Here is a 144,179-nt window from a genome sequence, read left to right on the forward strand (position 1 = left end):
CCACTCAACATCAGCTGCTCCCATTTGTATGTCCCTTCACTGTCTCCCAATCTCTTCTAGAATCAAATTCAAATTACTTACACTCACATTCAAGGCCCTTAATAATGAAACCCCTCCCTATATTTCATCTCTAATCTCCAAATACACTCCTTCACGAAACCTACGCTCTGCTTCTGATCTTCGCCTCACTTCTCCTCTGGTCACTTCTGCCCATTCTCGTCTACAAGACTTCTCTCGGGCTTCTGCTTTTCTCTGGAACTCTCTGCCACAAGCTGTCAGACTTTCTCCTTCCTTCCAAACTTTCAAGCGCTCCTTAAGACCCATCTGTTTAAAGAGCCTATTCGTTGTACTTAATTAATCATTGCTGTATCAAAAATGACAAAGTGTTTATATAATCCTAATGTCTCAATTGTACCTAACCTTTAAGTTTGTAAAACCCCATTGTACTCTGTAATCCTTGTCTGTTAGCCACCATTTATTCCCTGTTTGCTATAACTGCAGTAAAGCACTGCGTATCTTGACAGCGCTATATAAATAAATGATGATGATGATGATGGTATCAATATATGTTTCAAACGTGTTAAGTCGATTTGTGGGGGCATATTTAAGTCCGTTTTGGAGTAATTTGACTTGGTCGGGTTTTAAGGTTTTTTTGGTTTAATTATAAATACCTAAAATAGAATCACATTCTACTTCTGTCTGGACGTTCTAGATTCCCTAGATTTCCTCCCTCCTCATCTACTTGGATTTTTTCATTTTTTGTTTGGTGTGCCTAATCTTATATCTTCTCTGTTCTCCTTGTGCCATCTCGTTTCCTTGTCCCTTTCTCTTTTCTTTAGAAAATCCATGTTGTCATTTAGTTTATTCCATCGTGATCTGTTATATGGATACGTTTTTGGTCTATTACTGTACTCACATACTCACATAAACAATATATATGTGTATATATATATATATATATATATATATATATATATATATATATATATTATATATATATATATATATATTATACAATGTCTGTCCGAGAAATCATCCAAGCCCCTCTAAAAAGCATTAATAGAACAGAACATCACCCAGCAGTGCATTGAACATCCTCACTGTCCTATGTACTATGAAGAACCTACTTCAGCTGAAAGTTCTGTTCCTCTAGTCTAAAGGAGTTGCCTCTGGTGTAGTGATCTTCTTTATGGTGTCCCCCTCTATTTTGCATGCTTGTGTTGCTCCACAACTCTGTCTACATTTGAATGTGGCTCATGGTTAAAAAAGATTGGGGACTCCCACACTAAAGCCTCCAATGCTTTCCCTCAACCACTGCAGAGGCAATCCTCTAAATGTGTTCTCCTTATCCCTTTCCCTATATTTCTGACACCTATCTAGTAATGCTATAATGAAAAGGAATATAGAGGTCTCTTTCTACTTGTTACATACTGAATACTCATTAGAAAAAAAAACACCAACTGATCAGTGGGTTAATGTTTATGTGGTGCTCCCACATTAGTTATAGTGTCACAGACAGGTCTAACACAAAACATCTTGCGCTAACCAAGGCTCACTTGTCAAGTGATTGCACATTTCTAGATGCTGCCAATGTCTCTATATGGGAAATGAAGATAAGGCAGACAGAACCATCCCATACTTTCTCCTTGTCTATATTCCTATATATAGAGCACCTTTCTAATGCCCCATACTTTATCCTTGTCTCTATTCCTCTATAGGGATGTAGCGAACTGTTCGCCGGCGAACTTGTTCGCGCGAACTTCGACCGTTCGCGTCCGCCTAATGTTCGCATTTTGAGTTTGCGTTCGATTCGAATACAAATCGTTCGACCATTCGACCACTAAAATCGAACGATTTCCATTCTTTCGAACGATTTCCATTCGTTCGAACGATTTCCATTCGTTCGAACGATTAAAATCCTTCGAACGTTCGATTCGAATGAAAATCCTTCGATCGAACGATTAAAATCCTTCGAACGTTCGATTCGAATGAAAAATCCTTCGAACGTTCGAATCGAACGATTTTAGCGGGTGTTCGAAGTTCGCGAACTGTTCGCGAACGTTCGCATTTTTTGCCGGTGTTCGCGAACGGCGTTCGCGAACACCAAATCGGCAGTTCGCTACATCCCTATTCCTCTATATAGGGCACCTTTCTAATGCTGCTGTTGAGGTGATGAAATGAAAGTCTGCAATGGTCCTTCCATTGTTTTGTCCTTGTCTCTTCCATTGTACCACTATTTCTATTTAACTTTATTTGTGCACATGTGATTTTTCATACTAGGATCTCATCTGAGTTCTACCTGAGCCTGCAGGCCCTTATATTTGCTGTGGAAGAAATTAATGCAAATCCAGAGCTCCTTCCCAATGTTACACTGGGCTTCCAGATTTTTGACACATGCAAAACATTGCAGCGAGCAGCATAGGCAACACTATTAATGCTCTCAGGAGGAAAGGAAATGACCCCAAATTATCATTGCTATAAAGGCGCCCCTCTTGCTGGTATTGTTGGTGATCCTGCATCCAAAAGAACCATTCTCATGGCCCAAATCTTGGGATTGTTCCGATACCCACAAGTAAGTTCAGTATGATAGCTGTCAATCTCCATGTATCCTCCGTTCAGTTATCGCAAACACAAAACATTTAACAAGTCTGTTTGTAAGTTCATTAAAATCATGGATCTGATCAATCCTTTCTAAACCTGAGTCTATGTAGAGAAGAAATATATCCGCATTAATATTTTCATTACATTTATGCAGGTGAGTTATTTAGCAACCAGCCCTATTCTGAGCGATCGGAACCTGTTTCCTTCCTTTTTCCGTACTGTGCCTAGTGATGAATTTCAAATGAGAGGTCTTGCTCAGCTTGTCTCTCATTTTAGTTGGTCTTTGTTGGGCCTCCTGGCTAATGATGATGACTATGGGCAATTCAGACTTCAAATAGTAAAACAGGAGATAATAAAGGCTGGAGCTTGTGTGGCCTTTGCTGAGAATATACTGATCAGTAAGCCTGACAGGAATGCTCCTCATATCACACGATTGATAAGGATGTCCACTGCAAAGGTTATCATTGTGATAACATCTGATTCAGACTTTCTGATTGTGGTGGAAGAGATGTTAAGGCAAAATGTGACTGGGAACACTTGAATAGCCAGTGATGCTTGGGCAACTTCAACTTTACTTTCTAATAGAAGATTCCAGGGGATTTTATCTAGTACTATTGGTTTTGCCATATATCATGGGCAGAAGCCACTGTTTAATGAGTATCTCAACAGCCTAAGTCAATCCCATCTTCATGATTTATTCATGATGGAACTGTGGGAGCAAACTTTCTCTTGCAAGTGGCTAGATCAGGAGAAATTTCATGCCTTGATGGCCAATGGAACAATGAAAGCATGTACAGGAGAAGAAAAGCTGGAGAGTCTGATGATGGAATTAGAGCATAGAGTATCTCTACATGTTTACACTGCTGTTTATGCCATTGCCTGGGCATTACATAATATGCTTTATTGTACACATGGATATGGAGCATTACATGCTGGAACCTGTGCCACTATTTCCTCATTTTACCCATGGCAAGTAAGGAACTTTGTTTTTTTTATTCAACTGGTTTGAGTTTGAAATTATGATGACTCATGACATTCATTTTTATCTTTCTAGCTTCTCCATTATGTTAGAAATGTAAACTTCAAGACCAAAGATGGGAGCCACGTATTCTTTGATGCCAATGGAAACCCTCCAGCTATGTATGACATTGTAAATTGGCGTGTGAGTGCCAATAGCTCACTGGAGAAGGTTACAGTTGGAAGGTTTGACGTTAACAGCCCTGATGGGACAATTTTCAATGTATATGGTGCTGAAATGATATGGATCAACCACACACAGGTATGCAAAGAGAAAATACCCTATGGTACTAGGCTTTACCACATAAATAAATCATAAAAAATAACTTCATTGTCTTTGGTTCAAAGGATAGAGACAAAAATGTTGGTGGAGGCCAATTTCTATCCCCTCAATGACATGTGGGAATCTTGATTTAACATAGTAGAAGTTCTGTCTACATGTTCCTATAAAACAAGGTTGCAGTAGACAGCTCTTCTCCTTTCAATACTCCCTTATGCTTAATATATGAATCACAGGTTTGTGCAAAGCATTATGTGAAATAGAAAAACAACAGAAAGATGCTCGTTTCAATCGGAATTACTTTTGCAAATAACTTTTAAATCAATAGTTTTTTTTTTTTAACAATTTTACATAAACTTTTCAAACACATGAGTTTTGAAAGCCTCAAGAATGGCAACCTGATAGATATTTACCCATTCATACTTTTTAATAAATAAGCAGCATTCAAAAGTAGATTGTGAAAAAAATCAACAAAAGTTTTTAAAAAATGTAACATAGTAACATAGTGTAACCCTTTCGACATCCCTTTGTCTGTGTTACACTCCGCGTGTGGCGCTTACCTGATGACACGGGACAAACCTGAGCCACTCCGCAGTGGTATTGGGAGAGACTGGGTACCTGGTACTTACTAGCGCAGTGCCTCCACCTAGTGGGATCCGGGAATGACCTACGGTTGGCCCCACTAGCAATACAGTAATAACACACACACACTATTGGTTAAACTAAATAACAGTTTATATAAAATAAATGGGCACCTAATACATGCAGCACTCCTAACCGGTGGCAATAGGGCCTCTCTAACTAACTTGCTAGCGCAATCTGTCTAGCTAACTAAGAAAAAAGGTAAAGTCCTTTAATGTCCTTTAATACACAGCCTGTTTATCTTCAGCGCTCTTTAGGGTACTGTCCCTTTAAACAGGTGTAACCCGTTCTTGGCAGGAATATCCAGGGCCACACTGTGGCGCTAACAGTATAGATCCCAAGCCTCTGCTAAGTGGGAGATTTGCGGGGTTTGGATAAGTTAAGTGCCTCCACCCAGGGCTAAAACCAGATATTGGTGACATACAACTCCCTGGGAACTGCAATAGCAGTGATTTCGGTACCAATTGTAGCAGACAATATACCACACAATAGGCAGATATGCAGTAATAGGTAATATTAGGAATGCAATATATGCAATGCAATAAGAACAGTAAAATAACAATAATACCATGAATATTAGACAATATAAGTATCACCCTTTTGTATGAAAATGTCTACTGTCACTTTAAGAATGGTGAGTGTGCACACTAGAGGTCTGAGGGGATATACCAAAGTAGTAATAGAAGAGGGATGTGTTGCAACACCAGATTGATGCCCCCGTGGTGTGTAAAGTGAAGGTCTCACCAACTCCCAGTGATAGTGAAAAAGAAAGAGATCCTGTGAGGCAGAGCAGATACAGGGAAGCAGTCTGGCAGCTTTAATCCACACTGAGCTTGGGATGCTGGGAAAGGCTTCCTGAATTCCTGAGGATCCACTGTCACGGAGGCTGCTGGGAAATCCACAGTCCAGATCCGGTGTACACGCTGGCAACTCACTACAGGGCTGAAGTCCTATCTATCCTACAGGGATTACTCCCCCAGCAATAGCTCAGGCAGCTGCACTACTTCCACTCACTATGATGGCTGACTGGAAAGGGTTAACTAACTCCCTGTGCTCTGACTATGGGATTCCCTATATGTGTAAATATTCTATAGGTGAAATCCCTGGCTTCCTACTCAGATAAATCAGCAGGAACACTCACAAGAGAGAAGGAGAGATTGCAGGCTGCTCTCAGTGTATTAGTCCAGGCTTTCCTCCTCTCTTCTTCCTGGTTAACCTAAGCCTCACTTTCATTTTGGCTCCAAACTTCTTTCAGAGAGGTCACAAGGTCAGAAGCAAATCCTTCTTGCTGATTGGCCAGGCTGTGGCTGAAAACGGTCTCACTGCAGTGCAAGCAGCGGCCATGCTTTTGGTGGATCCAGATTTAAAGTCACAGGGTTATGCAGTTAGGGAAAGGGCAAATAACACTTCCCTACACAGGATACTCACAAATTCTCTTTGGATACTTCAGAGCTCTCTTTAGGTGAGTCCAGCACATTCAGTCATACAGTGAGACTACCAGCCCCTTTGGATGCTCAGATAGGAATCTCCTGCTGGTTGTTCCTCCAGTCTGGATTCCTCTCACACTCTCTGTCTCTCCAGGCACAGTATGTGGCTTCCCTGTGCAGCCTGATCCAAATGAATACTTGTGGTGCAGCCTCTCAGCTCTCTGGTCCCACCAGCAGCTCTCTGGCTTCCTTCTCTGTCCACCATGCGGCTCTCTATGCCAGGCTTTCTTCTTTTGCCAGTCTCTGTGACTTCCTCTTCCTGCCTGCCACTCCTTAGCTGCTGTGTCACTTCCTGTTGCACTGAATAGCTGGTTGCTAGGTAACAGCTTACAGCACACAGACACAGGCTCTCTGCCCTTACAGGGATAAGTGCAATGATTTTGCACGGATTCCCTACAATAGTAACATAGTAAGTAAGGTTGAAAAAAGACACACGTCCATCTAGTTCAACCTCTTTTTTTTTATTATTATTTCTGCCTAACTGTCAGTTGATCCAGAGGAAGGCAAAAACCCCATGTGAAGCCTCTCCAATTTGCCTCAGAGGGGGAAAAATTCCTTCCTGACTCCAAAATGGCAATGGGACCAGTCCCTGGATCAACTTGTACTATGAGCTATTTCCCAATATCCCTGTATTCCCTCACTTGCTAAACACCATCCACCCCCTTCTTATACCTATCTAATGTATCAGCCTGTACCCCTGATTCACTTCCCAGCTCTCCCTGTAACACCCCTTTCCCTCCTCTAATCTCATTGGCTCCCTCCTGTCTGCTGGGAGGAGCTACTGGTGAATAAAGCATCCGACACTTCCTTGTACCTATCTAATGTATCAGCCTGTACCACTGATTCACTTCCCAGCTCTCCCTGTAACACCCCTTTCCCTCCTCTAATCTCATTGGCTCCCTCCTGTCTGCTGGGAGGAGCTACTGGTGAATAAAGCATCCGACCCTTCCTTGTACCTATCTAATGTATCAGCCTGTACCCCTGATTCACTTCCCAGCTCTCCCTGTAACACCCTTTCCCTCCTCTAATCTCATTGGCTCCCTCCTGTCTGCTGGGAGGAGCTACTGGTGAATAAAGCATCCGACCCTTCCTTGTACCTATCTAATGTATCAGCCTGTACCCCTGATTCACTTCCCAGCTCTCCCTGTAACACCCCTTTCCCTCCTCTAATCTCATTGGCTCCCTCCTGTCTGCTTGGAGGAGCTACTGGTGAATAAAGCATCCGACCCTTCCTTGTACCTATCTAATGTATCAGCCTGTACCACTGATTCACTTCCCAGCTCTCCCTGTAACACCCCTTTCCCTCCTCTAATCTCATTGGCTCCCTCCTGTCTGCTGGGAGGAGCTACTGGTGAATAAAGCATCCGACCCTTCCTTGTACCTATCTAATGTATCAGCCTGTACCACTGATTCACTTCCCAGCTCTCCCTGTAACACCCTTTCCCTCCTCTAATCTCATTGGCTCCCTCCTGTCTGCTGGGAGGAGCTACTGGTGAATAAAGCATCCGACCCTTCCTTGTACCTATCTAATGTATCAGCCTGTACCCCTGATTCACTTCCCAGCTCTCCCTGTAACACCCCTTTCCCTCCTCTAATCTCATTGGCTCCCTCCTGTCTGCTGGGAGGAGCTACTGGTGAATAAAGCATCCGACCCTTCCTTATACCTATCTAATGTATCAGCCTGTACCACTGATTCAGGGAGACAATTCCACATCTTCACAGCTCTCACTGTAACAAAACCCTTCCCAATATTTAGCTGGAACCTCCTTTCTTCTAATCGGAATGGAATGTAATCTGGAAAATTCATAAACTCGCAATTACCATCATCTACAAAAAAAATCACAAACTCATTTTAAAAAAGTTTGAAGCAGAACAGTGTATGTAATTAAACACTTATTGAAAAAAATTCCAGTGTAATAACTGTCTAAGGAAGTATATATCATTTTGAAATGGATTTATTCATTCACTGATTTTATTAAAAAGTTCATAAAAGTTTTCATAAAATTATTTCTAATCTTTTGATTCCCAGTTTTAAATCGAATTGCCTCTTGTGAGCATAGATTGTGTAAATGAAGTAAAATGTTTACTAAGGATGCAACTGTTTCCCCTAAACAATGTTGAAAAAGTGATATGTAGGTTGAGGCCATGACCATAAAAAGATCATTTTCATGTTCTTTTGACAATTTAGGGATTCCCAGATTTCCTTTAAAACTAGAATGATTTATTAAATCTAACATTGTGAATTGTGGACTTAAAATTATATTATTTTTGATTGACGGATCAAAAATTTTCAAGATTCAACTAAATTGAAAGAACTTTTGGAAAATTTCAAGCTTTTTCTGATTAAAAAAATATAATCATATTGTTCCATTCATTGTTACAGATTCGAGTGTTTTCAAAAACTTAAAATAAAATAAATTAAATGCACTCCCTATTAACTTAAATACAAGCTCGTCTGGTTTTAGCTGCAAATTTTTCTTTCATTCAAATGTTTGAGATTTATAGTTTTTGATGAATAAATCTCGAAATTTGAATTATGAAAACTTATAATCAAAAATATTTTAACATAACATTTTTTTAGATGCTCTAATCACATATAAACACAAGCTCTAATCTTAGAGGGTTATTTACCAAAATCCAACCTTTTCTGATTATTTAAATACATTTCTGATTACTTAAATAAAAAAAGTCCAACCAAACTAGAATCTGAAAAAATCGAGTTGAAACCCAAACCGTATGATTTTTCTGGAGTTTTTTCCTGAATCACTCCATTTTTTCAGGCTTTTTCTCAAAAGAAACAGGCCCCAAAAATTCCGGATAATAAATCCTATGCCTATTAAACAGTTTGTTTTAATATGCCTGTTGTAGTAATAATAAAAATGCTGTAAATGACTGATATTCATTGTATTACTAAAACATTGTTTTTACATTTCTTTATGATTTCCACAGGTTCCTCTATCCAAGTGCAGCCCAAGTTGCCCTTCAGGATCTAGGAAGGTGATAGTACCAGGAAAACCCCTTTGCTGCTATGAGTGTGCCCGGTGTCCCCAGGGACAGATTTCAAATATGACAGGTAATCAAAATATTATTTAAAAGTGCTTGATAACTTTTTAGTTTTGTTGTATATGAAGAAACTGCTATGATTTTTTTTTCTACAGATGCTGTGGAATGTCATCCATGTTCCTGGGACACATGGCCCAATCTACAACAGGACAGATGCTTACCAAGAACTGCAGAGTTTCTTTCCTATGATGAGCCCTTGGGTTATAGCTTAGCAGTCATCTCCAGCTTATTTTCATTGACCCCAATTACTACGGTATATTGGGAGTTTTTATTTGTTATAAGAAAACACCAATAGTTCGAGCCAATAACTATTTCCTTAGTTGCCTTCTCCTGTTCTCCCTGTTCCTCTGTTTCCTTTGCTCTTTAGGTTTTATTGGTTACCCACAACCCGAAAAGTGCCTTCTGCGTCAGGTGGCATTTGGGATGACTTTCACCTTCTGCATCTCCTGTGTTTTGGCCAAAACCATCACTGTTGTCATTGCCTTTAATGCAACCAAACCAGGCAGCAGGTTAAAGAGGTGGACAGGGGTAAAAGTGTCCTACTGTGTCCTTTTGGTTTGTACGTTAATCCAAACCTTTTTGTGTGTAATGTGGCTGATCCTCTCTCCTCCATTCCCTGAATTCGAGACAGACAAAAAACCTGGAGCTATTATCATTAATTGTAATGAAGGATCTTCCATAGCTTTCTGGTGCATGCTGGGATATCTTGGACTTTTGGCGACCATCAGTTTCATTGTTGCCTTCCTGGCCAGACGTCTCCCTGACAGTTTTAATGAAACCAAATTTATCACATTCAGTATGTTGGCTTTCCTCAGTGTCTGGGTGTCCTTTATCCCAGCCTATCTCAGTGCACGGGGCATGTATACTGTGGCAATGGAGGTCTTTGCCATTATGTCTTCCAGCTTGGCTGTGGTGATCTGTATATTCTTGCCAAAATGTTTCATTGTCTTGTTCAGGCCCAAACTCAACTCTCGAGAGCATCTCATGGGAAAAAGCAGAGGTAAAAAATAAATGCTGCTTTATTAAGCCAAATTGCACCAAACTGGACATCTATCTAAAATTCGACTTGTTGGGGTTGGGTCTGTTAGATGTATGGGTAGTATCAAAGTCTTTAGCATAATTGGACTCCACCTATTGAAGAAATGTGTATAGCATCAGCAGGCCTGAAGCAAGAGGCCTAAGTAGGAGAAAGAAGACCTGTGAAGGAGGACTAGCCAAAGTGAGACCTTTTTCCTGTAACAGTACATTTTATAGTGAAAGTTAGGTTTATACGGTAGTCAGATAGTGTAGAGAAGATAGAGGCTTCAATAAGAAAAGCAGAAAGAATAGCACCATAAGCAGAATCCTAAGCTGGTAGGTTCAGGAACAGATAAATTCCAAAAGCAGCACCACAATGGGGGGATTTATTCTGCCACTCTTGGTAACTAATTACTTGCCTGTGCCCTTGTCATTAGAGAGGAGAGTATACAGTGTAAAACTTACAAAGAAGATTTCTGACAAGGGCCCATCTGAAAGAGTCATGTGTAAGGCATGTTGTACTGGTAACAAGGGCAGGAACTGTCAGAGAAAGATGGCTTTCAAAAACACACACACACACATATATATATATATATACAGTATATATACGAGTATGGGACCCGTTATCCAGAATGCTTGGGATTTGGGGTTTTCAGAATAATAGATCTTTCTGTAACTTGGATCTTCATACCTTAAGTCTATTAACAAATTATGTAAACCCAATAGGCTGGTTTTGCTTCCAATAAGGATTCATTATATCTTAGTTTGAATCAAGTACAAGCGACTGTTTTATTATTGCACAGAAAAAAAGGAAATCATTTTAACAATTTGGATAATTTGGACAAAATGGAGTCTATAGGAGACGGCCTTTCCATAATTCGGAATTTTCAGGATAACGTGTTTCCGAATATATATATAGTATATATAGAGAGAGAGAGAGAGAGAGAGAGAGAGAGAGAGAGAGAGAGAGAGAGATAGATGATAGATAGATACATACATACATACATACATACATACATACATACATACATACATACAAGTCCAATGGTTGCCCGCACTCTTGATAAAATTACCTAGATTTGCCTGGGTGCAGTGCCAATAAATTATCCATAACTACTAAGAAGGTCCGCACTCTCAGGACTTATAAAAATCATAATATTTATTATAAATGACTAACGTTTTGGCTAGGTCCCTATCCTTTCTCAAAGTAACAAACTGAACATTAAACCGCCTTAAATATACACTGTGGCGGGAACAACAGCTGGTAAAAGTCACATGATCAGTAATTCGAATACGATTATATAGTTTTGGTTTATATGTGGATTTTAGATAATTTAAGTATTTAAAGTGAATGTACAAATAGTATTTGAATTAACATAACCCACAAACCTTATTTCATCAGCAAATCCCAGGAGCTACAATGTAAAAGTAAGTAGCACTGCTCTATTCTTTCTGAGAACTATACATGAGAGCTTTATATTCCAGAAGTTTTGCAATAAATTGAAGCTACAGAGTTGGTGTCACGGCCTGCACCCAATACCAGAACAAGTGCCAAGCACCCTGTCTCGGCTCAGCTTCACCAGTAGTGTGACCGCTGGGTCAAACACGGAAAGAACAGTCAGGATAGCAAATTCAGGAACAGGTAGCACAAGGCTCAGGAAACCACAGGATATGATCCTATAACAGGCACTGGCTACAATCTGAATGGGCCTTAAATAGGGTCCTAATTCCTTTTAGAGACGCGCCGCACGTGCCCTAGGAGCCTCAAAATAGCACCGGCAAGGGGAGGACAGGAGCGGCGCAGCGGGCGTCCACGCCAAGGATGCGGCATGGACCCCGCTGCCCACTAGACCACCAGGGTAGGTTCTTACAGTTGGACAACATATTGATGCCTGACTAGGTATGGGTTCCATGAAAGACCTGCTAGAAGACAAGCCTTGGAAGGAAAAGTTGGGAAAATTGATATTGGGATTCAGCCATTTTTTCCCCACAATACATTATTTCTTATTATAATATAAGGTGTTATTTGTAAATGTTTGGGGGAGACCCAGAAGGTGTCAAGACATGGCGAAAGCTCAAGACATAACAAAGAGAATAGAGGGACTAAACAGTCTTGCGGTGGCCTTTTTGTTTTCCCTTACTATTCTGCAGAACTTTCTCACAGGCTGTTGTATTGTAGTGGTGCATCAACTTATATTATGCCTCATATATTAGGGTAAACATGTTCTTTCAAAAATTGAATAAATGTATAAAGGGGACAATTAAAGGAAACATAGAAAGAGGGGAAGATTTAGGATGGGCACAGAATTAGGATAAACAAGGAGTCAAAGGTTCATGGATAGGATGATAATGATGATGATGATATTGAGTTAATTATTAACAATGGTCACAGAATAAAGGGAAGCATTATGATTCTACTACTTGTATAAAGTACATCATGTCAGCCAAACTTGGGGGGGAGGGCACACCCCTCTGTCCAGTGATGAGTAGAAGCCAGTTAAATAAAAGCCTGGTGGAGTATGTGTGGCCTATAAGGAGTATAAGGACAATTATATCTAATAAGCTTAGGTGCTGTGTATGAGGCAGCAGGGGATAACTGTGTGGACAAGAGAGATACTGGTTGCCTTTTAGGAAATATGGCCAGCACAAAGTCTAAAACCCTCCAGTGGCTCACCAGAGCAATGCAGAATGGCTGGAGGACTATAGCTGGAATGTGCTTTCTTATCATTACCCTATAGCACATACAGTATCTCAATTTAAGGTTGAAGGGAGTTGTGATAGTACAAGGGCCATTGTATACAATAAGAGATATTGCATTGTTGTGTATGTCCCATGGGTGCCTGTTAAAGACAGTAGATGGTCTAAGAAGGGAATATAATAGATAATAATGAGATACCATAGAATGTTCACTACAGTGAAAAGCTATAACTCCACAAACCAATATGAGCACAAAGGCAGTAGAGGAACATGGGCTGGGGCTGAGCCAGACTGGGAGCAGAAGAAATTTGGTTTCTGCTTGTCACCCACTGACATCACCAGGTCATGATAATGAGAAGAGGAAGTGAGGGAAAGGGACAGAGCTGGAGATCATTTTTGCAGGTCTTGGATTCCAAAAAGTATTCGGGCACAAGTTGCCCACAGTTTTGAAGCACGTTACTGGTTCTGATCTTTCACCTCCTGCAACAAGTGTTACCAAATTTTCTGGAACAAAACACCAGCCTTCCTACATTTTTATCTTTCTTCTCTATTAATAACATTGGACATTGGTGGCAACCCTACCTGTATCTGATGCAAAATTTTGTACCAGTTTGTTAGGTTTGTGCTCCACACTTCCCCCAAAACAGCTGTAAAGTAGTCAAAGGAGACTTGGACTTATCCTCTGCTCTTGGAACAGTTGACAGTTAGACTATATTGCAAATTCTCTGTTTTCTTAATATCTGCATCCTGGTTTTCATCCTACCTCTCTACCTGCTCCTTCTCTGTCCTTTACGGTAACAAATCCTCTTCAACTTAGTGGGGGTGCTTCATAGTTCTTGTGAGTGTGGGGGTCTGGGGAACAAGGGGGCCCAGAATGCAGGGTCTACTTCCTCTACAATTACATATAACCTGGTGAAGAGCAACAAAAGCCAGTGGGCAGGTTGCGGGTAGCAAGGGCCAAGTTGGGGGTGGCTGTGTGCACCGGGCGCCCCTTAAGAATTTTTTTCTTGGGGTCCCAGTGGCACGTTGTTACGCCATTGTTACTCACCATTCATTGATCTCCCAACACACTCTCTTAGACCTCATCTGTTCAACTGGCCTTAAATAACATTTGTGTGAAGATGACATGGAGGTTTTTTCAGTCACCCCATTCATTAACTACTGAAATTCAGATCTCTCACTGACTCCCAGCTATCTCTTCTGCATTTCCATCCATGAATTTGTAGGGAATGCTCTCCCAACCCCTTAAATAGGAAACTCAGATCCTACCTTTGGAAGCAGTAGAGGTAATGGTTCAAACTCTGTGCATAGCAGAACCTCCTATTTGTGTCATATTTTATCAGCCAAATTAGAATGTATTCTGTATGGGGCAGGGACATCTTTCCTCCAATATCTCCTAGCACCTGGCACTTAAAACTCTGTAGCTCTGTATTAATATAAATTTATTCATAGCAATGATTGTCTTTCTAGAATGTTTTATTATGTTGCTATCTCTGAATTTCTTGGTCAGATTCATGGTGTTTTTCACCTACTGAGTTAGGTCTAGTTTGGGGATTTAAGGAATTTGTAAAACAAATAATGTAAAAACAATAGCATTAGATAGCTGCTAAAATCTTAAATTTCCCATTGATTTAGACTAGATAATTAGTCTACTTTTGATATTTTCAGGGGCGCTGCTCCAATGAGGCAAGTTAAGAAACTTAGATGGTACCAGGGGTAGCAAAAATGCTGCTCCTGTTACACCAATAGAGTTAGATATCTGCTGAAAGCTTGGATTCCCCAATGATTTAGACAATATAATTATTCTACTTTAGATAATTAGTCATAATTAATTTCTGAGTCCCCATCGGCCAAAAGTATTTCTGTTCACAATATATATATATATACCTGGAACTTGCTAGTTTGGTGGGTGATAACGGTACCTGTGTGTGACTATGGCCCGGTGACAGGCTCATCACCTTAGATATTACAGATGAGTTTCTACGACATGCACAGGGGCCAAAGAACCACTCTAGTAGCCCTCTCAATGGCTCTATTATGTACAATAGCTGTAGATGTGTGCACCGCCATGGAATCTAAAACCATCTGCAACCTGTTCAACAAGGACATCACCGGCTACATCAGTCGCCCCGGAGATATTATTATAGGGGGTATTATTCCGGTTCATTTTAATACAGTCTACAAAAAACTTAATTTCACCAGCAAACCCCAGGAGCTGCAATGTCAGATGTAAGTAGTGCTACTTGTTTCAATTCTTTCAATTTCAGTCATTTTCAGGGAGGGGCAGCAAAGGACTGGGGGAAAATGACTGGGGCACTGATTCTAATTTAGAATTATGTTAGGCTACAAAAAATATTGTGACAATCTAATATATAAAATCTGCTGCTTTCTCTGCATCTCGCTGCTCTGTATCACAACGCAGGCTCTTCTTGTATTCAAATGCTCCACTGAGATCCAAGGTGTTCCCCTAGGTTTGCACATTGTAAAAAACACAAAGTTCTGAGTTTTCCCAGAACATCTGAGAATTTTTACAATATTTCAACTGCGCGCTTTTAAATATCCATAAAGGCCATCTCCCATACACTCCATTTTGATGAAATAATTAATATTTTTAGAAATGATTTCTCTGTAATAATAAAACAGTCACTTGTACTTGATCCCAACTAAGATATAATTAATCCTTATTGGAAGCAAATCCAGTCTATTGGGCTTTTTTATTGTTTAAATATGTTTTTTGTAGACATAAGGCATGGAGATCCAAATTACAGAAAGATCCCTTAGATGAAAAACTCCAGAACCCAAGCATTCTGGATAACAGGGCCTTTACCTGTAATAGGTGTAGAAATGTTCTCCCCCATTAATCCTAAAATTACTGGCTACCTGCCCAATGAGAACATTACTAATATTTTAGGGATAACATTCCCCGGTCATTTTAACATAAATGACCCAAAAGGTAGAGATCAGTGTATAGAGGGCCCCTTCCCCTTTTCTCAGTCCCTATAATTATTAGGCACCTATCTAGTGCTACCAATCCCTATTTCTGTAGGGAAATAAGAGAGAGCAGACAGTAACCCTTCCAACACTTTCCTCTTGTCTCTATATATTAGGTACCTATCTAGTGTTACCAATCCCTATTTCTGTAGGGAAATGAGAGAGAGCAGACAGTAACCCTTCCAACACTTTCCTCTTGTCTCTATATATTAGGTACCTATCTAGTGTTACCAATCCCTATTTCTGTAGGGAAATAAGAGAGAGCAGACAGTAACCCTTCCAACACTTTCCTCTTGTCTCTATATATTAGGTACCTATCTAGTGTTACCAATCCCTATTTCTGTAGGGAAATAAGAGAGAGCAGACAGTAACCCTTCCAACACTTTCTTCTTGTCTTTGTCTCTATATATTAGGAACCTAGCTAGTGCTACCAATCCCTATTTCTGTAGGAAATGAAGTTGAGTGGGTAGAGTAGCACAATTCATGAAACAACGATGCAGGGGATACAGGTATAAATGGCCCTGGCCTAGCCACTCGCCAGTAGTAAATCCAAGAGAAAAATTTTTTTGCCGATACCTGTGTTTGCTTTCAACGGGGTGCTCCCACATTTATTCAAGGTGCTTCCAGACACTTTACAATTGATCAAACGTTTCACTGAGGAAGGGCCATGCGGTCCCGAAACGTTTGATCAATTGTAAAGTGTCTGGAAGCACCTTGAATAAATGTGGGAGCACCCCGTTGAAAGCAAACACAGGTATCGGCAAAAAAATGTTTTCTCTTAGAGTAGCACAAGCCTTTCTTCTATTTCCATTCCATCCTGTTTTTAATTTTCTGTGTGTTTTTCTAGGGTTGCTGATGAGTATTACATGAGCCTGCAGGCCCTATTATTTACTGTGGAGAGGATAAATGCAGACCCTAAGCTCCTTCCCAACATTACACTGGGCTTCCATATTTATGACACATGCAGAACATTACAGCGAGCAGCACAGGGAACCCTATTAATGCTTTCAGGAGGAAAGGAAATCATCCCAAATTACCAGTGTCACACAGTATCACCCTTTGCCGGTGTCATTGGTGATTCTACAACCAGACGATCCATTCTTATTGCACAAATCTTGGGACTCTACCGATACCCACAAGTAAGTTTATTATATTTGTTGCTTTGAAATATTTTGGAAATCTTAGGTCTATATAAAAAATATTTTTCTGACTGATTATCATTTATTATATAATAATTTCTGCAGGTCAGTTATTTTGCAACCAGCCCTATTCTAAGTGACAGGAACTTGTTTCCTTCCTTTTTCCGCACCATACCTAGTGATGAGTTTCAAATGAAAGGTCTGGCCCAGTTGGTTTCTCATTTTGGTTGGCCTTGGTTGGGCTTCCTGGCCACTGATGATGAGTATGGTCAGTTTGGACTGCAGATAATAAAACAGGAGATTGTGAAGGCTGGAGCTTGTGTTGCCTTTGCTGAGTACATACTGACCAGTAAGCCTGACAGGAATGCTCCTCATCTCATAGAAGTGATAAAAATGTCAACTGCAAAGGTTGTGGTTGTGATATCAACCAGTACAGACTTTGCAATTGTGCTGGAAGAGATGCTGAAGCAGAACTTGACGGGGAACACGTGGATAGGCAGTGAAGGTTGGTCAACATCAGATTTGCTTTCCAATAAGAGGTTCCAAGGGATTTTGACAGGTACTATTGGTTTTGCCATACACCAAGGGCAGATGCCGCAGTTCAGTGAGCATCTCAGCAACCTCAGCCCATTAAAAGATCCTAATGATTCCGTCATGAGAGCGTATTGGGAGCAAACGTTCTCTTGCAGATGGATGGACCAGCAGAATGATGCCTGGCTGGTCAATGGAACCATGAAAGCATGTACTGGAAATGAAAAGCTCGAGAGTCTTATAATGGGAATAGACTATAGAATAGCACACACTTTATATGTCGCTGGTTATGCCATTGCTTGGGCCCTACAAAGTATGTTTGATTGTACACCTGGATATGGACCATTCCATGCTGGCTCTTGTGCTAATATTTCTTCATTTTATCCTTGGCAAGTGAGTTCCTTTTTTCTTAACCAATCACCATGATTTAATCCACTGCCTACAGGGAAAATGTCATTCACAATATTTATATTTTGTTTTGTTTTTTCCTCTTTCCAGCTCCTCCATTATGTCAAAAATGTGGACTTTGTGACCAGTGATGAAACCAGAGTTTTCTTTGATGCCAAAGGGAACCCTCCGGCGATATATGACATTGTAAACTGGCGATTGAGCGCCAAAGGCTCAATGGAGAAGGTTACAGTTGGGAGTTATGACTCGAGCAGCCCTGATGGGAAACCACTGAAAATAAATGTTTCGGAAATTATATGGATCAACCACACACAGGTACAGGAAGGTTTTTGTTGTGCTTCTTATCTAACACAAGTAATTTTCTTATATTAAAGTGATACTGACTATAGATGATAGTTTTGCTTTTGTAAGTAATTAATAATTGAAGTTCCGAAACCTGACTGTTTTGTCAACCTGTGAAGTTAAATATGCTAAAGTGAAATACCATCACTCTTCCTTCATTTCTGTAGTTACATAGTTACATAGTTAAATCAGGTTGAAAAAAGACAAAGTCCATCAAGTTGAACCCCTCCAAATGAAAACCCAGCCCCATACACACACCCCTCCCTACTGTCACATAAATGATATATACCCATATCTATACTAATTATAGAGTTTAGTATCACAATAGCCTTTGTATTATGTCTGTCCAAAAAATCATCCAAACCATTCTTAAAGGCATTAACTGAACCAGCCATTTTTATTTTACTATAGTGGACTGTAGTTATCTCTAACTTCACTCTTTGATAAATATACCCTAATGTCTCTTCAAGGCTTGTCTGATTCAGCAGCAGGCATGATAAAGTACTGCTCATTCTTTTCCTCTGTAACACTATTCTGGGCTATATTAGACATGTCCAGCTATGTCTATAGAGCATATGGATGTACTGAATCCAGGATTCGGTTCTGGATTCGACCAGGATTCAGCCTTTTTCAGCAGGATTTGGATTCGGCCGAATCCTTCTGCCTGGCCAAAACTAATTTGAATCCTAATTTGCATATGCAAATTAGGGGTGGGGAAGGAAACCGGATGACTTTTTGTCACAAAACAAGGAAGTAAAAAATTTTTCCACTTCCCAACCCTAATTTGCCGGTTTTCGGCCGTATCTTTCGCAAAGGATTTGGGGGTTTGGTTGAATCCAAAATAATGGAATCGGTGCATACCTAATAGAGCATGGGTTAAATTTCAATCTAACACTTAAGGCAGGGACTTCACTAAGTGGAAGAGGTGAAGGTATGGTGTAGTGCAGCTACAACTCCCACAGGCTACTGTGCAATAAAATACATAGTAACATAGGTTGAAAAAAGACACATGTCCATCAAGTTCAACCTTTAAACCATTTTAACCTGCCTAACTGTTAGCTGATCCAGACACCAATGAGACGCCAATAAATAAAGTGACGCCAAGAGGTTCATGCAGTAAAACAGAACAGGAACTGTTTATTTGTCAGAGACAAATGATCCACAGGGTCATTTACAGTCCAAGGAGGCATATGTAGAAGAGATAATCAGAAGGCTAGGAGAGTAAATCAGAGACTGAGCTGAATGTGGTCCCTGTGGATGTAGTCAACATAGTAAGTTAGGATGAGAAAACAAACGTCCATCAAGTTCAACCTTTTAATTTTTTTTTTTTTTTAAACTGCCAGTTGAACCAGAGGAAGGCAAAAAGATATACCCATCTGAAGCCTCTCCAATTTGCCTCAAAGAGGGAAAAATGCCTTCCTGACTCCAAAATGAAAATAATTTATTTTGAAAATATTTTATTTGATTTTCATGTTAAACAAAGAATAACAGTATGACAGCAAATATTATGTTATATTAAATGGAGAAACCATTGTATTTGTTCACCCGTATTAGAGTTACAAGCTTCAAGATAAGGAGACCAAATCAGTTTAAAAGAGTCTATTGAATTATTTCCTTTGGTTTTGGTTAATAAGGCTTCTTGCAAACTAAGCTGGTTCATAAAAGAAACAGCATCTGTTAACGAGGGGGGTTCTTTTCAGGGGCGTAACTACAGAGGAAGCAGACCCTGCGGCTGCAGGGGGACCCAAGAGGCATAGGGGGCCCCATAAGGCTCTAATTAATTAGCAATTTTAATATATATTGTTAATACAGGGCAACCACTGGATATTTTGGGAGCCCTAAAATTATTTTGCTGTGGGGCCCAGTAACATCTCGTTACGCCACTGGTTCTTTTTGTAACCAAGAATTAAATAAAGCTTTCTTGGAAGTAGCTATAAAAAAAACTGTCAATAATTTATTATCATGGGAAATAAAGTTTGTGTTAGGAACTGAAGAAAACACTATATTATCTAGATGTAAAAAAAACAAAGCAAGGAGACAAATTAATCTTTATCTTCAATTGATAATTTAAAAACCCAATGATTTCCCTCCAATATGGATCAATCTTTGGACAGGACCATAAATAATGGAAAAGTGACACATTAGTCTCGTCACATTTAGGACAGTATGAAATAGGGCTATTAGAGGAATTTTTTGAGAACAATTTTCCATAGCCTAGATGGGTAAGCTTAAAATGTTGTATTCTCCAATTTTCTGATAAAATTAATCTATTGTAATCCTTAATAGACTTTACCAAATCTGAGGGAGTTATTTGACAATGTAAAAATTCAGACCATTTAGTGGAAGGTTTTAATAACGGGTGTGAATAATATAATAATATCTATCAGAATCTTGAAGCTTGTATTGTTCTTTGAGTTTTGACCAAGGCATTAAAGCTTTCTTAAGCAGATCAAATATATCTTTTACCAAAACCAGTTACTTTCTCTTAATTGAAAATATAAAAGTATCAGACTTTTGATAATCTGAAGGTTTAAGTAAGAGTTTGGCTGGCATGTAACAAAATGAAAATCAGACCAGTCCCTGGATCAACTTGTACTATGAGCTATCTCCCATATCCCTGTATTCCCTCACTTGCTAAACACCATCCAACCCCTTCTTATACCTATCTAATGTATCAGCCTGTACCCCTGATTCACTTCCCAGCTCTCCCTGTAACACCCCTTTCCCTCCTCTAATCTCATTGGCTCCCTCCTGTCTGCTGGGAGGAGCTCCTGGTGAATAAAGCATCCGACCCTTCCTTGTACCTATCTAATGTATCAGCCTGTACCACTGATTCACTTCCCAGCTCTCCCCGTAACACCCCTTTCCCTCCTCTAATCTCATTGGCTCGTCCTGTCTGCTGGGAGGAGCTCCTGGTGAATAAAGCATCCGACCCTTCCTTATACCTATCTAATGTATCAGCCTGTACCACTGATTCAGGGAGACAATTCCACATCTTCACAGCTCTCACTGTAACAAACCCCTTCCCAATATTTAGGCAGAACCTCTTTTCTTCTAATGGGAATGGGTGACCTTGTGTCAGCTGGAAAACCCTACTGGAAATAAAGCATTAGAGATATTATTATATGAACCCCTTACATATTTATACATAGTTATCATATCTCCCCTTAAGCGCCTCTTCTCCAGTGTGAACATCCCCAATTTGGCCAGTCTTTCCTCATAGCTAAGATTTTCCCTTTACCAGCTTAGTTGCCCGTCTCTGTACCCTCTCTAATGGGGATGTATGGCGTTGTGTGTCAAAAAAGACGCGCGTCAAAAAATAATTCTTTGACGCCCATAGACTTTAATGGGCATCGGCGATATTTCGCCGGCGGCGCATTTGTGGCAAAACTAAATGGTTCAAATTCGCCCATCCCTACTCTCTAATACAATAATGTCCTGTTTGAGTGATGGAGACCAATATACGGCATATTATAGATGGGGCCTTATCAGTGCTCTATACAGTGGAAGAATAATCCCTTCCTTCCGTGAAACAATGCCCCTTGATTCAGACCTCCAGACATCCATGCTGAAATACCTCATACGTGGTCCACCCAGTGGAGAGGTCAGGGAGAACAATATAAACCTGTTACCCTAATTACTGTGGTCCCTTCGCTGTAGGCAATCTTATAGAATAGGGAAGCTACTCCCTGCTGCAATCCTCGATGGAGCACAAAGCTGTTCTTGCTATTTACCCTGACTATCTTACTCTCCTAGAGAGTACTATGAAAGGTATTTATCCTATCTCTAGCTGAGCCTCATTCATGGGGTCCCTGCTCCCTGACTTATTTTCTAGAGGTTTTTTTGAGTTTCATCGGCTGAACATTTAGGGGGATATTTATTGCCCTTTAAGCACCAGGTTTGTGATAATTGATTCTACAATTTGCTAGTTAGTTCCTTAAGTTGCTCACCTTTTTTGTTGCCCATTGCACTTTTTTCCCATCACCCATTCCCAAAAATGAATATATCATCCCCTTAGGACAACAAAAATTGCCAAATAATGTGTTTAATTTGTTGTTTTTAATACATTTTTAGTTTTAGTTAGTATGTGTTGTGCTTTTACATAACTTTTTTTCTTTTACTTGTGTTGCTTTTTGTAATTTTTGTTTGTGCCTTCTTTTTTTCTGAGGAAAATTGGATCAGTTTTGTTTTATGAGGATCATTATTAGGACTGTGTTTACAAACAGAATTCCACATTTAATAGTGGACGACAGAATTTTAATGCTTCTATTAAAATTGTGCAGACTGCATTATGTTATCATATGCTAATGTAATACTCTTCAATAATATCCAATGTTATAAAGCATTGCATTATTACACCTTGTTTTTTTATTATTTCACTATGATCATAGGTCCCTGTATCTACCTGCAGCCCAAGTTGTCCCTCAGGATTTAGGAAGCTGATAGTTCCTGGAAAACCACTTTGCTGCTATGAGTGTGCCCGATGTCCCCAGGGTCACATTTCAAACCAAACAGGTACTGGAAATATTATTTTGTATTTTGTTTTATAGTTCTTACAGTTCACTGTTTCTAGATAAGTTAATAAGTTGATATTGTTCTTCAGATGCTGTGGAATGTGATTCATGTTCTTGGGACACATGGCCCAATCTACAACAGGACAGATGTTTACCAAGAACTGTTGAGTTTCTTACCTATGAGGAGCCGTTGGGTTACAGCTTAGCAACCATTACCAGCTTCTCTTCTTTGACGCCCATTATTATACTGGGAATTTTTATTTATTATAGGAACACTCCAATAATCCGAGCTAACAACTATTCAGTCAGCTGCCTTCTCCTGTTGTCCCTGTTCCTCTGTTTCCTTTGCTCTTTAGGGTTCATTGGTTACCCACAACCTGCAAAGTGTCTTCTGCGCCAGGTGGCATTTGGGATGGTTTTTGCTCTCTGTATCTCCTGTGTTCTGGCCAAAACCATCACTGTTGTCATTGCCTTTAATGCAACTAAACCAGGCAGCAGGTTAAGAAAGTGGACAGGGGTAAAGGTGCCCTACTGTGTCATTGTGTTTTGCACCTTGATTCAGTTATTTCTTTGTGGGATGTGGCTGATATTGTCTCCTCCCTTCCATGAGTTTGACACTGACACAAAGCCTGGAGTCATAATCGTCAACTGCAATGAAGGTTCAGGCATTGCTTTTTGGTGCATGTTGGGATATCTTGGCCTGTTTGCCTCCATCAGTTTCATCGTTGCCTTCCTGGCCAGACGTCTCCCTGACAGTTTCAATGAAGCCAAATTTATCACATTCAGTATGTTGGCTTTCCTCAGTGTCTGGGTGTCCTTTATCCCAGCCTATCTCAGTGCACGGGGGATGTATACTGTGGCAATGGAGGTCTTTGCCATTCTGTCTTCCAGTTGGGCTGTGGTGGTCTGTATATTCTTGCCAAAATGTTACATTGTACTATTCAGACCCAATCTGAATTCTAGAGAACATCTCCTTGGAAAAGGCACAAAATACTAAAGGACAACCTCATATACCAAGTGTAACATAGCTTTTTAACAGTCAAATAACATTCCAGTGTTAATTGAGGGATAATAATTCTGTACTAATTTGCATTTGCATAAAATTGATCAGGCACCCTGTGCCCTGATCCCAGGGAGCTCACACCCTAAGTTGCCTGATGTAAAGGACAATTAATAAAAATGAACTACAGGTATGGGATCTATTATCCGGAAACCCGTTGTCCATAAAGCTCTGAATTACAGAAAGGCTGTCTCCCATAGACTCCATTATAATCAAACAAGATTTTTAAAATAATTACCCTTTTCTCTGTAATAATAAAACAGTACATTATACTTGATCCAAACCAGCCTATTGGGTTTAGTTAATGTGTACATGATTTTCTAGTAGACCTAAGGTATGAAGACCCAATTTACAGAAAGATTCATTATCCAGAAAACCCCAGCATTCTAGATAACAGATCCCATACCTGTATAGTGTAGGAAGTCAAATACAGGTATGGGATATATTATCTGTAATGTTTGGAACCCAGGATTTTCTTGATTAGTGGTCTTTCCATGATTTGGATCTCCATACCTTAAAGCATACCTTTACTAGTACTCCTCTCCTAATGCATCTTAGGCCCATGGCACATAAGGCATTTACTCTGCCTGTAAAGTTTGGCTGGTGAAAACAACTAGGGCAACCTTCCATTTCATCCTGAAAACACTGAAATGCTTGTTTTTAGACCAAAATCCAGTTGACGTTTAGTCCAATAGGCCTTTCCCTGCCAGCAAAATACAATAGAGAAGAAAACACCTAGTGCAAGGTAGACCTTATATCAATAGATGATCTACCCTAAATGTGGTAGATGTGGACTACATAAGAACTCACAACCAGGTTTTTTCTAAATGAAAAAAAACTAAAAATTAGCAAAGTAAAATTTTGATAAATATGTCTCTCCATGCTTAGTGCTATTTTTTATCACCACATTAGCTGTCTAATAAAAACTGCCTCTAAAAATTCTTGGAAAAATTATTTTACATTTATCCAGTAATATTTTATTACACAGTTGAAAAATCTGCGGGTTGTTGAGGGCGACAATCTGAAATGGATCAAAGTTATCAATACTGATGTATCCTCCTCAAAATAAAACTTCTAAAAATGGAAAATAATTCAATTTTGGCAAAATTATTCTGATTGTTAATATAACCTCATTTAACTGGAAAATTTTCAGTTCATTGTTAAATAATGTAAATGTGTGTTGTATCCCATTTATGTAATTTTAAATATTGAAAATTTCAATAGAATCTTTTATACAAAATTTTTGATTATCCTTTTTCTTCACTCCAGGTCTTCGGAAATCTATGATTTTCTTTGGGAGGATAAAGCCCATGTTTTTGGTAAACTTGGTAAACGAATCATCACAGTTTTCCTACTTGTCTAAAATTTTATTGACAACCCTAAAATGGTATAAAAGTAATGGCATTTCAGTGATATTTTACTATTTCAATCTGATCTTCTTTACGATACTGATGATGTTAAATGAACAATTTTTAGCATTTTAGATAAATCTGAGGTTTCAACAAATTGTTGTATTTATATATCATTATAAATCTAAAATAAAAACAAATTTGAATAAAAATGTACTGACCAACTGTTGGTGGAATTTATTTTTAAGTAATGTGCAGTTCTTTTTTAGATTTATAGATCACAAGGGTGAACATGACCAAGTTGATGGTGGTACAAAAATATATCTTGTCCCAAAAATCCCAGCGTAATTGTAGGCACAAAGAGAATTTTCAAATTTGGGTTTACATCATTTCTGGTGCTTGGCATTACATGGATTCTTAGAAGTATATTTATTTATACATGAATTAAAGGGTAACAAGTCAACCAGGCTTTTTAAGTAATACAGTAATAATGCAATCAATTGAGCAGTCTGGCAAAATTATATGACCTTTAACAAAAGAATATGAACAATGCTCTATGGTCTCACCCAACCAGGTTTACTGATGGACACTGCTTGAAGAATAGGAATCTTCTCTATAGAGAAACACCCTCTATGCAATGTTGCTGGACATTTACATGTGTTCAACCAGGGTACTAACCCACTAACCTTCTGTTGGAGCATTTGGCTGCTTGGCTACCTTTACTTGCACTAAGTGGGCTCTGACCCACTTCTTTAATACAAGTTGACTAATAACTAAACCCACATGTAGGTTTAAGAATGATTGTGTCTCAAAGACTGCTCATTGCAGATCCCTGTTCCTCCTAAAACTTATGAAGTCACCATTCTTCGCCAAGAGACAGAAAATGTTGATATTTTAAAGAAGGGTTTTTGTGATGCATGAAATTATAATACTGTATCCCAAATTTGGCTTAAAAAGTCAAATAGCCCCAACTAGAGGGGTAGAGCATAGGCTACACTGGACCCTCTTTCAACAGTATGGGATTTTACTAGATGGAAAGAGTATGTGAGGGTGTTGTTGAACTGCACCTCTATACTGCCAAATGTGTAACAGAATACTAAATGGAGGCCAGAGGTTCAAAACTGTAACAACAGGCTTTAAGAAATATAAAGCATCACAAGGTTTAGAATGCTCACAATACAATGAGGTAGTTGAATAATGCCAGGTACAGTCAATGTAGCAGACACAGCATAAATTGCACCACTGAAGGAATAGCAGGGGGAGTTTTATACACCTTCCAGGTTGTCAATAACTCATGTGGTCTGGATTCCTACAATAGATTTGGAACAGGGATAGAACAATAACCTGATTCCCTTTTCAGTACTGTGGTCCCTTCACTACAGGCAGCAGGGCACAGCTACTCCCGTCTATCCTCCTTGATGGAGCTTAGAGCTGCTCTTGCTAACCAATGCTCACTGACTGACTCTCTATAGAGAGTGCTGTAACAGTGGCTTTCCTGCACTCTAGCTAACCTTGTTCATGGGGTCCCTGTTCCCCTTTAGGGCCTAACACTTCTGGGGCCTTGTTGACTCCAGGATCAATGGACATCCAACCAGATCAACTGCTGCAGGCCAAAGAGGAAGGACCTCCCAATGTAAAGCATTATGTTACAGTGATGCAGGATATGGTCATCAATCTGAGGATATGTAAAATAGGTACAAAGCGTTACATCGGATTTAACCCTGCAAGAAGGAAATGAGACACTGGTAGGGACATGAAGCCTTAAGGGCCATTAGACCTATGGGTCCCTCCAATACTAAATACTAGCAATATGTCAAATAGCTGACAAATTTAAATCAATATTTATTAGAATTATTTGGCAAATGCAACCCTAATGATTACACAAATGATTCAGGACAGTAGGTGGGACAGACGCACTGGCACCAAGCATAGCTATACAGAAAACCAAAGAGTGAGTTTGGATGTAAGTACCTTTAATTAAGAGTGTCAATGTGAGTGGTGACTACGGTTGCCATCCATCAGGTATTTCACTGACCTAAGTATTACAATACCAGCTAAGGCCAGTATTATACATTTTTAACATTAGTAATAAGTAGTAATTAGTGATGGGTGAATTTATCCCGAAACGGCAAAACAAAAAATCCTGAAAATCAGAAAGTTTCATGAAAAATCTTGAAAATCGAAAAGTTTCACAAAAAAATCCTGAAAATCGGAAAATTTTCACAGAAAAAACATGAAAATCAGAAATTGACGAAAAAGTCACTCTGTTCAATTTTGATGCTGGCATTAAAGTCAATGGGCATCCGTATAGTGTTGACACACAGCGATTTTGATGCGAGCAACTTTGTGGATGCGCGCCCAGAATTTTTTTTTAATACCGGTGAATTTCCAAGGATTTAATTAGCCGCCAATTCGTGCCAGGCGAATTTATCCACACATCACTAGTAGTAATATGCCCTGGCATGCATCTAAACTGTTGCCAACATGCCTCCAGTCCCCTATCCCAGCTCCCCTTTTATTGCCGTATTCACTAAGTTCACTATGATTTGGCTGCTGGCATCTAACTTTGCTCCCCATATGCACAAATACCCATCCTCTGACTCCAGCCCCTCATAGACACTCCTCAGGCCAGCCAGTATAAAGTGAGACAAAAAAAGTGGCAACCCCAGTAGTGACATTGACTATGTTTGAGTGTCCGCAACAATGACTGCAGTCGTAAATTACCCCTGCAGTATGGTCAACTATCAATGGAATTGGATTGGTAGTTGACCCTGGATTATCTAGAAGACATGCAACAAGTACTTATATTTTTTGATAATTGTGTAGAAGTGTGAATAAATGTGTAGATTTTAGGGGTCATTTATGACTGCAACTACAGTTGCCATCACAAAAAAATAAATGCAGTTGATGAGTTGATTGAGGCCATTCATTGAAGGCACTTTTGTCCGAGCACAATCCATGACCTTCTGCATAGCTGTGCCCACATCAGTGGGTCCATCCCACCTCCTCTTTCGATTGCAGAATAAGTTCACCTTTTGATGTAGGGGAACTCTGGAGCAATCCCCACCTCGAAGGTGGAGGTAACTCTAGGCATTAGGAAATTTGTATTCTCACAAATTGTGTCCAATATGTAGCTTTCCACATTGCATGTGCATAAGTAAAGTAACCTTTCTATGTGCATCAGAAATATTGGTGCAGTGGCACCATGAAGCTCTTCACTTGAAACACTGGCCAGATGATTGTGGCTTATTGTTGTTTCAAGAGAAAAGCTTTTATTGAAAGATGATTAATTTTCACATTTGTTGCTTCCATTCCCACTGCATACAAATCCCTGAGGAACTCGATAACATCAAAGAAATCATCCTCCTCTTTTGGGAGAAGTTTGTCTAATGGAAAAATGGCTAATTATATATAACTGAGCAGCATCTCCAGGCATGTAGAACTTAATGCTCCCCAGGGCTTATCTGCCTCACCTCTATATAAAAGTCAGCTCATTGCCCAAATACTGTTAGTGATACTGCTGCACGGTCTGTGAGTCACAAGTCAACGTCTGTTATATTAGAGATGATTCTGAGATGTAACAGGGAGTTGTGCATCAGAATCAATTGGTTTGTATTCTCCACTTTGTGGATTCTGTACACATTTGCTATGAAAGCCTGTGCCCTCTCTGACTCCAATACCAACTGCAACCTGCCCCAAGAGACCATAACTGGCTATATGAGCCGTCCAGGAGACATTATCATTGGAGGAACTTTTTTAATTCATTTGGAAAGGGTCTATAGTGATATCCAATTCACCAGAAAACCTCCAGAGCTCCAGTGTCAAATGTAAGTATCATTGTAATGTTTGGGGCTGGGCATTAATCCCCTTCACATCAAACACTTGCAGGAGAGCAGAGCACAACTGGCACAATTGACAAATAATGTCTCTGAGTTCTATTTATTCTATCATATCATTTGTTAAAAAATTACAGTTACAACTGGATATAGTTGGGAAACAGTAGGGGAGGGCGCTAATAGTGAGATCTTACCTACTCAGTAGGGTGAGGGTTACCAGTATGGCCTGGAGGCTCTGAGAGTGAATAATGGGATGAGGCAGAGCATTCCAGAGGATGGGTTCAGCTTGTGAAAAGGAGTGAGATGATGTAATGACTAATAGTTCTTAGAAAACTACTCAAATTCATAAAGCTAGCATGGTAGAAGCTCATAAACTGGGATTATGAAGCTTCAATGTTTTTAACATTTTAAGCTATAACAAGCTATAAGCTGTAACAATAGAGTTCTTTCCCCAGGGGGCCCAATGATCACATAAACATACAGTGGTGGGGGGCAAGAACCTAGATATTGACATTAAAAGCTCCCAATTTTACTTAGGGTGACATCTGGAGAAGAACGTCATACAACCAACAGCAACCCATGCTTCTATAGAGCTTAGTGCTGCCTGATGGTGGGGGCTTGTTGGTTAAATTGAAGCTTCAAGTTAAGCTTATGGCTGCTTAAAGTGTCCTGACTAGGTTGTAAAGCGGGGGGGGGGGCACTAGAGAGTCACTGAGAAGAGACATCCCACAAGGAGCACTGGGACAGGAGGCATGATCTGAGAGGGTTTAAATAATTTCATGATATATTTTAGACATGTAACTGATTTATTAATTGGGAGGAAGGTTGAAATGAGATTTTGTGGACATAAAACACTTCCCTGGAGTAATAACCATTCATTTACAGACTGTCTGACTTTCTTTCAACCTCCTCTTCTCTGCATAGGTCATTGGTATCTAAATGTATCTAGTTTTGTGGGTGAGATAGAATAATTCTACCCAACTCTATAATACTGTATATCAAATTTGAGAAAATATTTCAATTTAAAGAAGGATGCAAGTCCTTCTCTTTTTCTTATAGAAACAGTCTCTTACATTTATATGTTATCTGCAGAATTTTTATATTTTTAACCCAGCCTGAAACTGACATATAATAGTATTTTTCAACAGATTCCTCACTTTTTACAGTAAAATCTGATAAATGGCTTCAGATAGCTGCAAAGGTTTCTGATAGCAATGAATCCAGAGATCTCAGCATTCTCACAGTCTTAATTCTCCCTAGGTCTAGGTAAACAATAACTTAACTAACTTAAATAAAGAGTACCTTTTTAAAATAAGGTGAGGAGACACAGGTTGGGGTGATTTTTCTAGTAAAAAAAACCTATCCATGTTAAGTAAATGTCTTGTGTAGTTTGAGGGTTCAAGGAAACTGGGTGCAAAATGTTCACATGATATTTTGCACATGGAGAGAAAAATTTCTCTATTCTTATCCACTAAACAGTTATCAGGTTGGAAGGATGGCAAATGCTACTTTCTGACCCTTTTTATACAATTCCATTCCTAGTTTGCTTTTTAAAGGAGGAGGATAGATTTTGGCTTAAGTGGCCAATATGTTTTAAGTCCATTTAAATGGTTTAGAATTATTATGGGGCATAACTGGAAGGCTTGGAAATGAAGATAAGAAGTCAGCACTCACCCATAGGGTATATTGGATGCAGGTGCAGGTCTGAGGTGGCCACTTCCACCCGTTTTGTAAACAAATTCGATGAACAGACAGCACCACACTTGAGGTAAATTCTTAAAAAGCCTTTATTCCAAAAGGGCTTATTTCAGGATAAACAAATAGCAGCGACGTTTCAGGCTCACAATCGCCTTTTTTCAAGCTTGAAAAAAGGCGATTGTGAGCCTGAAAGGCTGGAAGGCTTGACAAATCTGGGAATACACCAGATCTATCAGTTTTGAATTTGGCAGAACCAGATATAGAAATAGATATATCCATATACATGTACAGGTATTGTCGTACGAGAAGTATTAAATAATAGCTCATACGTCCTGAAAGCTCATGAGGACGTTGAGGGAACATTTAGCAATACAACAGATAACTATTTAACCATTTCTGCTTCCATGGGGCTGATCCAGTGACATCCAATCATCATTCTTATTTAAGCATAACTGTGTCACTATGTCCATCTTAGGGACAGACTCACAGTCTCACTACAATAGCCAAATAAGGTTCATCTACTGTGTCCGCACAGTGTCCAGAATGGTATCTATGCTGTAGTTTCTGAAACGGTGTCTTGCTTGGCCCTGCACTATCAATACTGGTTCTGTGTTTTCACTCTAGGGTTTCTATTGAGTATTACCAGAGCATGCAGGCTTTAATATTTGCTGTGGAGGAGATTAACTCGGATCCTGAGCTCCTTCCCAACATTACTATTGGCTACAAGGTTTTTGACACCTGCTATTCTTTAAGGAAAGTAGCCCAAGAGATTTTTTCAATGCTGTCGGGAGTAAAAGGAAGCACCCCAAATTATAACTGCCACCAAGAGACACGTCTTGCTGGTATTATTGGTGACTCGGGATCCACCAGATCCATTCTTATGGCCCAAATCCTTGGACTGTACCATTACCCACAAGTAAGCACAACATTTTCAAAAGTAAGATTATAAGCAGTCTCTTCCAAATCACTGCATTGTGTATTCTCTTTTACAGATCAGTTATTTTGCAACCAGCCCGCTTCTAAGTAATCGGAACTTGTTTCCTTCCTTTTTCCGTACTGTACCTAGTGATGAGTTTCAGATGAGGGGTCTGGCCCAACTTGTTTCTCATTTTGGTTGGTCTTGGGTTGGTCTTCTTGCCAATGATAATGACTATGGTCAATTGGGACTTCAGATAGCAATGCAAGAAATTATAAATAGTGGTGCCTGTGTGGCCTTCACTGAAAACATCTTGACTAGCCAACCCAATAGGAATGCTCCTCGAATTGCCCGGGTCATTAAAGAATCGACTGCAAAGGTTGTGATTGCAATAACCTCTGATTCTGATTTTGTAATTGTGTTGGAAGAGCTGTTGAAGCAGAATGTGACTGGAAAGATTTGGATTGCAAGTGAAGCATGGGCAACTTCAGATCTACTCTCTAATGAACGATTCCAAGGGATTTTGTTGGGCACCATTGGTTTTGCAATCTACAGTGGGCAGATGCCAAGATTTAGTGAGTATCTTAAGAGTCTCCACCCATCAAATGATCTTTCTGACCCATTTATAAAGGAGTTTTGGGAACAAGCCTTCTTTTGTAAGTGGCCCAATCAGACAAACTTTACCTTGATGGACAATGCCAGAGAACCAACATGTACAGGAACTGAAAAGCTGGACAGTCTATTAACTGACGTAGATCGGCGAGTGTCTTTCAATGTGTTCACTGCTGTTTATGCCATTGCATGGGCTCTGCATAATTTGTTTAATTGCACAACTGGAGTTGGACCATTCTATCAAGGAACCTGTGCCAATATATCATCGTTTCACCCCTGGCATGTAAAGGATTGCTTTATTACTCAATTCAGATTATTTTCATACTGATTTCCATGTTTTTCATTCTCTAAATGCATTTTTATTTCTAATTCTCAGCTTCTCCATTATGTAAAAAAAGTGATCTTCAAAACCCCAGATGGGAACCAAGTTTCTTTCGATGAAAGAGGGAATCCTCCAGCGGTCTATGATATCATGAATTGGCATCTGACTTCCAAGGGCACCCTGGAGCAAGTCACAGTCGGAAAATACGACTTAAGTGCTCCTAATGGGAAAACGTTAAACATAGATAATGGTGGAATTGACTGGGCCAGCAAAACCCAGGTGCTGTAAGACACATTGCTATTCCTTCATGACTAGCATCTCATGTATATATTGTCTAGCATTGCATGAATATTTTCATTTAATGTATTCTAATACAGTTTATATTATTACATGGGTATCAAATTAGTTTTTTTGCCTTCCTCTGGATCAACTATCAGTTAGGCAGGTTAAAAAAAGTTAAACGGCCGAACTTGATGGACGTGTGTCTTTTTTCAACCTAACTTAATATGTTACTATGTTACATATATATATTTGGAGAGAGAGAGAGATATCAAGGGAAGTCAACAACAAAAATTTACATATTTATGGGCAGCATTCAGTCAAAAAAAATGTTGTTCCCAGGTGATGCAAGTTTTTTTCTTAAATTTTTTTTTTTATTTGGACACATCTTTTGTTTAGGAGTTGCAATTTGATTCCATAAAATAGTGATTTGGTGCATCCCTACTACTGTATATACTAACTTTAATTTCCGTTAAGACTCTTCATTATTTAATGAATTTTTATATATTAATAATAATAATAATAATTATTAGTAGTAGTAGTATTAGTATTATTATTATTTAATATGAGAGTTGTGCAACTGTTTCCAAGCGAAATGCTAATATTTATATATAACAATAAATATTATACTGTATATGTATATATGTAATGATACAAGTCAATCTATAGAGCACAAGCCCCTATAAAAACCCCTTCCTTGGCTGTATTAAAGAATATTCATCTCCTACAATATTGATAATTTTTTTTATGCCTTCAAATGGGCCATCGATCTATATTCCTTTTCACAAGAAAGTGCTGCTTTGTATTTAGCAATGTCCTGAGTGTATCCAAGAAATTAGACGAGGTATTTTAAGATAATATTGAGCAAGGGAAGACTCGAGGGATCCTAAATAGAAAAAAAAGGTGCTGTTGACGGATAGGCTGCAATAGTGAAGTATTGCCAAGATATCACACCGATAGGCCGCATACAAATTGTACTTACAGGATGGAGACTGTAATGTGCGGGTTAGAGAAAGTGCCGGATCCTTTCAGCAGGCGGTCTTTCCAAAACGGTATCACCGATATTGCTTCCTGGGATGCAGGTGAGTCTTTCTCCTTCTCTGCCGGGTTTTCCTGTGACCGCGTGGTGTATCCGGTCTGTTTGCTGAAGATCCTTATGTCCTCCAAACTAAGCAAAACTTTTGTTTAATCAGTCTCGTGTGGGCTTTTTGGAATTTGGCACCGAATAATAGTTAAAGGATTCCGTCTTTACCCAATGGTGATATACTCTTTATTCAATTTCAGTAAAAAAAAGTCTAAATCGTTTCATATATACAAATACTTCATCAGGGGCAATACCCATACTGCTTTCCGGTCTCTTTTAACTGGTAGTGGGGAAATTAGAATAAGTTAGATTCAATTAAGGGATAATTGGTACCATAAATTACACCATTAATTATACACAGTATCAGATATTTATAAATAGTCAATTATAAAAATGCAGAATTAAGTCATTGATTTAAAATTAATTAAAAAATAATTTAGAAAGTTACGGTAATCATTGCATCACCTCATTTGTTAAATACTAACACTTTCTTTTCCTTTTTGTTACATGTCTTCCATGCGTTACAGTTTCTGCAAGGATAAAAACCTTTTTTTTCTTTGTTGTTAAAAAAGTAGTTTATACCTGTGATTCCTGTGGGGTTTTTTTTGGAGGCAACTGGGCCCAAGTATCTGCTTAATAGTATGTTTTTTTTATAAATCAAGTGAGGATATTCAGTTAGATATTTATTCAAATCTTTGTCTTTCTTTAATATGTGCCAGTGCTGTTTTATTACATTTTCTACTTTCGTATTGGATTCATTAAACGTTGTGATGGGCAAATTCGTGAAAATTGTGAAATTGGAAAGTTCACTAGAAAAAACATGAAATTCAAACGTTTTCATGAAAAAATCGTGAAATTCAAACGTTTCATGAAAAAATCATGCAATTCGAATGTTTTCACAAAAAAATCAAGCAATTCGAACGTTTTCATAAAAAATTCGAGCAATTCAAACATTTTCACAAAAAATCTAGCAATTCAAAAGTTTTCACAAAAAAATGGAGTAATTCTAAAGTTTTCACAAAAAAATCGAACAATCCGAACATTTTCACGAAAAAATTGTGAAAATCGGAAATTGACGGCAGAATATTTTTACAGGTGCTTTTTCGCGGGAAATTCACAAATTTATTCGCCAGCAGCGAAACGAGGAAATTTGTGCTATTTCATGCCAGCAAAATTTATTCGCCAAACTAAATGTTGTAATAAATGGAATGAAGTTATTTCAGTTTTTCTTCTGTTGTTATTTTTCAACAATTCGTTTCTGGTTATATTGTCTCTATAACCCTTTTTGTTAAACTGTTTTATTAATGCGAGACATTCTCTTTCATAATCCACTGGGCGTCTGCAATTTCTCTTAATTCTGTTGAATTGACTGAAGGGAATGTTCTTAAGCCATTTTTTTATGGTGGCAACTTTTTTTTTTTTTTTTTTTTTAAATGAATCCAATACAGGCTGTAGGTTTTCAGTATATGCTGGTCTCTAGTTCTCTATCTTTGATAAAAATTGAAAGGTCTAGGAAGTTTACCTTTTCTGTACGATAGTTACTTGTCAATTTTATATTAAAATCAGTGTGGTTTATTTTGTTTAGAAAATGAAAAAGAACCAATTCAGGGCCATTCCTTATAAACAGGCAGTCATCAATGTAGCTCTTCCAAGCTACTAGACCGTTATTTTCACTGAGATATGGTGTTATAGTTAATTCTTCCCCATACCCCATAAACAGATTTGCGTAGCTTGGCGCGAATCCCCTTGGTCTGTAAAAGGTACTCCTCTTCAAACCAAAAGTAATTTTTATTTAGTATAAATTCGATTCCTTTTAATAAGAACTCTTTCTCTACTGAGTTGTCTTGGTCTAAATAATATTTCTTGTATTCCTTGTTTGTGTTTAATAATGGTGTATAATGATGTCACATCACATGTTCCTATAATATATCCCGGTTTCCAAGTGAATTTATTTAAAAATTCTATTGTAGCGATGGTGTCCTTCATATACTGTAGGATGGTAATTTTCTAAGCAGGGGTTGTAGGAAAAAATCAATATATTCAGATAGGTTGGATGTTAATGAACTGCACCCTTAAATGATTGGTCATCCTGGGGGATTTTTCAAATTTTTATGAATTTTTGGTAGGGTGTAAATTACGGGTATTTTTGGAAAATCAACCTTAAGGTACTGAAATTCATTTTTTGTTAAGATACCTTCTTTTTTGGCTCCTTTTAGGATTATGGAAAGTGCTTGTTTAAATTTGGTAGTAGGATTATGTTTTAATTTCTTCAATGTATTTTCATCTGACAGTTGTGACTTAATCTCTTGAATATAATTCTCTTTATACATAACTACTATCCCTCCCCCTTTATCTGCAGGTTTTATAATGATCGAGTCATCTTTTTTTCACTCAATTAGAGTGTTTCTTTCTGCCTTTGTTAGATTATCCTTGCCTTGGGAATTATCCTCTATTTTATCTAAATCTTCTAGTACACGATCCCTGAAAGTGTTTATGAAAAAGGTTAAATGTGGATTTGGTTGTTAGACTAATATGTTTGTAGGTGGATGTTTTCTACTATTGATAAAATGTTTCTTTAGGCTTAATCTCCTAATAAATTTGTGGGTATCGATATATGTTTCAAACTTGTTAAGTCGATTTGTGGGGGAATATTTGAGTTCTTTTTGGAGTAATTTGACTTGGTTGGGTGTTAAGTTTTTTTTGGTTGTATTATAAATACCTAAAATAGAATCACATTCTACTTCTGTCTGGACGTTCTATATTCCCTAGATTTCCTCCCTCCTCATCTATTTGGATTTTTTATTTTTTGTTTGGTGTGCCTAATCTTATATCTTCTCTGTTCTCCTTGTGCAATCTCTTTTCCTTGTCCCTTTCTCTTTTCTTTAGAAAATCCATGTTGTCATTTAGTTTATTCCATCGTGATCTGTGTCTATTCCAACGTGATCATCGTGATCTTGGTCTATTACTTCTATATGGGACATATTTATCAAGGGTCTAATTTTGAATTGAAAAAACTTCGAAATTCAAATTCAAAAAGACCAACCGAAATTAAGTTGAAGGTTTTTTTTGGTCGAATAGGTCAGTTTCTGATCGAATAGGTCCACCAATTGGCTCCAAATAGGTTATTTTTCCAACTTTACCAGTTTGGTCTTGAGATGTTTTGCTTGCTCTTGATATTCTCTGACATCTTTTATGGGTTTTAATCTTTCTTATATGTCATTGATCTCTGTTTCTAGGTTTTCTAATTGAGGTTCATAAGATCAAAGGAGGTTCACTTTAAAATTAAATTCCACCTTTTTATACATGTGGGGTCTTCACTATTAAAAATGGGGTATTTGTGTATTTGTAAACCTTTAGGGATCAATTCTTGTTCTAAATACTTTTCTAAGGTGACAGTATCCCACCATAACTTCATTTCTTTGTTCAACAAGTTAAATAATTGGTTCAGTAAGAATTCACCGTTCATATTCTGGTCATCTTTACATTGAAAAATATGATTAATGTCCACATTTCTGTTTCTCCATTCATAGAAAATTTCCATATTGAATACCAGCATTGGTGTCCTTGTGTGGTAAGTGAAAAACAATCAATACATTAGTGGTGGACTCTTGGTAATAAAAAATGCTTAGTGGCAGCATTTATTTAAAAAAAACCAGTAAAGCATGCAAGACATGTAACAAAAAGGAAAAGAAAGTGTTGGAATTTAAATCAAACGTAACTGTAAATGATGTGTTCACTATTAAGAACACAATAACTTGTAAAAATAAAACTATAATATACCTGTTACAGTGTCCCTGCAATTTGCAATATGTTGGAAGAACAAGCAGATGTTTGAAAACCAGAATAAGGGAACACATAAATAATATCCACATTAATGACACTTAGGAACAGATTTATCAAGGGTCAAATTTTCAGAACTTCGAAATTCGAATTCAAAAAGACCAACCAAAATTAAATCGAGGTTTTTTTTGCCTGAATAGGTCCTTTTTCGATCTAATTCAAATCATGCCATTCGAAGTTTTCCCCCCAAAAAACTCAGATTTTTCACCAATTGACTCCAAATGGGTTCTAGCAGGTCCCCCATAGGCTAAAACAGCAATTCGGCAGGTTTAAGATGGTGAATGGTCAAAGTCAAATTTTTAAAGAGACAGTACATGGTACATTTAGAAATTTTTTTCAAATTTGAAATGAATTAGGACTATCCCCAAGTACAAATAATTATCTCAAAATTTCAAATTTTTTAATCTGCCCCATAGTGTATCTGCACATTTTAAAATTAAACATAATTCAGACCTTTCCTTGCTCACATTCATAGGAATAGGGCAGAAATATCCCCAATGGTGGTACAGGTGATATCAAGAGAGGAAACATTCTGGATTCACAGATTAAAACACTCTCCTCGAATGGACTAAATATAGAAATTGATCTGCAATGCTTTTTAAGTGATTTAATTAAATGATGCAATGCTTAACTTTCTAAATTATTTTTTAATTAATTTGAAATCGATGACTTAATTCTGCATTTTTATAATTGACTATTTATAAATATCTGATACTGTGTATAATTAATGTTGTAATTTATGGTACCAACTATCCCATAATTGAAGCTAATTTATTCTTATCGCCCCACTACCGGTTAAAAGAGACTGGAAAGCAGTAAGAGTATTGCCCCTGAAGTATTTGTATACAGTATATGAAACACGTTGGGCTTTTTTTTACTGAAATTGAATAAAGAGTATATGACCATTAAATAAAGACGGAATCCTTTAAATATTCCAAATTCCAAAAAGTCCACACGAGACTGATTAAACAAAAGTTTTGTTTAGTTTGGAGGACATGAGGATTTTCAGCAAACAGTCCGGATACACCACGCGGTCAGGATCTACACAGGGAAAACCAGCAGAGAAGGAGAAAGACTCATCCGCATCCCAGGAAGCAATAGCGGCAATACCGTTTTGGAAAACTGCCTGCTGAAAGGATCCAGCACTTTCTCTAACACGCACATTATGATCTCCATTCTGTAAGTACAATTTGTATGTGGCTATTGGTGGGATATCTTGCCAATACTTCACTGTTCCGGCCTATCCGTCAGCAGATCCTCTCAGCACCCGGGAGCCATAGAAACTAATATGTATAATGGCTAGTTATTGATCCTACCAAATGGGAGTAGGCTTACTTATATCACGACCATTTATATAAAAAGTAACACACTATTGGCGCCTTTTTTTTTTTTTTAGAATCCCTCAAGTCTTAGACGCATGCCTCTACCCTTGCTCAATATTTTTTTACATAAGGACTAGTGGGTCCTGTATTTAAAATAAGTGCTGCCACTAAGCATTTTCTATTACCAAGCGCGGAGTCCAACCCTACTGTACTGACTATTTTAAGTAGGGATGGGCGAATTTTTTCACCTTGTTTCGCCGAAAAAATGACGCCCATAGACTTGTATGGCGGCGTGTGTCAAAAAAATAAAAGACGCACGGCAAATTTTTTTTGACGCCCATAGACTTTAATGGGCGTCTGCAACATTTCGCTGGCGAAACGAAACAGGTCAAATTGCCAATCCCTAATTTTTTTTTTGTAAGTTACTTTTGATTGACAGATTTAAAAGTTTTACAATGCTCAGAACATCACAATAGATATAAATTGCATGTTAATACAGTGTAGCATTCAGAAAATCGTCAAGAGCTAGGGCCTTTATGGCCAGCTTCCAGATCTATGTCAATAAGCAATAAATGTTCGCAAATCCAGGTGGGAATGCGAGGTATGGATTATTCAAACATGAACAACAGATACAAGAAAAAGATACCAAGCAAAAAGTATAAAATGAATAACTCTAATTATAGTACTTCAGGTTCAAGCAATAGCAACAGAGAGGGTTTAGGGAGCAATGAAGAAAAAGTGTTGGGGAGCTCAGTGACAGCCTCAGATAAACGCAGTGGGGCAGGGTGGGCGCCATACCTCTAAGGTCCCATATGGACCAGATTTTGAGGAATTGTTATGTTGGATGTGGGCTATGTTAGCCTCGAAAGATCTGTTGCTGTTCACCCTGTTAATAATTTCAGTCATTGTGGGACTTGTCTGGCTTTTCCATTTAGCAGCAATGGCTAACTGAGTGGCAGTCAATATTTGGTTAATTAGAGCTTGCCCACTCTTGTGAGTCCTTGGCAAGGGTTTGCCCAATAAAAGTACTACTGGGTCTAACGGCACTGGTTGAGCGAGTAGCAAGCATAGAAGGTCATGTACTTCTTTCCAGAGGGGCTGTATGAATGGGCAATCCCAAAAAATATGCAATAGAGAACCTTGAATACCACAATTTCTCCAACAGAAAGGAGAGTGCTCTGGGAAAAGCTTGTGCGGTCTTTCTGGGGTATAGTACCAGAAAGTTAAGATCTTGTAAATGTGCTCCTTCTGCCGTATGCAGGATACCATGTGTGCCGCATTGTCCCATATTCTGGACCAGTCTGAATCAGTGAGCGGTTGTGGAAGAACTTGGTCCCATTTGTCCATATATTTATGACGATGCTGTGATGGTCTTAAAAATATAAAGAAAAAAGAATACCCCGTGGGTAACAACCTAATCAATAACCAGCATACGATAAACTCTTAGGATTAAATGAGTTAATTCAATAAATAGATTAAAGTGCAGTAAATGCCTCCAAATAAATTAATCAATTATGCAACTACACAATTTTAAGTTAATTAATAAAAAATTCTATAAAGTGCCAATTAGTGCATGATATCCGGGGGTAGTTTAGTCAATTATCAATCCCAATAAAAATTCATGGTTAGACTGAACCAACAAGGATAAGATAAAAGGTTCCTATAGGGGTGCAATTAATTGTGTAAAAAATCAATTAGGTGAGAATTATTAGAACCAAAGAAATTATATTGAATTAATCACTAATATGTATATAATAACTGCTGGAGATAAAATTAATTAAAAGATCTCGTTAAATTTAAAAAATGACCAAATTAGGATTAAAAACTAAAACCGAATACTGCGGTCAATAGAATAGAGAGAAGATATAATGAAACATAAGAGGGTGGAGCTGTCCCAAAACTAACTGCCTGTTGTTTTCTAAGACTGGGACACCACAAAGAGGAAGCCAGGACAGGGTAACCGAGACTGTGGCCTTGGTATGTTAACTTGCCCTGATGTTATGGAGACTAGGTTAACCCTAATAAGCCACAAATCACCGGCCCCTTGGAAAGGAAGGAAGATTGATTAGAATAAAAGAAAACCGCAGTAATAAGGAATTAGATCCAACCCAATAAAGTACCAGGAAAAATCTTTTAAAAGAATCTCAAAGATTGAGCGACTCGCCAACGCGCGTTTCGCTTACAAGCTTTCTCAAGGCGAAATGATGCTGTGATGGTGTTTGGGGGGCAGTGAGCAACAAGTAGATTTTAGAGATGAGGCCTTTTTGTGGTAGTCCATTGGCGGTCAAAGCCTCAAATGCTGTGGGGCTGGTTCTAATAGCAGTCCCTTTAAAAGAATCCACAAAGTGATGGAGTTGTAGGTATTCAAAGAATCTGATTCTCACAGATGGATCTCTGTCCTGAATAGTCTGTAGAGTTAGCATTGTGTGGGTAAGTGGGTGAAGGATGTCCCGTACAGTGAAGTAAGAAAACTTGGACCACTGCGCATGGTACGCTGGTTCCATGCCTGGCTGGAAGGCAGGGTTCCTCAGGAACGTGGTCAGCAATGGTTTGGTCGAGATCAGATTATGTTTATGCCTGGTGTTGAGCCATATCGAGTGTAGGTGCCTAGTCGCAGAAAGTATCGTAGGAGGGCATCTGATAGTGGTAGTGGGACACCATATAAGTGCATTTAAGTGGTAATCTTGCGCCAGCTCATTTTCAATGTGCCCCCATGCCGTAGGAGAATTCCAATGTGACCAGGCCAAAAGTTGCCTGAGATGGGCAGCCTCATAATATTTTCGTATGTTGGGGGCACCCAGGCCACCTCGACTACGTGTCGACATCAGGACTGAGTTTGCCACTCTATGGCTCCGGTTTGCCCAGACAAAATCATGAAATAGGGATTGTATTTCCTTAAGTGTTGAGGGCGGAACAGCAACTGGGAGGTAGAGGTAGAGGTATTTGGGTAATACACTCATTTTTATAGCGGCCACTCTGCCCAACCAAGATATAGTATACTGAGACCATTTCAACAACTGAGTTTTAGTCTGATGTACAAGAGGTTTAAAGTTTAGGTCATAAAAGTGGGAATAAACCGCAGATATACAGTATGGGTACCGAGGTAGGTTAAGGAGTCTCTCCTCCATTTATAATTAAAAGCGGTCTGTAAGGACTCTAGCTCCCCCGATGTGACATTTAAGGGTAAAGCTTCGGTTTTGTCAAGACTGAGCTTGTAGCCAGATATGCCAATCCCTAATTTTAAGATAATGCCTTCAACATTATTGTCTTTTTTGGGGAAGTTTGCAAATGGTACAATATTTTTACAGTATGTTACTAGACATTTCTCCTCCCTACTCTATGGGTAACAATCATTGATAACAAAGGCAATGACTTAATGTGCCCTGTACTTCAATATGATTCTGTGATTGTCATGATTGTCATAGGTCCCTCTATCCAAGTGCAGTTCAAGTTGTTCCTCAGGATTTAGGAAGGTGATTGTTCCAGGAAAACCCTCTTGCTGCTATGAGTGTGCCCGGTGTCCTCAGGGACAGATTTCAAATCAAACAGGTGCTGTAATAATTATTTTGATTTGGGATCATAAATGTTATTTATATTTGGCATTAAACAAACTTTAAACTCTTTTAAATTGTTCTCCCCAGATGCTGTGAAATGTCATCCATGTTCCTGGGACATGTGGCCTAATCTACAGCAGGACAGATGCTTACCAAGAACTACAGAATTCCTTTCCTATGAAGAACTTTTAGGTTACAGCTTAGCGGCCATTTCTATCTTCTCTTCACTAATCCCACTTGTAATTTTGGGAATTTTTATTCATTTTAAAAATACACCAGTTGTAAGAGCCAACAACTATTCCCTTAGCTATCTTCTCCTGCTCTCCCTGTTCCTCTGTTTCCTTTGCTCTTTAGGGTTCATTGGTTACCCACAACCTGAAAAGTGTATTTTACGCCAGGTGGCATTTGGGATAATTTTTGCTCTCTGCATCTCCTGTGTTTTGGCCAAAACCATCACTGTTGTTATTGCCTTTAATGCAACCAAACCAGGCAGCAGGTTAAGAAAGTGGACAGGGGTAAAGGTGTCCTACTGTGTCATTATGTTTTGTGTCTTTATTCAGATAATTGACTGTGTATTTTGGTTGATCTTCTCTCCTCCCTTCCATGAACTTGACATTAACACTCAACCTGGTGTGATCATAGTTAACTGCAATGAAGGTTCACCAACTGCTTTCTGGTGCATGCTGGGATATCTTGGATTCTTGGCCACTGTCAGCTTTATTGTTGCTTTCTTGGCCAGACGTCTCCCTGATAGTTTCAATGAAGCCAAATTTATCACATTCAGTATGTTGGCTTTCCTCAGTGTCTGGGTGTCCTTTATCCCAGCCTATCTCAGTGCACGGGGCATGTATACTGTGGCAATGGAGGTCTTTGCCATTCTGTCTTCCAGTTGGGCTGTGGTGGTCTGTATCTTTGTACCAAAATGTTTCATTATATTGTTCAGACCCAACATGAACTCCAGAGAAAATCTTAGAGTTAAAAGGACAGCCTAAACATTACAATTAAATGAATGAAATTAAAACTTGTTTATAATAAAGCTTCTGCTATTACATTACCATCAAAGGAAAATGATGGTGTTACAAAGGTTTTAATGAATAAATTAATATTATAATACTGTGCCTGTTTGTTTACCCATCTATATTTCTAGCTGTGTGTGAAGGCCAATGTAATTTAAGAGTCTTTCAAACAGTTATCCTCATGATAGAAATTAACCTAATTTTATAGCTTGATAATATTAGAGAGATTACAGGCACACCATATATAATACATAAAACCAATGAAAACAATGATACATTTTAAAATATTAATAATAATAATAATTATAAAAATTTCCTTTAATCTTTCCTCCTCTTCTTCTGAGAACTTTTGAAAACAAAGCCAAATTTATCACATTTAGTGTATTTCCTCAGTGTCTGGGTGTCCTTTATCCCAGTCTATCTCAGTGCATGGGGCATGTATACTCCCTTCGATCCTCCTTGGTGGAGCTTAGAGCTGCTCTTGCTAGCTAATGCTCACTGACTTACTCTCTTAGACATTAGTCCCTGTTCCATGACTTTTCTAAAGGGGTTGTCCCTTTAGGGCCTAACACTTCTGGAGCCTTGTTGACTCCAGGCTCAATGCACATCCAACCAGATCAACTGCTGCAGGCCAAAGAGGAAGGACCTTACACTGCAAAGCATTATGTTACAGTGATGCAGGATATGGTCATCAACCTGAGGATATGTAAAATAGGTACAAAGCATAACATGGGCTTTAACCCAGCAACAAGGAAATGAGGCACTGGTAGGGGCATGAAGCCATAAGGGCTATTGGACCTATGGGTCCCTGCAATACTAAATACTGGCAATTTGTCAAGTAGCTGACCAATTTAATTCAATATTTAATAGCAGTATTTGGCAAATGCAACCCTAATGATTACACAAATGATTCAGGACAGTAGGTGGGACAGATACACTGGCACCAAGCATAACTATACAGAAAACCAAGGAGTGTGTCTGGATGCAAGTTAATTAAGAGTGGCAATGTGTGTGGTGACTAGGGTTGCCACCTGTCTGGTATTTCGCTGACCTAAGTAGTAAAATACCAGCTGTAGACACTTCAGTCTTTTTAAATAATTTGTATAAGTTATATGGTCAACAAACACCACTCACCAAGGTGATATTTAAGTATATTTAATGTGTAAAAATGTGTTACAGAAGATACATACAAATTATCAGATATTTAGCCAGTCAAATACTCTATTGACAGCCTACCAATATAACTGGAGTATAACATATTTACCAATACCCAATATTTTACACCAGCCAAGGCCAGTATTACAAGTGTTTAACATTTGTAAAACATCATCCTATACCCTGGCAAGCCTCTAAACTGCTGCCAACATGCCTCCAGTCCCCTATGCCAGCTCCCCCTGTATTGCTGCATTCACTAAGTTCACTACGATGTGGCTTTGCCCACCATTTGCACAAAGACCCTGCCTCTGACACCAGTCCCTCATAGACACTCCTCATCCCGGCCAATATAAAACGAGCCAAAAAGTGGCAACCCAGTGGTGACATTGACCATTTTGACTCTCCGCCACAATGGCTGCAGTCGTAAATTACCGCTGCCTTATGGTCAACTATCAATGGAATCGAATTGGTAATTGAACCTGGATCATCTACAGCCATGCAGCAAGTACTTATATTTTTGGATAATTAGATTTAAGTGTGTCGATTTTAGTGGTCATTAATGAATGTAGTTGATGAGTTGATTGAGACCATTCACTGAAGGAACTTGAGTCCAAGCACAATCCTTGACCTTCTGCATAGCTGTGCCCACATCAGTGGGTCCATCCCACATCCTCTTATGATTGCCAAGAAGTTCACCGATTGACTCTGGAGCAATCGCCACCTTGAAGGTGAAGGCAACTCTAGGCATCAGGGAATTTGCATTCACAAAATTGTGTCCAAAATGTGCTTTCTGCATTGGAGTTGCATAAGTAAAGTAACCTTTCTATGTGCACCAGAATATTGGTGGGTGGCACCATGAAGCGCTTCTTTTAAAACACTGGCCAGAAGATTTTAGTTCACTGTTGTTTCAAGAGAAAAGCTTTTATTGTAAGATAATTCATTTTCACATTTGTTGCTTCCATTCCCACTGCATCCAAATCCCTGAGGAACTCCATAACATCAAAGAAATCATCCTCCTCTTTTGGGACAAGTTTGTCTAATGAAGAAATAGCTAATTTTATATAACTGAGCATCTCCAGACATGTAGAACTTAATGCTCCCCTGGGCTCACCTGCTTCACCTCTATATAATAGTCAGCTCACTGCCCAAATGCTGTTAGTGATACTGCTGCATGGTCTGGAAATCACAAGTAAACCATCTCCATCAACGTCTGTTATATTAGAGATGATGCTGAGATGTATCAGGGAGTTTTGCTTCAAAATCAATTGGTTTGTACTCTCTACTATGTGGATTCTGTACACATTTGCTATGAAAGCCTGTGCCATCTCTGACTCCAATACCAACTGCCACCTGCCCGAAGAGACCATAACTGGCTATATGAGCCGTCCAGGAGACATTATCATGGGAGGAACATTTTTAATTCATTTGGACAGGGTCTATAGTAATATCCAATTCACCAGCAAACCCCCAGAACTCCAGTGTCAAATGTAAGTATCATTATTATGTTTGGGGCTGGGAATTAACCCCCTTCACATCAGACACTTGCAGGAGAGCAGAGCACAAATGGCACTATTGACAAATAATGTATGTGAGTTCTATTCATTCTATCATATCATTTGTAGCTGTGACACAATAATAAAATCAAACTTTATTGGCCAAAAATCCAACAGCTGACATAGAGGAGGCGATATGTTCTCAGTATTTTTATGGAATTATTATTATTTTTAACGTTCCATCATTAAATGCAGCATTTTAAAGAGTAAACTGGTACAAATATAATATTTCTTAAAAAATGATACACATTTACAACTGGATATAGTTGGGAAACAGTAGGGGAGGGCTCTGTTAATGAGAGCTTACCTACTCAGTAGGGTGAGGGTTACCAGTATGGCTATAGAGTTCCTGTTGGTTAGTAAAGTGATGATAAGTGCAGAATAATATATGAATATCAGTGTTTAGTGAGTATGTAAGCAGAAAATATGCTGACCCAGTGGGTGGTCAAGTTTCTTAAGGCTTAAGTTATAGGCTTGACTAAAAAGGTCTGAAAAGGTAAGACTACATCTCTTACCTCTAATCCAACAGCTTTATTGGCACCCAGTCTGCTATAGAGCTTAGTGATGCCTGACGGTGGGGGCTTGTTGAGTGAAGTTCAAATTCAAATCTATACCAAGCTTATGGCTGCTTATAGTGTCCTAACTAGATTCTATGGCTGCAAGGTACAGCAGGGGGCACTGGGGAGGGGATGAACTGAGAAGAGACATCCCACTGAGCACTGGGACAGGAGGCATGATGTGAGAGGGTTTATATAATTTCATGATACATTTAGGGGCACATTTACTAATGGTCGAATATCGAGCGTGAATTAACCCTCGATATTCGACTATCGAAGCTAAATCCTTCGAATATCGAAAGTCGAAGGATTTACCGCCATTCATTTGATCGAACGATTAAATCCTTTGAATTGAACGATTCGAAGGATTTTAATCCATCGATCGAACTAAATTCCTTCGATCAGAAAATTGCTAGAAAGCCTATGGGGACCTTCCCCATAGGCTAACATTGTACCTCGGTAGGATTTAGTTGGCGAAGTAGGGGGGGTCGAAGTTTTCTTTAAAGAGACAGTACTTCTTCTATCGAATGGTCGAATAGTTGAATGATTTTTAGTCGTAGTCGAAGGTCGAAGTAGCCAAAAAAACCATTCGAAATTCAAAGTATTTTTTCTTCTATTCCTTCACTCGAGCTAAGTAAATGTGCCCCTGGGTTAAAAGTATATAAATTCTGCAGATAACATATAAATGTAAGAGAATGTTTCTATAAAAAAAAACAGAAGAAGATGCATCACTTTTCTCTGTACATATATAATCTTTGACATACGCTAATTTCCATCCATTGCTCAGTCAATAAATGTATCCAACCCTCCACCCACCTGCTTCTACCAATTCCTTATATAATATGTTATGTTAAGATGACCAGCCAATTCAGTGGTCAGAAACACAGCAGCCCAGTCCAATAACTAACTGCAACCACTATATAGTGTAGATGTTTGCATTTATTATTCTAACTACCGTATAAACCCGAGTATAAGCCGAGTTTTTCAGCATCCAAAATGTGCTGAAAAAGCGGTACCCGACCCGAGTAGCTGAGATTGCAGTCACTTTTAATCATTCCTATACCAACAGTTCACTTGGGGAGAGACTGCAATATCCCACAATGCCCTCTGTTGGTTATATGAAAGAATAACAGTGCGCCCTCTGTTGGTTATATCAAAGATTAACAGTGACTGCAATATCACACAGCACCCTCTGTTGGTTATATGAAAGAATAACAGTGACTGCAATATCACACAGCACCCTCTGTTGGTTATATGAAAGAATTACAGTGAGTGCAATATCAAACAGCACCCTCTGCACATGGTAGTGGGACAGTGGGACAATGCACACAGTAATCCATTTGGCAATTCTCTGTCACCATCAACTTTGCAAAGAAGTCTAGTTGATCGCTGGGGGGTTGCTATGGCAGAATGTGCGCTGCTGGGAGACAGGGCTGTAGTTGTGTCTAGGCTTATACTAGAGTCAATAAGTTTTCCCAGTTTTCGTAGGTAAAATTAGGTACCTCGACTTATACTCGGGTCGGCTTATACTCGAGTATATACAGTATTTCAGGGAAAGTAAAACTGATTGCTGATTGAAGTGTGTTTGCTTTGGAGAAGTTTTGTTGTGGTAGCATTAGACAATACATTGTGCTGGGTTATATTGGTATGATACTCAAGTGCCATAGTGAAAATGCTATAGTAACAATATTTCAGTAGATCTGTTCATTATAACTAGTCTGACTGATCTCTAAACTCCTTACCTGGTTCTTTGTTTTCACTCTAGGTTTTCTATTGAGTATTACCAGAGCATGCAGGCTTTAATATTTGCTGTGGAGGAGATTAATTCGGATCCTGATCTCCTTCCCAACATTACTTTGGGCTACAAGGTTTTTGAAACTTGCTATAGTTTAAGGAAAGCAGCCCAAGGAACTCTATCAATGCTGTCTGGAGTAACAGGAAGCACCCCAAATTATAACTGCCACCAAGGGACACGTCTTGCTGGTATTGTTGGTGACTCGGGATCCACCAGATCCATTCTTATGGCCCAAATCCTTGGACTGTACCAGTACCCACAAGTAAGCACAACATTTTCAAAAGTAAGATTATACTCAGCAGTCTCTGCCAAATCACTGCATTGTGTATTCTCTTTTACAGATCAGTTATTTTGCAACCAGCCCGCTTCTAAGTAATCGGAACTTGTTTCCTTCATTCTTCCGTACAGTACCTAGTGATGAGTTTCAGATGAGAGGTCTGGCCCAACTTGTTTCTTATTTTGGTTGGTCTTGGGTTGGTCTTTTGGCAAATGATAATGACTATGGTCAATTGGGACTTCAGATAACAATGCAAGAAATTATAAATAGTGGTGCCTGTGTGGCCTTCACTGAAAACATCTTGACTAGCCAACCCAATAGGAATGCTCCTCGAATTGCCCGGGTCATTAAAGAATCGACTGCAAAGGTTGTGATTGCAATAACCTCTGATTCTGAATTTGTGATTGTGTTGGAAGAGCTGTTGAAGCAGAATGTGACTAGAAAGATTTGGATTGCAAGTGAAGCATGGGCAACTTCAGATCTACTCTCTAATGGACGATTCCAAGGGATTTTGTTGGGCACCATTGGTTTTGCAATGTACAGTGGTCAGGTGCCAAGATTTAGTGAGTATCTCAAGAGTCTCCACCCATCAAATTATCTTTCTGACCCATTTATAAAGGAGTTTTGGGAACAAGCCTTCTTTTGTAAGTGGCCCAATCAGACAAACGTTACCTTGGTGGACAATGCCAGAGAACCAACATGTACAGGAACTGAAAAGCTGGACAGTCTATTAACTGACGTAGATCGCCGAGTGTCTTTTAATGTGTTCACTGCTGTTTATGCCATTGCATGGGCTCTGCATAATTTGTTTAATTGCACAACTGGAGTTGGACCACTCTATCAGGGAGCCTGTGCCAATATATCATCGTTTCACCCCTGGCATGTAAAGGATTGCTTTATTACTCAATTCAGATTATTTTCATACTGATTCCCATGTTTTTCATTCTCTAAATGCATTTTTACTTTTAATTCTCAGCTTCTCCATTATGTAAAAAGAGTGAACTTCAAAACCCCAGGTGGGAACCAAGTTTCTTTCGATGAAAGAGGGAACCCTCCAGCCATCTATGATATTGTGAATTGGTATCTGACTTCCAAGGGCACCCTGGAGCAAGTTACAGTCGGAAAATATGACTTAAGTGCTCCTAATGGGAAAACGTTAAACATAGATAATGGTGGAATTGACTGGGCCAGCAAAACCCAGGTGCTGTAAGACACATTGCTATTCCTTCATGACTAGCATGTCATGTATATATTGTCTAGCATTGCATGAATATTTTCAATTAAAGTATTCTAATACAGAATATATTATTACATGGGTATCAAATTAGTTTTTTTGCCTTCCTCTGGATCAACTATCAGTTAGGCAGGTTAAAAAAAGTTAAACCGCCGAACTTGATGGGCGTGTGTCTTTCAACCTAACTTAATATTTTACTAAGTTACATATATATAGAGAGCGATATATCAAGGGAAGTCAACAACAACAATTTACCTATTTATGGGCAGCATTCAGTCAAAAAAAATGTGTTCCCAGGTGATGCAAGTTTTTAATTTTTTTCTTAAATTGGTATTTGGACACATCTTTTGTTTAGGAGTTGCAATTTGATTCCATAAAATAGTGATTTGGTGCATCCCTACTACTGTATATACCAACTTTAATTTCCATTAAGACTCTTCATTATTTAATGCATTTTTATATATTAATAATAATAATAATAATAATAATTAGTAGTAGTAGTATTATTATTATTTAATATGAGAGTTGTGCAACTGTTTCCATGCGAAAGGCTAATATTTATATATAACAATAATTATTATACTGCATATGTATATATGTGATGATACAAGTCAATCTATAGAGCACGAGCCCCTATAAAAATCCCTTTCTTGGCTGTATTAAAGGATATTCATCTCCTACAATATTGTTAATTTATTTTATGCCTTCAAATGGGCCATCGATCTATATTCCTTTTCACAAGAAAGTGCTGCTTTGTATTTAGCAATGTCCTGAGTGTATCCAAGAAATTAGACGAGGTATTTTAAGATAATATTGACCAAGGGAAGACTCAGGGATCCTAAAAAGAAAAAAAAGGTGCTGCTGATGGATAGGCTGCAATAGTGAAGTATTGCCAAGATATCACACCGATAGCCAGCATACAAATTGTACTTACAGGATGGAGACTGTAATGTGCGTGTTAGAAAAAGTGCCGGATCCTTTCAGCAGGCGGTCTTTCCAAAACTGTATCACCGATATTGCTTCCTGGGATGCAGGTGAGTCTTTCTCCTTCTCTGCCGGGTTTCCTTGTGTAGATCCTGACCGCGTGGTGTATCAGGTCTGTTTGCTGAAGATCCTCATGTCCTCCAAACTAAACAAAACTTTTGTTTAATCAGTCTCGTGTGGGCTTTTTGGCACCGAATAATAGTTAAAGGATTCTGTCTTTAACCAATGGTGATATACTCTTTATTCAAAAGTCTAAATCGTTTCATATATACAAATACTTCATCAGGGGCAATACCCATACTGCTTTCCGGTCTTTTGTAACCGGTAGTGGGGAAATTAGAATAAATTAGCTTCAATTAAGGGATAATTGGTACCATAAATAACATCATTAATTATACACAGTATCAGATATTTATAAATAGTCAATTATAAAAATGGAGAATTAAGTCATGGATTTAAAATTAATTAAAAAATTATTTAGAAAGTTGATCATTGCATCACCTCATTTGTTACATTTGATTTAAATTCTAACACTTTCTTTTCCTTTTTGTTACATGTCTTCCATGCTTTACAGGTTCTGCAAGGATAAAAACCTTTGTTTTCTTTGTTGTTAAAAAAAGTAGTTTATCCCTGTGATTCCTGTGTTTTTTTTGTTTTTTTTTGGAGGCAACTGGGCCCAAGTATCTGCTTAATAGAATGTGTTTTTTTATAAATCAAGCGAGGATATTAAGTTAGAAATTCATCAAAATCTTTGTCTTTCTTTAATATGTGCCAGTGATGTTTTATTATATTTTCTACTTTCGTATTGGATTCAATAAACGTTGTGATGGGCAAATTCTCGAAAATTGCGAAATCGTGAAATTCAAATGTTAATCAAGCAATTTGAACGTTTTCACAAAAAATTTGAGCAATTCAAACATTTTCACAAAAAATTGAGCAATTCAAAGTTTTCACATAAAAACGAGCAATTCATATGATTTATAAATATCTGATACTGCGTATAATTAATGATGTAATTTATGGTACCAATTATCCCGTAATTGAAGCTAATTTATTCTAATTGCCCCACTACCGGTTAAAAGAAACTGGAAAGCAGTAAGGGTATTGCCCCTGATGAAGTATTTGTATACAGTATATGAAACGCGTTGGGCTTTTTTTACTGAAATTGAATAAAGAGTATATGACCATTAGATAAAGACGGAATCCTTTAAATATTTTTTGGTGCCAAATTCCAAAAAGTCCACACGAGACTGATTAAACAAAAGATTGGCTTGTTTTGGAGGACATGAGGATTTTCAGCAAACAGTCCCACGCGGTCAGGATCTACACAGGGAAAACCAGCAGAGAAGGAGAACGACTCACCGCATCCCAGGAAGAAATAGCGGCAATACCTGCTGAAAGGATCCAGCACTTTCTCTAACACGCACATTATGATCTCCATTCTGTAAGTACTATTTGTATGTGGGCTATCGGTGGGATATCTTGCCAATACTTCACTGTTACTTATATCACAGCCCAAATAGTAGATTTATACACGGTGGAGGGTAAAGCTGGTCCTATAACTGTCTCACTGGTGCTCCGTCCCAGCACCAAAATTTAGTCATGTAGGTTTCACGAAGATTGAGAACAGAAAGGACGCTGAAGCAGACTTACTGCTGGTGTGCAAATTTATTGTCCACACAACATGTTTTGGGCAACATATGCCCTTTCTCAAGTATATCACGGCCATTTATTTAAAAAGTAACACACTCAGGGGCGATCCTGGCACCTCCGCCACCTGAGGCAGCAGCAGTTGCTTTCCCCCCTCCCCTGGAAATTTGCTCTTAACATACCACCCCCTTGTACCTAGTGGGGCGTTGCCACCTGATGCGACAGCCTCAACTCGCCTCATTGGCACCTTTGTTTCTTTTTAGGATCCCTCAAGTTTTAGACGCATGCCTCTACCCTTGCTGAATATTTTTTTACATAAGGACTAGTGGATCCTGTATTTTAAATAAGTGCTGCCACTAAGCATTTTTTATTACAATGCACGGAGTCCATCCCTAGAGTACTGACTATTTTAAGATAATGCCTTCAACATTATTGTCTTTTTTGGGGAAGTTTGCAAATGCTACAATATTTTTACAGTATGTTACTAGACATTTCTCCTCCCTACTCTATGGGTAACAATCATTGATAACAAAAGTAATGACTTAATGTGCCCTGTATTTCTATATGATTCTGTGATTGTCATGATTGTCATAGGTTCCTCTATCCAAGTGCAGTTCAAGTTGTTCCTCAGGATTCAGGAAGGTGATTGTTCCAGGAAAACCCCTTTGCTGCTATAAGTGTGCCCGGTGTCCCCAGGGACAGATTTCAAATCAAACAGGTGCTATAATAATTATTTTGATTTGGGATCATGAAAGTTATTTATATATGGCATTAAACAAACTTTAAAATCTTTTAAATCATTCTCCCAAGATGCTGTGGAATGTCATCCATGTTCCTGGGACACATGGCCTAATCTACAACAGGACAGATGCTTACCAAGAACTACAGAATTCCTTTCATATGAAGAACTTTTAGGTTACAGCTTAGGGGCCATTTCTATCTTTTCTTCACTAATCCCACTTGTAATTTTGGGAATTTTTATTTGTTTTAAAAATACACCAGTTGTAAAAGCCAACAACTATTCCCTTAGTTATCTTCTCCTGCTCTCCCTGTTCCTCTGTTTCCTTTGCTCTTTAGGTTTCATTGGTTACCCACAACTTGAAAAGTGTATTTTACGCCAGGTGGCATTTGGGTTAATTTTTGCTCTCTGTATTTCCTGTGTTCTGGCCAAAACCATCACTGTTGTCATTGCCTTTAATGCAACCAAACCAGGGAGCAGGTTAAGAAAGTGGACAGGGGTAAAGGTGTCCTACTGTGTCATTACGTTTTGTGTCTTTATTCAGATAATTGACTGCGTATTTTGGTTGATATTCTCTGCTCCCTTCCATGAACTTGACATTAACACTCAACCTGGTGTGATCATAGTTAACTGCAATGAAGGTTCGCCAACTGCTTTCTGGTGCATGCTGGGATATCTTGGCCTCTTGGCCACTGTCAGCTTCATCGTAGCCTTCTTGGCCAGACGTCTCCCTGATAGTTTCAATGAAGCCAAATTTATCACATTCAGTATGTTGGCTTTCCTCAGTGTCTGGGTGTCCTTTATCCCAGCCTATCTCAGTGCACAGGGCATGTATACTGTAGCAATGGAGGTCTTTGCCATTTTATCTTCCAGTTGGGCTGTGGTGGTCTGTATCTTTGTACCAAAATGTTTCATTATATTGTTCAGACCCAACATGAACTCAAGAGAAAATCTTAGAGTTAAAAGGACAGCCTAAACATTACAATTAAATGAATGAAATTAAAACTTATTTCTAATAAAGCTTCTGCTATTACATTACCATCAAAAGAAAATTATGGTGCGACAAAGTTTTTAATGAATAAATGAATATTATAATACTGTGCCTGTTTGTTTACCCATCTATATTTCTAGCTGTGTGTGAAGGCCAATGTAATTTTAGAATCTTTCAAACAGTTATCCTCATAATAGAAATTAACCTAATTTTATAGTTTGATAATATTAGAGAGATTACAGGAACACCATATATAAGACATAAAACCAATGAAACCAATGATACATTTTAAAATATTAATAATAATTATAAAATTTCCTTTACATGTATCCTCCTCTTCTTCTGAAAACTTCTGAAAACAAAGCCAAATTTCTATTATTCAGGTTGTTGGCTTTCCTCAGTGTCTGGGTGTCCTTTATCCCAGTCTATCTCAGTGCACGGGGCACGTATAGTCCCTTCTATCCTCCTTGGTGGAGCTTGGAGCTGCTCTTGCTAGCTAATGCTCACTGACTTACTCTCCTAGACATTGGTAACTGTTCCATGACTTTTCTGAAGGGGTTGTCCCTTTAGGGTCTAACACGTCTGGAGCCTTGTTGACATCCAACCAGATCAACTGCTGAAAGCCAAAGAGGAAGGACCTCCCACTGCAAAGCATTATATTACAGTGATGCAGCATATGGTCATCAATCTGAGGATATGTAAAATAGGTACAAAGCATAACATGGGCTTTAACCCAGCAACAAGGAAATGAGGCACTGGTAGGGGGATGAATAGAATTGGATTGGTAATTGACCCTGGATTATTTACAGCCATGCAAAAAGTACTTACATTTTTTGATAATTAGATTTAAGTGTGTAGATTTTAGGGGTCATTAATGAATGCAGTTGATGAGTTGATTGAGACCATTCAGTGAAGGAACTTGAGTCCAAGCACAATCCTTGACCTTCTGCATAGCTTTGCCCACATCAGTGGGTCCATCCTCTTATGATTGCCAAGAAGTTCACCTATTGATGTAGGGGAACTCTGGAGCAATCACCACCTTGAAGGTGAAGGTAACTCTTGGCAGGTAACTCTAGGCATCAGGGAATTTGCATCCAAATTGTGTCCCAAATGTACTTTCTACATTGGAGTTGCATAAGTAAAGTAATCTTTCTATGTGCACCAGAATATTGGAGGGTGGCACCATGAAGCACTTCTTTTAAAACACTGGCCAGAAGATTTTAGTTCATTGTTGTTTCAAGAGAAAAACTTTTATTGTAAGATAATTCATTTTCACATTTGTTGCTTCCATTCCCCCTGCATCCAAATCCCTGAGGAACTCCATAACATCAAAGAAATCATCCTCCTCTTTTGGGACAAGTTTGTCTAATGAAGAAATTGCTAATTATATATAACGGAGCATCTCCAGACATGTACTGTAGAACTTAATGCTCCCCTGGGCTCACCAGCTTCACCTCTATATAATAGTCAGCTCACTGCCCAAATGCTGTTAGTGATACTGCCGCACATTCTGTGAGGCACAAGTAAACCATCACCGTCAACATCTGTTATATTAGAGATGATGCTGAGATGTAACAGGGAGTTTTGCTTCAAAATCAATTGGTTTGTACTCTCTATTACGTGGATTCTGTACACATTTACTATGAAAGCCTGTGCCCTCTCTGACTCCAATACCAACTGCCACCTGCCCGAAGAGACCATAACTGGCTATATGAGCCGTCCAGGAGACATTATCATGGGAGGAACATTTTTAATTCATTTGGACAGGGTCTATAGTAATATCCAATTCACCAGCAAACCCCCAGAGCTCCAGTGTCAAATGTAAGTATCATTGTAATGTTTGGGGCCGGGCATTAATCCCCTTCACATCAAACACTTGCAGGAGAGCAGAGCACAAATGTCACAATTGACAAATAATGTATGTGAGTTCTATTCATTCTATCATATCATTTGTAGCTGTGACACAATAATAAAATCGAACTTTATTGGCCAAAAATCCAACAGCTGACATAGAGGAGTAGATATGTTCTCAGTATTTTTATGGAATTATTATTATTTTTAACATTCCATCATTTTATGCAGCATTTTAAAGAGTAAACGGGTACAAATATATTTCTTCAAAAATGATACACATTTATAACTAGATATAGTTGGGAAACAGTAGGGGAGGGTTCTGTTAATGAGAGCTTACCTACTCAGCAGGGTGAGGGTTACCAGTATGGCTATAGAGTTCCTGTTGGTTAGTAAAGTGATGGTAAGTGCAGAATAAGATATGAATATCAATATTTAGTGAGTATGTAAGCAGAGAGTAGGCTGACCCAGTGGGTGGTCAAGTTTCTTAAGGCTTAAGTTATAGGATTGACTAAAAAGATCTGAAAAGTAAGTTTTTAGTGACCTTTGGAAAACCTGGAAGCTGTGAGAGTGTCTAATGGGACAAGACAGAGCATTCCAGAGGATGGGTGCAGCTTGTGATAAGGAGTGAGATGAAGTAATGAGTAATAGTTCTTATAAAACTACTCAAATCCATAAAGCTAGCATGGTAGAAGCTCATAAACTGGGATTTTGAGGTTTCAATGTTTTAACATGTTAAGCTATGGAGATAAGCTGTAACAATAGAGTCTATGGAGGCCTAGTCCACTAATTCTAACATACTCACAATGCAGGGAGCACCTTGTTTCCCCAGTGGGCCCAATGATCACATAAACGGAGTGGGGCGCAAGAACCTAGATGTTGACATTAAAGCTCCCTATTTTACTAAGGGAGACTACATCTTCAGAAGAATCTCATACCTATAAACCAACAGCTTTATTGGCACCCAGTCTGCTATAGAGCTTAGTGATGCCTGACGGTGGGGGCTTGTTGGGTGAAGTTCAAATTCAAATCTATGCCAAGCTTATGGCTGCTAATAGTGTCCTAACTAGATTCTATGGCTGCAAGGTACAGCAGGGGGCACTGGGGAGGGGACGAACTGAGAAGAAACATCCCATTGAGCACTGGGGCAGGAGGTATGATGTGAGAGGGTTTATATCATTTCATGATACATTTAGGGGCACATTTACTAATGGTCGAATATCGAGGGTGAATTAACCCTCGATATTCGACTATCAAAGCTAAATCCTTCGACTTCGAATATCGAAGTCAAAGGATTTACCGCCATTCGTTCGATCGAACGATTAAATCCTTCGAATTGAACAATTCGAAGGATTTTAATCCATCGATCAAACTAAATTTCTTCGATCAGAAAATTGCTAGAAAGCCTATGGGGACCTTCCCCATAGGCTAACATTGTACCTCGGTAGGTTTTAGTTGGCGAATTAGGGGGTCGAAGTTTTCTTTAAAGAGACAGTACTTCTTCTATCGAATGGTCGAATTGTCGAATGATTTTTAGTTCGAATCGTTCGATTCGAAGTCGTAGTCGAAGGTCGAAGTAGCCAAAAAAAACATTCGAAATTCAAAGTATTTTTTCTTCTATTCCTTTACTCGAGCTAAGTAAATGTGCCCCTTAGTTTGGTGGGTTAAAAGTATATAAATTCTGCAGATAACATATAAATGAAAGAGAATGTTTCTATAAAAAAAAACAGAAGAAGATGCATCACTTTTCTCTATACATATATAATCGTTGACATAAGCTCATTTCTATCCATTGCTCAGTCAATAAATTTATCCAACCCTCCACCCACCTGCTTCTACCAATTCCTTATATAATATGTTATGTTAAGATGACCAGCCAATTCAGTGGTCAGAAACAATAACTAACTGCAACCACTATATACTGTTGATGTTTGTGAACTATTTCTAGGAAAGTAAAACTGATTTGCTGATTGAAGTGTGTTTTCTTTGGAGAAGTTTTGTTGTGGTAGCATCAGACAATACATTGTGCTGGGTTATATTGGTATGATACTCAAGTGCCATAGTGAAAATGCTATAGTAACAATATTTCAGTAGATATGTTCATTATAACTAGTCTGACTGATCTCTAAACTCCTTACCTGGTTCTTTGTTTTCACTCTAGGTTTTCTATTGAGAATTACCAGAGCATGCAGGCTTTAATATTTGCTGTGGAGGAGATTAATTCGGATCCTGAGCTCCTTCCCAACATTACTTTGGGCTACAAGGTTTTTGACACCTGCTATAGTTTAAGGAAAGCAGCCCAAGGAACTCTATCAATGCTGTCTGGAGTAACAGGAAGCACCCCAAATTATAACTGCCACCAAGGGACACGTCTTGCTGGTATTGTTGGTGACTCGGGATCCACCAGATCCATTCTTATGGCCCAAATCCTTGGACTGTACCAGTACCCACAAGTAAGCACAACATTTTCAAAAGTAAGATTATACTCAGCAGTCTCTGCCAAATCACTGCATTGTGTATTCTCTTTTACAGATCAGTTATTTTGCAACCAGCCCGCTTCTAAGTAATCGGAACTTGTTTCCTTCATTTTTCCGTACCGTACCTAGTGATGAGTTTCAGATGACAGGTCTGGCCCAACTTGTTTCTCATTTTGGTTGGTCTTGGATTGGTCTTTTGGCAAATGATAATGACTATGGTCAATTGGGACTTCAGATAGCAATGCAAGAAATTATAAATAGTGGTGCCTGTGTGGCCTTCACTGAAAACATCTTGACTGGCCAACCCAATAGGAATGCTCCTCGAATTGCCCATGTCATTAAAGAATCGACTGCAAAGGTTGTGATTGCAATAACCTCTGATTCTGAATTTGTGATTGTGTTGGAAGAGCTGTTGAAGCAGAATGTGACTGGAAAGATTTGGATTGCAAGTGAAGCATGGGCAACTTCAGATCTACTCTCTAATGAACGATTCCAAGGGATTTTGTTGGGCACCATTGGTTTTGCAATGTACAGTGGGCAGATGCCAAGATTTAGTGAGTATCTCAAGAGTCTCCACCCATCAAATTATCTTTCTGACCCATTTATAAAGGAGTTTTGGGAACAAGCCTTCTTTTGTAAGTGGCCCAATCACACAAACGTTATCTTGGTGGACAATGCCAGAGAACCAACATGTACAGGAACTGAAAAGCTGGACAGTCTATTAACTGACGTAGATCGCCGAGTGTCTTTCAATGTGTTCACTGCTGTTTATGCCATTGCATGGGCTCTGCATAATTTGTTTAATTGCACAACTGGAGTTGGACCATTCTATCAAGGAGCCTGTGCCAATATATCATCGTTTCACCCCTGGCATGTAAAGGATTGCTTTATTACTCAATTCAGATTATTTTCATACTGATTTCCATGTTTTTCATTCTCTAAATGCATTTCTACTTTTAATTCTCAGCTTCTCCATTATGTGAAAAGAGTGAACTTCAAAACCCCAGATGGGAACCAAGTTTCTTTCGATGAAAGAGGGAACCCTCCAGCCGTCTATGATATCATGAATTGGCATCTGACTTCCAAGGGCACCCTGGAGCAAGTTACAGTCGGAAAATACGACTTAAGTGCGCCTAATGGGAAAACATTAAACATAGATAATGGTGGAATTGACTGGGCCAGCAAAACCCAGGTGCTGTAAGACACATTGCTATTCCTTCATGCCTAGCATCTCATGAATATATTGTCTAGCATTGCATGAATATTTTCAATTAATGTATTCTAATACAGTTTATATTATTACATGGGTATCAAATTAGTTTTTTTGCCTTCCTCTGGATCAACTATCAGTTAGGCAGGTTAAAAAATGTTAAAGGGCCGAACTTGATGGACGTGTGTCTTTTTTCAACCTAACTTAATATATTACTATGTTACATATATATAGAGAGAGATATATCAAGGGAAGTCAACAACAACAATTTACCTATTCATGGGCAGCAAAAAAATGTTGTTCCCAGGTGATGCAGGAGGTGCATCCCTACTACTGTATATACCAACTTTAATTTCCATTAAGACTCTTCATTATTTAATGCATTTTTATATATTAATAATAATAATAATAATAATAATTATTAGTAGTAGTATTAGTATTATTTAATATGAGAGTTGTGCAACTGTTTCCATGTGAAAGGCTAATATTTATATATAACAATAAATATTATACTGTATATGTATATATCTGATGATACATGGAAGTCAGTCTATGGAGCACGAGCCCCTATAAAAATCCTTTCCTTGGCTGTATTAAAGAATATTCATCTCCTACAATATTGATAATTTATTTTATGCCTTCAAATGGGCCATCGATCTATATTCCTTTTCACAAGAAAGTGCTGCTTTGTATTTAGCAATGTCCTGAGTGTATCCAAGAAATTAGACGAGGTATTTTAAGATATTATTGACCAAGGGAAGACTCAGGGATCCTAAAAAGAAAAAAAGGTGCTGCTGACGGATAGGCTGCAATAGTGAAGTATTGCCAAGATATCACACCGATAGGCCGCATACAAATTGTACTTACAGGATGGAGATCATAATGTGCGTGTTAGAGAAAGTGCCGGATCCTTTCAGCAGGCGGTCTTTCCAAAACTGTATCACCGATATTGCTTCTTGGGATGCAGGTGAGTCTTTCTCCTTCTCTGCCGGGTTTCCTTGTGTAGATCCTGACCGTGTGGTGTATCTGGTCTGTTTGCTGAAGATCCTCATGTCCTCCAAACTAAACAAAACTTTTGTTTAATCAGTCTCGTGTGGGCTTTTTGGAATTTGGCACCGAATAATAGTTAAAGGATTCCGTCTTTACCCAATGGTGATATACTCTTTATTCAATTTCAGTAAAAAAAAGTCTAAATTGTTTCATATATACAAATACTTCATCAGGGGCAATACCCATACTGCTTTCCGGTCTCTTGTAACCGGTAGTGGGGAAATTAGAATAAATTAGCTTCAATTAAGGGATAATTGGTACCATAAATTACATCATTAATTATACACAGTATCATATATTTATAAATAGTCAATTATAAAAATGGAGAATTAAGTCATTGATTTAAAATTAACTAAAAAATAATTTAGAAAGTTAATCATTGTATGACCTCATTTGTTACATTTGATTTAAATTCTAACACTTTCTTTTCCTTTTTGTTGTTAAAAAAAGTAGTTTATACCTGTGATTCCTGTGGGTTTTTTTTTTTTGGAGGCAACTGGGCCCAAGTATCTGCTTAATAGAATGTGTTTTTTTTATAAATCAAGCGAGGATATTAAGTTAGAAATCTGTCAAAATCTTTGTCTTTCTTTAATTTGTGCCAGTGATGTTTTATTATATTTTCTACTTTCGTATTGGATTCATTAAACATTGTGATGGGCAAATTAGCGAAAATTGTGAAATTGGAAAGTTTAAGAAAAAAACGTGAAATTCAAATGTTAATTGAGCAATTTGAACATTTTCACAAAAAATTAGAGCAATTCAAACATTTTCACAAAAAATCGAGCAATTCAAAAGTTTTCACATAAAAACGAGCAATTCAAAAGTTTTCACAAAAAAATCGAGTAATTCTAAAGTTTTCACAAAAAAATCGAGCAATCCAAACATTTTCACGAAAAAATTGCGAAAATCGGAAATTGACGGCAGCAAATTTTCACAGGTGCATTTTCGCGGGAAATTCGCAAATTTATTCGCCGGTGGCGAAACGAGGAAATTTGCTGCAAATTCATGCCAGCCAAATTTATTCGCCCATCACTAACTAGATGTTAGTTATTAAATGTAATACATGGAATAAAGTCATTTGGTTGTACTTTTTCTTCTGTTGTTATTTTTCAACAATTCGTTTCTGGTTTTCATGTCACACCTTTGTTTAGCGTTATTAATTATATTGTCTCTATAACCCTTTTCATAAACTGTTTTATTAATGCCAGACATTCTCTTTCATAATCCGCTGGACGACTGCAATTTCTCTTAATTCTGTTGAATTGACTGAAGGGAATGTTATTAAGCCATTTTTTTATGGTGGCAACTTTTTTTTTTAAAATGAATCCATTACAGGCTGTAGGTTTTCAGTATATGCTGGTCACTAGTTCTCCATCTTTGATAAAAATTGAAAGGTCTAGGAAGTTTACCTTTTCTGTACGATAGTTAATTGTCAATTTTATATTAAAATCAGTGTGGTTTATTTTGTTTAGAAAATGAAAAAGAACCAATTCAGGGCCATTCCTTATAAACAGGCAGTCTCTTCCAAGCTACTAGACCGTTATTTTCACTGAGATATGGTGTTATAGTTTATTCTTCCTGATACCCCATAAACAGATTTGCGTCGCTTGGCACGAATCTCGTTCCCATGGCGGTCCCCTTGGTCTGTAAAAGGTACTCCTCTTCAAACCAAAAGTAATTTTTATTTAGTATAAATTCAATTCCTTTTAATAAGAACTCTTTCTGTTTTTTCTCTACTGAGTTGCCTTGGTCTAAATAATATTTCTTGTATTCCTTGTTTGAAAAATTCAATTGTAGCGATGGTGTCCTTCATATAGGATGGTAATTTTCTAAGCAGGGGTTGTAGAAAAAAAATCAATATATTCAGATAGGTTGGATGTTAATGAACTGCGCCCTTAAATGATTGGTCATCCTGGGGGATTTTTCAAATTTTTATGAATTTTTGGTAGGGTGTAAATTACGGGTATTTTTGGAAAATCAACCTTAAGGTACTGAAATTCATTTTTTGTTCAGATACCTTCTTTTTTGGCTTCTTTTAGGATTATGGAAAGTGCTTGTTTAAATTTGGTAGTAGGGTTATGTTTTAATTTTTTAAATGTATTTTCATCTGACAGTTGTGATTTAATCTCTTGAATATAATTCTCTTTATACATAACTACTATCCCTCCCCCTTTATCTGCAGGTTTTATAATGATCGAGTCATCTTTTTTTCACTCAATTAGAGCGTTTCTTTCTGCTTTTGTTAGATTATCCTTGCCTTGGGAATTATCCTCTATTTTATCTAAATCTTCTAGTACCCGATCCCTGAAAGTGTTTATGAAAAAGGTTAAATGTGGATTTGGGTCTTAGACTAGTATGTTTGTAGGTGGATGTTGTCTACTATTGATCAAATGTTTCTTTAGGCTTAATCTCCTAATAAATTTGTGGGTATCGATATATGTTTCAAGCTTGTTAAGTCGATTTGTGGGGGAATATTTGAGTCCTTTTTGGAGTAATTTGACTTGGTTGGGTTTTAAGGTTTTTTTGGTTTAATCATAAATACCTAAAATGGAATCACATTCTACTTCTTACTGGACGTTCTAGATTCCCTAGATTTCCTCCCTCCTCATCTATTTGGATTTTTCATTTTTTGTTTGGTGTGCCTAATCTGATATCTTCTCTGTTCTCCTTGTGCCATCTCTTTTCCTTGTCCCTTTCTCTTTTCTTTAGAAAATCCATGTTGTCATTTAGTTTATTCCATCTTGATCTGTTATATGGAGAAGTTTTTGGTGTATTACTTCTATATGGGACATATTTATCATGGGTCTAATTGCGAATTGAAAAAAACTTCAAAATTCAAATTCAAAAAGACCAACTGAAATTAAGTTGAAGGTTTTTTTTGGTCGAATCGGTTAGTTTCCGATCTAATAGGACGCATTCAGCCGAATACGAATCGTATGAATTGAGGGAATAGCGCATTCGATCAAATTTGATTCAAAGTTTTTTTTGCAAAAAAACTTTTTTCAAAGTCCACCAATTGACTCCAAATAGGTTCTAGGAGGTCCCCCATAGGATAAAACAGCAATTCGGCAGGTTTTAGATGGCGAATAGTCAAGGTTGAATTTTTAATGAGACAGTACATGATAAATCTGTTCCCTAGTCGAAGTACACAAAAAATTGCTTGAAATTGTTTTTTTTTTTCTTTTATTTGAAAATTCACCTCAACCTTTGATAAATCTGCTCCTATGTGTTACATTGATTATTTGTTGTTCTCACCCCTTTATCCCTTGTACCTTGATTTCTATAATTTATCTTTGGGAGGTGATGGTATGATTTTTTAGGAGTTCTTTGGGTCTTCAGGGAATAATTGACTGCTGTTTTATTTGTTTTGAAGGGCTTACTTTTGTCTCCAGAATTCAGAGCGCTTCCTCTCTATAGTCTCTTTTTCCAATGTTACCAGTTTGGTCTTGAGATGTTTTGCTTGCTCTTGTTATTCTCTGACAACTTTTATGGGTTCTAATCTTTCTTATATGTCATTCATCTCTGTTTCTAGTTTTTCTAATTGAGGTTTATGGTCCATAACAATTAAACTCATAAGATCAAAGGAGGTTCCCTTTAAAATTAATGTGGAGTCTATTCTATATCTATTAAAAATGGGGTATTTGTGTATTTGTAAATCTTTAGGGATCAATTCTTGTTCTAAATACTTTTCTAAGGTGACAGTATCCCACCATAACTTCATTTCTTTGTTCAACAAGTTAAATAATTGGTTCAGTAAGAACTCACCATTCATATTCTGGTCATCTTTACATTGAAAAATATGATTAATGTCCACATTTCTGTTTCCCCATTCATAGAAAATTTCCATTTCGAATACCAGCATTGGTGTCCTTGTGTGGTAAGTGAAAAACAATCAATACAGTAGTGGTGGACTGTAAATCATGTAACAAAAAGGAAAAAGAAAGTGTTAGAATTTAAATCAAACGTAACTGTAAATGATGTGTTCACTATTAAGAACACAATAACTTGTAAAAATAAAACTATAATATACCTGTTACAGTGTCCCTGCAATTTGCAATATGTTGGAAGAACAAGCAGATGTTTGAAAACCAGAATAAGGGAACACATGAATAATATCCACAAAGGATTAATGACACTTAGGAACAGATTTATCAAGGGTCGAATTTTAGATTTGAAAAACTTCGAAATTTGAATTCAAAAAGATCAACCAAAATTAAATCGAAGGGTTTTTTGCCAGAATAGGTCCTTTTTCGATTGAATTCAAATCGTGCCATTCGAAGTTTTTCCCCACAAAAAACTCTGATTTTTCACCAATTGACTCCAAATGGCTTCTAGGAGATCCCCCATAGGCTAAAACAGCAATTCGGCAGGTTTTAGATGGTGAATGGTCAAAGTCTAATTTTTAAAGAGAGAGTACATGGTACATTTAGAAATTCAACTTTTTTAATTTCTTTCAAATTCGAAACAAATTTGGACTATCCCCAAGTACAAAAAATTAGTTTGAAATTTGAAATTTTTTAATCTGCCCCATAGTGTATCTGCACATTTTAAAATGAAACATAATTCAGACCTTTCCTTACTCACATTCATAGGAATAGGGCAGAAATATCCCCAATGGCGGTACAGGTGATATCAAGAGAGGAAACATTCTGGATTCACAGACTTAAAACACTCTCCCAGAATGGACTAAATATAGAAATTGATCTGTTATTCTTTTTAAGTGATTCAAATTAAATGATGCAATGCTTAACTAATGATGTAATTTATGGTACCAATTATCCCGTAATTGAAGCTAATTTATTCTAATTGCCCTACTACCGGTTAAAAGAGACTGGAAAGCAGTAAGGGTATTGCCCCTGATGAAGTATTTGTATACAGTATATGAAACGCGTTGGGCTTTTTTTACTGAAATTGAATAAAGAGTATATGACCAGTAGATAAAGACGGAATCCTTTAAATATTTTTTGTGCCAAATTCCAAAAAGTCCACACGAGACTGATTAAACAAAGATTGGCTTGTTTTGGAGGACATGAGGATTTTCAGCAAACATTCCCACACGGTCAGGATCTACACAGGGAAAACCAGCAGAGAAGGAGAAAGACTCACCGCATTCCATTCTGTAAGTACTATTTGTATGTGGGCTATCGGTGGGATATCTTGCCAATACTTCACTGTTGCGGCCTATCCATCAGCAGATCAACTCAGCACCCGGGAGCCATAGAAGCTAATATGTATAATTGCTAGATATCGATCCTACCAAATGTGAGTAGGCTTACTTATATCACGGCCATTTATTTAAAAAGTAACACACTCAGGGGCGATCCTGGCACCTCCGCCACCTGAGGCAGCAGCAGTTGCTGCTTCCCCCCTCCCCTGGAAATTTGCTCTTAACATACCAGGAGCAGCATTTTTGCCGCCCCCTTGTACCTAGTGGGGCGCTGCCACCTGATGCGACAGCCTCAACTCGCCTCATTGGCACCTTTGTTTCTTTTTAGGATCCCTCAAGTTTTAGACGCATGCCTCTACCCTTGCTGAATATTTTTTTACATAAGGACTATTGGGTCCTGTATTTTAAATAAGTGCTGCCACTAAGCATTTTTTATTACAAAGCGCGGAGTCCAACCCTAGAGTACTGACTAATTTAAGATAATGCCTTCAACATTATTGTCTTTTTTGGGAAAGTTTGCAAATGCTACAATATTTTTACAGTATGTTACTAGACATTTCTCCTCCCTACTCTATCGGTAACAATCATTGATAACAAAGGCAATGACTTAATGTGCCCTGTATTTCTATATGATTCTGTGATTATCATAATTTCCATAGGTTCCTCTATCCAAGTGCAGTTCAAGTTGTTCCTCAGGATTCAGGAAGGTGACAGTACCAGGAAAACCCCTTTGCTGCTATGAGTGTGTCCAGTGTCCCCAGGGACAGATTTCAAATCAAACAGGTGCTATAATAATTATTTTGATTTGGGATCATGAAAGTTATTTATATATGGCATTAAACAAACTTTAAAATCTTTTAAATCATTCTCCCCAGATGCTGTGGAATGTCATCCATGTTCCTGGGACACATGGCCTAATCTACAACAGGACAGATGCTTACCAAGAATTACAGAGTTCCTTTCATATGAAGAACTTTTAGGTTACAGCTTAGCGGCCATTTCTATCTTTTCTTCACTAATCCCACTTGTAATTTTGGGAATTTTTATTCGTTTTCAAAATACACCAGTTGTAAAAGCCAACAACTATTCCCTTAGCTATCTACTCCTGCTTTCCCTGTTCCTCTGTTTCCTTTGCTCTTTAGGTTTCATTGGTTACCCACAACTTGAAAAGTGTATTTTACGCCAGGTGGCATTTGGGATGGTTTTTGCTCTCTGCATCTCCTGTGTTCTGGCCAAAACCATCACTGTTGTCATTGCCTTTAATGCAACTAAACCAGGGAGCAGGTTAAGAAAGTGGACAGGGGTAAAGGTGTCCTACTGTGTCATTACGTTTTGTGTCTTTATTCAGATAATTGACTGCGTATTTTGGTTGATATTCTCTGCTCCCTTCCATGAACTTGACATTAACACTCAACCTGGTGTGATCATAGTTAACTGCAATGAAGGTTCGCCAACTGCTTTCTGGTGCATGCTGGGATATCTTGGCCTCTTGGCCACTGTCAGCTTCATCGTTGCCTTCTTGGCCAGACGTCTCCCTGATAGTTTCAATGAAGCCAAATTTATCACATTCAGTATGTTGGCTTTCCTCAGTGTCTGGGTGTCCTTTATCCCAGCCTATCTCAGTGCACGGGGCATGTATACTGTGGCAATGGAGGTCTTTGCCATTTTATCTTCCAGTTGGGCTGTGGTGGGCTGTATCTTTGTACCAAAATGTTTCATTATATTGTTCAGACCCAACATGAACTCCAGAGAAAATCTTAGAGTTACAAGGACAGCCTAAACATTACAATTAAATGAATGAAATTAAAACTTATTTCTAATAAAGCTTCTGCTATTACATTACCATCAAAAGAAAATGATGGTGTGACAAAGGTTTTAATGAATAAATGAATATTATAATACTGTGCCTGTTTGTTTACCCATCTATATTTCTAGCTGTGTGTGAAGGCCAATGTAATTTTAGAGTCTTTCAAACAGTTATCCTCATAATAGAAATTAAACTAATTTTATAGTTTAATAATATTAGAGAGATTACAGGCACACCATATATAAGACATAAAACCAATGAAACCAATGATACATTTTAAAATATTAATAATAATTATAAAATTTCCTTTACATGTATCCTCCTCTTCTTCTGAAAACTTCTGAAAACAAAGCCAAATTTCTATTATTCAGGTTGTTGGCTTTCCTCAGTGTCTGGGTGTCCTTTATCCCAGTCTATCTCAGTGCACGGGGCACGTATAGTCCCTTCTATCCTCCTTGGTGGAGCTTGGAGCTGCTCTTGCTAGCTAATGCTCACTGACTTACTCTCCTAGACATTGGTAACTGTTCCATGACTTTTCTGAAGGGGTTGTCCCTTTAGGGTCTAACACGTCTGGAGCCTTGTTGACATCCAACCAGATCAACTGCTGAAAGCCAAAGAGGAAGGACCTCCCACTGCAAAGCATTATATTACAGTGATGCAGCATATGGTCATCAATCTGAGGATATGTAAAATAGGTACAAAGCATAACATGGGCTTTAACCCAGCAACAAGGAAATGAGGCACTGGTAGGGGGATGAATAGAATTGGATTGGTAATTGACCCTGGATTATTTACAGCCATGCAAAAAGTACTTACATTTTTTGATAATTAGATTTAAGTGTGTAGATTTTAGGGGTCATTAATGAATGCAGTTGATGAGTTGATTGAGACCATTCAGTGAAGGAACTTGAGTCCAAGCACAATCCTTGACCTTCTGCATAGCTTTGCCCACATCAGTGGGTCCATCCTCTTATGATTGCCAAGAAGTTCACCTATTGATGTAGGGGAACTCTGGAGCAATCACCACCTTGAAGGTGAAGGTAACTCTTGGCAGGTAACTCTAGGCATCAGGGAATTTGCATCCAAATTGTGTCCCAAATGTACTTTCTACATTGGAGTTGCATAAGTAAAGTAATCTTTCTATGTGCACCAGAATATTGGAGGGTGGCACCATGAAGCACTTCTTTTAAAACACTGGCCAGAAGATTTTAGTTCATTGTTGTTTCAAGAGAAAAACTTTTATTGTAAGATAATTCATTTTCACATTTGTTGCTTCCATTCCCCCTGCATCCAAATCCCTGAGGAACTCCATAACATCAAAGAAATCATCCTCCTCTTTTGGGACAAGTTTGTCTAATGAAGAAATTGCTAATTATATATAACGGAGCATCTCCAGACATGTACTGTAGAACTTAATGCTCCCCTGGGCTCACCAGCTTCACCTCTATATAATAGTCAGCTCACTGCCCAAATGCTGTTAGTGATACTGCCGCACATTCTGTGAGGCACAAGTAAACCATCACCGTCAACATCTGTTATATTAGAGATGATGCTGAGATGTAACAGGGAGTTTTGCTTCAAAATCAATTGGTTTGTACTCTCTATTACGTGGATTCTGTACACATTTACTATGAAAGCCTGTGCCCTCTCTGACTCCAATACCAACTGCCACCTGCCCGAAGAGACCATAACTGGCTATATGAGCCGTCCAGGAGACATTATCATGGGAGGAACATTTTTAATTCATTTGGACAGGGTCTATAGTAATATCCAATTCACCAGCAAACCCCCAGAGCTCCAGTGTCAAATGTAAGTATCATTGTAATGTTTGGGGCCGGGCATTAATCCCCTTCACATCAAACACTTGCAGGAGAGCAGAGCACAAATGTCACAATTGACAAATAATGTATGTGAGTTCTATTCATTCTATCATATCATTTGTAGCTGTGACACAATAATAAAATCGAACTTTATTGGCCAAAAATCCAACAGCTGACATAGAGGAGTAGATATGTTCTCAGTATTTTTATGGAATTATTATTATTTTTAACATTCCATCATTTTATGCAGCATTTTAAAGAGTAAACGGGTACAAATATATTTCTTCAAAAATGATACACATTTATAACTAGATATAGTTGGGAAACAGTAGGGGAGGGTTCTGTTAATGAGAGCTTACCTACTCAGCAGGGTGAGGGTTACCAGTATGGCTATAGAGTTCCTGTTGGTTAGTAAAGTGATGGTAAGTGCAGAATAAGATATGAATATCAATATTTAGTGAGTATGTAAGCAGAGAGTAGGCTGACCCAGTGGGTGGTCAAGTTTCTTAAGGCTTAAGTTATAGGATTGACTAAAAAGATCTGAAAAGTAAGTTTTTAGTGACCTTTGGAAAACCTGGAAGCTGTGAGAGTGTCTAATGGGACAAGACAGAGCATTCCAGAGGATGGGTGCAGCTTGTGATAAGGAGTGAGATGAAGTAATGAGTAATAGTTCTTATAAAACTACTCAAATCCATAAAGCTAGCATGGTAGAAGCTCATAAACTGGGATTTTGAGGTTTCAATGTTTTAACATGTTAAGCTATGGAGATAAGCTGTAACAATAGAGTCTATGGAGGCCTAGTCCACTAATTCTAACATACTCACAATGCAGGGAGCACCTTGTTTCCCCAGTGGGCCCAATGATCACATAAACGGAGTGGGGCGCAAGAACCTAGATGTTGACATTAAAGCTCCCTATTTTACTAAGGGAGACTACATCTTCAGAAGAATCTCATACCTATAAACCAACAGCTTTATTGGCACCCAGTCTGCTATAGAGCTTAGTGATGCCTGACGGTGGGGGCTTGTTGGGTGAAGTTCAAATTCAAATCTATGCCAAGCTTATGGCTGCTAATAGTGTCCTAACTAGATTCTATGGCTGCAAGGTACAGCAGGGGGCACTGGGGAGGGGACGAACTGAGAAGAAACATCCCATTGAGCACTGGGGCAGGAGGTATGATGTGAGAGGGTTTATATCATTTCATGATACATTTAGGGGCACATTTACTAATGGTCGAATATCGAGGGTGAATTAACCCTCGATATTCGACTATCAAAGCTAAATCCTTCGACTTCGAATATCGAAGTCAAAGGATTTACCGCCATTCGTTCGATCGAACGATTAAATCCTTCGAATTGAACAATTCGAAGGATTTTAATCCATCGATCAAACTAAATTTCTTCGATCAGAAAATTGCTAGAAAGCCTATGGGGACCTTCCCCATAGGCTAACATTGTACCTCGGTAGGTTTTAGTTGGCGAATTAGGGGGTCGAAGTTTTCTTTAAAGAGACAGTACTTCTTCTATCGAATGGTCGAATTGTCGAATGATTTTTAGTTCGAATCGTTCGATTCGAAGTCGTAGTCGAAGGTCGAAGTAGCCAAAAAAACCATTCGAAATTCGAAGTATTTTTTCTTCTATTCCTTCACTCGAGCTAAGTAAATGTGCCCCTTAGTTCGGTGGGTTAAAAGTATATAAATTCTGCAGATAACATATAAATGTAAGAGAATGTTTCTATAAAAAAAACAGAAGAAGATGCATCACTTTTCTCTATACATATATAATCTTTGACATAAGCTCATTTCTATCCATTGCTCAGTCAATAAATGTATCCAACCCTCCACCCACCTGCTTCTACCAATTCCTTATATAATATGTTATGTTAAGATGACCAGCCAATTCATTGGTCAGAAACAATAACTTACTGCAACCACTATATACTGTTGATATTTGTATTTATTATTTTAACTATTTCAAGGAAAGTAAAACTGATTTGCTGATTGAAGTGTGTTTTCTTTGGAGAAGTTTTGTTGTGGTAGCATCAGACAATACATTGTGCTGGGTTATATTGGTATGATACTCAAGTGCCCTAGTGAAAATGCTATAGTAACAATATTTCAGTAGATATGTTCATTATAACTAGTCTGACTGATCTCTAAACTCCTTACCTGGTTCTTTGTTTTCACTCTAGGTTTTCTATTGAGTATTACCAGAGCATGCAGGCTTTAATATTTGCTGTGGAGGAGATTAATTCGGATCCTGAGCTCCTTCCCAACATTACTTTGGGATACAAGGTTTTTGACACCTGCTATACTTTAAGGAAAGCAGCTCAAGGAACTCTATCAATGCTGTCGGGAGTAACAGGAAGCACCCCAAATTATAACTGCCACCAAGGGACACGTCTTGCTGGTATTGTTGGTGACTCGGGATCAACCAGATCCATTCTTATGGCCCAAATCCTTGGACTATACCAGTACCCACAAGTAAGCACAACATTTTCAAAAGTAAGATTATAAGCAGTCTCTTCCAAATCACTGCATTGTGTATTCTCTTTTACAGATCAGTTATTTTGCAACCAGCCCGCTTCTAAGTAATCGGAACTTGTTTCCTTCATTTTTCCGTACAGTACCTAGTGATGAGTTTCAGATGAGAGGTCTGGCCCAACTTGTTTCTCATTTTGGTTGGTCTTGGGTTGGTCTTTTGGCAAATGATAATGAGTATGGTCAATTGGGACTTCAGATAGCAATGCAAGAAATTATAAATAGTGGTGCCTGTGTGGCCTTCACTGAGAACATCTTGACTGGCCAACCCAATAGGAATGCTCCTCGAATTGCCCGGGTCATTAAAGAATCGACTGCAAAGGTTGTGATTGCAATAACCACTGATTCTGATTTTGTGATTGTGTTGGAAGAGCTGTTGAAGCAGAATGTGACTGGAAAGATTTGGATTGCAAGTGAAGCATGGGCAACTTCAGATCTACTCTCTAATGAACGATTCCAAGGGATTTTGTTGGGCACCATTGGTTTTGCAATCTACAGTGGGCAGATGCCAAGATTTAGTGAGTATCTTAAGAGTCTCCACCCATCAAATTATCTTTCTGACCCATTTATAAAGGAGTTTTGGGAACAAGCCTTCTTTTGTAAGTGGCCCAGTCAAACAAATGTTACCTTGATGGACAATGCCAGAGAACCAACATGTACAGGAACTGAAAAGCTGGACAGTCTATTAACTGACGTAGATCGCCGAGTGTCTTTCAATGTGTTCACTGCTGTTTATGCCATTGCATGGGCTCTGCATAATTTGTTTAATTGCACAGCTGGAGTTGGACCCCTCTATCAGGGAGCCTGTGCCAATATATCATCGTTTCACCCCTGGCATGTAAAGGACTGCTTTATTACTCAATTCAGATTATTTTCATACTGATTTCCATGTTTTTCATTTGCTGAATGCATTTTTATTTCTAATTCTCAGCTTCTCCACTATGTAAAAAAAGTGAACTTCAAGAACACAGCTGGGAACCAAGTTTTTTTTGATGAAAGAGGGAACCCTCCAGCCGTCTATGATATTGTGAATTGGCATCTGACTTCTAAGGGCACCCTGGAGCAAGCTACAGTCGGAAAATACGACTTAAGTGCTCCTAATGGGAAAACGTTGAACATAGATAATGGTGGAATTAACTGGGCCAGCAAAACCCAGGTGCTGGAAGACAACTTGCTATTCCTTCATGTCTAGCATCTCATGAATATATTGTCTAGCATTGCATGAATATTTTGTTCTTAAATAATGTAATCTAATACAGTATATATTATTACATATACCGTTTAGAGAGAGAGAGAGAGATAAAGGGAAATCAATTTACCTATTTATGGCCAGCATGAACTGTGACAAAATTTTGTTCCCAGGTGGTGCACGTTTTAAAATTTTTTCTTTAATTGGTTTTGGACACATCTTTTGCGTAGGAGTTGCAATTTGGATCCATAAAGTATTGATTTAGTGCATCCCTGCTATATACCAGCTTTAATTTCCATTAAGACTCTTCATTATTTAATTAATTTCTAGTATATTATTAATATTAATAATAATAATTATTTAACATGAGTGTTTTGCAACTGTTTCCATGCGAAAGGCTGATCATTATATGTAACAATAAATATTATATTGAAAATGTATGTATGTCATAAGTATGTCATGATACATGGAAGTCAATCTATGGAGCACTTAAGCCCCTACAAAAATCCCTTCCTTGGCTGTATTAGTGAAAATTCATCTCCTACAATATTGATAATTAATTTATGCCTTCCAATGGGCCATCAATCTATTTTCCTTTTCACAAGAAATTGTTGCATTGTATTTAGCAATGTCATGAGTGAATCCAAGGTACTTTAAGATAATGCCTTCAACATTATTGTCTTTTTTCGGGAAGTTCTGCCTAAGATTTGCTAATGGTACCATACAGATGCAGCCACTTTGGTTTGTCTGTTTGACACAGAATAACTAAACACAGATATCCCATTTATCTCATTTAACACAGAAAACTGTGACACAACATCCCATCTAATTAAAGCATTCACCATTGTGAACAATGGTGCTTTGGTATGCTAATGAAAAGGTTAAATGCATTAAATGAGTTAAGATAACTTTAGATAACACAGTTTCTTCAATTAACTCTGAGTCATGACGCATTTAACTCACAAATCCAAGTGGCTTCATCTGTATTTTACAGTATGTTACTAGTAATTTCTCCTCCCTACTCTATCGGTAACAATCATTGATAACAAAAGCAATGACTTAATGTGCCCTGTATTTCTATATGATTCTGTGATTGTCATGATTTCCATAGGTTCCTCTATCCAAGTGCAGTTCAAGTTGTTCCTCAGGATTTAGGAAGGTGATTGTTCCAGGAAAACCCTCATGTTGCTATGCGTGTGCCCGGTGTCCTCAGGGACAGATTTCAAATCAAACAGGTGCTAAACATTTTTTTTTATATTTATGATCATGAATAAAATTTATATTTGCATTAAAACAATCTCTAAAATCTTTTAAATCTTTCTCCCCAGATGCTGTAGATTGCCATCCATGTTCCTGGGACACATGGCCTAATCTACAACAGGACAGATGCTTACCAAGAACTACAGAGTTCCTTTCATATGAAGAACTTTTAGGTTACAGCTTAGCGGCCATTTCTATCTTTTCTTCCGTGATCCCACTTGTAATTTTGGGAATTTTTATTCATTTTAAAAATACACCAATTGTAAGAGCCAACAACTATTCCCTTAGCTATCTTCTCCTGCTCTCCCTGTTCCTCTGTTTCCTTTGCTCTTTAGGGTTCATTGGTTACCCACAACTTGAAAAGTGTCTTCTGCGCCAGGTGGCATTTGGGATAATTTTTGCTCTTTGTATCTCCTGTGTTCTGGCCAAAACTATCACTGTTGTTATTGCTTTTAATGCAACCAAACCAGGGAGCAGGTTAAGAAAGTGGACACGGATAAATGTGTCCTACTGTGTCATTATGTTTTGTGTCTTTATTCAGATAATTGACTGTGTATTTTGGTTGATCTTTTCTCCTCCCTTCCATGAACTTGACATTAACACTCAACCTGGTGTGATCATAGTTAACTGCAATGAAGGTTCACCAACTGCTTTCTGGTGCATGCTGGGCTATCTTGGACTCTTGGCCACCATCAGTTTCATTGTTGCCTTCTTGGCCAGACGTCTCCCTGACAGTTTCAATGAAGCCAAATTTATCACATTCAGTATGCTGGCTTTCCTCAGTGTCTGGGTGTCCTTTATCCCAGCCTATCTCAGTGCACGGGGCATGTATACTGTGGCAATGGAGGTCTTTGCCATTCTGTCTTCCAGCTGGGCTTTGGTGGTCTGTATCTTTGTGCCAAAATGTTTCATTATATTGTTCAGACCCAATAAAAACTCCAGAGAAAATCTTAGAGTTAAAAGGACTGCCTAAACACCATAACAAAGCTTCAACTGTACCACCAAAAGAAAATGATGGTGTGACAAAGGTTTTAATGAATAAATAATTATTATAATACTGTGCCTGTTTGTTTACCCATTTATATTTCTAGCTGTGTGTAATGACTAATGTCATTTTAGAGTCTTTCAAACAGTTATCCTCATAATAGAAATGAACCTAATTTTATAGCTTCATAATATTAGAGAGATTGTAGGCATACCATATATAAGACATAAAAATGCTTCAAAATGAATGAGACATTTTATTATTAAATATTAATAATAATTAAATTATAAACACTTCCTTTAATCTTTCCACTTCTTCTGAAAACTAACAATTTTCAGTCTTGACGTTTCCTTCTTGTGAAGATCAGTACAACTGGAACCTTTTCAGTAGGGATGTAGCGAACGTCGGAAAAAAAGTTCGCGAACATATTCGCGAACTTGCGCAAAAATGCGAGCGGTTCGCGAACGGTTCGCGAACCCCATAGACTTCAATGGGAAGGCGAACTTTAACATCTAGAAAAGACATTTCTGGCCAGAAAAATGATTTTAAAGTTGTTTAAAGGGTGCAACGACCTGGACAGTGGCATGCCAGAGGGGGATCAAGGGCAAAAATGTATCTGAAAAATCTGCCTGTGTGTGCTTGGAAGAGATAGTGTAGGGGGAGAGCTGTTAGTGATTTCAGGGACAGATGATAGTAAGCTTGCTGGCTAGTAATCTGCTTGATACTGCTCTGTATTGGAGGGACAGAAGTCTGCAGGGATTTGAGGGACATTTTAGCTTAGGTAGCTTTGCTGGCTAGTAATCTACTGTTCTCTTTAAACAACTGCCATACGTTGACCTTGTAGGCATTGTTTGCCCAGTTTTTTTGGACGCAGCCACTGAAGCACAGTTGCCAGAAAAAATATGCCATATAAATGCTGAAAATAGTAATTTTTCGCCATACGTTGACCTTGTAGACATTGTTTGCCCAGTTTTTTTGGACGCAGCCACTGAAGCACAGTTGCCAGAAAAATTATGCCATATAAATGCTGAAAATATAAATTTTTTGGTTGCAGCCACTGAAGCACAGAGGCCAGAAAAATTATGCCATATAAATGCAGAAAATATGCATTTTTTTGGTCGCAGCCACTGAAGCACAGTTGCCAGAAAAATTATGCCATATAAATGCTGAAAATATAAATTTTTTTGGTTGCAGCCACTGAAGCACAGAGGCCAGAAAAATTATGCCATATAAATGCAGAAAATATGCATTTTTTTGGTCGCAGCCACTGAAGCACAGTTGCCAGAAAAATTATGCCATATAAATGCTGAAAATATAAATTTTTTTGGTTGCAGCCACTGAAGCACAGAGGCCAGAAAAATTATGCCATATAAATGCAGAAAATATGCATTTTTTTGGTCGCAGCCACTGAAGCACAGTTGCCAGAAAAAATATGCCATATAAATGCTGAAAATAGTCATTTTTTGCCATATACGTTGAGTCAACGTATGGCAAAAAATGACTATTTTCAGCATTTATATGGCATATTTTTTCTGGCCTCTGTGCTTCAGTGGCTGCGGCCAAAAAAACTGGGCAAACAATGCCTAAAAGGTCAACTTATACACTACTACAGCGGTAGTAAAATAAAAAAAAGTAAAATAAAAAAAAAATGAATATTAAAAAAAAAAATTAAAGTTGGTGCTGCTGAACTACTAGGAGCAGCAGATTAGCACACCAGTCCCACTCCCCAACACTGCTAGACTAATAGCACTGGGCTCTTATAGTAGTAGTAGTAGTAGTAGTAGTAAAACAACAAAAAAATAAATAAAAGCAGTCCTTACAAGGACTACTGTTATTGCAGCAGTCAGCAGATGAGATCAGAAGCAGGACAGCTGCCCACTGCAGCTACATACAGAGCACTGCAGTAGAAGGTAGATTACTAGCCAGCAAAGCTACCTAAGCTTAAATGTCCCTCAAACCCCTGCAGACTTCTGTCCCTCCAATAACAGAGCAGTATCAAAACGATTACTAGCCAGCAAACTTTCAACTGTCCCTGAAATCACTAACAGGCAGCAGCTCTCTCCCTACACTATCTCTTCAGCACACACAGGCAGAGTGAAAAAACGCTGCAGGGCTTCGGTTTTTATAGGGAAGGGGAGTGGTCCAGGGGAGAGCTTCCTGATTGGCTGCCATGTACCTGCTGGTCTGGGGTGAGAGGGCAAAAAAAAGCGCCAACAATGGCGAACCCAAAATGGCGAACGTCGCGCGACGTTCGCGAACTTCCGGCGAGCGCGAACACCCGATGTTCGCGCGAACAAGTTCGCCGGCGAACAGTTCGCGACATCTCTACTTTTCAGACAAGAAGCCAATACTTTATTAATTTCCATATAATACATTGCCTTGACTATTGTTATGTTCTCTGGCCTTCACCCCAAATCTCAATCTAACAGGCCTTAAGGATGGGAACCCTTGGCTCATAACAAGGTTACAAATACTCAGAACATTGTGTTAACAGTTACCCTGATAGAGTTCCAGGGGTACCCACAACACAGATAAGCATTACTCCACAATTTCATCATAACTGGTCTTCAAGTTGGGCTCATAACAAGGTTACACTCACCCCTAACTGACCTTCAGACTGGGCCCTCTTAGCTCATAAGAAGGTTACAGATATATAGAAACTTTGGGTTTACAGTAACTCTAGTATAGTTCCAGGTATACCCAGGGAAAAAATAAGCACTCGCCCCAAATCTCCCCCTAACTGCCCTTCAGGCTGGGCCCCCTTAGCTCATAACAAGGTTACAGATATAGAGAAACATTGGGGTAACAGTCACCCTGCTATAGTTCCAGGGGTACCCAGGGTACAAATAAGCACTCACCCCAAATCTCCCCCTAACTGACCTTCAGGCTGGGCAACCTTAGCTCATAACAAGGTTAAAGATATATAGAAACATTGGGGTAACAGTCACCCTGCTATAGTTCCAGGGGTACCCAGGCTACAAATAAACACTCACCCCAAATCTCCCCCTAACTGACCTTCAGGCTGGGCCCCCTTAGCTCATAACAAGGTTACAGATATATAGAAACATTGGGGTAACAGTCACCCTGCTATAGTTCCAGGGGTACCCAGGCTACAAATAAACACTCACCCCAAATCTCCCCCTAACTGGCCTTCAGGATGGGCCCCCTTAGCTCATAACAAGGTTACAGATATATAGAAACATTGGGGTGTCACCCTGCTATAGTTCCAGGGGTACCCAGGGTACAAATAAACACTCACCCCAAATCTCCCCCTAACTGCCCTTCAGGCTGGGCCCCCTTAGCTCATAACAAGGTTACAGATATAGAGAAACATTGGGGTAACAGTCACCCTGCTATAGTTCCAGGGGTACCCAGGGCACAAACTCTCACCCCAAATCTCCCCCTAACTGACCTTCAGGCTGGGCCCCCTTAGCTCATAACAAGGTTACAGATATATAGAAACATTGGGGTAACAGTTACCCTTCTATATTTCTAGGGGTACCAAGGGCACAACTCTTACCCCAACTGTTACCTTATCAAGCCTTCAGGGTGGGCTTTTGTAGTTTATAATAGATATTTAATAGAGTTATAGATATTATAATAGAGTTACCCTGCAGTAGTTTCCTGTGATCAGTCAATAGACATAAATTTCACTCTTAACAGGCTTTCAGGCTGAGCCTAAAATTTTCAGGAATGTTTAGACTTTATTTTGCCATATCAAGATATACACATTATTTCTCAAGAGTACACTTTATTCCATGGTGAGAAGGATCAATTAAAGAATTCTTCCTTAACTGGTCACATTCAATACGTTAAATTAAATGACTAAAAACATGCAAAGGAGAGTAAATCATATGAAAGTAGATCTAGGGCCTGATTCTGTCTAGGACCTAATGATAGTCACATCATTATTAAAAAGAATCAGCACATATGGAAACATTGTGTTTAACTTATTTATTCTGGCCACATATTGTAATAAAAAACACCCTTCACCAAGAAGTTTTGATGCCAAAGTACGACATCTAGGGAAGAAATGCACTACAGGATAATTAGGAAGTGAGTGTTGGACCTTGTTGAATTTCCGCTGGTATTCATCCCAAGGTACAAAAGCTTAGCTGTATTGTTACCAGACCACTTCATTTTCCATGATTCTTTAAAGACTGTCGTGGTACTAAGGTCCTGACATTTTGTCCATGTGTTGCCTGTTTACTATAACCCTAATAGTTTATCTGATTTATCATCTGATTGTTGGTATGACTTTGGAGGGGTAATAAGGAATAAGATATTGGAATACATTACATAATTTATCTTGCCTTCTATAAAAGAGATAAGCAGAACCATAGACATTGATCAACCCAAATTAACTAAAAATGCAACTCTCTAATGTTCTACAACTGATTCCTGAGTTTTTTCCTCTCCTGTTCTTCCTTTTGGGACCAGCAGTGACTTAGAGATGGCTAATTGCTATTTAATCAGATTCCAAGAGTATTTTAGATAATGAAGCTGAATTACGGTTGATTTCCCATATGGCTACACTACTTGTAAGATCAATATACATATATATTTGTGTATATAAATGTGTAACCAGCCTAGGAATCCCATTAATGTGCTTTGACTGTTATTGACACAGTATCTGTGTGGTAATGGCGAACTGAGAGGTTCTCTCATTTGCACGTTGAAAATGATGATCTATAATATGGTCAAATGCTTCAGATTCAGACAGTTTCTTCTCTCTACAGCGCTAATCCTGTGCATTATGACTACCGAAGTGTGTGCTTTTCCAGACATTATGGCCAGTTGCAGGCTGCCCACAGGAAGTTTTGGTGGGTCTGTTAACAACCCAGGAGATGTTATCATAGGGGGAACTTTTCGAGTCCATTTTGAACGAGTAGGCAATAACCTGCGTTTTACCAGTAAACCTCCAGAAGTCCAATGTCAGATGTAAGTAGCACTGTAAATAGGGTTTACTTGACTTATTTAGAAGATTCATCCAGCTTATATCATGGATTTATAAAAGGACTACTCTAGAACAACTAGGGGACACTTCTTTTCTACTTTACTCACTTCTTTTCTACGGACCTCAACATATGTTCCTATACCCTGCACTAATATTACTATTGTGTTATTTTAATATTAGGATTGCTACAGAATTTTATCAGAGCATGCAGGCCCTAATATTTGCTGTGGAAGAGATTAATGCTGACATTGAGCTCCTTCCCAACATCACATTGGGCTTCCAGGTTTATGACTCATGCAATACATTACGACGCACAGCACAGGGAACTCTTTCAATGTTATCAGGAGGAAAGGAGATAATCCCAAATTATAATTGTCATGAAGGGACAACCTTTGCTGGTATTGTTGGTGACTCTAAGTCCTCACGATCCATTCTTATGGCCCAAATCTTGGCACTGTATAAATACCCACAGGTAAGAAGAATATTCAAGTAAAGACAAGCTAAGAAGCATTATAAAAGCCAATTTAATAAAATAATGTGATCCCAACCTGTCATAACCCCACAGTTCTTTGAAACAGTGTTAATTGTTTCTTTACAGATTAGTTATTTTTCAACCAGTCCTATTCTCACAGATCGGAACCAGTTCCCTTCCTTTTTTCGTACCATACCTAGTGATGAGTTTCAGATGAGAGGCCTAGCCCAGCTTATCTCTTATTTTGGTTGGCCTTGGTTGGGCCTCTTGGCCAATGATGATGACTATGGTCAGTTTGGACTTCAGATGGTAAAACAGGAAATAATCAGTGCTGGAGCTTGTGTGGCCTTCTCTGAGACTATTTTGACTAGTCATCCTGATAGGAATGCTCCCCATCTTGTCACAGTCATTAAAAAGTCAACTGCAAAGGTAGTGATTGTGATTGCATCTGATTCTGACTTTGTGTTTTTGGTGGAAGAGCTGTTGAGGCAAAATGTGACTATGAATATCTGGGTCGCCAGTGAAGCTTGGGCCACTTCTGCTTTACTTTCAAAAGAGAGATATAAAGACATATTACAAGGCACTGTTGGTTTTGCCATATTCCATGGGAATATGTCCAAGTTTAGTAAGTACTTCAACAGCCTCAACCCATCAAAAGATTTTAATGATCCATTCCTAAGAGAATTTTGGGAGCAAACCTTTGCTTGCACGTGGCTCATTGACAAGAATTCAGTTATTCTGATGGACAATGACACCAAAAATCCATGTACAGGAAACGAAATGCTAAACAGCCTGCCAGCCAAGGAAGAACAGAGATTATCTTTTAATGTATACACTGCTGTCTATACCATTGCTTGGGCTTTACACAATTTGCTGTTGTGTAAGCCTGGTACAGGGCCATTCTATCACAGAGGCTGTGTCAACATCTCTTCATTTCAGCCCTGGCAAGTAAGTGGCTACTGTAATAATACAAGTCTTTAGGATGTGTTGACATGTTGATAAAGACCATTTCTTTTATTTTGTGTGTTTTACCATTACAGCTTCTTCACTATATTAGAAACGTGAATTTCAAAACCAACGATGGACGTCAGATTTTTTTTGATGCGATAGGGAACCCTCCTGCCATATATGACATTGTGAACTGGCAAATTGGTGCCAAAGGAATGCTTGAACAGGTTGCAGTTGGGAGTTATGAGTTGAATAGTTTTAATGGGAAAACTTTCAACATAGACAGTGCTAACATTGTATGGATTAACAACAACACACTGGTATGTTCAATAAATTATTATTCCCAGGACATAACTTACATTTGGGTATGGGACCTGTTATCTAGACTGCTCAAGACCTCAGGACTGTAATTTGGATCTTCATACCTTAAGTCTACTAAAAATGATTTAAAAACCCAAGCCTATTGGCATATTTTCCTCCAATAAGGATTATTTATTATTTAAAGGAACAATAACAACACATTTTTTAATTTCCCCCAAAACTGCTATAGTAGTAGGTCAGGCTTACTCTCCCTTTGTTTTGTTTTTTAAATCTTGAGCCAGATTTAAATGTTTGGCCAAATTTGGAGAGCAAACATAAAAATGCAAAATGTTACTGGGAGGTTCCGAATATGGGTTATGATTGGCTTGATAAGACAGTGCACATTGTTTTTGTTTTGCATTTAAAACTTGTCTTCAAGTGTTGGCAAGCATCATGTTGTTATAAGGCAAATTAAAGCCTTATACAATGTGTTGGAAAACATCATGTTGTTGTGGCAAATTCAAGCTCAAGATTTTAAAAAAAAAAAACAAAGCTCTGACCTACTAATAAAGCAGAGGAATTAATCTAATTTGGTGTTACCGGTCCTTTAAGTTGTTTTGGCTAACATACAAGTTACTGTTTCCTTATTTAAGAGAAAAAGGAAATAATTTAAAAAAAAATTAATTATTTAGAGAAATGGAGTCTATGGGAGACATCCTGTAATTCATAGCTTTCTGATAATGGGTTTCAGGATAATGGGTCCCATACCTGTAATTTATAGTATGGCCAGGCTTCCTACATAAAAATTCAAATCATTACTTACAAACCTGGAGACATCTGGTCAGTTTCAAAGCAAGGCCGGCCATATAGTCTGAATAATTAGCAATGTTCTGTTCATCAAATCAGTTAATTAAATCCTGGTTAAGTGATACAATACAATTGCAGTCATAAATAAATATCCTAGAATATACATAGCAAAAAAAACAAAAATATAGTGTGAATACTGTTCAGAAGTAATGATATGTTATCATACTGTATGTTGTCCCAAATGAACCAATTAAAAAATATTTATTTGGGGTGAAAAAAATATTTTGTGACTTCTTGGGCTTCTTTTAATGCTTCCAGTAAAATATGTATTAATACGTAAGTAATAATTCTTGCTGTACAACTATACGTTGGTATGTACATAGTTACATTATGATGTATGGTGAGGTATGAGGTATGGTGATACATATACCTATACCCATATTTCTAATCCTTTATTCTTATTTTCAATAGATTCCTCCTTCCAAGTGCAGTGCAAGTTGTCCTTCAGGATCTAGGAAGGTGATATTACCAGGAAAACCCCTTTGTTGCTATGAGTGTGCCCGGTGTCCCCAGGGACAGATTTCAAATCAAACAGGTAGTATTTTTTTTTTTATTTTTGATGTCTGCAAAAGAAAAATTTATACTACAGGTATAGGATCCCTTATCCGGAAACCCGATATCCAGAAAGCTCCGAATTACGGAATGGCTGTCTCCCATAGGGGCAAATTCACTAAGGCGCGAAGCGCCGAACGCTAACGTTAATTCGCTAGCGTTTGGCAATTTCGCTACTGCGCAAATTCACTAACGAACGCTGGCGTAGTTTCGCTAGTGTTACTTCGCAACCTTACGCCAGGCGAATCTTCGCTAGCGACGATAATACGCAAATTCACTAACTTGCGCAGTGTACTGAACGCTACCTTTTACACTAGACTTCCTTCGCCACCTCAGACCTGGCGATGCGCAATAGAGTAGATAGGGATTGTTTAAAAAAAAGTCCATTTTTTTTCTAAGTCCCAAAAAACGCTGGCGTGTTTTCTACATGATGGGTGATAAGCTGAAAAAGATCGAAATTTTTTTGGGGCTCCCCTTCCTCCCCCCTACATTTCCTGACTCATGGCAACTTACCTAGACAGTGGGCACATGTGTAGGGCAAAATAAAATTTTTATTTGCTGATTTGAAGGTTTTCTAGGCATTTGTAGTGCAGATATGTGTTCCTCCATTGAAATTTGAATTTCGCGCCGTATGCAAATTAGCCTTCGCTAGCGCAACTTCGCTTTATATAGCGAATCAACGCTAGCGCAACTTCGCAACCTTATGCTACCCCTGTGCGCAACTTCGGATTTTAGTGAATTTGCGGAGCCCTGGCGAAACTACGCCTGGCGAAGTGTAGCGAAGTGCGGCGAAGTGCAGCGAAGTTGCGCCTGGCGCAACTTCGCATCTTAATGAATTTGCCCCATAGACTCCATTTTATCCAAATAATCCAAATTTTTAAAAATGATTTCCTTTTTCTGTGTAATAATAAAACAGTAGCTTGTACTTGATCCCAACTAAGATATAATTAATCCTTATTGGAAGCAAAACCAGCATATTGGGTTTATTTAATGTTTAAATTAATTTCTAGTAGACTTAAGACATGAAGACCCAAATTACGGAAAGATCCATTATCCGGAAAACCCCAGGTCCTGAGCATTCTGGATAACAGGTCCCGTACCTGTAGTAATTTCATATGGATGTTCTTCATCAGATGCTGTGGAATGTCATCAATGTTCCTGGGACACATGGCCCAATCTACAACAGGACAGATGCTTACCAAGAACTGCAGAATTTCTTTCCTATGAAGGACCTTTGGGTTATAGTTTGGCAGCCACATCCATCTTCTCTGCCCTCACCCCACTAGCTATTCTGGGAATTTTTATTTGCAACAACAAAACACCAATTGTCCGAGCCAACAACTATTCCCTTAGTTGTCTTCTCCTGCTTTCCCTGTTCCTCTGTTTCCTTTGCTCTTTAGGGTTCATTGGTTACCCACAACCTACACAGTGTCTTCTGCGCCAGGTGGCATTTGGGATGGTTTTTGCTCTCTGTATCTCCTGTGTTCTGGCCAAAACCATCACCGTAGTTATTGCCTTTAATGCAACCAAACCAGGCAGCAGGTTAAGAAAGTGGACGGGAGTAAATGTATCCTACTGTGTCATTGTGTTTTGTATCTTTGTTCAGTTATGTGTGTGTGTGATATGGCTCATCTTCTCTCCTCCCATCCCTGAAGTTGACTGTAATACCAAACCTGGATTTATCATAGTAAATTGCAATGAAGGTGCACCTTTTGCTTTCTGGTGCATGCTGGGGTACCTTGGACTCTTGGGCAAAATCAGTTTCATTGTTGCCTTCCTGGCCAGAAGACTCCCTGACAGTTTCAATGAAGCCAAATTTATCACATTCAGTATGTTGGCTTTCCTCAGTGTCTGGGTGTCCTTTATCCCAGCCTATCTCAGTGCACGGGGCATGTATACTGTGGCAATGGAGGTCTTTGCCATTCTGTCTTCCAGCTGGGCTTTGGTGGTCTGTATCTTTGTGCCAAAATGTTTCATTATATTGTTCAGACCTCACCTGAACACCAGAAAATATCTCATGGACAAAAAGAAGGGTGCAAATATGTCATAGCATGTGAAAAGAAACAAAAAGATGACTTCATGGACTTTATATCCAAACTGAGACTAGACAATGAAATGACAATTCAACGGATACAACTTGTATGCCATCACTTTTAAAGCAATATGTATAATGTTCCACTGTTAGATGCTCCTTGTGAGGTGTATTTCACTATGGGAAGAAGCAGAGAACTTTTACCTTTTCACAAGTAAGTCGTGTGTTGGCAGGTTATATGTTTTTGGTGCGTAGTGTGTTTGGGTGGGTTATGTGTGTGGGTGTGTTGTGCAAAACTTCTTCAAGACCCCAATAGTAAATCCTGCTGACATGATCATATATGACTGAAATAAAACTTTAATTTGAGGGTATCCTGTCTAAATCAACACTCCCATAAATGAGCAGTCTCGTTTCATCTTAACTGATTATACAATATAGAACCTTGAACCTTAATGGCTTTTCTTTCCCTTTGAAACACATAAAAAAAAACATTTGGTACATTATCAAGAGTAAGAAGTACTTTGAAAAGTCCAGTAATTCTGGGTCACCTCCACCTCCTGCCAGCTTCAGAAAAGCCGTTGACCAGTGTATCACTTTAAATAACCAGTCCTACTAATGGTTTCACAATCAACATCCCACTTCTTGTTAGTGCTCCTTCCACAAAGCCTTTTTACTAAGGTAGAATTTAAACTTTTCTTTTGTACTTCAGTTTCCAGGAGCATCATAATTAAGCAGCAGATACTTATCAGGCAAGTCATAAATACCATCAAAGCCCCATTATACCCAAACACTCCCCAATACCTATCTCACGGCCTCTACAGACACAGACCATGTTAAAGCAGTGTCATTTTGCTTCAATTCCCACTGATAAAGCCTTAACCGAGTACATGACTATGAAGATTTTCATTCATCCAGGTCATAGTACTGTATATCTAGTATAGGTCAATCTAAAAACAACTGGACTTGCTGAGTAATCAATGAAGACATTTCACTACTCATCCGAGCAGCTTCTTCAGTTCAACTGACTGGTGTGGGAAGTTCTCGGCATATAAACTCTTCCACTAATCCATTTACAATGGCACATTGTAACTCTTCAAAGAACCTTTTTTATAGACAGAAACATGGCTGTGCAATGGGTTCTCCAGTCTCTCCCATTGTAGCTAACTTGTACATGGAGGAAGTGGAAAGGAGGGCCTTACTTACATTCCAGGGAACTACACCGACTCACTGGTTCAGGTATGTGGATGATACTTGGGTTAAAATCAGATCCAATGAAGTGGTGGCCTTTACAGAACACATTAACTCAGTGGACAATAACATCAAGTTCACAAGGGAAGATGTCCACGAGAACAAACTTGCTTTTTTGGACTGTTTGATATGTATCCAAGAGGGGGGTAACTTGAAGACGGAAGTATACAGGAAACCCACTCATACGGATCAATATCTGTTGTTTGATTCCCACCATCCACTGGAACACAAACTGGGTGTCATTCGAACCCTGCACCACCGGGCGGAATGTGTGGCAACTGATACAGAGTCCAAAGACAAAGAGCAAAAACATCTCAGAGGAGCTTTGAAAGCATGTGGCTCCCCAGACTGGGCCTTTGTCAAAACAGCAGCAACCAAGCCCAACAGGAACACCAATAGAAATAACCGCCCGGAGACACATAGTGGGTGAAACATAGTCATCCCATATGTAGCTGGAGTGTCAGAGAAACTCAGGAGGATTTTCAACAAACACCATGTCCCTGTGTTTTTCAAATCTAGCAACACACTGAGACAAAAACTGGTACACCCAAAGGATCCAACACCAAAAGAAAAACAAAGCAATGTGGTATACGGAGTCCAGTGTAGCGAGGAATGCACAGATCTATACATTGGGGAGACAAAACAACTGCTCTCCAAGCGAATGGCTCAGCACAGGAGGGAGAACTCTACAGGGCAAAACTCAGCTGTCTTTCTACACCTAAAAGACAAGGGACACTCCTTTGAAGACAGCAAGGTCCAAATCTTGGATAAAGAAGACCGCTGGTTTGAACGAGGCGTGAAAGAGGCGATTCATGTCAAGGTGGAGAAACCATCTCTGAACAGAGGTGGGGGCCTTCGACACCACCTGTCTGCTTCATACAATGCTGTTCTAACATCTGTACCCCGGCGGATTCAGAACACTTCACACATCCATTCATGCAACTCTCACAAGTAACACCTGTATCTAGGAGTTGCATGACACATTGGATAATCCTATCACAACTACACAGAATCAACACCTCTGTGAGTTTCTTCAGATGTCACCTCTTTGAAGAGTTACAATGTGCCATTGTAAATGGATTAGTGGAAGAGTTTATATGCCGAGAACTTCCCACACCAGTCAGTTGAACTGAAGAAGCTGCTCAGATGAGTAGTGAAACGTCTTCATTGATTACTCAGCAAGTCCAGTTGTTTTTAGATTGACCTATACTAGATATTAACCGATTACAGAAAATGTAAGACTTAACCTTATACAGCCTCCAACCTCCTTTTACACAGTGGACCAGTAAATTCTACCTTCTAATTGGTTGCTATGTGTTACTGCTCCTGTGCAAATGTAGTGTGTTTTGTTACAAAACCTTATATATTCTATAGAAAACTATAGAAATCCAACAATTTGTGCCCTTTGGATGGGGTTAGCAGCCTGCATGTAATGTGGGGACAATATGTCAAGCTGACTTATTGGTTTATATCACTTTTGCTTATTCATTTGCTTTTTTTTGTTTTCCTTATTTATGCTACAGTTGCATTTATCCTTTGATATTGATTTCAATTCAACCTTTAATACTTTATATGGTAAGGAAACATAAAGTTCATAGTCCCTTTGGAAAAATCAGACTCAACAAGCACAAGAACTTGCCAGGCAGAGGCGTAACTCTGATCCCAGTCAAGTCAAGATTGAAGGAATTACAGATCCTTCAACTCCTTAAATCAGGGTCTCCAACCTTTTTTACCCGTGAGACAAATTTGAATGTTTGTCCAAATTTGGAGAGCAACACAAGAATGCAAAAAGTTCCTAGGGGGGCAAATATGGGCTATGAGTGGCCTGATTTGGCAGTACACATTGTTTTTGTTTTGCATCTAAAACTTGCCTTCAAGCTAGGAATTCAAAAACAAGCCCCTGCTTGGAGGCCACTGGAGCAGCATCCAATGGGTTGGTTAGTATCATGTTGCTCACAAGTCACTAGTTGGGGATCACTGCCTTAAATCCTCAAGTAGGCACACAATCACACTTAAGTATTAAGACATAAATAAACAGTTAAGAACCAATAACAAAGCAATATCAAGGTTCATTGATTTAACAGTCTAGGTGGCAAATTCGCTAAGATTCATAGTTGCGCCAGGCGCAACTTCGCCGCACTTCGCCACACTTCGCTAGGCGTAGTTTCGCCAGCGCTCCGCAAATTCACTAAAATCCGAAGTTGCGCTCAGGGGTAGCGTAAGGTTGCGAAGTTGCGCTAGCATTGATTCGCTAAGCGAAGTTACGCTAGCGATGGTTAATTTGCATACGGCGCCAATTTCAAATTTCAATGGAGGAATACGTAGAATCACTACAAATGCCTGGGAAACCTTCAAAACATCAAATAAAAAATTTTTTTGCCCTACACATGTTCCCACTGTATAGTTAAGTTGCCATGAGTTAGGAAATGTAGGGGGGAAGGAGGGGAGCCCCAAAAAAATTTTCGATCTTTTTCAGCCTATCACCCATAATATAGAAAAAACACCAGCGTTTTTTGGGACTTAGAAAAAATTTGAACTTTTTTTGAAGCAATCCCTATCTACTCTCTTGCGCTTCGCCTGGTCTGAGGTGGCGAAGGAAGTCTGGCATAAAAGGTAGCGTTCAGTACACTGCGCGCGTTAGCAAATTTGCATAGTTACATCCGTAGCGAAAATTCGCCAGGCGTAAGTGTGCGAAGTAACACTAGCGAATTTACGCCAGCGTTCGTTAGTGAATTTGCGAAGTGACGAAAATGCCCAACGCTAGCGAATTGACGCTAGCGTTAGGCGCTTCGGCGCTTAGTGAATTTGCCCCTAGCTTGGACAGTAGACAGGGAGGAGGTCTGAAAAAGGTGGAACATACAGGTAAAAAGCATTTCTAATTATGACAGCTGAAGACATCCCTCAGACCATGTACTCCCTTGTCCTTTAATGGCTGCTGGCCTGAGTCTTTGTTTAATCAGGTTCGGAAACAAACTGTTGTGGTGTTTTAGCTAATCTCATATTGCTTTAAGAGAAAAGTTTATTGACGTACATGGAAAACATGGAGGATCATTTCTTAAACTAACCCTGGGGAATTGGGTTTTTTATACCCCTTTACTGATGCGACAGTGCGGATGGAAAAACCCACAATCTACAAGTTAAAAACGTATTGAGAAGCAGAACAAAATAAGGTCGTTATTATCTGGGCAGGATTTACATCTCCCTTTATAATAGCACAGGTTTTAACTATCTCTTACAAGGTCAGTTTGAGAACTTATGACAAGACTTAGAAGTTGTGTTTATAGTTAATAACTAGTAATTGGCAAATTAATTCGCCAGGCATGGGTTTGCAGTAATTTTTTTGCTAAAATTCATCGACAAAAGATCTGTCACAACAAAAAAAATTGTTGCACATCAAAATTGCTGCACGCATGAAAATTATCATGCATTAAAATTATTCAGACGCCCAATGACTTTAATGCATTTGGACAAAATAGTCGCAAGTATAAAAATTGACAATCGTCAAAATAATTTTGACGCCCATTGACTTCAATGTGTTTCACAAATTTTCTTTTTTCTGATTTTCACCCATCACTTTTACTAACAGCACAGCAAATTTGTACTTCCCAGCAGACTTTATTGTAGTGATAGGGGTAAAGGGGTGGTTCTGCCTATTTAGTCTCCATCTTGTGAACCAGGTGGATGTGTCTGGGTTGCCTGATGTCAACAAGGCCAAGTAAAGATTTCTGCCCTATAGAGACAGCCCTTCTAGTGATTAATTGGGGACAGGGAACCCGTGAGCAGGTTTAGTCCCTAATTGGATTCACATTTGTCATAGTATGTTCTAGGAATGTAAGGCAAAGCTAAAATGATCTCAAACAACACCTTAATTAATGTTCTACACCCAATAAATATTAGATAAGGAGCATTACCACCATATAAATACTGTAGGCACCATCTGAGATTAACACAACCATGGGGCTTAACCCCTAGGTAGTAATGAAATAAAAACAACTGATCATATATACTGTATAAATAAAGATTTAAAAAATCCCTAACTCATAAAACAAAAAGCATTGCAAGGAGGCGATAAAGTATGTTTAAAATGTAGCTTCAAACAAGCATCATTATCATAATAGTTACATGTTACTACATCTTGACTAACATTTCACAGCTTTCTCAAGAGGCATAAATAGCGAGAAAGAGCAGCTTTGTGTTCCATCAAAATATTGTAGATGGAGGTAGCTCTACTTAGGCATTACTGGACTAAAGCAAAGGGAATTGGAATTGGAATACAAGCTTAGTACATAATCCCCAATCAGCTGTAATAAAGTTTAAAAGCCTCCGAGTACTACCTTGCACACCCCCCTCTGAAAACTAACCTCATTGAGCATAAAAAATGTCAATCCATTCTCTAAATGTGCCTTCTCATTGGCTCATTGTTGTTCCAAGGCCAGGATTCTTTCTTCTTACATTTGTCATATTGAATAACATTTACAAAACAGGTCTCCAAAGCAGTGTAAGGAATCTGACCTGCAAGAGTATTGCTGATGTAGAACTAATGAACCTGTAATGTAGGGTATCCCAAACCCAGAACTAACCCCAAGGTTCTGGTCTTGGCCCACTCTTCCACCTATAGCAGCCGCCTTTGACTTCAGGTGGAGCCCACCACTACTCAGATGCCGCCAGGTCTTACTGTGGGAAACCAGGGAGAAAGTTCTGGCCAAGCACAAGAACTGAATGTGTACACGAGGAACTGCGAAGCAGGCAACAAAGACGAAGTTCTGGCAATGTGGTACCAAATCAGAAGGAAGAGGAAAGGCCGAGGTCACGGGCCAAGGACAAATACAGAGCAGGAGCGCAGTACCAAAACAGAATCTGAAGAGAAGTCAAAACAGGCAAGGATCAGTTGAGGCAGTGAGTTGGCAGAGTCAGGGACAGGCAACCGAATACCGAATGACAGCAAGGAAAGCACACCCAGGAACCATGAAAGGACCTTTACTTTGGGCAGTGAGCAATGATAGAGGATATCTACATATGAATACATGAATTTGCGCCACGGGCAGCTGCTGCAGGCATCCCCGTAGGGAGCGAGGCGGGCGTCCCCACTGCATCACTGGACCACCAGGCAATTTTCTCACAGGGCCTTTCTATTTTCAGGATATCTTTGCTGGATTCTTCACAGTTGGATGTATTCAAAGTCAGGCTTCTTCAAGCATTCAAGGCCAATCATGCTTTCTCTCGCACTTGTTAATAATAAGGTTGAAACACAAAATGGAACTGCTGTTGAGACTTCATTGAACCACCTTTGTGGTTCGCTAGAAGTGTTCATTTAGAGGTGGGTAAGAAAAGACATGCTTTCAAGGCAGTCAAGTTAGCTGGGATGATATCAAGTTAGGAGGTGCACACTCTATAAAACAATTATGAGGTACTAATCCAAAGGAGGCTCCCCACGTGGGTCTCCAAAGCTAAGATACACAGAAATCAAGTAAGGATTGCACGCTCAATTTGAAAAATAAAGAAATGTATTCCATCAAAAGAAAAAGGTTATGAAAAATACCAAAAGAAGTAGTGAGCCCAATGCATTTTGACCATTGTTTTCTTCCTCAGGGACACAAAAAAGAAAAAAAGAAAAGCCAGGTAAGTTAGCTGGGACAGCTAAAATGTTTCTCAGGAACAAGGAGGCCAATAAATCATGTAAGATAGCTAAACAGACAAGCTAAAATTGAGATTGAAAAAGAGTGAAAAGTAAAAAGAATCCAAAATAGTTTTAGAACTATGTAGAAAATAAAAAAAAATGAAGCAGGAAGGGGTGGGACTCTAAATATCAGAGGGATGATCAGTTGGTTGAACAGAGAAAAAGTAGAGATTCTGTCAACACAAACTAGAACCAGCTAATTAAGGTTTCCTTCTTAATAGTCCCAATTCTAGTAATACAACTCATGATATATGGCTCACACAAGGGGACATTCAAAAAAGACTAGAATATGTAAAGATAAACAAAGATTTGGGACTGGATAGTAAACCTCTTTACTTAATTTTTTAGGATTCACTGAAGTCTGTCATGGTGCCATGAATGGCGTGATTGGCGAATTGCTAATGTGGAGCAGCTATTCAAAAAGGGATTCCATTCTAAGCCTCAAAACTATAGGTTAGTCTGACATCAGTGGTAGGAAAGATTTTTGAAGGGGTATATTAAGAGATAAGATACTTGACTTCATCGCAAATTATAATACGATGAGTTTGTGCCAGTATGGTTTGATGAGTGAAGATCTTGCCAGAGTAATTTACTTTCTTTTTAAGAGAAGGTGAGCAGGGACCTCGTCTCTGGGATGGCAGTGGATGGGATTTACTTAGACTTTGCTAAAGCATTTGATACAGTACCACACAGTAGGTTAATGGTTACATTAAGGAATGTTGGCCTGGTACATAGAATTTGTACTTGGATAGAGATTTGCAACATGTTTATTAATGACCTGGACGAGGGCATTGAAAGTACTGTTTCTATTTTTGCTGATGATACTGCATTGTGCAGAACTATAAGTTCCAATAAAAACTGTCTTTCATTTGGAGTGGTTGAACTTGATGTACTTTGGTCTTTTTTCAACTTAACTACATAACTATGTTACTATGTAAGTCAAAGGATGTCCACACAAAGGGATGTCAGTTTGATCTCATGTGTGGTTAAAGCCATATTGACTTGTCTTGAATAAGATGATTTGTATACCAAACCTGAAACAAAGAGAGTCAAGAAAGCAGCAGGACCTTAACCTATTTGTGACGCTAGTCAACTTGTGTACTTTGTTAATTTTATTCTATACACTCAAAGTTTCAAAGGCAAATTAGAGAAACATTGCCCAAGCAGCACCCTGTGACCGACGAGGGTGGGATTCAAACCCACATGTACAGAGATTAGATGTACAGTATTGGTCTTTACCCACTCAGCCACCTAATTTTAGGGTGGGATCACGGCTGGTGTGCTAGGATGTTTGACGCAAATCAGGTTTGCCTGGCCCTTAAGACTTTGGCCTCCACGTATGAAATTTTTTCAGCTATCAAGCTTATACAGAGGAGTTAATAAAGTTATGACTCCTTGAAGCAAGAGAAGCATGGTGTATGTATGCAATTTCTTCTCTATCTAAAAGAAAGCTGAAAGCTCACATGAGATTGAGCTACTGGTTATCCCATCTCTTAAGCAGAATAACAACACAGAGGGTATCACTTATCCTCAGGGAAGACAAGGTGCCAGCCAAATAATAAATGTATTATTATTGCCCACCCTATTTCTTCATTACTGGGTACATCCCAGTGTGTCTGTTGACATATAGTGCATCGAAATAAGGGACAATATTTTCATCCGTGTACTAAATTATTTGACTACCTCCACCAGGAGAGGGGGGATTGACAGGCTTTTGTATAAGAGGGACTTTCTATTCTAGTATGGAAATGGAATTTACCTGGAAAGGACATTGGGATTTTTATGGGGGGGCTGCCTACCAGGTGAAGGATGTAGGTCTAAGCCAATGGTCCCCAACCAGTGGCAACATGTTGCTCACCAACACCTTGGATGTTGTTCCCAATGGCCTCAAAGCAGGTGCTTATTTTTGAATTCCTTCCTTGGTTACATCTGTTTTACCGCCAAACAGAGCCTCCTGTAGGTTGCCAGTCCATATAGCAACTACAGAATAGCCAATCAAACCCCTTATTTGGCATCCCCATGAACTTTTTTTTTCATGCTTAAGTTGCTCCCCAACACTTTTTTATATTTCAGTGTGGCTCATGGGTAAAAAAGTTTGGGTACCCCATGTCTAATCTCTTAAACAAAGGCACTGCTGAGATTTGAACTCAGGATCTCCTGTTTACGAGACAGGCGCTTTAACCAGCTAAGCTACAGTGCCTGTTTGCTGCAATCAATGGTTGGAAGGGAAAAGTGGTGCTTGTGAAATTAAATATTGCATCCAGTGTACTCCAGTATAGGCATTTTTCCTCCTCCATAGCTAAGATGGTGGAGTGGTTAAGTTAATTAAGGTACAAAGCTTTGTAAAAAAAAAACTTTCTTTGAAAAATGCTGCTGGGCCCTCACTAAGTGTCTGTAGATACAGATTTTTTTATGCTTTGTAGCCATTCACCTGCCTAGGATTCAATCACTCTGTATTCAAGAGGTTCTTCCTTTTGATTTTTCCCTCCCAGATTAGGTTGCACAGTTTAATCGATATTGTACAAATGCCTGACCACTAGAACATATATGAGACTGTGGGGGTGCATTTTTGACAGATCCTTTTGGATCATGGCTGGTCTGTCCAAAGAGCCAACTTACTCTGCCAATGTGGACATTTATTTTTTAAGAAACTGCTCTTTGAATTCCACCACCCCCTGTTGTTAGGAATCATGGGAGAGGTTTGTTGGCTTTACATGAGTCCATGTGAAACTTGAAAGCAGTGCTGTGGAATGTTTAAAATCACTAAGACTCATCTGGGATTTGAACCCAGGACCTCACATGCCAAGAGCAAAAGCCATACCTCTAGACCAGTGATGCCCAAGAAGTGGCCTATACACAACATATTGATCTCCACTCTCACTGATGTTACACACAATGTCCTCGTAGTAGTCCTCATAGTAGTATTTTCAATATCAGGCTTAACTTCAAGTTTTGGAGCCATGAAGACACAGGTTTAGGCCAATGGAGTCTCATGCAGCTTTCCAGTCCACATGGAGCTATTAATTAGCCAATCACAGTTGTTATTTGGCATCCCCAAGAATTTTTTTCTTGCATGTGTGGCTCCACAACACTTTTTACATTTGAGTGTGGCTCATGGGTAAAAATGGTTGGGAACTCCTGGTCTAGACCAACGAGCCAGATGGTGCTGTTTGCTGATGAACCAGCCTTGAGATGTATGGACCGGCCACATGACAGAAATCCTCTTTACTCATGATGTTCTTAAGTGACTCATAAATGGTTTTCCTGAGATGCATGGTCCCGCAAAAAATCAAAAACACTAGCCTGCACTAGTACCAGTACCAGTAACTGAAAATCCCTGTGTGATACATGATTTGTTTCATCTTTCCAATGAATCTTCAAGTCATACTCCTTCCTCCACTGGAAATGTACTTCTGCATGCCTTCAGGTTGGGCCTCCTTAGCTTATAAGGAGTTATAACGTGAGCAAACTATGCATCATTTACATTGTACTAGGGATTCATTTTCACTTAATCCTTTCCATAATGCTGTCCTGCTCATTAAACAGACTGCATATAGTAAAGTCTAGTCTCAGTAAATGCATTGGAAAAGTGCCAGCAAGAAACAGCACATCCAGTACAAGCCAATCGTTATAAAATGGCTTGGGCAGGTGGTAAGTACAGGACTTTGATGCATCACACCCCACACTTGCTCCCTCTAGCTTCTGTACAATGTGACACATTAGTAAATGGAACGCATACATATGCACATAACATTAGCATCAAGCATCGCTTTTACCGACCAGTCAGGTAAACTATGGGCCGGGTGTTTCCATGGTAATTCCATGGTATTTGCACCCATAATACCCTTTCTGTTCAATAAACCTTTTATTTATGGTTAAGAACCACTGGTGCCCATTTATTGCAGTCTTTATAGTGTTATAGTTCAACAACCACTCCTTTCCTCCAGACACTACCACTTATCAAAAAGGACACAGTGGCTGGAGAAGGTGGGATGTCAAGAATTCATTCCCCTGATCATTGGCCAAAATGAACAGAGACATCGAAATCTAAGACCTTGCCCTACTATTAAACCATGATGCACTATGATGTCCTAAAATAGAATCCCATCTATGGATCCTCAATTGCTACTACTCATTTAGGGGTGGAAAGTGGTTGAAACCTAAACGTCAAGGTCCTACATCAAGGTCCATAATTATAACCAAACTGTAAAGAATGTGTTAAATGTTTAACTTGTGTAGTTTCTGCTACATACTCATGCAAAGTCTTATATGCCCTCTTTATTCCAAAAATACAAAGAAGTCACCAAAATAAAACCTACATCCAACTGTTGCCAAATACCCACATGTCGCCACATCACATGTCGATGGAGAAAAACTCGACCCTGACATTGACTCTACCCTGCCCAATCAGAAATGAAGAATTTGAAGAAATGACGATGAATGAAGAAATAGACTCCATGGCTGCAGGTTTTTTTTTATGTTTTTATTATTGAAACAGTATAAGAATATATAATCACTCAGACCAACATGCTGGCCAAAAATACTGAATTTATGGACAACCAAAATTCCCCCCAGTCTTCTAGTGGTGGTCTAATATTGCCGTCCACCTAATGAGCCACGTGGGTTTGGGGTGTATAGAAGTATACTCTGTTGAGGGCCTAAGGTCCTCCAGTCTATGGTTGCATGGAAGCTGCAATGTTTCTATAACACTGATTTTGGTCTCCCCTGATATTTAGTCTAAGAACATTCAACTAAATGCTCAATTCTTCATTAACTCATCTTAGATGTCCCTGACCACTTTACATAATGATGGATAATTGCCGTCTGCATTCCCATAGCCCTTCAGCACTCGCTGCATGATATATAAACAGTTCCGGAGTCCCAGCTCAGAGTATGTCATTCTCACAATGACATGATATGTGGATATGTATAGTTTGCATGGCAGCCATGAATCCCTGTAACATACCCATGTGCCATAGAATCAGCTGCTTTCTTCTCTCCATGGCATGGATCTTGTGCACTCTGGTTACAGAAGTAGGGGCCTATTCTGACTCTATAACTGCTTGCAGCCTCCACAGAGAGATCATTGCTGACTCCATGAGCCGCCCAGGAGATATTATGATAGGGGGAACCTTTCGAGTTCATTATGACCGAGTCTACAATGACATTGATTTCAGAAGCAGTCCCACAGAATTCCAGTGCCAGATGTAAGTGATGTTCCACAACGGCTCTCTTGGATGCAGAATAATGCAGTGGGTTGTACAGTACCTACCAGGGCCAGACTAGGAGCATGTGGGTACACTGACAGTCAGGTTCTGAGTTATGAGATATATGTGTCATGCACAACTGTTTATAAAAAATATATATTTATGATATTTTCCCCTCTATTTCTATACTAGGGTTTCCATTGAGTTTTACCAGACCATGCAGGCCTTATTATATGCTGTGGATGAGATAAATGCAGATATGGAACTCCTGCCCAACATTACACTGGGCTTCCAGGTTTTAGACACCTGCAATACTTTGCGGCGGACAGCACAGGGGGCTCTTTTAATGCTGTCAGGAGGGCTGGATATGACCCCAAATTTCAATTGTTACAACAGGAGACGTCTTGCTGGTATCATTGGAGACTCTGCGTCCACAAGATCCATTCTTATTGCTCAGATCCTGGGCTTGTACCAATACCCACAGGTAAGAGCAATACTTTCAAAGCAGAAATCCATATTTGAGTGTTTCATGTTTGATTACTTATTAGCCATTTCTTCATTACAACTTTACAGATAAGTTATTTTTCAACCAACCCTATTTTGAGCAACCGTGACCTGTTTCCATCCTTTTTTCGTACCATTCCCAGTGATGACTTTCAGATGAGAGGTCTGGCCCAGCTTATCTCTTATTTTGGCTGGTCTTGGCTGGGGATCCTCGCCAATGATGATGACTATGGTCAGTCTGGACTTCAGATGGTAAAAAAGGAAATATTAAATGCAGGAGCTTGCATAGCTTTTGTTGAGAATATATTGACTACTACAGCTGATAAAAATGCTCCCTATATTGTCAATGTTCTTCGAGGGTCGACAGCAAAGGTTGTGGTTGTGATATCCTCTGATTCTCATTTTGTGTTTGTGGTAGAAGAGTTGCTAAGGCAGAATGTGACTGGAAATATCTGGGTAGCCAGTGAAGCTTGGGCAACCTCAGATTTACTTACAAAGGAAAGATTCAGCAGGGTTTTGTTGGGCACTACTGGTTTTGCAATATACCATGGGCAGATGCCGAATTTTACAAAGTACTTCAACAATCTCAACCCATCTAAAGATCTTCATGATCCATTTATAAGGGAAATTTGGGAGCAAACATTCTCTTGTAAGTGGGCCAGTCAGGAGAATTTAGCAACGTGGATGGAAAATGCCACAACTAAAGCATGTACAATGAAGGAAAAGTTGGAGAACATACTACCGGAAGAGCAGAGATTGTCTCTTAATGTGTACACTGCAGTTTATGCATTAGCATGGGCATTACACAATATGATTCATTGTAAGCCTGGAACTGGTCCATTCAAACATGGCACCTGTGCGAATATCTCTTCATTTCACTCTTGGCAAGTAAGGGGATTTTCATTTGACCCAGCTCTTATATGTGTTTACCATTAAACTTGAAATTTATTCCATAGTTTTTTTTTTCCAGCTTTTTCAATACTTGAAAAATGTAACCTTCAAGACCCAAGATGGAAGGCAAATATTTTTTGATGACAAAGGGAACCCTCCAGCCATATATGATATTGTGAACTGGCGAGTGAATAGCAGAGGAACACTGGAACAGGTTGCAGTTGGGAGTTATGACCTAAATCGGCCTGAGCGTAAAACCTTCCAAATAAACAGTGGTGCAATGATATGGATAGATAATTGTACACAGGTGTGAAGATAAGAAACTGTTAAAGGCCAGACCTTTGATTTTCTTGCAACATTTAATTACTTTAAAGGGAATGAGGGGATTCAAGCTACTTTGAGATCCATAAGTCTTTTGACATATACTGTAAGCAGCGGCCCAAGAAGTGTGTGTAACCCACATCTAGGATGTCATTAGTGATGTTCCATGAATGTATATCAGGCTTGAAGTGTAGATAGAGCTTGGTAAAGGCATGAGTGTTGCTAGATCTTCTTGTTGGACAACATTAAATGATCCAGCCAACTTACCCCTATAATATATCTTTTATAACTCAAGGGCTAAATGTTTCTTCTCAAGTTCCTCAAGATTTTGCTTCTACTTAGACTCAAAGAGAAAAGAGAAAGAAATGTGGACATGATTTCAGACACTAATACTGTAAAAAATGGTAATTCACAGTTGCTACTGTTAAGGCATCTGTCCCTTATTGTAGAGGTATGGACAATACTTATGGAGCAAAAATTAAGAACATTGGGGGATTGGAGTAGGAATAAAACTAATATAGAAAGAACTGGATACTAAGGAACTGAGCTCAGGGCCCAGGCCTTTGAAGGAAGAGTAGAAGAATGCTATTGGTTCTGGCAGATGAGATAACATCAAATAGGCCTGCAACACTACTAGGGAAGATAGCAGTGAGCAAGAGGGTAAAATACAGTCCATAAAAATCCATTTAAAATCCATTTAAAGGTCTTGTATGACATGGGCATCAAACTGTAGGGGGTATATTTATCAAAGAGTGAAGTTAAAGATCGCCACAGTCTGCTAAAGTGAAATTCCGCCACTCACCATTCATATCTATGGGATTTTAAAAGGCATATTTATCAAAGTATGAACTTTTACTTTCAACCATTGATAAATACTATTTTAAAAATCCCATAGAAATGAATGGAGACTGGCAGAATTTAACTCTAGAGGACTGTGGTGATCTCTAACTTCACTCTTTGATAAATACACCCCCTAGGTTTCATTCAATATGAAAAATAGAGAAATGTAGGAAGAAGCGTATGGCTTCTGGCAGTAACAACTCCCTGTAGAGCACATGTTACACTGACTCATTCCTCTCAGGTGGGCCCTTGATGGTTAACCACACAGATTTTACAAACACAATTTGATCTTTCAAATAACTTTGGTGCCAGTGGTTCCTAACAACTAATGAAACTCTTTATTGATGGAATAGCTTCACAGACTCTTTGATGCTGACTTTACTTACTTTACAATTAAATCAAAAATAGCCTGAGAGCACACCTTTATGTATTAAAAGGTTTCCATTTTTATTTCTGTGCAGGATTGTCTGCGAAATAAAAATGGAAACCTTTTAATACATAAAGGTGTGCTCTCCGGCTATTTTTGATTTACTTGGAATCTTTTGCAATCTGGCACGGGGACTGCGGCTCGTTGAGAAGCACTAAACACACGGAAGACCACTATAAGGACAATTTGATATTGAATCTGATATTTACTTTACAATTAGTTCAAATACTTTCATCCCTTAGCTGTTATTCACATAATCTCAGCTATAAAGTGCTAGGCAAGGATCACAGTGGTATAATACTCCAGGGATCTCTCTATTCCTGAACCTGACCTACTGGCCTCCTTGTTAGAGCCTCTGGCTGTTCAACTAACTACCCTGATCCTGCCTCTCCTACAGAAAGCTATTTCAAACAGTTTCTACTCCTACTGGAACCTACCTCTGTTCCAAGCCCTTCAGCACCACCTCCTCCAACAAGTAGGAACCAAACTAGGCTGAATACATGTGGACTTCCCTTTCTACAACTAGGGAATCTCGATATCATCTAGCCAGTTAATGAAGTGCCAGGAAAAAACTTTAACCAAAGAATGGTTAAATCTTCCCCTTCCAAATGCAAATCAGTACCAAATCTAACTGGTGAAAACCTTTCATGGGGACTATATGAAATAAAGATTTTTTAAGCTGGTTACATATAGGAAAGGCACCTGTGAAGTTGATAGGACCACCCTAAGCATAAGGAGTGTATGAAGTTTATTTTACCAGATGGAATGCATAGTATGTAAGCAATATGACATTAGCAATGTTAGCATGAGCAATATGCCTTGTAAATGTTGTTTGTATTTAACTGGTGATCATTTTTAACAAGGTTTATGATTATTATTATGGCAAGACAGCTATGCGTGGTAATAAAACATATAGCCTCTTTTTGTATATAATACCATTTTGATTACCATAGGTTCCTCTTTCGAACTGCAGCCCAAGCTGTTCATTGGGTTTCAGAAAAGTAATTGTCCCAGGAAAACCAATTTGCTGCCATGAGTGTGCCCGATGTCCCCAAGGGCATGTCTCAAACCAAACAGGTAGTGTGATATTATTTTATGGCCCTGGATAACACACACGACTGATATTATGATGCTAATATTCCTGTTTTTTCCAGATGCTGTGGAATGTCATCCATGTTCCTGGGACACGTGGCCCAATCTACAGCAAGACAGATGCTTACCAAGAACTATAGAATTCCTTTCCTATGGAGAATCTTTGGGCTACATCTTAGCAGCCATCGCCATCTTCTCTTCTGTTATCCCACTCTTAATTTGGGGACTTTTTATTCAATATAAAAAAACACCAATAGTCCGAGCCAACAACTATTCCCTTAGCTGCCTTCTCCTGCTTTCTCTGTTTCTCTGTTTCCTTTGCTCTTTAGGCTTCATTGGTTACCCACAACCTACACAGTGTCTTCTACGCCAGGTGGCATTTGGGATGGTTTTTGCTCTTTGTATCTCCTGTGTTCTGGCCAAAACTATTACTGTTGTCATTGCCTTTAATGCAACCAAACCAGGCAGCAGGTTAAGAAAGTGGACGGGAGTAAAGGTGTCCTACTGTATCGTCATTTTCTGTGTCTTTATTCAGTTATGTGTCTGTTCGCTGTGGCTGATCATCTCTTCTCCTTTCCCTGAACTAGACACTAACACTAAGCCAGGTTTAATTATTGTTAGTTGCAATGAAGGGTCACTTACTGCTTTCTGGTGCATGCTGGGATATCTTGGCGTCTTGGCCACTATCAGTTTCATTGTTGCCTTCCTGGCCAGGCGACTCCCTGACAGTTTTAATGAAGCCAAATTTATCACATTCAGTATGTTGGCTTTCCTCAGTGTCTGGGTGTCCTTTATCCCAGCCTATCTCAGTGCACGGGGCATGTATACTGTGGCAATGGAGGTCTTTGCCATTTTATCTTCCAGTTGGGCTGTGGTGATCTGTATCTTTACTCCAAAATGTTTCATTGTATTGTTCAGACCTGACATGAACTCCAGAGAACATCTCATGGGGAAAAGGAGAGATCAAAAATAAAAAGTCCAAATTTGGGGTTTTATTCAATAAGCAGAGTGTTATTACAAGTTAAAATCAACAACAACAAACACAGCTGATCTGAAATAGAAGGCAATTTGTTCTTCATTATGTCACTTTAAGAAGTGAGTGTATCAAGGGAATTTGGCATCAAATGACCAGACAAAACAATACAATCAGGGGCATAACTAGAAATGACTGTGGTCCATGGCAAAATCATAGACATATAATGAAACTGTTTATTGGGCTGTATCCCTACGGGGCCTCCCATATCTACTGGGCCCCTAGCAGTAGCCAGGTCTGCTCCATGGTCTCACCTGGTCTCACAGCTCTCATGTCATAAAGCTTTTTCATTGTACAAGATATCATGTACCAATGCCTTTGTTCCATTCTAAAGAGGTAACCTCTTGCCCTTTGTACATTTTTGGTGTATTGACCTCTAAAGTATTTGTAAATAACATACAGCACTGAGGCACATCTTCTCCAATGTTCCTTGTAGTGTCATTGTTCCCTTTTCCTTCCCAGTTTATCTTGATATTTCTGTACTTTTTCAGTTCAGTAACTCAAGATGAGGCCTTAAAAAGACCTTGCTATTAATAAGCAGAGCATTTCCAACAGGAAAGGACTTCATATCCCAGACAAATATTTTTCTGTACAACCAATTTTTCCAGTCGTTATACAATTATATTTATTGTATTTTAAAATTGTATTATAACATTTGAGATTAAATAAATCTAGCACCACTATGTATAACATCTTGCATGTTTTCAGCCTTATTGAACTATGGTGGAGAATCATAACAGCAAACAGAATGTACTCCTTTATTGGTTTAGTTTGAGCAGGCACAGGGAGTGGGCAACTGGCTCTGACCCTACTCATTTTCAATCTAGTCCATCACTGTGAGAGAGAGAGAGAGAGAGAGAGAGAGAGAGAGAGAGAGAGAGAGAGAGAGAGAGAGGAGCAAACTGAGCATGCTCAAGCCCTAGCCCTGGAGGTTTAAGATGAAAACAGGAAGTCTGATACAGAAGCCCATGAGTACACAACAGAAGGAAAGAAATGTGGTGTTTCTTTTTACAGAGGACTCAGAGCAGCATTACTTTGAGGGTTTACTGGTGTATTTATATAGACCTTTCTGATAAAGCTTACTTAGTTGTTACCTTTCCTTCTCCTTTAAGCAGTTAGATTGCGTAAAAATGTCTTATTTTGCTATTCGGTTGTGCCTTCAGCAAAAAAAATTATTTGGTTATTTTGTTTGGTCTTCCCTACTTCTCTTCCTATACTTTATGCTGGCATTAGTCTTGGAAACACCATTTTTAACAGCAATGAAGGGTCACATATGTTATGTATGTATGTATGTATGTATAACTTTTTTTCTATAGCCTTGTTAAGGAGTGCACAGCGCATAAAAGTACAATATATATAACAGTATAAATGGGGGAGACAAATCACATAATAAATATATACAGAATCATAGGGCAAAGAGTTTTGTGGTAAGAGACGTAGTGGGAAGGAGGTCCCTGCCCAGTAGAGTGCCCAGTAGAGCTTACAGTCTAAGTGGAGGCTAACATACAGACACAAATTCGAGATGAAAAAGTGCACAAGGTAAGGCATAGTCAGTAGGGACAGGACTAGGCTACTGTTCTAGTGCTCCAAAGGGTAGACTCTTAGTTTTTTCTTGAAGAGATTAAGAGAGGATTCCTTATGGAGGAATTCAGGGATGGAATTCCAGAGGTAAGGAGCAGCAAGATAGAAGGGTTTGAGATGAGAGGTGGCAGTGGATGTGGATGGTGTGAAGAGTAGGTGACTCTGAGAAGAGAGGAGAAGATGACCAGGAACGTATAGTGAGACAAGAGAAGAAATGTAGTGAGGAGCAGAGGAGTGAAGGGCTTTGAATGTTAGTAGAAGGGTTTTATATGCTATCCTTTGCTTAACAGGCAGCCATGCTAAGGATTTTAGTTGGGGTTGAGCAGGTTCCCTTTTAGGAGAGAGCAGAAGGATCCTGCTAGCAGAGTTTAAGATTGAATGGAGAGGAGAGAGATGGGAGTCAGGAAGACCAGTTAGGAGGATATTGCAATGGTCTAAACGGGATAAGATAAGGGCATGGATTAGTGTTTTAGCTGTTGTTTGTGAAAGAAACGAGTGTATGTTGGCTATATTGCGGAGGAAGAAACGACAGGTTTTGGCAGTATTATTAACATGATTAGAGAAGGAGAGGGACTGGTCAAAGATGGACCCTATGCAGTGTGCTAAGTTAACTGGGTTAATAGTCATGCCATTATTAGTAATAGTGAAATGAAGAGAAGGGCTCTGTTTGGGTGGAAATACCATGAGCTCAGTCTTGGCCAAGTTGAGCTTGAGGTGGCATTGATTCATGCAGGAAGAGATAGCTACAAAGCAGTCTGCTATCTGGGTTTGGAACGTCAGAGGTTAGTGAGGGAGTGTCTAAATATATCTGAATGTCATCGGCATACTGGTGATATTTAAGACCAAATGAAGATATAAGGTTTCCTAAAGAGAGTGTGTACAAGAAGAACAACAAAGGACCTAGTACAGAACCCTGAGGCACCCCTACATTAAGATGAACAGGAGGAGAGAAGTTGTTTGCAAAAGGAACAGAGAAGGAGTGGTCAGAAAGGTAGGAAGAGAACCAGGATGCAGCTTGAACAGCTTGATCACGGATACCAATTGAATGGAGAACATGCATTAGAACAGAATGGTTAACAGTATCAAAAGCAGAAGATACTGTAAGTCCAGGAGATTGAGAATAGAGAAATGCCCTTCAGCCTTATCAGTCTGGAGATCATTTACAACTCTACATAAGGCAGTCTCAGAGGAGTGTGCAGGTCGAAAGCCAGACTGCAAAGGGTCAAGCAGGTTATGTAGAACATGCTGGGATATCTTGGACTATTGGCCTCAACCAGTTTTGTTGTTGTAGCACATGTATCACATGTAGTATGTTTGTTTTCCTCAGTGTCTGTGTGCCCTTTATCCCAGCCTCAGTGCATGTATACCATGGCATTGGGGATGTTTGGGGATGTGACGGACTTTATCTTTGTGCCAAAAAAGTTTAATTGTATTGTTCAGACTCATCAAAAACTCTAGAGAACATCTAATATGGTAAAGCAATGTTAGCATGTTCTGTCATCCTGGCCTGAGCAGCTATATGTCTCAAATGAAGTCTCACAGGCTGAAATTGAAAAACAGTTAAGTTTCTTCTCTACTGCTGAGGAAGTCGCTGATCTGTCAGCTATACCCGTCTTACCAGTTCCTGTCCATGGTTTATATAAACAGAGGGGACACAGGGATCTCTTTCTGGACTCTATCATAGCAGGATAGGAAACTGCCAGAGGGTCTGAGGTGGGGGTAGGCCTCTTTTCAGAAGTCTGAGATCATCTCTAAGATAACCATACTGTAGCCATGGTATAGGGACCATGTGAATGAGGACCACACAGAGACAGTACCCTGTCATATGATACCTCAAGGGTATTAGATAGTCAAGTCTAGTGAGCAAGAGCAGCCCTGTGCTCTACTAAAGAGATGTCATGAAATTATCGTTTTCCAGCAAACATTTACCTAGTGTATTGACCAGAGTCTGGAAAGGGGACTCTATACAGTATTTAGAGGCTTCCACTGGAGGGATCCATTTCAATTAGGTGTCTATCTTGTTTGGAAAGATTAAATTCCCATTGTTTTCATCTCCAATCAGGCTGGGTGTGTAATTACACTGTGTGTGCCCATCTGTGAACTCACATCACATAAATTTATCTCAACCATTAAATGTCCCAAGAAAGTACTTTTTGTTGAGTAAAACTTCAGTTCATGGTTAAGAACCATTGACGACCATTTCTTTTCTTCACAGAACCTAAAGTTACAGTGCAACATTAACACCTTTCCTCCAGACACTTTCTACTGAGAGCTTAGCTGAGAGAAAGGGTCACAAAGCAACTAACAAAATTTGGTAACCCCCGTGTAGAAAAAGCAAAGTCTGAGGAGAGATAATTACCATTGCCAATCTAGGAGTAGGTATAAGAGTAGGACAACGTTATATCAGACAACCTGGCAGGGCTGGCATCTGAGGTTCAACAAGGGTAAACACGCTAAACATTGGGGAAAGGTGCTAAATACGTAATCTCCAGGTCTAGTTACCAATAGCAACCAATCAGATGCTTGGGAAAGTAAATTTTACCTGCTAATTGGGTTCCATAAGTTGTTGAAACTGGAGCAAACACCAAACCTGTTATTATATTACCCCTTAGAGTTTCAGATGTGTAGATAGGCAAAGGGCTGAGGAAATAGAACAGGAGATGCCATTTTTGATAGAAGACTAAACAAAACAAAAGGTCAAGCAAATACCTAGCTCAAGTATAGAGCAAATTGCAACAGGTTATACAAAAATTACCAAACCAAATGTCCTCTGTAAGAAACTAACCATATTCTAGAAACCAAGATTTCTACTAACAGAACTTAAGATGACTAAAATAAAAAGCCACATCAACCTGTAATTGTATACAATCCACAAAGTATCCAGGAATTAGTCCCATTTGTTGGGTGTAAACACGTTCAATGCAAGAAGTACAGAACAGGCTAATCCAGCAATGGCCACCACTAATGCAAAAAAGTCACGTCTTTGCCATGAGATGGTTAGACTCACATGAAATTAAGACTGGGCTCTCATGGCAATTTAATAGTGACCTTAAATCATATACAGTATTATCAATATATACTGATGGGAGTAAAAGTCATAATGTGTACCATTTATATGGAAATAAAAGTGCTACCATTTAAGAAATGACCAAGAGCCTTCATTGTCTTCTTTTCTTCTGAAACTATTTTCAGTTCTGTAAATTTGTCTTGGGGGAATGGCTAAACTCAGGAGATATTCAGCACTAATGTAAATTGCAGTTGATGAATCGTCGTTAATGAGTTTGTTCCCAAAAGCATACTCCATATATATATATATAAATAGCGTAGATATCCTGAAGCTGTGTATGTTACACTTACAGAGACAGTGCCCATGTGAGACTATGGACTTCTAAAAAAGTAACTGGTTTGTATATTAGAAATGATTCTCTGTAACAGATGGAAATCCTGGAGAATCACTTGGCTCATCCTCTGTTTGGCCTGGATTTTAAGTAGGTTCTCTAAAGAAGTGTGTGCATATTTCAACTCCACAATAGGATGCAACCTGCCAATTGAAAACCTTACTGGCTCCATGAGTCGCCCAGGAGACGTTATTATTGGGGGAAGCTTCCCAGTTCATTTGGACAGAGTCTACAATGACCTCCACTTTAATAGCAAACCCTCAGAGCTACAGTGTAAGATGTAAGTAACACAATTCTGTAGTCTATTGTTATTGTTTGAAGCCACTGAGATGTTCTGTGACCATATAAAGATACAAGGCTGCAGGCTGAGTTATACAGGGAACTCTGAGTATCACTCATGTATTATAAGGGATAATGTACCCCCTACTGTAAATGATAAGGATATTAGAAGTCACTGAGGGGTTGTTCTGTGACCATATAAAGACACAAGGCTGCAGGCTGAGTTATACAGGGAACTCTAAGTATCACTCATGTATTATAAGGGATAATGTACCCCCTACTGTAAATGATAAGGATATTAGAAGTTACTGAGGGGTTGTTCTGTGACCATATAAAGACACAAGGCTGCAGGCTGAGTTATACAGGGAACTCTAAGTATCACTCATGTATTATAAGGGATAATGTACCCCCTACTGTAAATGATAAGGATATTAGAAGTCACTGAGGGGTTGTTCTGTGACCATATAAAGACACAAGGCTGCAGGCTGAGTTATACAGGGAACTCGGAGTATCACTCATGTATTATAAGGGATAATGTACCCCCTACTGTAAATGATAAGGATATTAGAAGTCACTGAGGGGTTGTTCTGTGACCATATAAAGACACAAGGCTGCAGGCTGAGTTATACAGGGAACTCTGAGTATCACTCATGTATTATAAGGGATAATGTACCCCCTACTGTAAATGATAAGGATATTAGAAGTCACTGAGGGGTTGTTCTGTGACCATATAAAGACACAAGGCTGCAGGCTGAGTTATACAGGGAACTCTGAGTATCACTCATGTATTATAAGGGTTAATGTACCCCCTACTGTAAATGATAAGGATATTAGAAGTCACTGAGGGGTTGTTCTGTGACCATATAAAGGCACAAGGCTGCAGGCTGAGTTATACAGGGAACTCTGAGTATCACTCATGTATTATAAGGGATAATGTACCCCCTACTGTAAATGATAAGGATATTAGAAGTCACTGAGGGGTTGTTCTGTGACCATATAAAGACACAAGACTGCAGGCTGAGTTATACAGGGAACTCTGAGTATCACTCATGTATTATAAGGGATAATGTACCCCCTACTGTAAATGATAAGGATATTAGAAGTCACTGAGGGGTTGTTCTGTGACCATATAAAGGCACAAGGCTGCAGGCTGAGTTATACAGAGAACTCTGAGTATCACTCATGTATTATAAGGGATAATGTACCCCCTACTGTAAATGATAAGTATATTAGAAGTCACTGAGGGTTGTTCTGTGACCATATAAAGGCACAAGGCTGCAGGCTGAGTTATAAGGGATAATGTACCCCCTACTATAAATTGTAAGGATATTAGAAGTCGCTGAGTTCTGTGTCCACATAAAGGCAAAAGGCTGGAGGTTATACAGTACATGCTAGAGAACTCTGAATGTACTCTCAGGGGCAAATTTATTAAGGGTTGAATTTCGAGTTCTCGAAATTCAAAAAAAAAGACAAATCAAAATTTATTTAAAAAATCTAATTTTTTCAATTTCAAATTTAAATTAATTCAAGTTTTTTCAACAAACTACTCCAAATTGATTGTAAGACGCCCCCCCATAGGCTAAAACACCAATCTGGCAGGTTTTAAATGGTGAATAGACATATTCGAATTCTTAAAGGGACCGTACATGGTAAATTTGAAAATTCGCATTTTTTTAAAAACTTGAATCAAATTTGGACTATTCCCTAGTCGAATTACACTAAAATAAACTCAAAAATTCAAAATTTGAATTCAAAATTCGACCCTTGATAAATCTGCCTCTCAATGTCATTGACATATGGTAGGAGCACACAAACAGTAATTTTGGAATAGAAGAAACAAAATATTAGTATTATGATTTATTATGATTATGTTTTAAATAAATAAACTTGCAGGTCTTTGCCCTTATGCTTTCAGACAGATAATGGTGAATTTTAATTAAATAAATACATATACGGATATACACATTAGAGATGCAACAGCTGCTCTATTTATTATGTTTCTTCTTCATCTCCTTCTTCTTCTCATTCTCCATCTTAATGATCTTCCCAGTCTCAATGGTTCTTCTATTTTAGCATCATCTATTTCCCAATAGCAGAAGCTGATCAGCTATAGCCTTATTCTCCTCACAAAGGTAGTGTGCTCCATTTCTCATATAACACAAAGTGATTTCAGGGAGCTTGATAGACAGGTTTCCCTGAGAAGATACATGTATCATCAGTCAAAATATCATCCATATCTAAATATTTTAAGTAACATTTTGACTTGCTGCCATTCTGTGCTTTCATCCCAGGTTTGGTACTGGTTATTACCAGATCATGCAGGCTCTAATATTTGCTGTGGAGGAGATTAACGCAGACCCTGAACTCCTTCCTAACATCACACTGGGTTTCCAGATTTTCGATACGTGCACTACTTTAAAAGAAGCAGCAAAAGGTACTCTTTGGATACTGTCAGGAGGACAAGTAATAACTCCCAATTATCACTGCCACAAAGGAGCTCCTCTTGCTGGTATTATTGGTGACTCCGGTTCCACACGATCAATTCTTATGGCCCAGTTCTTGGGACTCTACAGATACCCACAAGTAAGCGAATATAGTTTTGAAAATGGCTTTTGCACAAATGGTCCTTTAACTTTTTAGCACATTGTGCCGTCATAAACGACACGTCCATTCCCAAGTACCAGGGTTAGGCTATGATCTCAGCAAATCCCAATGATTCCTCAAATTTCCCTCTGCATCAAGCCATTGTTGGTGATATTGGATGATAAAGCAAATCCTCTATTTTGAAGCTTAGCTTTTTTGGTATATAAGATATCTTCTCTAGGGGTTTTGATTTAACTCTAAGATTACATTTTCTACCTGAACAATACTCACCTCCCAAATCATAAAGATGTCATCCACAAATCTTAACCAGAGAACCACATATGCTTCGTCCATATGAGCCTGATGATCATAGATATCAGTCCCTTCCCATCATCCCAAATGCAGGCATTCATAGGTAAGGGCAGAGGTGGCTCCCATGGCCGTCCCCCTAATTTGCATGTAGTGCTTTCAATCATATTGTTTAAAACAAACTTCAATAATTCAAGAAAAAATTCCGAGTGTTCCTGAAATTTTTTTAGACTCCAGCAAAAGCCTGCACACCTTCAAACCCACCTTGTGTGGGATAGAAGAGTACAGACCCTCTACATCAAGGGTTACCAATATTGCTTCACTTCCAATAAGAGTCTTGGACCATTAGTATCTTTAACATAGGACAAAATTGTGTCTAGGAATGGGCGGAGACACAATAGCGACTCACTTTTTCTGCCTCACTCCCAATCCAAGACATTATTGGGCACTCATGGAGTGACCTTAAACTTTTGGGAACTTTGGGGATTGTATAAAATGTTTGAACCATTAGATGTTTAACATACAATACATATACTCAAACTTTTTTTTTTTATATTTTTTATTTATTTATATTTTTCCAGTCCAAGGCTCTCTGTAAAGTCTCCTGCAAGCTGCAATTGATATAATTTGTTTGGTCTCTATAAAGTCAAACATACTGATCCATATCTACAAGTTGTCTTCTTACCTCTAACACATGTCTGGGTGGTCTAAATGAGGAGTACAGCTGTACACGCTATTCTGGAAATATACATTTATCTGTAAATAGGTTTTGGATAGGTGTGAATTGCCACAACCAATAGCAGACACGAAAAATGTTGGGAAGTTTTTATTTAATGTGGTATATTCTATTGTGAAAGGTCACCAAGTGAGGGTGGAGAAATATGGGGTGATTGGATAAAAAGAAAAAAAACAATGAATGTTGGGTAGCCCTCGCTGGTGTTGGTAGGAGGGAGCCGACAGCTCACAAAATGTTATGCATTGCCACTCCGTTCTGGAGTTTGCGGTCTGTCCTTCTGGCCTTTTAAGTGGTTGCAAATGCACAGGGCGGACAGTTATACTTAGCGTCCCCCGAAGCATTTCACCATGAATCTTTGGTTTTGGACTTTGACAAACGATCTTCCCCTTCAGTGCCTCGCTTGGCCGAATGGATTTCAAGGCTTGACTCGGTATGTTCTCAGACTTCAGTTCCTTCTATTCCTTGTTGGCTCAGTTGCTTGGACAGACTTCCTTGGTAACAACTCGGCTTTCTCCTGTTCATTGTGAGTTCTATTAACCCTTGCAGGACTGTATCTCATGCTACACTTCTCCTGCTAAAAGACTGTGTTATCATGCTTACTGAACCGCAACACTCATCCTGCTAACAGTTTGTATTTCTGCAACACTATTCCTGCTTAAAAGACTGAGCTAACAACTCTTGCCACACTGTGTATCCTAATCAATGAATGAACACGCACTCCTGCAGCCAGCCGGTGAGGTAAAAATGAAGCTTTATTCCATGCTGCTAAAAGTCACACGTCCTAACACGTAATCATACAGTAGGTACAGATGTGAGTAAAACGTTAAAAGTTTTTAGATCAAAGGATATGAAGTCCGGATTAACCCTACATAGGCTGCAAGAGTTCGTGTTCATTCATTGATGTGTGTTTTCGCCTAAAGCTACGGGATCGGGTCACGGCAGCCGGGCCAACTACCGGACTTGGTGAGTGCGTTATGGGCTGACTTCATTGTAAAAATTGCCAGTTTGTATTGATATATCCCAAGGTGTCGGACCTCTGGGTTTTAACACCCAGGTCACTTCTCCTATTGGGTGAGCTGTAGTTCCACATTGACTTTTGTGGCTATAGAAATTTATGGTTCTGCTTTTAATATGTTTAATGGAGTTTTTATGAGGGATTAAAGCCGGCTATATTTCCTTTTTTCTTGTTTAAACTGTGTATCCTGCAAAACTATTCTGGCTAAAGACTGTGCTAATACCTTTTACTGACCTGTGTTACCCTACAAGCCAATCCTACCATAGACTGAGTGTTGTTCCTGGGTTGGTCGTACTTGTATTCTCTGCAAGAGGACAAGTACAACCCGACGGACTTGTCTATACCGGTATCCCTGTCAGGTCTGCTCTATGTGCCCCCAGTGGTAACCGCTCACTTACCTTGGTCTAGTCAGCCCTTCCCAGCTGGGTTGGTCGGTCCTCCTCTTGTCCTCGTTCTGGGCATACGGACCTCTGAAAGGGACCTCTGCATCAATTACTTGTGGAAAGAAGTTATCATTAAGATCATGCTTGTCTACTGTGAATATTGCCCGTCTACTGGGTGGTCCGCTGTTCTCTTCAGATGTCCCAAGGACTCTTCTCTCATTGTGTGAACACCTAGAAACCAGAGGTTCATCATTATAAGGTACTTACACTTGTCATGCTACTTAACAATGGATTCATAACTACCAAACATTAAAAATCAAACACAAAAGTGGCATCAGGAAAAGTTCGGATATTTTTATGGGTCATCACAGAACCTCACGCAGGGTGGAAAAAAGTACCTGCAGGTCCCCTGACAACATAGATGTTTAATACTGTGAATAGCCTGTCTGTGAGTAACAATGTTTTTAATGAGACAAAAATAAGGGAACTGTGTTACATAACGATTATAAGCTGGCACCTCAGTTGTGGCTTGGAGTCCTGCACTTGCAATTAGTGGGACTACATGATGATCACAATTGAGATCTGTGAGCCAGAAGTGTGAGTGTGGATTGGGCCGTGACTGAACTATAAATCTCATACTCCAATTTAGGAAATTTAAAAATAACAGTATAAGAGGGTTATTCTGTTACCAAAAAAGTGGGTATTGGTATTTATATACTGTACATCAAAGAACAGTGGATTCAATAAGCAAAAAACTTGAAAGGGAAAGCAAGTTACAAAATATTCACGGGTGCCATTTGCATGTGGTGTGGTGGGAGCTTCCTCCACAAAAACCTTACATTAAAGATATCTCCAATTGTATGTTAATAACTATAATCATGCTCACATTTTCTCATTCTGTTTTACAGATCAGTTATTTTGCCACCAACCCTGTTCTTAGCAATCGGAACCAATTTCCAACTTTTTTCCGTACCATTCCTAGTGATGAATTTCAAATGAGAGGGTTGGCTGAGCTTGTCTCTCATTTTGGTTGGACTTGGATTGGCCTTCTAGCTACAGATGATGACTATGGACAATTTGGAATTCAGATGATGAGAGAAAAATTAACAGACTCCGGAGTTTGTGTGGCTTTTATTGAGACTATCTTACTCGGACAGTCCAACAGAAATGCTCCTCATGTTGTCCGGATCATAAGGGAGTCAACTGCAAAAGTAGTGGTGGTGATAGCCTCTGATTCTGATTTTGTGCTTGTGGTAAACGAGGCACTGAGGCAAAATGTAACAGGAAATATCTGGATAGGCAGTGAAGGCTGGGCAAATTCTGCTCTACTATCTCATGAACTTTTCCAGGTGGTGCTAAAAGGTAGCATTGGTTTTGCTATCCATGGTGGCCGAATGCCAGAATTCACTAGATATCTAAAGAATCTCCACCCATCAAAAGATCTCAGCGACATTTTCATAAGGGAATTCTGGGCAATAACATTTTCTTGTAAGTGGTTAAGCTATGACAATAAAGTAGATTTGATATCCAATGATTCCATTCAAGTTTGTACAGGAACTGAAAATCTACAGAGCCTAATGACTGAAGAAGTTCATAGAGCATCTCTCAATGTCTACAATGCAGTTTATGCAATGGCTTGGGCTCTGCAAGGATTGTTTCATTGTACTTCTGGATATGGACCATTCCATGATGGGACCTGTGTGGATATCTCATCATTGCACCCTTGGCATGTGAGAATCAACTTTTCTTTATAGTAATTAAATAACATTATTGTATTATTGTGATACAGGCCTTTGTATTTTTGTGTTCCCAGGTTCTTTACTATACTAAAAAAGTAAACTTCAAGGCCAAAGGTGGACTTCAAGTATTTTTTGATGCAAGAGGAAATCCTCCAGCTATCTATGACATTGTGAACTGGCGTGTGAGTGCCAAGGGAGCACTGGAGCAGATTGTCATTGGCAGTTATGACTTGAGTGCTGCAGAGAACTCAATGCAAATAGAAAGAGATGTCATCAGATGGGCCAATAACAACACTCAGGTATGGTAGAAGAAGCAAGCAGCTGGGTGAGGCTAAAAGGAGCACTTATACTAACTTTGAGATCAGAAAACCAGTGAAAAATATACAGTAGATGTCTATAGCTCTTGTTTCAGAGAGCATATTAAATTCCTTTACCTTTACAGAGTGCCATTTTTTATGTTACTTACAATTTGTACTCTCAAGATTTTGCAAATTATCAAGGATGATGGCATATGGGGTTTAATTAAGAAGCTGCTCGGATGAGTAGTGAAAGTCTATAATGATTACTCAGCAAGTCCAGTTGTTTTAGAATTGCTTATATTAGATATACCATAACCTAGATGATTGAAAATCTTAATTGTCATACGGCATATGGGGTTGTTTTCCAGTTGGCATTTTTAACTGACCCAAGTTACCTTCACTTGAAAGCAAAACAAGTTGTTTTGGACTGAAAGACACAACTAATGATGTTATTTTTCATTTCTTATTCAAGGCAATGGAATGCACCAAGGGCTAATTTCAGATGCTCTTCAGATGGCTTTAGGGCCCTGCTCATAAACTGCCCTATTGACCAAAGTCTCCTATTTTCTTCACTTAAAGATCATTAACTTGAGAGATGAAAGCCCAATTTTGCCTCTTTATAGGTCCCTGGTAAGGCCTCACAGTGCAGTTTTGGGCTCCAGGTCTTACGAAGAATGTACAAAGATGTGCAACCAAATTGGAAATGGAAATGAAATTAAAAAAAACTATGAGGGAGGATTATCATGGTTATCATTATAAATAGATAGTGGGGGGGGGGTTCCCATAGGAAAGGTCAACAAACTAGAAGTTTATTTATAATACTGACAATTTATTCTAAAGCTAGCCGTGATTTGCTTGGAGGAAAGGATACTCCTTATTTACACTTTATTTACAGTACCAGGTTATATAAACAAAATTACTATAGCAGGTGTATCTGTCACCACTGGTTCCACATTGTCCAATTCTGGTTTCTATAGGTCCCTCAATCCATGTGCAGCCCAAGCTGTGCCTCAGGATTTAGGAAGGTCTTAATTACTGGAAATCCACTTTGCTGCTATGAATGTGCCCGGTGTCCTCAGGGACAGATTTCAAACCAAACAGGTACAGTATGTTAAATAATGTTTATGTATATTATTGAACAATATGTAACATACATACATACAAAGATTATATATCATTATTGTTCTTCAGATGCTGTGGAATGTCTTCCATGTTCCTGGGACACATGGCCCAATCTACAACAGGACAGATGTTTACCAAGACCTACAGAGTTTCTTTCCTATGAAGAACCTTTGGGTTACATCTTAGCAGCCATCGCCAGCACCTCTTCGATTATTCCACTTTTTATTTCAGTTGTTTTTATTAGTTACAACAAAACACCAATAGTCCGAGCCAACAACTATTCCCTCAGCTGCCTTCTCCTGCTCTCCCTGTTCCTCTGTTTCCTTTGCTCCTTATGGTTCATTGGTTACCCACAACCTGAAAATTGTCTTCTGCGCCAGGTGGCATTTGGGATGGTTTTTGCTCTCTGTATCTCCTGTGTTCTGGCCAAAACCATCACTGTTGTCATTGCCTTTAATGCAACTAAACCAGGCAGCAGGTTAAGAAAGTGGACAGGGGTGAAGGTGTCCTACTGTGTCATTGTGTTGTGTTCCTTTCTTCAAATTATCCTTTGTGCCTTTTGGTTAATATTCTCTCCTCCCTTTTCTGAACTTGACACTGACACAAAACCTGGAGTCATCATTGTTAACTGCAATGAAGGGTCACTCACTGCTTTCTGGTGCATGCTGGGATACCTTGGACTCTTGGCCACCATCAGTTTCATTGTTGCCTTCTTGGCCAGACGACTCCCTGACAGTTTCAATGAAGCCAAATTTATCACATTCAGTATGTTGGCTTTCCTCAGTGTCTGGGTGTCCTTTATCCCAGCCTATCTCAGTGCAAAGGGCATGTATACTGTGGCAATGGAAGTCTTTGCCATCTTGTCTTCCACGTGGGCTGTGGTGATCTGTATCTTTGTACCAAAATGTTTCATTGTATTGTTCAGGCCCAGAATGAACTCCAGAGAACATCTAATGAGCAAAGGTAGCGTTCAAAAGTAAATGATCCATCTAATTTACTATATATTGACAAAGATCAAAATTATGCCATAAACCATAATTGTTTTACTTCCAATACACAAGTGATGATTAGGAACTATGTCTATGAAAACTCTCATTTATCCAGGTCGGGATATACAGTAACTTGTAGAATTAGATCAAAGGCAACTGGACATTTAGAATTTTTCTTGAAAAAGTTTTGCCACTCTTCTGAGTGGCTTCTCAAGTTCAACTGAGTGGTAAGGAATTCCCAGGAATTTAAACCTTTTGCCCTGTATGGTCAGATTTCTGGTAATAAAAGGCCATAGCGTAACAGGGTACCTCCAACGTGGATGGACGAGAGTGAGAGTGTTGTGTACCACTAGGGGGAGCTGCTTGTCTAAATGTTATTGCTATGTACTCTTTCTGTTAGTGGATGTGCTGTTCTAGCTTCATTTCTGTTTTTTTGACTTCCTTCTTGAAATGCATGTACATAGTTGCCATGTTGGAGCTCGAATAAACCAGTTGTTTAAGTATAACCAGTGAGTCTTGCACAACTTCCACTTTGAGCACAGTAGTCCAGTTGCCTTTGATTAATTCTACTAGAAACAGTAAAGGAATTACTTCCCAAAAGGCGACTTCAAGACTTATTTGTTTTGGTTATGAGTATCAACAAGATCAATGCATCTTCCCTGGTCACACTCCCTAACTTACATGTTTTAATGAATGAATGCCTTCATGCCTCCCTCAGTGCAGCTCCATTTTGGAACACAAAAACCTGTGCATGTGTGCATATGATTTTTTTAACCCTGCCCCTTCGTGTGTAAATGGGCCATACTGTGTCAAATATTTGTGAAAATTGGACCTTAAATGGTGTCACCACTAAAATAGTGTTAAGGTGACCTTTATTATAATCACATACCGTATATACTCGAGTATAAGCCGACCTGAGTATAAGCCAAGGTACCTAATTTTACCTACGAAAACTGGGGAAACTTATTGACTCGAGTATAAGCCTAGACACAACTACAGCCCAGCAGCGCACATTCCGCCAAAGCGACCCCCCAGCGATCAACCGGACTTCTTTGCAAAGTTGATGGTGACAGAGAATTGCCAAATGGATTACTGTGTGCATTGTCCCACTGTCCCACTACCATGTGCAGAGGGTGCTGTGTGATATTGCCATCACTGTTAAGCTTTTGTATAACCAACAGAGGTCGCTGTGTGATATTGCCATCACTGTTAATCCTTCAGAAAACCAACAGAGGGCACTGTGTTATATTGCAGTCACTGTTAATCTTTCATATAACCAACAGAGGGCGCACTGTTATTCTTTCATATAACCAACAGAGGGCGCTGTGTGATATTGCAGTCACTGTTATTCTTTCATATAACCAACAGAGGGTGCTGTGTGATATTGCAGTCACTGTTATTCTTTCATATAACCAACAGAGGGCGCACTGTTATTCTTTCATATAACCAACAGATGGCGCTGTGTGATATTGCAGTCACTGTTATTCTTTCATATAACCAACAGAGGGCGCACTGTTATTCTTTAATATAACCAACAGAGGGCACTGTGTGATATTGCAGTCTCTCCCCAAGCAAACTGTTGGTATAGGAATGATTAAAAGTGACTGCAATCTCAGCTACTGCCAGCTGACTCGAGTATAAGCCGAGGTAGACTTTTTCAGCACATTTTGGATGCTGAAAAACTCGGCTTATACTCGAGTATATACGGTATATCATATCTAATACATGGTTGTATACCACTTTAAGCTAAGTCTTTTCTCTATTACCAGAAACCACATTGTATGTCAGCATGACACTAAGCACCATCCTTTTCTATCAGCTTAAACAAACAACTTATGCCTCTGTTCAAGGTTGGTCCCATTACACAGGACTAGGTTAACGGTCATTGAATACTTGTTATTTCTGAATCTGAATACTCTTTTCTAATTGGTTATGGTGGGAAACCACCCTAACCCACCTTAAAGCATAATCATTAACTAATTCTGTATGTACTCGACCTATAAATAAATGGTCTGTCCACCAATATGGTAGAGCAGAACAATCCCTTCTTGTACTTATGGATGACCCTAACAGGCAACATGCTTGGAAGTACACATGAAAATGCTCTGCTAACATTAATAGATAAAAGAGCAGTGCAAAGGGTTGATTTGAAAATTGAAAACTACCAAACTATCATGCCTCTTAATCACACATCTCTTGTGTAGCATGTCCACATATGGGTTCCAGGAGAACACAAAGAATTAGAACAAGATTTTGATATTACTCAAAACAACTCTGAGAAAAGCATTAGTGTAAAATTGTTGATTCTTTGGCACATACACTATCCTTTTCAACTGGAACCCATCTCTGTCTCCCCTACTGTATGAGTATGAGTGCATTGTGCATTAGATTCCCACTTTCTTTTCCTTATGTTTTATATAACGTTTATATTTGTTTACTGCCAAAGGGGTAAGCAAAATGTTACATAGTTACATAGTTAGATTGGGTTGAAAAAGATCAAAGTCCATCAAATTTAACCCCTCCAAATGAAACCCAGAATCCAGCACACTGACCACTCCACATAAACTATATATACTCATACACTAACTATAGATTTTAGTATCACAATAGCCTTGTCAGTAGCGCCACTTGAGGGGGGCGGGCCCTGGTGCGTGACGCACAGCCGGGCCCTGCCCCCCTCCGTTCGGCCGCATTTGCCCATTTTTTCAGTGGAGCGTGAGCTGCCGGGGGCTTTGTTAAGAGTTAACTTCTTAACAAAATGATAGTCAGGGAGGAAATATGAGGTGGTTCTATGATACACTGAAGAAGAAGAGTGTTGGGTTAGCTTACCAGGCACCATATGGAATTTAGTGAATAGAGACTTCCAACAGAATATAATCTTCCTAAGTTAACATATAAAAGAGGTACAGTATCACACAAAGTTCTTTATGCCTCCTAAGATGTCCGTGATTAAGAGACACAATAGATGTTCCATTGTACTTTCCTGTATAACATGGAGAACTCAAAACCTTCATTATACAGATTCAACTTTTAGCTATTCTTCTCTAACTTGATGTACAATAATAATAATATCCCACAGGGATCCTCAACCACCTTAGCTTTCAACCACTATGTCCCATATGTTTTACTGCTGGATAGCTACAGTCCTACAGTTTTAGCTTCTTCCACTTCTATTACAGATCCCCCTCTATATTGTTAATCACAATGCAAAATTTTTGGGACAACCTGCATCTTTTCTGGAAAACACAAGCTAATCTGACATGGTATTGAGAGAAAACGTATCTCTCCCAAAATAGCGTTGGGCTGACATAGTCTGCTGGATGGAACACTCTGAAAATACTAACACCACTAATCGACCTGATCTTTCTAATTCTGTCCTTTCCCAAGTCACAGACTGTCTCTCTGCTGTCTCCTCCTGGATGTCACAGCGCCACCTGAAACTGAACCTTTCTAAAACAGAACTCATTATATTTCCTCCAAGATCTTCCCCTGTCCCTCAGATATCACTCACCGTAAACAACACCACCTTTCATTCCACCACACAGGCACGCTGCCTAGGAGTTATCTTAGACTCTCATCTGTCTTTTTCACCACACATTCAAACACTTGCAAAATCTTGCCGTATTCAACTGCGCAACATTGCTCAAATACGACCCTATCTCAGTTCAGAATCAACTAAAACACTGATTCAGTCTCTCATCATCTCCCGCCTTGATTACTGCAACTTACTCCTCACAGGTATTCCAACAAGTCACCTTTCACAACTCCAATCTGTTCTAAACGCGGCCGCTAGACTCATTCATCTAGCTCGCCGCTCAACATCAGCTGCTCCCATATGTATGTCCCTTCACTGGCTCCCAATCTCTTCTAGAATCAAATTCAAATTACTTACACTCACATTCAAGGCCTTTAATAATGAAACCCCTCCCTATATTTCATCTCTAATCTCCAAATACACTCCTTCACGAAACCTACGCTCTGCTTCTGATCTTCGCCTCACTTCTCCTCTCATCACTTCTGCCCATTCTCACCTACAAGACTTCTCTCAGGCTTCTGCTTTTCTCTGGAACTCTCTGCCACAAGCTGTCAGACTTTCTCCTTCTTTCCAAACTTTCAAGCGCTCCTTAAAGACCCATCTGTTTAAAGAGGCCTATTCGATGTACCTTAATTAATCATTGCTGTATCAAAAATGACAAAGTGTTTATACAATCCTAATGTCTCAATTGTACCCTAACCTTTTAGTTTGTAAACTCTAATCTCTAGGTCCTTCTAACCCTATTGTACTCTGTAATCCTTGTCTGTTATCCACCATTTATTCCCTGTTTGCTATAACTGCAGTAAAGCACTGCGTATCTTGACAGCGCTATATAAATAAATGATGATGATAACTGGCGGGTTTTTATAGCAGCTGCCTGTTATGGTGCCCTGCAATACAGATCAATATCTTTATATGTACATGCAAAACATGGACACTCTTATAGAGTATGTGAAGGCTCTATATTTGTAGGCTCATATCAGAGAGGGTATATACTTAGTTCTTTGGCACATGTAATATATATTTTATCTGATGCAAAATGCAGAGTGGGAAGTGCTTAAAGTGTGGTGTTGCAACTTATGTTTTATTATCATTTGGTGGCCATACTCTGATCTGGTGTTGGTATGTGCAAAGCACCTTGCCCTTTGGGACTGAGCTTGTACAGTCAAGAGATTTATATCTGGTATTAGCTTAGATTCCCTGGGCAGTATCAATAATTAAACATAAGTAATTCCTGACTTCCCACAGGCCTACTTATCTGTACAATGGTATAAAACCAGCAGAAGAAGCTCCGCTCAGCGTTCATGTGCTACTGCTTGGAACTGTGGCCGTGGGGAGACAATGAACTGCGTAAGAGAATCACTTTCCTGCATGTTGCAGATGATTCTATGTATTAAGATGATGTGTCACATTGGACTGTTTGGCTTATCAAAGGCAGGGTTTCTGTGTATCATGGCTATAGAGTTGTCCTCTTGTCTGGATGTCAACACTGGCTGCAACCTGCCCAATGAGAACCTTAGTGGCCACATGAGCCTCCCAGGAGATATAATTATAGGGGGGACATTTCCAGTTCATCTGGACAGAGTCTACGTGGACATTGATTTCATGAACAAACCCCCAGAACTCCAATGTCAGATGTAAGTAACATGGGATGGAACTATCAAAGGGATGGGTCACTGACACCAGCAATGGGATAATCTCAGAATATATTAACTGGTTCCGGAAAGCACCTGTAATATTGAAAGGCAACTAATAAACTACAGTATGTAAACGTTCCAGGCCAGGCTAAAGAACTAGGCACAAAGACTTCATTTTCTATTTCCATCAAAGGCACAGTTTAAACAGTATCTAGGTGACTCAAACCAGAGACAGTGGGGCATTTTGTGGAATATAGAAGATGCATTCTATGCAGATATCCTTTACATGTAATATCTCCTAGTGAGTGTCACACCCGCACCTTAGAAAAACATCAGATACAGTAAAATATATAGTAAACAGCAGAGTCAGGTCATTACCGATTTACCAGCTGGAGTCAGCTGTAGAAAGGTAACAGGGATTTTTTTTTGTATCTGGATCAGGAATACATTAATAAATACATTTATTTTCTATAATATGATGTACCTGGTACATGATGATAATAAAACTGAATAAATTCATATTAGTGGCAAAACAATCCTATTGGGTTTATTTGATGTTTACATGTTGTTTTGTATACTTAAGGTATGGTGAACCCAAATACATGATCCATAACCTTGTTATTAGCTAAAGCTAATGGTACACAGGGGTTTTTTTCATGCAGGCATAGAAAAACCAATGCACTTCCATCCAATCCTTGAGCGCATACATGGAGCAGATTTCTGTGTGAAAATCCATTTGTACCCTGGGTACCCCTGGAACTATAGCAGGGTGACACCCCAATGTTTCTATATATCTGTAACCTTGTTATGAGCTAAGAGGACCCAGTCTGAAGGTCAGTTAGGGGGAGATTTGGGGTGAGTGATTATTTGTGCCCTGGGTACCACTGGAACTATAGCAGGGTGACACCCCAATGTTTCTATATATCTGTAACCTTGTAATGAGCTAAGGGGGCCCAGTCTGAAGGTCAGTTAGGGGGAGATTTGAGGTGAGTGATTATTTGTGCCCTGGGTACCCCTGGAACTATAGCAGGGTGACTGTTACCCCAATGTTTCTATATATCTGTAACCTTGTTATGAGCTAAGGGGTCCAGTGTAGAGGCCAGTCAAGATGAAATTTGAGGCTAGTGCTTATTTGGGCCATGAGAACCCCTGGAATTATAGCACCAATGTTTTTAAAATGTTTATCTCTCTTATCTCTCTTGCTATGAGTTAGGATGGCCCAGCATGAAGATCAATTAGAGATTTAGGGTGAATATTTAAGATGAGCAGCCTAGATTTATATTTTCTTTATCTCTTTTTCTTTATTTCTTATCTTTACTTTTCAAGTACTTTCCTACTATACTTCCAGTATGTCTTTCACACCATTGCCTGGTTGCTAGGGAATCCTATAGCATAGGATAATTGAGTGGAGAGAGGGGGGGGAGTATGTGCTCCATAGCCTATAAAGGTAAAAATCTGACCCTGTCCAAACTTGGCCCACCCTAACTCAGCCCAATGGTTTGCAAATATTTTAAAACCTGTGCCTGATCTGCCAGTGATGGGTGGGGTAGTGACATTATATCACTGGAGGGGCCAGGATAGGGCAGGACCAACATCCTTGGAGGCGGTGATAGGAGATCACCAATGACACTGGAGAGGAGGGAACAGGGGAACACTCTGAAGGCAGTTTATAGTTAGAGGTATCTGAAACTCAAGTCAGGAGTGACTACAGAGGTTTATGTATCCAAACTGCCCCTGGACCTAGTAACTAATCAGACATGCAAGGGATTAGAGATAAGGGTTTATGGGCTGGCGGTATCAAGAAACTGGTGGGGTCTAGTGTCAAGTTGACACAACATTTTGAACCATATCCTTTATCATCTTTCTAGGTATGCAATTGAGTATTATCATAGCATGCATGCCCTAATATTTGCTGTGGATGAGATCAATGCAGAACCAGATATTCTTCCCAACATTACACTGGGCTACCGTATCTTTGATACCTGTATTACTGTGCGTAGATCAGCACAAGGGGCACTTTGGATGTTGTCAGGAGGGCAAGAAATCACCCTGAATTATCACTGTCATCAAGAGGCACCACTTGCTGGTATAATTGGGGACTGTGGGTCCACCCGCTCCATTCTCATGGCAGAAATGTTAGGACTGTACCGATATCCACAGGTAAATTAGGAATATTTAAATCTATTATATTTTATACAGGCTCTAATCTCTTCTACTAAAAGTCCGTCTTTGAGGCCATTGGCTAAAGAACATAAAAATTATTTTGCTAAATAATATGCAGTAAAAATACCCATACTGTATATATATAGTAAATTAAACAGAGTAAAAAAAAAGACCTCAATGGACAGACTGTAGATTTTTCTCATTTTGACCACAAATTAGTTCAGAGTCCTCTGAACTTCCACAATTTGATACGTACATGGGATGAAGTAAACAATGATATGCTAGGTTATTTTGTCATTATCAGTAACAACAATAAACACAATTAACTTTAATTCTCTGTTAACTGCATTCAAACAGATCAGTTACTTTGCAACAAGTCCTGTTCTGAACAATCGCAATGAGTTTCCTTCCTTTTTCCGTACCGTACCTAGTGATGAATTCCAGATGAGAGGCTTGGCAGAGCTGGTCTCTTATTTTGGTTGGACTTGGGTCGGCCTCCTGGCCAATGATGATGACTATGGCCAATTTGGAATTCAAATGGTGAAGCAAGAGGTACTGATGTCTGGTGGTTGTTTTGCTTTTATTGAGAACATTCTGACTGGTCTGCCAAATAGAAATGCTCCTCGTCTTGCCCAGGTCATTAGAGAGGCATCTGCAAAAGTTGTGGTTGTGATATCATCTGATTCTGATTTCGTTATTGTTCTTGAAGAACTAATAAGACAAAATGTCACTGGGACTATCTGGGTAGGCAGTGAAGGTTGGGCAAATTCTGCTCTACTATCTGATGAAAGATTCCAGGTGGTGTTGGTGGGTGCCATTGGTTTTTCAATCCATGGTGGACAACTCCCAGAATTCACAAAGTACCTCAAGAGTCTCCATCCTTTTAGAGATGTCCATGATTCATTTGTAAATGAATTCTGGGAGGAGGCTTTCTCATGTAAGTGGCTCAACCAGAATAATGTAGATAAACTCACTGACAATGTTACCATCCATGCATGTACTGGAAAAGAAAATGTTGAGAGCCTAGTGGTTGAAGAAGTTCACAGAGGATCTCTCAATGTTTACACTGCTGTTTATGCAATGGCACAGGCCCTACATAACTTGCATCAATGTATACCTGGATTTGGACCATTCCTAAATGGGTCCTGTGCTAACATCTCATCATTACAACCTTGGCAGGTAAGTGACTTCTCTTTTACATTTACTTTAATTTATTCCTTGCTCATGATGACTTTTTATTGACTGCACTGCTTTGCCTTTCCCAGCTTCTCCACTACATAAAAAATGTGAACTTCAAGACCAAAGATGGGGGTCAAGTATTTTTTGATGCAACGGGAAACCCTCCAGCCATCTATGACATTGTGAATTGGCGTGCAAGTGGCAGGGGAAACATGGATCAGGTTCTTGTTGGAAGCTATGACTTGAATGCTGCAAATGGGAAGACTCTGAATGTAGAGCGAGACTCTATCATTTGGACCAACGGAAATAGCCAGGTATGACAAGAAAACTCATTACCTATATTCACCCTACTATGGTGATATGAAGTATGACCAGAAATCATGCAAGGGATAGTATTGCAGATGTTTAAAGGTCTCCAACCATTGCTTTATTCTCTGTATTATAAAATATCAAACTTAGTAGTAAGGTTCTAATATACCTATATGAACACCAACACAGAATAAATTATATATACAGTAACTGTTCACCATTTGGCCAACTGTTGTCCTGTTTTATGAATTATTGGACCCTGCTGTAGTTTATTTACAGTTGATTTATCTGGATCAATCCATCCTCAGGTTTCTTCCTAACTCTGTCCCCAACCGCTCTTCTTTCTGGTACATGACTGTGTCATATTTTGCTGGGGGATCACAGAATACTGTAGTCACTGTGTTATATATTGCTGTGGTCAATAAATCATGAAATACGGGGGTCACTATGTCATATATTGCTGATCACTGTGACTTAAAATGCTAGTCTTAAATATTGCTGGGGCTACAGTGTCATGAATTTATCCCTGAAAAGCTATGAATTTTTGTAGCTAAAATATTTGGTACACAATTTTATACACAATTCTCTGTGCATTTTGAACTGCTTCAACCACTTGAGGGCCTACCTAAATCTCAAGCATTGAAGATGCACTTTAATCAAAAGTTTGAAAGCATGTGCTATATATATATATATATATATACTATAAATATGCACTATATATATATATATATATATATATATATATATATATATATATATATATATATATATATATATATATATATATATTTTGTATGTAGATTAATTCCCCAATATAATTTTCATAGGCCCCTATTTCCAAGTGCAGCCCAAGCTGCCCCTCAGGATTTAGGAAAGTGATTGTACCTGGAAAACCCCTTTGTTGCTATGAGTGCGTCCGATGCCCCCAAGGACAGATTTCAAACATAACAGGTACTTTACTATGCTGCTAAAAATACAACTGCTGTTAATAAACAGAATAAATATCAGTGTTGTTTTCCAGATGCTGTGGAATGTCATCCATGTTCCTGGGACACTTGGCCCAATCTACAACAGGACAGATGCTTACCAAGAGCTACAGAGTTTCTTTCCTATGAAGAACCTTTGGGTTACATCTTAGCTGCCATTGCTAGTTTCTCTTCTCTAATCCCTCTTGTTGTTCTTGGAGTCTTTTATTTTTTCAAAAAAACACCAATTGTGAGAGCCAACAACTATTCCCTTAGTTGCCTTCTCCTGCTCTCCTTGTTCCTCTGTTTCCTTTGCTCTTTAGGGTTCATTGGTTACCCACAACCAGGAAAGTGTCTTCTGCGTCAGGTGGCATTTGGGATGGTTTTTGCTCTTTGTATCTCCTGTGTTCTGGCCAAAACCACCACTGTTGTCATTGCCTTTAATGCAACTAAACCAGGCAGCAGGTTAAGAAAATGGACAGGGGTAAAGTTGTCCTACAGCCTCGTTGCGTTTTGTGCTTTAATTCAGTTATGTGTGTGCACAGTGTGGCTGATCTTCTCTCCTCCCTTCGATGAACTTGACACTGACACCAAACCAGGCCTGATAATACTTAATTGCAATGAAGGATCATCTACTGCTTTCTGGTGCATGCTGGGATATCTTGGACTCTTGGCCACCATCAGTTTCACGGTTGCTTTTCTGGCCAGACGCCTACCTGACAGTTTCAATGAAGCCAAATTTATCACATTCAGTATGTTGGCTTTCCTCAGTGTCTGGGTGTCCTTTATCCCAGCCTATCTCAGTGCACGGGGCATGTATACTGTGGCAATGGAGGTCTTTGCCATTTTATCTTCCAGTTGGGCTGTGGTGATCTGTATCTTTGTGCCAAAATGTTTCATTATATTGTTCAGACCCAACCAGAACTCCAAAAAACATTTAATAGTTAAAGACAGAGGCCATAAAAATTACTGATTATTTGTTCACGTAATAATTAGTTACATTTCTTATGAACTTTAGCATTCTCCAAGCACATGTAACACACATTTTATTTATATATATCTCAGAGAATCGGCACACCTATCTAAAAATAGGTCATGAGGACCAAAACGTTGGATTATGATATGATAAATAAAGAGATGAACAATTTTTACATGGGTGTGCCGATTCTCTGATATTCATGGATATATAGATATTTCAACCGTGCACCCCATTTATATATTTTGGCCTAAGAGTGCTGATACTCATTGGACTGATTTGTTTGTTTGCCTGGGTGCACGATCAATATAATATCTCCATCCATCCAAAAAAGATCAGCACTCTCAGGGCTTAAAAATATGAAAAAGGTTTTATTGAAAATAACACAGCATAGGACTAACGTTTCAGCCCTGTCCAGGGCCTTTTTCAAAGTGAAAAAGGCCCTGGACAGGGCTGAAACATTAGTCCTATGCTGTGTTATTTTCAATAAAACCTTTTTCATATATATATATATATATATATATATATATATATATATATATATATATATATATATATATATATATATATATATATATATATATTATTTATATTATTTAATCACTTGGACAGCACTCGCATTTACATTTAAAGTGTATTATATATATAAACCATCACAACAACATTTCACACATTTCTTAAGCCATGTGTGTAAAGGTTACCATCATCTTCCAGTAAAATGTTATTTAATTGTCCATCGCAGGAAGTGACATAACTTCATCATTCCTTATTCTCAGTGAAGGGTTCCACTATATAGATCATAAACATTCAGTTCACTTTATATTGCCTTAATAATATGATATAACAACTATAAAAGACATCCTTTATAGATACAAATACAAGTTGTAGTCCTTATTGAGACCTCTAGAATGAAGAGAAATCAATCTCTTTATCCACCATATTTATCTCTTCTTCTCTCTGAAGTTCCTTTTGAATGTTCAACCTCATTGCCAAGGTCCACTTTGAAGGTCCAACCTTTGGTTAGGGCAGGAGTGCCCTTACTATACTAATGCAAGGTCTATGTTTAATGATGATGTCCCATTATGATCTACATCCATAAAACATTGTTAGCATTCTGTTCCACGGAACATATTACTTAAATATTTATTTATGAGAACATTTATATTGCTAACAACTATATCTTATGAAACCTTCACATAATATATATCTGAATGAAAAGCATGAAACAGGAGGGTGATTAAGACAATTTTTTTGTTGATAGTGTCTTAAGGTCTACTGATCACCAGCTAAAGGTCTACTGGTAGATCCTGATCTACCTCTTGGGCACCCCTGGGTTAGGGTAATCAATACAGACAAAGGGAAACATTGGTAAATTTAGCCTTAGTTCCAAGAATATGTAATACAACAAATAAATATTCATCCCAATTTTAACCTGAAAATCAAGTTGCACTTTCAGATGAATCTAGGAGAGCTTTTGCTCTCTTAAAAAATAACTGCTATGAGAGAATCTTTAGGTGACTACAGTTGTGTCTCTTCCAGATCATATGAGGTGGAATTTGCATATAAATAAAGGTGTAACATAGTTTTTTGCTGGTAAGCTACAGTTGCTAGAGCACTTGAAAACACATCTAATAAATGCATGTTACAGGGCTGCACTGATTGTATTCATATTAAATTGTCAGTTTTTCTAGACATTTCACTGAATTTTAAAGTGCTTTGGTAACCCTATGTTGGAGTAATCCCAGGGACTTCAGCCATGACCATTAAGGAGCCTGGTTCACCCTACACATCCATCACCCTACAACAACATGCAGCTGGTCTTGATGCAAGTGTGGGTTTGTTTGCTTTGCCCAATACCATGCAGCATTCATCAACGCTGTCCATGCCACCCATTCTCTCTGTATCATACACTCCCTTCCCTCCCTAGTCATGGACAGAAATTTAGGTAGGGAGAAGTCTGGGGCTGTATGTACTTCTGTGGGAATCCAGCAGATAAGAAGTCCCTGTTGTAATTCTAAAGTCTTTCTGGTTCTTAGTTAACCTGTGAAACAATAAAAATAAAAATCCCTTAAAATTGTAGGATTTTGAAAGCAATGGTCTCAGAAGTTAAAATGGAAAAAAAAAACAGCAAGAAAACTTGTATACTTTCTACCTTTCTCATAGAAAAGATTTTTACAAGTTGCCACAAATGAAAGAAAAAGGAGAAGACCAGTTAATTAATTAAAATAAGCATGGAAATAAACGTATCTGTTCTTTACGTGCATGACAAAGAAAGATACATTAAAAGTAATGCTCTGTGTAATTTGCTGGTGCTATATTTATAAATTATGAAGAAGTAGATGATGATGATGATGATGTGTGTCATCTGCTGCTCCAGGTTTTCCATTCTCTCTTGACATAACGTAAGTTTGTGTAACAATACAGCCCATGCAAATTCTATAGGTATGTGATGTCATCTCTGAAAAACTATCATCTATACTGATGTGAAGTATGGGGGGGGCATTTTGTAAGGAAATAATTTATATTTGATCTCAGATTTTCCTCATACTCTGCATAATGACAGTCACTTGTTGAAAGGACCGGATACACCCAAAAACACCTTTGCTCAATCGAGCAACACAAATAAAAATGTATTCTGCTTAATATTTCAATATTAATGTATCACTGTTACTCCACATTGAGAAGTACTGTATGTTGGCAAGTTCATAGAAGCCAAAAATTATTACTCAGCTTCTGCAATCTATAAAGGCCTGTCAAAAAAGGGGCCAAAAGATACTGGAATATAGCCCCCAACTCCAAAGGGCACCCAAGTCAAAAATCCAAAGATATATTCCAAATCATTCTCTCAAAGTTAAAAAATCACTCTTTATTCAACATAAATATTAAAAAGTAGGCATACAGACCAATTGATGCTCCGCCTTACCCGTTTCGTGCCCACAGGCACTTAATCATAGGCATTAATAGAAGACCCCATTGCCCTTTACTGCTTGTCTTTAAAGTTAATTTATCAGGATAAACTCCCCCTCGGGTTTCCTCAAATCGCTGTCATCATCTGCTTTCAACTCTCCTACCAGCTACAGATACTGCTAGGGCCAACTAAATATGAAATGCTGGGATCATTTATTGCTGGGACCATAATAATATCAAATTTGGGGGTCAGTGTCACATATATTGCTGAGGACACTGTGCCGTAACATATACGGGTCATTGTGTCCTATATTGCTAGGGCCACTTGGTCATAAAATACTGTGGTCTCTGTGTCGATATATTGCTGGGGCCACTGTGTCATAAATTGCTTCTTGTTAGGCAGGTTTTATATAGACATAAAATGTTGAACTTGATGCATATGTCCAAAAAAGGTGGACCTCTTGGCCTTGCACAGATACCACAGAATTTTCCACTAAGGAAACCAAATAGCCATTTATTTCATTCCTAAATTTACAGAGAAATCCCAGTACATTAAGGGAGAATGAAAGTATTTCACAAAGAAATTGAGTTTTTCCTATTATCCTTTTAGTGCTGAAAGTAAGAGTTTTGTTGCCCTCTTGTGTCTGTTTATACAAACTGACACTGATCATTTTCAGTTATTTCTCCATTCAGCTAATACATAATATACATAATTAATAAAATATTATTGGAAATTTGAATCAAAGAAGGGCAAGAATAATATCCCAAGAAACCTTGAGGGTCATGGGTCGGCAGATCCTCCTTTATGCAATGTGGCCCGTGATATCATTTTTTCTTTTATATTTCAGTGGCCCAGGGAAATATTAAGGTACAGTATACACAGGTATCTTCTGATGATGGCCAACCAGAATGAGATGATGGTCAACAGGGATGAGATTTGGAGTAAAAAAAATAAGCAATTGTTGCCCTAGATAGTCCTAACTACAGCTGAATGACTGAATGATTCTCCATTGTGTTTTCCTATATTCGTTCTAGTTATAAGCAAAGGGGGCTTTGGCTTAAGCCTGAACCTTCAAGAGAGCCTTCAACTGAAAGAATCAGACCACTACTGATCTGAGAAGCTGTCTGGTGAGAATTTCTTTGGCTGAGTCAACCAGAATATATATCCATCTTCCTCCTTCATTTGATTCGAATCTAAACATAACTGCTGTTCTCCACCCCACCCAACGTTCCACAGATAGATTGCATTGCCATTTGAGTCTATAGGTTACATAGAGTCCAGTTTGAAGGTCAATTAGGGCAAGATTTGAATTGATTATAAATATTTTCTGTTCTATGCTTGAAACAGTGAATGAATGTCTGATACACCAAAATTTTCCTATGTATGTAAGAGGCGCCCTGACTAAATGTTGGACTTTCAAGGGATGCATTGTTTCAGGATTAAACCTTCAACTATTTAAACTAAGCAAGGGGGGGGGTGGGTGAGATAAAGGATTATGGGGAAGCTAGGGTAGACGGGGCAGTGGGGTTAGTAAGGGGTCATGGGGGAGGAGTGAGGGGGTCATACAGTTTACCAGCTAAGGAGGTCCCTCTGTTACAAGTAAAACAGAATAATACTAACTTAACATATAATTCTCCACTAAGTAATGCAAATTTCAAAAGTAAAAGTAGTAACCTCCGCTGTATGCTGCAAATGCACGGAGTTTGTCAGGTAAAATGGGAGACCTAGAATTAATTGCATGCTCTAAAAATGATGATATAATTGGTATCACTGAGACCTGGTGGGATGAAACATGTGACTGGATTGTGAATTTAAATGGTTACACCCTTTTTAGGAGGGACAGAGGGATTAAATAGCAGGTGGAGGAGTGTGTTTGTATGTAAAACCTGAATTAAAGCCATGTGCTAAAGAAATCACAATAGCTGGCACTGGTGAGGGTGTAGAATCACTCTGGGTAGAGATTTTGACTGGGCAAAAGGTAACAAAAAGAATTATCATTGGTGTTTGCTATAAACCACCTTGTATAAGTGTCGAGTATGAAGCCCAGCTACTCTTGCAGATACAAGCGGCTTCACAGCTGGGTCAAGTTGTTGCTATGGGTGACTTCAATTATCCAGACATTGACTGGGGTAATGGGGTTGCTAAGACAGAAAAAGCTAATATGTTTGTAAATATGCTGAATGACAACTTTTTATTCCAGCTCGTTCAAGAACCTACTAGGAATAACTTGTCGAGGTCAGTACCAGGTACAAAATGGATTTTCGACTACAGGAAGAGAAGTAATATATTGCTTCTCTTCCTGTAGTCGACAATCCATTTTGTACCTGGCACTGACCTCGACAGCTTGGCACCCCAGATGGGACTGGACGTGATCCAAGAGACCACCACTAGCGACTGTGAACCCTAACAACGGATCTTCCAATCCGGCAGGTGAGCCCCTTGATGCTTGCCAAGGAGATTTCCTTGAAAGGTGTTAACATGTCACACGAGTGGTCTTGAACAATCACAAGCTCCAGACCATGGACCTGGACTGCAGGAAATTAAGTATACGGAAATTATGCTTATGTGTTGTTTCTCCTTTTGTCCATCACAGTTTTTTGTAAACAAAATTCTGTATATATGTCAGTGCCAACATTGCTTCATTGTAATCAGCTTTGAAGAAGGAACTGCAATGTTCTGAAAGTTTGCTGGGATTATCATCTTAGTTAGCCAATAAAGGGATCACCTTTACACCACTTTTGTTATTCTTCATTTCAAAAGTTCTTCCCTATAACTTTCTCAACGGGCTAACACGGTGCAAAAACCGTTACCTGAAAGTATGAGGGAAGCGAAATAGGTCATGAAGGTTGGAATCCTTTTAAAAGTTTGAAAATAGGAAACATTTATGGTTCAATAGGAAGTTTTTTAAAACAAGCTGGTGTTTTCTTGTTCATGATCCTTATTATTTTACTATTGTTCTATGCCCTTTACAAACTTACCTTATTCCTAATTGCTAAAAGCACCAAACCAAAAAGACAACTTATCTATCGTATTAGAATTGAAGAACCTGAATGTGTTGACTGTAAAGTTCTTAATGAAAACATAAATATTGGAGAATCTGACGATGAAACAGGATTATAAATATCTACATCTTATATTTTCTTTCTATAGATAGCATTTATAAAGATGTGGAAGCTGTTATCACTTCTAATCCTTTTCACTTATAATTTGGGATATTGTGATGATTTTAAAGGGACATTGTATATTGATAATTCGGAGATGCAACTCCATCAATTTAAACCATCTTTCAAGAACAACACTGGTGCATGGATTAAGAGACTTGGTTTTACTAAACGTAATATTTCTAAATATATGGAATGGAATCTTTTGGGTGTTGGTAGAATTCGATATGTAATACTTCAAGTTAATTCTTATAAACTAAAGTAGTTTTATGTAGTTGAGGTAGTTAGGCAAATATCATGATTGTGATGGATTAAGAACTTTCCAGCATGTAGTTGTGTTAATTCTGCTGGTCAAGAATAAGTTCTTGGTTTTGAAGATGGGTCTAGCCCCTCCTCAGAGCATAGTAGTCTCAATAAGGTTATTTGCATTTAGATGATTTATGTTTTAGTTTAGTTTTGGTCATTTGTGTGACCAAAAGGGAGGAATGTTATGGTAGCCTTTATTGTAATCACATATATACTATATCTAATATATAAATGTATACCACTTTAAGCTAAGTCTCTTTCTTAAATCATATTCTATAATATTCTAGGTCAGCATGACATGAGTAGAAAGTCCCCAAACTTCCATCCTGCTTATCATCATTAGTAAACATCCCCTAAGTTAATGATATCCCAATTCAGTGACAAAAACCATTAGACAGAACTAGGTGAACGGTCATGTAATACTTGTTGTTTCTAAAACTAAATACTCTTCTCTAATTGGTTATGGTGGGAAACCACCCAAACCCAACTTTAAGCATAATCATTAACTAATTCTGTATGTACTCCACCTATAAATAAACGGTCTGTCCACCAATATAGTAGAACAGAACAAATAGATACACTCGTGTCTTATTTTCTGGTCTCAGCAATATATTGCTTCCTTTTCCTGTAGTCGACAATCCATTTTGTACCTGGTACTGACCTCGACAAACTCTCTTTTGGACCTTGTAATAACTAATAATACTGAACTCATCTCTAACATTTGTGTGGGTGAGGGGCATTTAGGGAATAGTGATCATAACATGGTCTTCTTTGAGATTCTGTTGCAGAAGCAATTCTATAAGGGAGGAACAAAGTGGGACATTCACTAAGATTCGTAGTTGCGCCAGGCGTAACTTCGCGCGCTTTGCCAAGCGTAGTTTCCCCAGCGCTCCGCAAATTCACTAAAATCCGAAGTTACGCTCAGGGGTAGCGTAAGGTTGTGAAGTTGCGCTAGCGTTGATTCGCTAAGAGAAGCGAAGTTACGTTAAGCATACGGCAAAGTTAATTTGCATATGGCGCCAAATTCAAATTTCAATGGAGGAATATGTAGCAGCACTACTAATGCCTGGGAAACCTTCAAAACATCAAATACATTTTTTTTTTTGCCCTACACATGTGCCCACTGTATAGTTAAGTTACCATGAGTTAGGAAATGTAGGGGGGAAGGAGGGGAGCCCCAAAAAAATGTTCGATCTTTTTCAGCCTATCACCCATAATATAGAAAAAACGCCAGCGTTTTTGGGACTTAGAAAAAATTTTTACTTTTTTTGAAGCAATCCCTCTCTACTCTATTGCGCTTCGCCTGGTCTGAGGTGGTGAAGGAAGTCTAGCGTAAAAGGTAGCCTTCAGAACAATGCCAGTGTTAGTGAATTTGCGTAGTTACGTCCGTTGCGCAAATTCGCCAGGCGTAAGGGTGCGAAGTTACACTAGCGCAGTTACGCCAGCGTCCATTAGGGAATTTGCAAAGTTGATGGTTGGTTGATGAAAACAAAATTAAACAGCAGATTCTGAACTCATATTTTTCCTCTGTCTACAAAAATGAGGAACCAGTTATTGAAGGTTTCCTTCTTAATAGTCCCAATTCTAGTAATACAACTAATGATGCATGGTTCACACATGAGGAAATTCAAAAGAGACTAGAATATGTTATGATAAACAAAGGTCCTGGGCCAGATGGTATTCATCCCAGGGTAATTAGCGAGCTTAGCTCTGTGATTGCCAAACCTCTTTACATAATTTTTCAGGATTCATTGAGATCTGGCATAGTGCCCGAGAGACTGGCGAATTGCTAATGTGGTGCCTCTATTCAAAAAAGGATCCCTTTCTCAGCCTCAAAACTATAGGCCAGTTAGTCTGACGTCAGTGGTAGTAAAGCTTTTCAAAGGGTTAATAAAGGATAAGATACTGGACTTTATAGCAATTCATAATACTATAAGTGTGTGCCAGCATGGTTTTATGCGTAATAAATCTTCCCAGACTAATTTAATTTCTTTTTATGAGAAGGTAAGTAGAGACCTCGATTCTGGGATGGCAGTGGATGTGATTTACCTAGACTCTGTTAAAGCATTTGATACAGTGCCACACAGAAGGTTACTGGTTAAATTAAGGAATGTTGGCCTAGAACATAGTATTTGTACCTGGATAGAGAACTGGCTAAAAGATAGACTACAAAGAGTGGTGGTAAATGGAACATTTTCTAATTGGACCAGTGTTGTTAGTGGAGTACCGCAGGGCTCTGTAATAGGTCCTTTGCTTTTCAACTTGTTTATTAATGAATTGTGCAGAACTATAGGTTCCATGCAGGGTGCTGCCACTTTGCAGAGCCATCTGTCTAAGTTGGGAAACTGGGCAGCAAACTGGGAAATGAGGTTCAATGTTGATAAATGCAGGTTATGCACTTTGGCAAAAATAATATAAATACAAGTTATACACTAAATGGCTTGTGTGTTGGGAGGATCTAGGGGTTTTTGTAGTTGTCTAATTCTGGGCAGTGTCATTCTGTGGCTACTAAAGCAAATAAAGTTCTGTCTTGCATAAAAAAGGGCATTAACTCAAGGGATGAAAACATAATTATGTCTCTTTATAGGTCCCTGGTGAGGCCTCATCTGGAGTATGGGGGCAGTTTTGGACTCCAGTCCTTAAGAGGGATATAAATGAGCTGGAGAGAGTGCAGAGACTAAGTGCAACTAAATTGGTTAGAGGGAGGGAAGAGTTAAATTATGAGGGTAGACTGTCAAGGTTGGGGTTGTTTTCTCTGGAAAAAAGGCGCTTGCGAGGGGACATGATTAGACTTTACAAGTACATTAGAGGACATTATAGACAAATAGCAGGGGACCTTTTTACCCATAAAGAGAATCACGTACCAGAGGCCTCCCCTTCAGACTAGAAGAAAAGAACTTTCATTTGAAGGAACAGAGTAGGGGGTTCATCACAGTGAGGACAGTGAGATTGGGGAAGACACTGCCGGGTGATGTTGTGATGCTGATTCAGTTAATGACTATAAGAGGGACTTGGATGGTTTCTTGGGCAGACATAATATCAAAGGCTATTGTGATACTAAACTCTATAGTTAGTATAGATATGGGTATATATGATTTATGTGAAAGTAGGGAGGGGTGTGTGTATGGGGCTGGGTTTTCATTTGGAGGGGTTGAACTTGATGGACTTTGTCTTTTTTCAACCCAATTTAACTATGTAACTATGTAACTGAAAAAGTTTGACAACAACTGATCTAATTAAAATTTGTGAAATGAAATGGCGCACCAATGCAAGCCAGGCTTGGTCATCCTCCATCACTGCCAAACCTCCCATTTTGACTGGTCAACCCAATGGAAATTATCCTCACTTTGTCCAGGATATCAGAGAGTCAACTGCAAAAGTAATCCTTGTGATGGTTATAACATTGTTCTACTTTGTCCTTGAATGGAGACAAATCCCACCATTAATGTTCCAACATGTAGTGAAAATCCTTCACAGATGTGTAGAGCAATGGGATGACCAACTTCATATCAATCCCCTTGATTGAGTTCCAGATGCCATTCAATTACTAACACCTATTTGAGGCCTCTATGAAGGCCAATGATCTACAAGCTTGAGTGCACCACCCACATATGCAGTGATTTTCTCAAACTACCAGAACATGGCCCTTCAAATCTTACTAAAGAATGGGATGATGTGGTAATCAAATCATCATACAAAGGGGGCAATATAGTGGTGTAGTGGTAAGTTTTTGAATCTGAAATCACACCCCTTTGTCCTCAAACTTCCCTCATACATAAATAATATGGATGACTTCTTAGCCAAAATTTAGAATCTCAACATTGATCCTTGTACTTTACTGGTAACATATGATGTGGAGTCACTTTATATTTCAACAGCTCACAAGTGGGGTTTATTGGCAGCAAATTATTTATGGAGACTGAAAGCCAATGGAGTCTGGAATATATTCATTTTATTACTGTCTTATTAACTTTCTATCTGACTCATAATTTTTTCTTATTTAACAACAAGTTCTACCTACAAAGATGGGGCATAGCAATTGTGACAGGTTTGCTCCCACATATGCTAATCTGTTTCTAGGAATATGGGAGGCCAATTATGTATTTAGTGATATACTGTCTCAATCATATAGCAGTATGGTACCACTACGTAGAAATTTGGTCTTCCTATGGACAGGAGAATCCAACCTACTCATGGAGTTTATAGAGCGGCTGAACAAAAATAGATTTAATATCAAATTGACATAAACATTTGATAGCAGATAGATTGACTTTCTGTAAATTTCTTTTCTGTAACTTTATATTGAGCACCCAATGATACATTGGCCATTGACATGTTCTATAAACAGACAGCTACCAACTCTATTCTTCATTTTGCCAACCACCACCCCTATCCACAAAAAAAAAAACCCAGGCATTTGGCACCCATACTTGTGGTACTTGTAAAGCATATACATAAATTTCCAATCATCAATTCATTACAGATAGATTTAGTTCTGTATGTAAAATTTGGCATTATTGGTGCATGTCAAAAATATAACCAATGCTGAACAGGATTCCATACAGAATAAAGGTATTACTTCGATAAGTCGTGCTTTTTGTCAACTCAAAATGGTAACCCAAGGAGCCTTTGGATGTTGTGATGACTGTTTCTGGTAATGCCTTTAAGAATGTTTTGGATGATTTCTTGGACAAGCATAATGATAATCCAAAGCTATAGTGATAGTAACATCTAAAATTAATATAGATATTGGTATATATAGTTTCAGTGTGTGTGTTTAAGTACTTGCACTGGGTTAAATTTAGAGGGGTAGAACTTGATGGACGTTTTTCAACCCAACTTAACTATGGAACTATGTAATATTGCACTGTCCCTCTCAAATGGCTGTGGAACCTCAACTGTTTTTCATCTCCCCCTCCATCTCCTCTGCCATCAATGCATCTCTTTTCCCATAGCTATTCTATGACTTGATGGATGCTTGAGGGCCAGTTAGCACCATTCCACTTGCTTCCAAGACAAAATGATGAAGGACTGGCATGCTCCTGATAAAAGTGATACCATTCTCATCATGAGTGATTACATTTTGTTTAATCCTTCAAGTTTTTAATTTACTTTTACTTTTTTTTTACAGTCATACAATAGAGGCCATTATACTGTATTTTCATAAAAAAGCATATTTTTTAAACTGTAGAACCAATACCATCTACTGATTTTACAAGCTCACAATGAGAACCAGTGGGCAGCAACATACAGTATCTCCACTGCTTCAAATGAATTTTTTTTCTCTTAAACACTCAAATCTTGAGACATAGACATCTGGAATTAATTGTATGTCCCTCAGAGGCTTAGATAATGAGGATAATACACCTGTGTTCTACTAGGCTTATTTATCTCTGTATGCAGTATAAAAACCTGAGTTGAAACTAGATGAATGCACTACTCATTGCACTACTCACAGTGTCTGCATGTGACTTCTTGAGAACATCTCTCTCTTTTTTCCCTATTGTAAGTTAAAGATGATTGTCATTAACATGAAGATGTTACATAGAATCCGCTGGTTTGTCTACTCTTCATCATGGGTTTTGTGCACAGTAGCTGTACAAGTCTGTGACTCTTTGGACTCCAACGTAGGTTGCAACCTACCTATTGAAAACACTAGTGGATTTCTGAGCCAACCTGGAGACATTATTATTGGGGGAACTTTTCCACTTCATTTGGATAGAGTCTACCACAACAATAATTTCACAGAAACCCCACCAAAAATCCAATGTCAGATGTAAGTATCAATGTGGTATTGGTTGTTTATGCCCAAAGAGTGTAAGGAACTATGTCTGTGTCTGTATTACTAAACAACTAAGCATAGTTTTCAAAACTGCTATCATGTAACAGTAGAGCTTTAAAAACGAATGGGATAAATTGTCCAATTTATCAATGAGAAACAATCAAGAGGGCAAACAAGTCCCCATTGTAGGTGGTATAAGGTATTGATATAAGGTTGATTTTCCTCAATAGAACAGAAATCCATGAACATACTGAGCTCATTGGTTTCTATGCTCTTTTTTGTGCCAAAAAATCCATTGGATACTAGAAATATTACCACATTTTTGTTATATTATAACTGGTAACAAAATGAACATATATATATATAATTTTGTTGTTAAGCTACATTTAATACAATTAATTGCCTATAGCTGCCATTAAGCCTTTAAAACGGGAAATTATTTATAGATTTATGTCAATTGGCTGGGTCTTAAAAACGCCTTGCTTTTTCACTATATCCCCCGAGTTAAGGGGAAGTGCACCATGGTCTTATTACTCAGTCACATTGTCAACTGGGGGATTTGATTTTAAATGCACTACAAACTTAGAATGCTCACAAATAGTGTAGGACTCATGCACAAAGAGAGGCCTTGAAATGGCACGTGAGCTTACAATTCATTTTTTTGTAATAATTATTTTTAAAGGAAAAAACGTGTCCTGGAAATTTTTTTCTTTCTCTTTGAATACAAATATTGGCTTTTTATCGTTTATAGCAGCTGGTCAACTCCAGAATGTAGGCTAGACCGAGCACTGGCAGTCTCTTTCTGTGTTTCGTGATACATGTAATATAGTGTTAAATGTTGTAGATATGCTGGGATATTCCTAGGCATTGTTCTAAAAATACGTCTAGTACAAACCTAACTTCGGTGTTGTATACATATAATAGAGACATGGAGACAAGGGAAAGGGGAAAAGGATACTAATTACTCCACTTGCAATCACGATCAAAACTCAATCACGTTGCAACAAAAAAGTAAATCACACTAAAATCACATTCCACTATTCATTTTCAGCGAGTCTTCAAAATCTTGAATTTTTATCCAAAAACTTTAAGTTTACAGTACAGATATTAGATCCATTATCCAGAAACCCGTTATCCAGAAAGCTCTGACCTACGGAAAGGCTGTCTCATATAGACCCCTTTTATCCAACCAGATTTTTTAAAATTATTTCCTTTTTCTCTGTAATAATACAACAGTAGCTTGTACTTGGTCCCAACTCAGATATAATTAATCCCTATTGGAGGCAAAACCAGTCTACTGGGTTTATTTAATATTTACATGATTTTCTAGTAGATCGAAGATATGAAGGTCCAAATTACTGAAAGATCTGTTATCCAGAAAACTCCAGGTCCTGAACATTCTGGATAACAGGTTCCATTTTGTTATTTTGAAAATGCAGCTCCCATTGCCTTCTACAGAAGCTTTTACCATTGCATTTAACTCAACACAATGCAAGATGAGACTCTCTTTACCTGTAACAACAGGGACATACAGTACCTGCGATCTGCACCTGATTTTCTTTGTAAATTATCTATTACTCAACCCCTGCTGATCTTTTGTTATAGACCTAAGACTCTGATATTCATTCCACTTCTAGGACAGATTGACTTCTGGATTGCACATATGAGATCTGTGTATTGATCATACATTCATTCTTTAGTTTACCATTTGTTTGTCTTATGTATTATAATTCGTTTTTTCATACTAGGTTTAGCCTAGAGCATTTCCAAAGTATGCAAGCTCTAATATTCGCTGTGGAAGAGATTAACGCTGACCCCAAACTCCTCCTCAATATTACTCTGGGTTTCCAGATATTCGACACTTGTATTACGTTACGGCAGGCAGTGCATGGGGCTCTTTGGATACTTTCAGGAGGACAAGACATCACACCGAATTATCAGTGTCATAAAGAGGCACCTCTTGCAGGTATTATTGGTGACTCTGGGTCCACACAATCAATTCTTCTAGCTCAACTATTGGGATTGTACAGATACCCTCAAGTAAGTGCCACTTGCTCCAATATCTAAGAAAAAACATCAGCCTCAAAATTTTTGTTGCAGCTACATAGATTGTTGAACTTCTAAATTCTTAAATAACCCTGAAACCTTCCATGATTTCAATTATGTTTCCACAGATCAGTTATTTGGCAACTAGTCCTATTCTTAGCAATCGCTATCTATTTCCCTCCTTTTACCGGACCATACCTAGTGATGAATTTCAGATGAGGGGGTTGGCCCAGCTGGTTTCTCATTTTGGTTGGACTTGGTTTGGCCTTCTTGCCAGCGATGATGATTATGGTCAATTAGGAACCCAGATGGTAAAGCAGGCAATAACAAAGGCTGGAGCTTGTGTGGCTTTTACTGAGAATATCATATCTGGTCTGTCACATAGGAATGCTCCTCAAATTGCCGAAGTCATTAAAAAGTCAACTGCAAAAGTGACAGTTGTCATAGCCACTGATCATAGCTTTGTGATTGTGGTGGAAGAGCTTTTGAGACAAAATGTGACTGGGGTTATCTGGGTAGCCAGTGAAGGCTGGGCAACAGCTGTTGTACTTTCGAAGGAAAATTTCCGATTCATTTTAGAGGGTACCATTGGATTTGCCACTCATGCTAGACAAATATCCAAGTTTACCAGGTACCTCCAAAGTCTTCATCCATCTAAAGAGCCTCAAAATGTATTTTTAAGGCAATTTTGGGAACAGGCTTTTACTTGTAAATGGCTCCGCCAGGAGGAGGTAGTTAAAGAGGCTGGAAATGCTACAGTTCAAGCATGCACAGGAGATGAAAAGCTGGAGAGTCTATTAACAGAAAAAGATTACAGAGTAGCTCACAAAGTATACATGGCTGTTTATGCCATTGCATGGGCTCTACAGAATTTGCTTTACTGTACACCTGAATCTGGTCCATTCAGTAATGGAAGCTGTGCCAACATCTCTTCATTTCACCCTTGGCATGTAAGGGACCACACATTAAAGACACTACTTTAAATTATTTCTCAGGTCATGTTGAACTGTTACTTTACTATATGTATTTACATTTTTCAGCTTCTCCACTACATTAAAAATATACATTTTAAGACTAAAGATGGGAGTCAAGTATTTTTTGATGGTAAAGGGAACCCTCCAGCCATTTATGACATTGTGAACTGGCATGTGAGTGAAGAAGGCACACTGGAGCAGATTGTAGTCGGCAGTTATGACTTGAATGCTGCTGATGGGAAGACCATGAAAATTAACAGCACTGCTATCACATGGAACAGCAATGAAACCCAGGTATGCAAACATCAAAGCTGATAAATATATTAGGATATTATAGCATTTTTAGATTATATAGTTATTGGGTACCCAACATTTTTTACCCATGAGTCTCATTTAAATTTGAAAAGAGTTGGGGAGCAACACAAGCATGAAAAAAGGGTTGTGATTGGCTTTTTGGTAGCCCCTATGTGGACTGGAAGCCTACAGGAGGCTCTATTTGGAAGTATACCTGGTTTTTATGCAACCAAAAG

At 38.8% G+C, this 144,179-nt stretch overlaps 10 protein-coding genes, 1 non-coding gene and 1 pseudogene across 11 annotated transcripts in view; 11 read left to right on the top strand and 1 right to left on the bottom strand.

Moving 5' to 3' along the window:
• Positions 1 to 3,304: 3,304 nt before the first annotated feature.
• LOC121401299 (vomeronasal type-2 receptor 26-like) lies at positions 3,305 to 10,101 on the top strand. Its single transcript, XM_041585675.1, has 3 exons — positions 3,305 to 3,574; positions 3,656 to 3,880; positions 9,298 to 10,101. Exons 1-3 carry the CDS (start codon positions 3,305 to 3,307, stop codon positions 10,099 to 10,101), a joined length of 1,299 nt encoding a protein of 432 aa, XP_041441609.1.
• Positions 10,102 to 14,872: 4,771 nt separating this feature from the next.
• Positions 14,873 to 23,726, top strand: LOC108710432 (extracellular calcium-sensing receptor). The gene is made up of 6 exons (XM_018251570.2): positions 14,873 to 15,033; positions 16,643 to 16,934; positions 17,040 to 17,858; positions 17,964 to 18,188; positions 22,607 to 22,730; positions 22,819 to 23,726. The coding sequence occupies exons 1-6, from the start codon at positions 14,873 to 14,875 to the stop codon at positions 23,724 to 23,726; spliced, it is 2,529 nt and encodes an 842-aa protein (XP_018107059.2).
• A 2,991-nt stretch (positions 23,727 to 26,717) lies between these two features.
• Positions 26,718 to 43,593, top strand: LOC108710433 (extracellular calcium-sensing receptor). The gene is made up of 9 exons (XM_041585676.1): positions 26,718 to 26,832; positions 30,141 to 30,240; positions 31,297 to 31,588; positions 31,665 to 32,483; positions 32,577 to 32,806; positions 33,786 to 33,883; positions 37,416 to 37,456; positions 42,473 to 42,596; positions 42,689 to 43,593. Exons 1-9 carry the CDS (start codon positions 26,718 to 26,720, stop codon positions 43,591 to 43,593), a joined length of 2,724 nt encoding a protein of 907 aa, XP_041441610.1.
• A 2,463-nt stretch (positions 43,594 to 46,056) lies between these two features.
• Positions 46,057 to 54,537, top strand: LOC108710434 (extracellular calcium-sensing receptor). Its single transcript, XM_018251573.1, has 6 exons — positions 46,057 to 46,259; positions 48,648 to 48,939; positions 49,019 to 49,837; positions 49,931 to 50,155; positions 53,417 to 53,540; positions 53,633 to 54,537. The coding sequence occupies exons 1-6, from the start codon at positions 46,057 to 46,059 to the stop codon at positions 54,535 to 54,537; spliced, it is 2,568 nt and encodes an 855-aa protein (XP_018107062.1).
• Positions 54,538 to 56,194: 1,657 nt separating this feature from the next.
• Positions 56,195 to 68,087, top strand: LOC108710435 (extracellular calcium-sensing receptor). The gene is made up of 6 exons (XM_041585677.1): positions 56,195 to 56,373; positions 58,565 to 58,856; positions 58,936 to 59,754; positions 59,848 to 60,072; positions 66,967 to 67,090; positions 67,183 to 68,087. Exons 1-6 carry the CDS (start codon positions 56,195 to 56,197, stop codon positions 68,085 to 68,087), a joined length of 2,544 nt encoding a protein of 847 aa, XP_041441611.1.
• A 1,657-nt stretch (positions 68,088 to 69,744) lies between these two features.
• LOC108710436 lies at positions 69,745 to 75,968 on the top strand (annotated as a pseudogene).
• Positions 75,969 to 80,696: 4,728 nt separating this feature from the next.
• Positions 80,697 to 86,053, top strand: LOC108710437 (extracellular calcium-sensing receptor). Its single transcript, XM_018251575.1, has 6 exons — positions 80,697 to 80,848; positions 81,045 to 81,336; positions 81,463 to 82,284; positions 82,377 to 82,604; positions 83,863 to 83,986; positions 85,137 to 86,053. Exons 1-6 carry the CDS (start codon positions 80,697 to 80,699, stop codon positions 86,051 to 86,053), a joined length of 2,535 nt encoding a protein of 844 aa, XP_018107064.1.
• A 5,888-nt stretch (positions 86,054 to 91,941) lies between these two features.
• On the top strand, positions 91,942 to 103,356 carry LOC108710438 (extracellular calcium-sensing receptor). The gene is made up of 8 exons (XM_018251576.2): positions 91,942 to 92,160; positions 96,908 to 96,947; positions 97,993 to 98,167; positions 98,360 to 98,651; positions 98,741 to 99,559; positions 99,642 to 99,869; positions 102,104 to 102,227; positions 102,305 to 103,356. The coding sequence occupies exons 1-8, from the start codon at positions 91,942 to 91,944 to the stop codon at positions 103,213 to 103,215; spliced, it is 2,808 nt and encodes a 935-aa protein (XP_018107065.1). The 3' UTR covers positions 103,216 to 103,356.
• On the bottom strand, positions 95,087 to 95,160 carry trnat-cgu. Its single transcript has one exon. It is a non-coding gene; the product is annotated as a tRNA-Thr (tRNA).
• Positions 103,357 to 105,504: 2,148 nt separating the features above from the next.
• LOC108710439 (extracellular calcium-sensing receptor) lies at positions 105,505 to 117,699 on the top strand. Its single transcript, XM_041585679.1, has 6 exons — positions 105,505 to 105,638; positions 110,825 to 111,116; positions 114,468 to 115,289; positions 115,373 to 115,597; positions 116,575 to 116,698; positions 116,789 to 117,699. The coding sequence occupies exons 1-6, from the start codon at positions 105,505 to 105,507 to the stop codon at positions 117,697 to 117,699; spliced, it is 2,508 nt and encodes an 835-aa protein (XP_041441613.1).
• Positions 117,700 to 124,607: 6,908 nt separating this feature from the next.
• On the top strand, positions 124,608 to 128,469 carry LOC108710440 (extracellular calcium-sensing receptor). The gene is made up of 5 exons (XM_018251578.1): positions 124,608 to 125,040; positions 125,401 to 126,222; positions 126,309 to 126,536; positions 127,359 to 127,482; positions 127,553 to 128,469. The coding sequence occupies exons 1-5, from the start codon at positions 124,774 to 124,776 to the stop codon at positions 128,467 to 128,469; spliced, it is 2,358 nt and encodes a 785-aa protein (XP_018107067.1). The 5' UTR covers positions 124,608 to 124,773.
• An 11,894-nt stretch (positions 128,470 to 140,363) lies between these two features.
• Positions 140,364 to 144,179, top strand: part of LOC108710442 (extracellular calcium-sensing receptor) — a 5,478-nt gene continuing 1,662 nt past the window's right edge. Inside the window, exons 1-4 of the mRNA XM_018251579.1 lie at positions 140,364 to 140,623; positions 142,378 to 142,669; positions 142,804 to 143,625; positions 143,716 to 143,943. Coding sequence (XP_018107068.1) covers positions 140,364 to 140,623; positions 142,378 to 142,669; positions 142,804 to 143,625; positions 143,716 to 143,943 — 1,602 coding nt within the window. The remainder of the gene's footprint in view (positions 140,624 to 142,377; positions 142,670 to 142,803; positions 143,626 to 143,715; positions 143,944 to 144,179) is intronic.

The sequence above is a fragment of the Xenopus laevis genome, chromosome 3L (assembly GCF_017654675.1).
Source record: "Xenopus laevis strain J_2021 chromosome 3L, Xenopus_laevis_v10.1, whole genome shotgun sequence".
Lineage (NCBI taxonomy): Eukaryota > Metazoa > Chordata > Amphibia > Anura > Pipidae > Xenopus > Xenopus laevis.

Excerpts from the sequence above, each read along its gene's own strand:
- LOC121401299 (XM_041585675.1), top strand. The coding sequence starts at position 3,305 with ATGGAACTGTGGGAGCAAACTTTCTCTTGCAAGTGGCTAGATCAGGAG. Across the intron at positions 3,575-3,655 it reads CCTCATTTTACCCATGGCAA|CTTCTCCATTATGTTAGAAA; the intron begins GTAAGGAACTTT and ends TTATCTTTCTAG. Across the intron at positions 3,881-9,297 it reads TATGGATCAACCACACACAG|CTTAGCAGTCATCTCCAGCT; the intron begins GTATGCAAAGAG and ends CTTGGGTTATAG.
- LOC108710432 (XM_018251570.2), top strand. The coding sequence starts at position 14,873 with ATGGAATCTAAAACCATCTGCAACCTGTTCAACAAGGACATCACCGGC. Across the intron at positions 15,034-16,642 it reads CAGGAGCTGCAATGTCAGAT|GGTTGCTGATGAGTATTACA; the intron begins GTAAGTAGTGCT and ends GTGTTTTTCTAG. Across the intron at positions 18,189-22,606 it reads TATGGATCAACCACACACAG|GTCCCTGTATCTACCTGCAG; the intron begins GTACAGGAAGGT and ends CTATGATCATAG.
- LOC108710433 (XM_041585676.1), top strand. The coding sequence starts at position 26,718 with ATGGACATCCAACCAGATCAACTGCTGCAGGCCAAAGAGGAAGGACCT. Across the intron at positions 31,589-31,664 it reads GACTGTACCATTACCCACAA|ATCAGTTATTTTGCAACCAG; the intron begins GTAAGCACAACA and ends TCTCTTTTACAG. Across the intron at positions 33,884-37,415 it reads TATTGCTTCCTGGGATGCAG|AAAATTTCCATATTGAATAC; the intron begins GTGAGTCTTTCT and ends CTCCATTCATAG.
- LOC108710434 (XM_018251573.1), top strand. The coding sequence starts at position 46,057 with ATGTGGATTCTGTACACATTTGCTATGAAAGCCTGTGCCATCTCTGAC. Across the intron at positions 46,260-48,647 it reads CCAGAACTCCAGTGTCAAAT|GTTTTCTATTGAGTATTACC; the intron begins GTAAGTATCATT and ends TTTTCACTCTAG. Across the intron at positions 50,156-53,416 it reads ACTGGGCCAGCAAAACCCAG|GTTCCTCTATCCAAGTGCAG; the intron begins GTGCTGTAAGAC and ends TGATTGTCATAG.
- LOC108710435 (XM_041585677.1), top strand. The coding sequence starts at position 56,195 with ATGAAAGCCTGTGCCCTCTCTGACTCCAATACCAACTGCCACCTGCCC. Across the intron at positions 58,857-58,935 it reads GACTGTACCAGTACCCACAA|ATCAGTTATTTTGCAACCAG; the intron begins GTAAGCACAACA and ends TCTCTTTTACAG. Across the intron at positions 60,073-66,966 it reads ACTGGGCCAGCAAAACCCAG|GTTCCTCTATCCAAGTGCAG; the intron begins GTGCTGTAAGAC and ends TAATTTCCATAG.
- LOC108710437 (XM_018251575.1), top strand. The coding sequence starts at position 80,697 with ATGGCCAGTTGCAGGCTGCCCACAGGAAGTTTTGGTGGGTCTGTTAAC. Across the intron at positions 80,849-81,044 it reads CCAGAAGTCCAATGTCAGAT|GATTGCTACAGAATTTTATC; the intron begins GTAAGTAGCACT and ends TTTTAATATTAG. Across the intron at positions 83,987-85,136 it reads ACAGATTTCAAATCAAACAG|ATGCTGTGGAATGTCATCAA; the intron begins GTAGTATTTTTT and ends GTTCTTCATCAG.
- LOC108710438 (XM_018251576.2), top strand. The coding sequence starts at position 91,942 with ATGCCGCCAGGTCTTACTGTGGGAAACCAGGGAGAAAGTTCTGGCCAA. Across the intron at positions 92,161-96,907 it reads CTGAAGAGAAGTCAAAACAG|ACACTACCACTTATCAAAAA; the intron begins GCAAGGATCAGT and ends CCTTTCCTCCAG. Across the intron at positions 96,948-97,992 it reads GGACACAGTGGCTGGAGAAG|AAGTAGGGGCCTATTCTGAC; the intron begins GTGGGATGTCAA and ends CTCTGGTTACAG.
- LOC108710439 (XM_041585679.1), top strand. The coding sequence starts at position 105,505 with ATGAAGAGAAGGGCTCTGTTTGGGTGGAAATACCATGAGCTCAGTCTT. Across the intron at positions 105,639-110,824 it reads CTGGGTTTGGAACGTCAGAG|GTTTGGTACTGGTTATTACC; the intron begins GTTAGTGAGGGA and ends CTTTCATCCCAG. Across the intron at positions 116,699-116,788 it reads ACAGATTTCAAACCAAACAG|ATGCTGTGGAATGTCTTCCA; the intron begins GTACAGTATGTT and ends ATTGTTCTTCAG.
- LOC108710440 (XM_018251578.1), top strand. The coding sequence starts at position 124,774 with ATGCATGCCCTAATATTTGCTGTGGATGAGATCAATGCAGAACCAGAT. Across the intron at positions 125,041-125,400 it reads GACTGTACCGATATCCACAG|ATCAGTTACTTTGCAACAAG; the intron begins GTAAATTAGGAA and ends GCATTCAAACAG. Across the intron at positions 127,483-127,552 it reads ACAGATTTCAAACATAACAG|ATGCTGTGGAATGTCATCCA; the intron begins GTACTTTACTAT and ends GTTGTTTTCCAG.